This window comes from Papio anubis, chromosome 11, assembly GCF_008728515.1.
Source record: "Papio anubis isolate 15944 chromosome 11, Panubis1.0, whole genome shotgun sequence".
In the NCBI taxonomy this organism is placed as follows: domain Eukaryota; kingdom Metazoa; phylum Chordata; class Mammalia; order Primates; family Cercopithecidae; genus Papio; species Papio anubis.
The window spans coordinates 46,910,291-47,020,456 of NC_044986.1; the positions used below are offsets into that span (position 1 = coordinate 46,910,291).

Here is a 110,166-nt window from a genome sequence, read left to right on the forward strand (position 1 = left end):
GCAAGCTTGGCAAACTTTCACTGTCAAGGACCAGAGAGTAAATATTTTAGGCTTTGTGGGCCATATATGGTCTTGTTCTTCCTTTTTTTTTTTTTTTCATTAAACGAACCTTTCAAAAATGTGAAAAACATTCTCAGCTCAACCTTTTAAAAACATAACAGTCATTTTTAGCTCAAGGACCAACAAGCATCAGACAGCTGGATTTGGTCCTGGAGGAATAGTTTGCTGTGTTAGCTCTAGTTCTTAGGGATCAGCAGATGCCCCCAGGCAAATGTTAACTTCGGGGCCCACTTACCTTTCTGGAGTCATGTTTCCTCAATATTTTTAGTTGCTAAGTATTTCTCTTGTTTTTTTTATGGATTTAAAAATAATGCATTTAATTATTAAAAGTTGCATTTAATCTCAGAAGAGTGAACTTATATAGAAGATGTGAATCATGTAAAGAAGTTGTCAAAACCACATTGCAGTTATGGATTATTAATATTCAGGTATTTACTCACAAAAAGAAAAACTTTTATTTTCAGGAAAGAAAAAATTAGCCAACAACTCATATTGATAATTTTTAAAACTTTATAATGGCACTTGAAAATTCAATTAAAACAATTGCATCATCCAGGAGTTATACAATATTGCATTGTCTTTCATTTCATGCGATTTATGATTCTAAAATGCCCATTATGCTCATATCTTCCAAAGCAAAGATTATTTTCCCAACAAGTGAATGGTGTAATTTTACTTAATATATTTAGATAGATCACAAAGTTCTATAAAACATTGTACTAAAGTACAAAAATATGTGCTTTATGCACACTTTTTAATACTGTCTTTGTCTCTTTTTTGGTACCTCAGCTAACTAACTTCACATAAATAAAAATAATAACAAAAAAGAAAAGAAGAAAGAGATTGTTTAACATCTGGAAACTATAAATGCATTTTGCTGACAGTTTGCTTTTCATTAAGATATAGGGAATAACAATATTGGGCTGTATTGCAGTCAGAAACATAGAAGAAAAGGAGAATTCTGTGAAGGAATAAGAATAAAAATTCCAATGGTTACATTAAATATTTAAACCAGTGATAATGATGAATTGATTTAAATAGATTTATCTCTAGTCTGTGTGCCCAAAGATATCTTAGGAATTATAAAGAAAATGCCAAGTTTCAAAATAAAGTTTGCATTTGTAAAAAGGTATATATACTTCATTGCAAATCATTTATTGCAAAGAAAGGCATGACTAAGGCTTGTGATATAGATTTTAAAATTTTATAAACACAAGTATATTTAGAAAACAGAAATAGTTAATGGCCAAAATGTTTTCAAGTAAATAAAATGTATAGGTACCTGCTCATTAACATCATAAATCAGTATGTGAATTTTCAATTCCATGTTTTAATTCTCCTTCTAGACCTCTAACTAACCTTTTCCTCCTTCTTCGATTTTTTGCATAGTCCTTTATATTTCTCCTGGGGGAAGTCTTTGAAAACTCATTTTACTTAAATAACCATAATAGGTCAAGTGTTAAATTCACCTTTTAAAAGCCTTATTGTATCAGTCCAGAGCTTGGCAATAAAAGTGGAAACTTAAGGTTTAGAACAGAGTTGATTTATTTTCAGAATTCTAAATGGCAAACCTATCAGGTGATGCAATTATATTCAATTTTGAAAAATGCAGAATGGGTCCATGAGACTGTGTGTCCCATTAAAGAGAGAAGTAAGAAATATATGTATTTGTATTCACAGTTTCTGGTATAAGAGTAGATGCATAGTAAACACAGGCTGATCATATATTCTCTGAAGAATAGATTTGTCTGTTAATAACAATAGAGCCTGTAAAATTTGTTTAATTTCCAATGTTAGTAAAGAGAGTAGAGGGAGGGGAAAAGGGAAATTTTATGAAAAAGGAAAATAATCTGTCAATGTTATTTTCCATTAAAAATAATAAAACCTTTATGTGAAATGATGTGAGAATTTTTCATGAAGAATGGTTGATGAACAATCATAATGATGAAATCAAATGCAAGGGAATTAGCGTTGGAGCAAATTTGTGAAGCAGAAGGAAAAAACGCAATATGCTTTTTAAGGTGAAAGTTTACATAAGACCTGTTTTGGGATAAAAGTAACTTGACTCAAGGAAGAAAGAAACCAGTAAATGCTCTAATACCCTACTAGTGCCCTGTGGGTCTCTACAGATCAAGCAAGTGTTCCCAAGAGCTATCTTTTGTCTTGCCCCGCTGCCTAACCTGGCATAATAATGGCTAGCTTGCTTTGCCACATGAAGGCAGAACTCAGGACTCACAGCCCAGGAGTAATGAAAAGAAAACTAGGACCACAAATGGGCTGGATAGAGAGAGAGTTAGACAGAAAGTGGATTGGTGGAGATTTCAGAGGAGGAGGTGATCCATTCTTCTCTGTTTACTATGACCCTGCTCAGTCAGAAAGAAGTAGCTGGGCTCTTTAGTTTAAGCTGTTATCTGCTTTGGAGAGGGCAAAGCCAATTCTACAAAATTAAAAACAAGAAAACAACAACAACCCATAAAGATGGTGGTGGTGTGTGTGTGTGTGCGCGCGCGTGTGTGTGTGTGCTGGGGGGCGAACACTGTATAATTTGTTGTCTAAACTGAGACACATTTGGAAATAAGAGGGACCATTGTTAATACTTATAGAAGGACCGTAGACCTAAGCCAGGACCGTCCTGGAGAATCAGGATGTATTATCACCTCAGAGAGACATTGCTAAGCCCTGAATGGGGCTGATATTTTTCAGTCTCCAAGAAGGCCTGTGGGCAGCTTACTTTATTTAAGGTACTGTTTCTTGGTATCTCCTATTCCCTTAGACAAAGTATTATTTGTGGAGAGAGAAAAAGCTGTATTATTCTTCTTGAATTTCTCTCTCAAAATAGGAGAAAAGTCTGTAAGTGGGAGGTAGGTACAGAAGTATTCCATATTTTATTCCAGGCATGTTTAAATGATGAGGTCTTTTGCTTTTCGGGTTATTTTCCCTTTCTAAATTGGTTATGAATTTCATTATTAGTGAGAGTACAAGTTTTTCTTTTAGCTTTCCTACAAAACCAAGGAGAACTGGGGGGCACATAAAGTTTGCAATCTCCCACAAATGAGCCTACATATACATTGCTATCTATATTAAACCTATACATTCTATTTTCTGTATAAACTTTGTTAGACAACATGGTTTTAAAAATATTGGAAATTTGGAGGGCAATAGAGTATTCTGTACCAATTTTTCATTAAATAAAAAAAGTTTAAATATTTTACTGCTTAAATAAAGAGAAGGAATGGGAGTCAGAAAAATCTCATTTTCCTTAGTTTCACTCATTCTAGCTCAACTTACTTTGTTTTTCTAATGTTGGCAGACACAAACATAGAGCCTGGTAGATACTTTACATTTTCTATGAATATGTTCTAGCAAAATTCAGAGCATTTTCAAGATATTATTCGAGTAAACTAAAATTTCAAAATCAAATTTGACAATTTAACAAAACCGATTTGACAATGGTTGCATGTCAGGTAGGAATATTTACTGCCTAGTTTCTTTCTGTCTTCCAATAAGTATACACAAAATGTTAAGTTATCCTATTAATATTCTCTTTTTAAAAATATTTATCCAAAGTTTCCTTGTAGTCCTATGTTAGAAACTTAGTTTTATCTTTAACAGATGTATTTACAATATATGAAAGTGTATCTACAATATATAAAAGTGCCAAGTTTCTAGTCTAATTTTTAGATACATTTTCATCCCCCTGGGAACTTTTATATGAATGCAAGAAGAGAATAATCATGACTTTATGTGAACATTGAGCACATTGTTCTTTTTCTTTTTTTTTGTAAGTTACTTTCAGGAAATCTTAGTGTTGGAGTAGTTCAATGATAATATACTTTATCAAACTTCATAGGTTAAAATGCAATGAAAATTTACCCCAAATATTAACTTGATTGCCCTTTAATCTACAAATGGCACACCTAAGAACATCCCTGTCTATGTGCATTCGAATTGTGGCCCAGTTGTCCAAGACAGAATTATAAAACAGTCATTTAGAATATAACAAAAATTAATGAAAATGGAAAATTATATTGATGCGATATTTTACTAATCTATGCAATCAGAAGAATATTTTTTCTAAAAAAACTTTTAAGTAAAATAAAAAACAATTTCCTGCACAGCTGTTATCAGTATATACTTATAGTTCAATTTCTATTCCACCTTGAAAAAGTGAAGAAACTGTGATTTGGAAACAGGTCCCTTTTTGTTAGATATTTATTTTTGCTTGTTTTGAAGGCAGAGTCTTGCTCTGTCACCCAGGCTAGAGTGCAGCGATATGAACATTTCTCACTGCAGCCTCGTCCTCCGGGACTCCAGCAATCCTCCTGCCTCAGCTTCCCAAGTAGCTGGGACCATAGGCCCACACCACACCTGGCCAATTAAATTCTTTTTTGGAGAGGTAGGCATCTTTCCATGTTGCTCAGGCTGGTCTTGAACTCCTGGCCTCCAGCAATCCTCCTGCCTTGACCTCCCAAACTACTGGGGTTATAGGCATGGACCACTGTGCCAAGTATTTTTTGAAATCCATATTTTCTTGACATGAGGTAGCTTTTTAGCAGCATTTTGGGTGCTGTTCCCCAAACACAGTGTTGTTTGACATGATACCAGATTGGAGGATATCCTAGTCAACTAGGAGAATTATATGTTGTTGCAGTTGAAGGTGCTGTTACTAATGCAGTAGGCGAGAAATAAAGCAATTTGAAAAGAGGCAGAGTTTTATAGGAAAGAAAATAGATATCCAATCTCATTGCTGATCAATTTCCTCCTACTTAAGCAACATTAAGGTGATTTTATTTATCAATAAGCTATTAATTACCAAAATTTACAGAACCAATTCAAATTTACTGGATGTTCCTAAATTATTGTTTTGTTATTATCACCTGGTTGGCTGACTAATTTTAATTTTCTCCGTAAGGAATTAGGAAGCATTCAAATAAGAAATTATAGAAAAATTGATAGTGATGCAGAAGGTATGAAGGTATTAAATAGGTGCTACTATCTTAAGTCTAAAAATATAAACCTTATGCAGAATTAGCCTTTGGTTCTACCAGCAATTTAAAAAAACCCGTTGTCTTAACAGTTTTAAACTTACGGTAGCAGGACTTGCTTTATCTACTTAACTTGGGGAAAATAAAAATAAACATATGGCATGGTAGACACATTAACACTTTCTATGAATTTATTTTAATGGAATTCAAAGTATTTCCTAGATATTACTAAAACAAGGTAAAATTTTAGCAAAAAAACCAACACCACATCTACCTACTTGTAGAAAACTGGCTCCAAAGAGGTAAATGGTGTGATAACTTGGGATGGTGTTCCAGTGGTAATTTTCTCAATATTTTGGTATTATTGTATGTTTAGGTGTCTGCTCTTAATCTTGTAAAAAAGCAATTATGACTTTATCCAGAATAATGATTTTTTTTCCCATAAAGAGATTCCTGTATTAACTAATCTTTTCATTTTGATTAAATTTAAAACTTCTTTAAATCAAACCTAATTTGCATTGACAAGACAAAAAACCTTTGCTATTTATTTGCAAAGATTTTAAGGAAAATCAGAACTTTTGCTTCTAGAATTTGGAATGCTTTTTAGATGGAGTAGAAATTTTCCTGCTCCAATGGGCATTTGTTATGTCAATGTAATTACTGTCTTTGAGAATAAAAGCAGATCTCTAGGGGAGTGTAAATTTGGATCTAAGAATTGTTTTAGGACAAGGTTGTTTTACTTTCTCATTTTTAGAGTTAGTTTGAAGCCTACATAAGTTATATTTAAATTCATACTATTTAAGGGACAACTATGATTTGGCTATTTGTCTTAACTTAGATGATTGTTTAATTGCACTTTTTCTATTTAATAAAAGTGAAATAAAAAGGAAAAGAAATTAAGAGATAGAGTATAAATGCAAGAATATAGCAATTCCCAAACCTAGGTGCACATTGAAATCACCTAGAGATCATTAAAAAATACTGATGCCAGGCACCCATCCAAAGAAATTCTAGTGTAAATGTTATGAGATATGATATTGGCATTAGCATTTTTAAAAGCTCTCCAGGAGATTCTAATGTACAGCCTACTTTGGGGACTACTGTCCTAAGAAATATTAGAAGCTAAATGTAAAATAGAAAGCACAGGGTCTTTCAGAGTTTCAGCTGTAGACTTGGAGGCTTTGTTATCTCATTGGAGTTAGGACAACTGAAATGTTACAAGTACTTCTGATTGTGATTGAAATTTACCTGATTTTGATTAGAATCTTGCCTGCTTTTGGATCACAGAATTCTATTAAGGAGTTGACAAAATTTTCCATGTCTTTGTGTTTATGTTTTCCTTTGTGTTCTGTAAATTTTTATTTAAGGGCCAAGGGATTTGTTTGTTTGTTTGTTTGTTTGTTTTTTGAGACGGAGCCTCGCTCTGTCGCCCAGGCTGGAGTGCGGTGGCGCAATCTCCACTCACTGCAAGCTCTGCCTCCCGGGTTCACGCCATTCTCCTGCCTCAGCCTCCCATGTACCTGGGACTACAGGCGCCCGCCACCGCGCCCTGCTAATTTTTGTATTTTTGGTAGAGACGGGTTTCACCGTGTTAGCAAAGATGGTCTCGATCTCCTGACCTCGTGATCCGCCCACCTCGGCCTCCCAAAGTGCTGGGATTACAGGCGTGAGCCTTCGCGCCTGGCCGCCAAGGGATTTTAAAAAATGAAAATTCTAGTACTGTGTCTTAAATCAGTAATGAGACTGATGTAGGAGTAACAGGTATTTGGTGTTGGACTTAGATTATTTATGTTTGAACAAAGCAATCATTTACAAGTATGGCAAGAAAGTAGTGCCTTCTCTTTACCTCAGTTCCGGGTTTTGTAGCGCCGTTGCCCTCCCCTACTTCATCATCAGATGTTCCTGGAGAAGAGGTCCAGGACTCTAGGGGGAATTTCGTAAATAACACCCATGCTAATTGTCTGAAACAGTTTCTAATCAGCAATGATTGATGTAAGATTTTTCTGTGGCAGCTTCAAGACAAAAGGACTCAGGTATGGTGAAGCCGCCTGATACTTATTAAAACAAAAAGGAAGGAAAGTTAGAGGATCTCCTGGAAGATTGAAAATAAATGGGTTAGATAATTCAAAGCTAACCCCAAGTTAATATAACTGTCTCTGATTGCTAGTTGGCGGGGTGGATACTGCAACAATATCAAAGAAATGAGAACAAATCTGCACTTCTCTCTTTAAAATGGCTTTTCAGTCAATTTGCTGAAAGGAAGAAGTATCATAAATGATATTCTGTATATCTGATTTACTTTTTTAGGATATTAGGTAGGAGAAAAATAAGTCTGAGATGATGAAAATCAATCACTATGAACAAGTCAAAAAATTTTAAATTAGAAAAGGTCATTTCATGTTGGCATGATTATTGGAAAAGGTAGGAGTTCTAGGGAAAAATAGGTGTGGACTAATGAGCTGAATAAACAATGGGGCCTGTATTTGTTTCGACCATACCTACAACATATCATATCTATTTCTAGGAAGTCCCCAGGGGCTGCAGGGGACAGGAAGATCCTGATCTGGGACAAATGGACTGGATGGAATTTTCAGGCTGAAGAGAAGTTGAACCCACAAAATCTTGGATAGTCTTTCATGAGCTCAGCCCTGCAATCACGCCCCATACAGTGAGCCATGGTGCATGCATTTTGAAAAGCAGCCTCCTCCCTTCCCTTTTCCTCTTTGTGACTTTGTGTATCACAAAAGCAGCTGTGAGCCAGAGGTAAGACTCTGGAGTTTACCTGGCTTCCCTTGATTGTTACTGACTGCCCAGGTCTGCTCTGTCCCTCCCAACTCTTGCCAGCTAAAAGATCTCTCTCCACCCTGGCAGGATTTGTAAACATGCTCCCCAAACACTCAGGAACATTGGAAGAACAACTTTTGGGGCAGTGGCTCTCCAGCTTTCTGTTAAACAAAATGCTCTTTAACATTTGATTTCATTTCAGAATAACGTTCTTACGTTCTTCGGATTCTACGGTCGTGAACGCTCTTCACTATTCTACAATTGATATAAGCTATACTGTCTCTGGAAAGGCATTTCTTTAGGAAAGATATTATTTATGATCATTGGGGGACCGAGTTGGAGGTTTGTTTTTTTTTTTTTTTTAATAGAGTTTTGTGTGTCTTATTCTTAAATTTAAAAAAGTATCTTCAGAAGGCGCCATATCCATCCCCTCGAGCAGTCACTGCAAAAGTTGGGTAGACCTCATAGGTTGTATATGCTGCTAAGTCTTGTCCAAGGGTTACCGCTTGCTTGAGCTGGGCAGCAGACACAGGTGCAGTTGCATTAGGGACAGCATATCCTGGAGGAAGAGGCAGAGAAAACTTCATGAAAGGAATTCACATTTGCTCCCTTTTGGCTTATTTGTCTTCTTTTAGACATATGAACTTTTAACATATTACTTAAAGCTAAAAGTTAACATGTATGTTTTAAAAAGTGCCCTTAAGGACACAATATGTGGACTCAGTGATTTTCAATCACATTCAAAAAGTCCTAGGACAATGTTCCCAAAAGTGGGATCAACCACCTGTGTCAGAATCACTTCATACTTAAGAGAATTAAAGATGCTTGGGATAGGGCCCAAGAAAGAGAAACTTAACAGGATGCTGAGTTGATTAAAGCTTGTGATTTATAACTTTTTGAAGGTTTCCAAATTTATAAATGAGAAAAGGTGACTGAGGGCCTGGCCGGGCATGGTATGTGGGGAGGTGGGGCTCTGTGGGACCGGTTCTCCTGCAACCCCACACCTGCCTAAATGAAACATTTAAAACATTTGCCTTTACCCGAGAAGATGTGTAGAGACGGGGAGATCAGTAGGAGAAATACTGTAATGGTTAAGTGTAGTTCTCCATAATACCTTAAAAGCAAATGCCTAACCTGTCCATATTTAGATCTAACTATGAATGGCAGAAGACCTTCGTACCTCCCAAGCCCCTCATCAAGCCTGTGCTTGGTGTATTCAGAGGCCTTGATGCTGGTTCTCCCCCTCAGAGAACCTAAGTATCCAAGAATTAAAAAAAAAATCTATGCGCTTTCATGTTAGCATTGTGTCTAGTGGATGAACATTCACTTTTGAAGAAGAGAGCATATTAGCTACCATCTAAAGCATTATTTCTCTGTATTGTTCTGGTCTAAAAACCTGAGTATTTCTGAGATGATCCAGAAATTGTAAAAGGTAACAAGAGAAAGAGAGAAGTATACTTAAGTACAAATGGACACCTGTTTTTCATTGTTGTTTTAAACCTCATTTGGTTTATGTGCGGTAGAAACCTGCCCAACCCCAGACACATTGATTTTTTTCTGGTGGCTTCTCAGAAAGTGGTGGCAGGAAGCTGGTTGGATTATTTTGAACAAAAATTGAATCCATTCTTGGCTCATTCACTTTGGTCAGTAATGCTGATTAATGCACTAGAGAAGTTTGGTCCATTTTCCAAGGATAGGAGACACGTGTTAACAGTTACTTTCATAATTTTGGAAACAGTATTTCTAAACTAAGTGAGTAATATAATTGTGTGAGCATGTGCACACATGCATGCATGTGTTCGTGGCACATATTTTACCTTTAGGGATTTTGAATTTTGTTTTTCAACTTGGTCAATTTGTTAAGTGCCAGGGTGTTTGGGTTTCAAACCGATTCTTCCCTTGGAGCCTATTATTCTTTGCTTGACTCCACAGCAAAGTTATAAGAGAGGCTCTCAGATTCTTAGGCATTCCCCAGACAACACTCATACCCCAAATATTTTTAACTTTTCACAGAAGCCAATAGAAGTGAGAATAAGATAAAACATTCTTGGGTAAAAGCAAATCCTTTCCAATGTGAAAGCAAACTTTGAAATTCTTCTGACAGTGGCTCATTAGTTTAATAGTACATTTGTTAGGTGTCTTTGGGGTGCAGCTTTCTGCAAGACAGGGGCTCAACTTTCTCTAAGAACTGAGAAGCCCTAGCAGGCGTCCTGAGTACATGGACATGTAAACACCCTGTTATGTGGAAAGTAAGCACCGGTTGCTGGCCCCGCACTGCCCAGGAAGGACCTTGCCCTCTGCAGTGTCAGCTATTACCTTGGTAACCTCCGAGGGACTCACCACAGAGCGTCTCCATGTTCTTACAGAGAAACAAAGCTAGAATTGAGGTCACTTTCAGATGTGAAACATCATTAATATTAGCCTCACTGACCAGAATGGAGGATATATTCACAACTTTTGAGAAAACAAAACAAAACAAAATGCTGAGAATGAGCCCCAGGTGCAGTGGGTGTGAGGAAAATATAAAATTTCTCACACCTACACATGACCAGTATATGAATTAATTAATCGATAAGAATGTCATGTTTCTAGGTATACTTAGAGCTCTAATTTGGACTTATGTGGAACATGCTGACACAATGACAAATCAAAATGATAGATTTCTTCAATAGAAATAATCTTTTACTAAAAAAAAAAAAGGATAAAATTTTCATCTGAGAAAAAATTTTCTAAACAACTTTCTTCCTGGTCCCCTTCAGTCTCTAAAGGATTCATTTTTAATTATTACCATTTGTTGTGGGTACATAATAAATGGGGACAAATCTTTTAACATGTGACCTCTGAACGCATTGTTGATCCACAGATAGGCTTTGCTTTAAGCAATCAGCATATGCCCCAGACCAAAATTATAGAACAAATAAGTTGAGTCCTGATTATTCACATATTGAAAGGATCTCTGTCTGTCTCTCACTCTCACACACACAATTTTTGACTTTAAAAAATCTCTTTTGGAATCAAATTAATAAAAGTAGATTGAAGATTGGAGAGGGAGAAAAAAATTGCTGAAAAGCTAATTGCCATTGGCCAAATTACTTAATCTTTTCATACATGGGCTCTTCATTTGTGTACTGGACTTTCTGATGGAACCTAACTCTTGGTGGTATTATGAGCGTTACTAAGATATTATAATGCTTCCTGACCATTTAGGTGAGTGCCTAGCACACAGTAAGAGCTCCAATAAACATCATATATCTATAGGTAGTTTCAAACTCTCTTACCAAAAGTAAAAACCAAAACAAACCAGACTCAGAGAGACTGACTCATTCAAGATCACACAGCAGTTTAAAGCTGAGCCAAGACCAGAACCCACTCTGTTGCCCAGCTTGATTTTCTTGCCTTGTGTTTTAATGAGTCACTCATTTGGGAAACTCTTTTTGGTCCCAAGGTGGTGCAAGTCAGATTGCCGTAAGTGGGGTACACAAACATTTCTATGATTCAATGGTACCAAAAAAGGGTTTCCCAAATACTCTCTGCAGGGCGCCATTTCTGGCACAATTTTCCCATACCTGGGAAAGCAGTAGCAGCAGTAGCCATGGTGCCAGCATCGCCTCCATCAGTGGGGATGCCCAGGGTCTGCAGGGTGTATTCGGCTGCGTACGTCTTTGCTTCATCCACATAGGCACTCAGCTTCGGAGGTGTGAAAGGGTGGCTGGAAAGCAAGTCAGTCAGGGTAGGCATTTTTAAACTGGTACAACTGAGTCAGGTGAAAACCTAAGGCACTATCAGTTTTGTAAAATGACTGGATGGTGGTTTTTTGAGTGGGTGTTTTACATTCTGTTTGCTATTAAAGCTTCTAAATATAGGTTGCATGTAGGAATATTTACAAATTGATCTAGAACATCAGTGGTTTATGACATTCCTGGGACATACAAATAATTCACTACATGCCTTTTCTAAAGCACAAGTGAAACAAATTGTTTCTAAAAGATATAGAAATGCAGGCTCATGGTAAAATTCAGGAGGTGATATCCGCTAACAGAGAGGTCATATATTTGGTCCCAAATTAAATGATGGGCCATTGTCTTATTATGTATAAAAATGGTAATTTCATATGCTTCAACTTAAACATTGCACAGATGAAATAATGGGCTATAGCTTTGTTTGTTTGAAATGGAGTCTCACTCTATTGCCCAGGTTGGAGTGCAGTGGCATGATCTCAGCAACCTCCACCTCCCAGGTTCAAGTGATTATCCTGTCTCAGCCTCCCTAATAACTACAACTACAGGCGCCTGCCACCACACCCGGCTAATTTTTGTATTTTTAGTAGAGATGGGGTTTCACCATGTTGGCCAGGCTGGTCTCAAACTCCTGACCTCAAGTGATCTACCTGCCTCAGCCTCCCAAAGTGCTGGGATTATAGGCATGAGCCACTGCGCCCAGCCAAGAATGGGCTATAGTTTTTATTTCTATTACATTTTACACTACTGACTGTTTTCCAATGGTTGGTGATACTACACAACCTTCATTGTGTATATGAAATTTGGGGGCCTTTATATGCCAGCTTCATGGCTGGCACATCCCAACTATACATCTCAATGCTTACATTTAATGACAAATGAGTAGGTAGTAGACCTCAGTATCTTGTTTAGATGGTGATTAAGTGCATTTAATTTACAAGCGTATCCTGCTCTAAAATGGTAAGGAATTTGGAGAAGTTACGCACATTGCAGGATTCTGGCTGGCTAGGGCAGGAATGGTTATTTTGTATAAGAATAGTTGTCTTTGGTCTTGTCCAATGGCAGAGTGCAGCTGGTACACTGGCTGTCCCCAGTTATTTTTCTGGCAAATCTCTTCTAATATCTACAAGAATAAAAAAAGTTATTTTCCCCTCAAATGACACATTCACATTATATCCCAAGTTTTCAGATTTTTAAACTCTAATTTTCAGAGTTCAAGCTAATATCAGAAGATATAAAATGCTACATGGTTTAATGACTCATAAAATTTAAGATGAACTCAATTTGAACTCCATTTAAAATGTTAGGTCTATTAGTTCATAAAATCACTTTCACACCATTTACTGTAATATATTTTTAGTTTAGTCCATTAGCTGTAACTTTTTACCAAAAGCTTAATTTTATGATTTGTTTGGAATATTTGTTTTTGTAAAAACTGTTGCTCCAACACTGTGTGCATAGATTTGTATAGATTTACTCATTATTACCCTCAGTCTCTGTGTTTATAATCGTTTCGAGATGATAACCTAAGAATATATTTTTATTTCATGTCATTTGCCATAGTGTTTTAATCTCACAATTTCATAAAAATAGAATTAAAAAGTTTAATGGATTGGTATTTATTGAGCATTCCTAGACGGGTGTTGACAGTTGTAATGTTTTTATTTGTTTGGTAAGACACTATTTCTGGCTTTTTTTTCTTTTGCTTAATGACAATATGCTTTTTAGCATCTTCCTGCACGTTGTTTTCTTCTGTAATTACTCCAAACTGAATATTTTCTAAAGATTCATAGTTTCTTTATTCTGAAGCCATTTTTGGTTGTCCAGAGGTCCTGACGCTCTCGTTAGTCAGCAGATTCAGTAGACTGTGGAAAGCAGGGCATAAGGCTGAGAAAATAACTCTGGAAGACAGAACAGTGCCTCAGGATGTGTCTCTGGGGTTTCTTACCTCATTTATGCTAACTAACCCAGCTGCAATAGCATGATATTTTCCAGTTTATTAATTTGTAGATTGTTCCTATTTTCTCTATTGACATTTTCTTTTTAATACTCTTGTTGTGTAGGATCTCTTGTCATCCTCAGAGCATTCTCTGCAGTTCTTGGGCAATAATAATGGAGCTTTTGCTGGTAGACATGATGCCTGCCTGTTTATGCCAGGTGAGCAAACCCGGGTGGAAGGAACACCAGCTCTCACTGCTGACTTTGCAGGGCAGTATTTGTCTCTGCTTCTGGCTGGAAGTTCATAACTCTACTTTGGGGTTGTTTAGGCCCCATCGATATTGGTTGGTGGTGGCATGGTGTTCATTTCTAAGCCATAGTTGTAGAAGGTCAGAGAACAATATTATTAATTTGTCTTTTGTATAAGAATAGTTGTCTTTGGTCTTGTCCAATAGCAGAGTGCAGCGGGTACACTGGCTGTCCCCAGTTATTTTTCTGGGGACAGAGACACTTTTATTAATTGATAGAGATTATTACTGACATATTAATATAAGACATGATGAATTTCTAACTTGAGTTTGATGTAAAACGAAGAGATCTCTTTTCATACTATCACAGCTATCGGAACTACTATTATACAGAATTTGTGACTATTATTTTTTATTTTCTTAAAAGATTTCTAAGGATTCCAGTACTTTAATCAGGTTCTTGGTTTTGGGTTTTAACCCAAGAGAAACTGGGTGACTGGATTTTATATTTTCTGAACAAACTTCATCATATCACTTCCAGATTTCATTATGGTTATATGTTTATGTGTCAGTTTTTTTTCCCACTGGATTGCCATCTAATTTTTGGTGGTAAGGATTTTTTTATATTCACTTCTGCATCTCCAGCACCTAGTGCACTACATGGTGCATAAGAGAAGTTTACTAAATCTTTTGTGAACAAACAAATGATTGCTGTTTAGCACTCTGGTAGGCTTTCTTTTTTTTTAATTCCCTGGGTGGGGCTAGCAGAAACCTTAGATAAGCTAATTTGTGCATAAAAGAAAGTCAGAAATCCCATTGAAAAATTACCCCAGATGAGCTTTTAGAAAACCAAGTTTTCTTCTGGATTGAAATTATAAGGGCTCCTTCCATAAATGTGGGGCTATAAGCCCACCTTTGTCATGGGAATAGGGAAGTTTCGTTCAAGATACACAAACTGTAACTGATTATTCAGCCGAAATATATTTCAGAGAGATCAGTACCTATCACACTCCCACAGGGAACAGTCTCAGGGTTAGCATAGACCCTGTTTTGTTTTATTTTTAACCCTGGGACTCAATTTCCGTATTGAAACTTGTATAACTTTTAATTTTCCAATAACAAAAAACACAGGTTAATGTTGAAGTATGGAAACTTAGAACTCTTAAATGAACACAAAAAAACCCCTCTCTGTAATGCCACTGCTGCAATATAACTATGGAGGAAGAGTTAATTTGGTATGACTGACGACATCTCATAGTTAATAATTCACCTAGATATCATGGTGGAGTTTTCTCTTAGATACAGCATTTCCAAGAAAAGATGTCCTAAATGGTCTATTCAGGGCTCTGCCATAATGCCCTTCATTTGCCAACCAACCTGGCTCACATACAATAGGCATTTATTCTGAGATGGGGTCTTTGCCTCATTTTATTTTCATTTAGGGTATGGGTTGATAATTCTTAATAGCTCTCAGATTCTTTGCATTTCAGGGGAATATTGTTCAAGGTGTTAAGCTTTAAGATTTTTTTAAAAAGAGAAAGGACCTATAATAGAATAACAGCACCTGATGCCCAGCATTCCCTCAAAGGGTGTGACATTGATTGAATGCTTTATATATTAAAAGAAAAAAAAACCCATAGCTTGAGTAGGGATCAAGTCAAATCATTTGGTAAAAGTGAATGATGCTCATTGGCACAACTTAACGAAACTATTTATGGAATAACATTACCTACCTGGGGAGCGAGTTTAATTCCTTGGGGTTTTAACGTGACAGGATTCATTGGCGTGAGCTCCATCCCAGGTAAAATATCATAGAGTTTGTCTTCTCTTTTGTCTCCTTTGGCCTGGTATCCTCGACCCAGGCCTGTGTATGCCAAATAGCCACGGCCGCCCAGTCCTCTCACTCCCGCAGCCCCTACAGGTACATTCATGTAAATTTCTAGGAATGTAAGAAGGCATTAAACTGAATCAAACCACCAGAAAATCACCCTGAATCTTACTGTAATGGAAAAGTTAGCCCAATTCACGTTGATTATTGCCCTGAAGATGGGTGGGAAACTCTAGGATTCTAATGTAATGAAACTCAACATAAGGTAAGGTTTAACATAGGTGTCTTTCTCTTTTTTGAAAAACTACCTTCAGAAGATAGCGATGCCATTGATAAGTACAATACTGTTGATAAGTACATAAGCAACTTAAAAATGTTGGGAGAGAAATTTTGCAATTTTTGTCTTTAGGTTACCTTTTCTTGATATTTTCTAATATAGACTAATAAAGACTGGGAATGTATTTATGACAACATTCCAACATAATGCGACCACTTGTTTTGAAATCAGTCTTACATAGAGACTGTCACTGATCAGCATATTAGAAATAAATTCTGGCTTCTCTAATTATCCCACCTCCAGTGACTTACTGGAAAACAAGCATTTAGAAAGCATGCTTTTAGGTTCACCATCCTCTCTCTGATGTTCGGTCAATGTGAGGCTTAAGTTTCCATTGAGTTTCACGCATAGATTCCTTTTGATTTTTGTTTTGCCATGTTGCTACTTTGATTTTATGTTGATGGCATAGAGATACAAAATTAAATGGATTACCCTTCATCCATGAATATCATTCATTGATTTCTTTCTTGTTATAAGATAGGCATTTTTTTCCGTTATAGTGGAGTTTGTTTTTTTCGACATCATAACTGGTTGACAATTTGTATTTAATGTATGGATTGGTTAATGATGTGATTTTTCATTATAAATGCATAATATTACAATGATATAATTTATTGTCACATAGACAAGTTATCCTAAAGGAAATCCTGATTACTTAATTTACATTAAAATTTTGGGGCAAGTAATTATGAGTATGAAATTTTTAAGGCCGTTGAAGACTAGAGCTCCTAGGATGATCAATTCAATTATACTGAAAAATAGTAAAACATAGTAAGATAATTGTTTCCACAGTAATCTAGATGTGCCTCTTTGCTTCTATGTCAAACCCAAGAATAGACTTAAATACACAGTTTATTTATCGAATTGCCCAGATTCATGTCGTATTTAGAGGACAGAACTGGAATTCAGTTGGCGTTAGCCATATCCTAGAAAAACTAATCTGAAGGAGCCAAAAAGGCAGGGACAAGCTAGTTTCTTGGAAATAAAATAAAGGCTTTCTTTATCTTCTAGCTTCCTTGAAGAAATGGAGCTTGGAAAACTACTCAAACATTTAGAATTCTTACAGGATTCAAATGTGAAATGTTTATTGTTTTATTAGCAGTCTGACTGAGGGTTTTTTCTATTTGGTGTTTATTTAGTTCTTCATGTACTAAAGAAATATAGTAATTTCCTTAATAATTTGGCTTTTAAGAAAGTATAACACATATTTCTTGGAGGACATCAGATGAGAACCTCTCATGTGTCTGTTAGATTATATTTATAATAATTTGTGATTTGTATATTAAGACAATGCCACTGAGTCACCATCAAATACACACATGCCTTGAAAGGGTTTTGCTATTTGAGGTAATTGGTTTCCACTGGATTATACTGGTCTATTCCAGAAGTGTTGTAATGAGCCACAGATGACTGCACAATGGTGGACAAGTGATACAAAAGAAGCTAACAGTTATAGAACTAGGTTTTAGTTTGTGCAAATTTTATGGACCCATGTAAAGTTTGAATCTGTGCACTAGGCTCATTTGCACAATGTTCTGACCACGTTTTTTCAATAACCAGTTGTAATGTGAAAAAAGACTCCTATCAAAGGAAAACTATTGATATAATACTTGATTTTTTAATAAAAAAAATCTTCAGTGCTTTTCTCCCAGTGGACCCATCCAATGTATCTAAGGCTACTGCAATTTGAGTCATTTGAAATTTTAGGATTACTCTAAAGCAAGATCTGACTGGAGTTACCTCTAATAGAAGGGGCTCGGATAATGGCTCTGTTGCTGAGGTGTCCTTTGGTGGCTGGGAAATGAAGACTGGGAATTGCTGCATAAGCCTGAGGGGCATAGAAGACAGGAGCTCCAAGGTAGGTTGTGGTGGGATCATAAACTTGGCCCAAAGAGTAGGTGTACTCTCCTTGCAGCATGGTGCCCCTTCCACCTGTGCCTCGGGTGTACCTAACATAACTGTCCTTGTCCACTGGTTTTGCTAGGGTGACTTCAATGGGGGAACCATCCAGCACCTGTTGTAGAGAGCAAAGAAAAATCAACATGAGATGATACGAAGATAACCAAGTGTGGCTGAGCCCTAATAACATGATTCCTTCTAAGTGTTAGACTACTTGCTGTAGGTTTATTGATTGTATCTTGTCATTTTATAGGTTTGTGTTTGTATGCCAGTTGAGTTTTTTTCTGAGCCATTTTGTTGGTAAGATGCATAAGATGCCAACAGGTTTGACAGTGACATATTGGCCGGTGTCCATTGACATATTCATTATAAATTTATAATCTGGTTACAGTCACTGAGACAGAAACTTATGTAATATTTTTATTAGGTCATATATGTGTTTTAAATTACATATCTATATAATTATATAACTACAATAAAATTTAGTTTTGTTATGGATGGTATAAAATCTCCATTACCTAGCACAGTAAGATGAAGGTGAAAGGAAACCAATAATGAAATCTTATCAATTATTAGCATTTAGCATGGGCAGCCAAATCAGGCCCTTCCAGCTGATAGCCTACTAACTGCCTTGCTCCTTAGATCAGCCGCACAAGTAAATTTTCACAGGAGAAGAGAGGCATACTGTGGCTCTACCAAAGGAAGAGGAATCTGGGAGGCTGTTGCATTGCCTGCCACAGGTTCTTCCTTGTGAAGCCACCTTTTGATCTGCTGAACAGTTGGGAACTAATAAACAGAGATGACAGTGGTCAGGAGTAGTTGGGAGTGAGAGTAGTATTGAGGTTCTCAGATCATGCACCACTTAAAACTTGTCCTCAAAAATTATTGACACAAATTTTGAGAGTGTGAACAGCTCCAGATGTTGAAGATAATGAATGTATGTAGATCTACATGTGCTACTAACTTCTATGTATTGCTTACCTACACAAGAAACAAACATGGCTCTCAACAAATTCTTGATAGATTGATGTATTTATTATCAAAGGAACAAAGTATTGTCACAAAGCATTTGTGGCTTTTTTTTTTTTGAATAAGAATGTGATGATCCTCTGTTTTATATACAGAAGACTTTTATTTAAAGTGTTTCTACAGAAATTCACATTCACAGCAGCTGAGTGTGCACTCTTACCCTCTGATTTCAACAGTGCTTCAGTGGTTCCTGGATTATCGAAGTCTGCTGGACAAAGCTTGTGCTTCATGGTCATCCTGACCATTTTGTTCAGCCTATGGGTCAGTTTGTCTCCAGTATTATGTATTTACCTTACTTTTTAGTAGCAGGAGCCAGTGTCAAATAAGTTAGATGGAATACTCTGATAGAATCCAGATGATATTCAACAATCTTATATTGATGTTGATGTAATTAGAAAAAATAGAACTGGCATACTGAAAATAGGGGAGGACCTTGGGTATAAGATTATTTATATCTTCAGTCTGGTCTTGAGGAAGATGAGAGACTCAAATAGGTCTCTGCTTATAGGCACTTCCATATCAAGATACATTTTGCATGGAATGATTCTTTGCTGCAAATTCAGATTTCTTGTAATAAATTTTGTTCTGCCTTCCTCTGTCCCATCCAAAAGCATTTTAAACTCAATATTGTATTTTAGTTATTTAGTTTAGATATTTCAAGAGCTAGGACAACATCTTATTAATCAGTATAACCCAAGCTTAGTAAAATTTCTTTCACTTCACAGACTTGGAATAAATGAATAATCATTCTGAAGCTCAATTCATTATTTTTCTCTCTGAATAGGCTTCCCTTCCTGAATTTCATAACAACCTCCCATATTGGAAGCTTATAATGACTTCTCCTTCTTTTTCACCCCTATCTCCAATCAGTTCCTGGGTCCTTTGAATTTACCCCTACTGTTCTGTACATAGTTGTCTCCTGCATTCCATTCCTACCTAAGTTCAAGACCTTATTTTGTCCCATTTGGGTGACTATAATAGCTTTATACCTAGTTTCTATGACATGTTTCTCTCACCTGTATTAAAAAGGCAATTCTTACTAGGCTAATTTTCCTAAATTGTAAATGTGATAATTACTGCATAAAAAAATTCAAGATCTCACCTCATCTAATAAATTAAATATAAATTTCTATATATATGCTCAAAAACCATAGTTCCTAGGAAAACTTACTTTAGATTTTTCCATACCGTATTATAGTCAAGTATAATATTAAATATATATTTAACTAAATAATATGTGTAAATATTACTATAAAAATATCTAGCTGCAAAAATTGGGAATAATTTGAATATGTTTCCATTGTAATTATTCCAATGTAATTATTGGCATTTAATTTGTGATGGCTGTTCCTTCCCAGCAATCATCGTGTATACTCAGGAATGTTTCCATACAGAGAAAATCGAACTTACAGATTGTTTTCCAAGTAATAACACTTTTATGACATTAAATGTGATAATCAATGAAGATGAAATAATGCTTTTCTTTATAGACATGTATTTATGCATTAGTTTTTGCTTTGCAGTTGTCTTTTTTGTATTTCAGAGTGAATACATTCTCCACCCCACCCTCCAGCACTCAAATATTTTTGAGTTTGAGCAGGCCCCTGAGGAGCTAATATGCAAGAGGCTCCACAGTGTCTGAAGGGCCTAGGCTAAGAGATCCTCCCTTTGCCATCTGGATCCACTCCCTATGGAATTCACCACCTACTAGCTCCAGTCTGCTCTCTGCTCTGGGAGACTATTCTACATGGGATCCTCTTTAGCCTTCTGGATTGTGATTGGATTTAACCAAAGCGGAATGCTGGTAGGAGGTTGGAGAAAGAGACAACAGTGAATTTGGGGCATTTATTCTGCCCTCTTTGAAAGGTCACCTTGGGCTGACTGTGTCCTTTGACCAAAATCACTACTTCTTTCTGTTCTCTTTTCTTTTTTTCCTTAATGATGGGGTTTCACTCTGTTGTCCAGGTTGCAATGCAATGGCACAATCATAGATCACTGCAGTCTCAGCCTTCTGAGATCAAGAGATCCTCCCACCTCAGCCTCTGGAGTAGCTGGGACTACTGTAGTAGTCCATGCCACCATGCTTGGCTAACATTTTGTGGAGATGAGGTCTTGCCATCTTGTCCAGGCTGGTCTTGGAGTCCTGGGCTCAAGCAAGCCTTCCACCTCAGCCTCCCAAAGTGCTGAGATTACAGGTGTGAGCCACTGCACCCAGCTACTTATTGCAAAGAGATCTGCTCTACACAATTCTCTCCCCTTTCAGGATTTCTATTAATTCTCCAGCCCCTTGTACCTTTGACTCCAGAATGCTGTGAGCCCCAAATTCTGACACTCTTTTTTTGATTTCCCTAGTCCCAACTCACACTTTTGTAATTAATTCCTTTGCTATTTGTTTTCTTTTGGGACCCTGGCTGATGCCAGATCCGATAGGTAAAACAGTCCCATGTGCATTATGTTCCAACCAAGTTACTCCACATTTTCCTGTTCTCCAATCTTGTCTTTCTCTTCTCAAATTCTGTGCCTCTGTCTAAGACTGCCTGTCTTTCCATATTTTGATTTTTGAAATTATACCCAATTTTCATAGCTTCTTTGAAATATTATCTTCTCATATCCATGAAGATGTTTTATTCTTTATGGCCTACTTCTTCCTTTGAACTTGCTCACCACGTTGATCTCTTTTTATGATATTTACTTGACTGTACTTTGCACGTGTTTGTGTAGTTGTCTTATTCCTCCAACCAACTTTTAACTGTTTGTCAAATATCTTTGATTCTTTTTGTATCCTAGCATGATAAGTGGTCTACAGAAGGTTTTAAATGTTTATTGGCTTGATACATAAATATTATATTGGTTTCTGTATACAACTCAGTAGTGAGGATATAGAAGCTTCCCCAGCCCCGACTCTTGGCAAGGTGAGAGACTCTAAGCTTTCCAAGTGGAAGATCAAACTATGAAGGCAGAATAACAGCTATCTTGACATGTTTTTAATTCATCAGCTTCTAAAATACTGCAATAAAATGATGATAATCTCTTTGAAGTGATGAGAGAAAACTGGAATTGTGGAAAAACACCTTGAAATAATCTACTTCGATCTCCTCTTTCCATGGAAATTGAGTTTCAGTGCCTTGTCCAAATTAGAAAAAAAATAGAGCTAAAGTTGGATATATTAGGTACATCTCCAATTTCCATTGTATTTTCCATCATTTCTCTTTAGTACATCTTAAATGGACTGAGGCAGCCACGTCAGAGAAGGCTGGAGTGAGACAGACTCGCAGGACTGTGCTTTTGAATGTAATGTCTGCACCAAACTTGGATGGAATCTGCATATTTTTTTCTTTGTTCTACCTTACCTTGCCATTTAAAGCTTTCATAGCCTCAACTGCATCTTCTCGGTTACTGAAGTGCACAAAAGCATAGTCTCGAATTTTCTTCACCCTCTCCACAGCACCTGTAAAATAGAGTGAAAGTTGCCCCATTAACAAACTTAAGAGAGCCCTGAAAGTGATATATTTTAGCACCTAGCTGCAAAGAGCATTGGATTTTTTCATGGATATCTCATATTTAAGAAAGGATCTCATCAAGAACATTCAACTGAAGATTTTTTTTTTGGCAGTTTTAAAAATAAAATTTATATTCTGACTTATTATAATTTGTTATGGATTTGTGTTTTCCACTTCCTAGATTATAAGGTCTCTAAGGGTAGGAATTCCATCTTCCTTTGCATCTTATGTAATGTAAAAGATAGTACCTTTTGCATGGCAAAATATTTGTTGAGTTGAACTCAATTATTGATCATTTTACAAACGTATATTTAGGTGATTACTTTTTTAAGTTTTATGCTTTTCATCCCAGCAAAATGTCTTTATCTCTTTTGTCTTATGTAATTAACTTTAATTTACTTTTTAAAACTTAAATATTAGGTAACTACAGTTCTGATAAGGTAACTGAGATTTAGAGTCCACACAGAGAGGAACTACAATTGTATTCCCTATATCCTTATCCATTAATCTTTAAATAGAAAAGCAAAAAGAAGAAAAAGAAAGTTGTTTCCACAAGAACATCTGGGAACCAAGATAAGTTGCCTGCCTTGCTGTCATGATAGCTAAAGACTGGAAACAATGTAAATATCTACTATTCTACTTTGAGGAATGTCTCATACAGAAACACTCACACACATGTACAAGAATCATGCATAAGAATATCAATTACACTACTGTTGAAAGAGCAAAAATAAAAAAATTTAATGTCTATTTTCATGAGTGATTAAATCTGCTACATTTATACCAACACCAAGGAGTCTATACAGAAAATAGACCTGTATGTGATTACATGCAAAGATTAAAGACCTATATATATATTTTTTTCAGACAGAGTTTTGCTCTTGTTGCCCAGGCTAGAGTGCAATGGCGCGATCTCAGCTCACTGCAACCTCCGCCTCCCTGGTTCAAGCGATTCTTCTGCCTCAGTCTCCTGAGTAGCTGGGATTACAGGCATGTGCCACCATGTGCCTGGCTAATTTTGTATTTTTAGTAGAGAAGGAGTTTCACCATGTTGATCAGGCTGGTCTTGAACTCCAGACCTCAGGTAATCTGCCCACCTCGGCCTCCCAAAGTATTGGGATTACAGGCATGAGCCACTATGCCTGGCCCAAGATCTACTGTTAAGTTTTAAAAAGTTATAAAATAGTAAGTACAATATTATAGCATTTGTGTTTTTAATAATCCAAAACTGTATATATATGCACAAAATTTAAATACACTTATACAGAAAGCAAACTGAAAAGATAGAGACCAAACTCTTAACAGGGGTTACTTCAGGAATGGGGAGAAAAGTTGGGAAGAATGAAGGGGATTTTCATTTTGTAATTGATAAATTTGGCATTTTACAAATATTTGCAAAATTTATTTATGTTATTTGTGTAGAAAACCCAAACAAACCATCTATTTTTATGTAAAGGAACTGCTGAACATGATAGCAACTTATAAAAATGAAAAAGATAGTTGTACCGAGATAGTTGGATGTTGTATTTTTAAAATGTTGTTGCTTACTCAATTTTAAAAATAGACCTTTTGCTTAGAGTGAAGGTAAGGTGGAAATTTGTTTAACCACTGTTAGTTTAGCATGCCAATTATCTTCTTTTACCCTACACTCACTTGGGTGTACCTTGAGAGTCTAGGGAGACAACATAGGATGAGACATTATTCCAGGGAAAAGAAGAGGGGGAAGTCCTTTCTGTCCCTATCAAAGTTTCATTATCCTCTTAGATTCAAGGTAACAAAGGTAATTAGAGTTTTTACTCTCTCACATGGTTCAATGACTAAGAATTATCTTCCTTTGGAATAATAGTGAACCTGTAACATAAGGACAATTTAAAGACATTGTGATACTTCTCTTTACACTCCCTTCAACATTCGACCCTTGACTTCTTATGGCAATGGTTATACAGAGCAAAATCATCTGGCCAGGCTAAGGATAAATAAAGCTCTCTGAGACCATGAAGCATGGGACATATAATTAACTGAATATCCAATATAGTCTCTTCACTCCTTTCAGTGTCACACGGGGTGATGATCATGACTCAATCCCACGACTCGTTTTTGTAATTGAGAAGAAAGACATTGGCCAATGATGACCTTCACCTTTCCAGTCTTTGCTCAGTTCATATTTCAATGTCATTCTCCACCTAGACTCCCTGGTCTGTTATCTCCCTGAGACGAGGACCAGTTTCAGATACTTTGTGGTATCATCTTCACCTGGTTCCTGCCTACTGCCTTGGACACAGGAGTTACTCTATAAATACACATGGAATAAGGGAATATTATCAGTTAATTCACACCCCAACTTCTGTCATCTACACCAGTTAGGTGGCATTTCAGATGATAATGAATTTAGATTTTCTGAAATTCTGTTTGCAGATATTTCAAATTATCTTACACTGTTGGATAATTTCCAGATGCATCTGGTTTTGGAAAATTTGATATTTAAAAATTTAGTCTTATAAAACAGACAAGTTAAAAAGTTAGAGTTTGTGTCATAAAAGTTGTTTTTCTCTACAATAGCATTCACCACATGGCTTATTTTAATATGTTTCTTCTTTAGTGCATAGGAGTTTGTTTAATAATTGATCCTCATCTGGCAGACGGTGAGTCCACAGAATATGAATGATCATTATTACCCAATCATCCATTAGCAAAGAAGAAAAAGATCCTCTGAAATCATGATGCAAGGAATTGGAAAATTATTGCTGTGTTTATTATCAACTTGTCACAACACATAAACCTGAGGAGAAATACACCTGCACGCCAAAGGGAAGGTTATCAGAGGGTCATGGTTCCCCAAGTGTGGTCCCCAGACCAGCAGAATCAGCTTTGCCTGGAAACTTAATAGAAATGGAAATGCTTGAGGCCACCCACGATGGGCCATACAATCAGCGATTTAACATGCCCTTCAGGTGATTATAATACTGCTAAACTCTTGTAGGAAGATCAGATTTTGTAGAATGACTATAATGGGAAATTCAGCAGATACCCTTAGGCGACAGTGGGGAAGCACAAACCATCTTCAGATCCCAATTTTTGTTCTAATTATCATTTATGTCTCTGAGTGGCAATATAGTATTATTCAAGTTCACCATGGTTAAAATGATACATGGTCAAATATTTTGAGGTAATAGGTAGGTTCCTCTGAGGGACCTAAACTTTAAATAGAATTTTTAAAGAGTCATTTTCCTGTTTCTTTCCATAAATTTTTCTAGATAAGTATAGCCTTGGCACAGTACATACTTTCCAAGATAAAACAGACTAGTTAGCTCTGACTTTTCCCTCTCAATGCAGCAGATGTCTGCTAGTTGTTCACCTTCAGCAATTCATATTTTTTTTTGCAGAGGGCCAGGAAGAACAAGCCACATATCATTATATAGCCCTGAGAGTTGTGCCACCAGCTGCAGACTATGACCTGAAATCTCTGGACACACTTTAGTCCCAAGAAGAAAGAGAAAGAGAAAGTGAGAGAGCAAGCAACAGAGAGATATGTGACATTCATTATTTTCATGATAATTAGTAGGATTCGGGCACACATGTCTCTTCAATATATGCCAATACACAGACTGGGAAAGCTAATGACCAGGGACTAGGAAAGGAAGCAGCCTTTTAGTAGTTTCTCATTCTAACCCTTGGCAAAAAAAGGGTGCTGTTTTAATTAGATAAAAATAAGAAGTATTATTCACTCTGGGAAGGTAGAAAGTCAACATGCAATGAGGGGAGAATAGTGGGCAATATTTATACACACACATTATGGTTCCTATGCCTACAACTGCATCAACATTCAGATCTCAGCTTAGATGTCACTTCGAAACACAAATCTTCTCTTCACTCCAAGAGTAGTCTGTCTAAGATGTATTTTTTCTGGAATTTCTTAAACTTTTTCCACGCACACATCATACTTGTTGGTTCCTTCCCCAGTGCCTCGCACATAGGAGCTACTGAAGGAAAGACAGTTGAATGAATGAGTGAGTGAATGGAATAAAGATTGGGCATGAGAGTATTAAAGTTTTTAAGAACATGTCCTTTACCAGATTCGAGTTCAAATCCAGGATCTGCCACCTGCTAGCTGTGTGACCCTGGGCAAACCACTTAACTACTCTGGGTCCTGGTTTTCTTATCTATAAAGTAATGGAATGAATAAAGCAACCTGTATTATAGAGTTGTGATGAATAAATGACACATGCTGTGAAAGGACCCACTGCAATGCTTGACACACAGTAAGGTAGTCCATCGTTTGCAGTTTCTAGCTTAGTCATGGATTCACAGCTGTTGGTGTGGAGCCACACCATGACACTAATATTTCAGGGAAGGCAGAGTTCTTGAGGCTGGAGAAAGATCCTTGGTGAGTCTATCAAAATGGAGCAGTGACATCCTTACTGAATATCCTTCAGAGCAAATCATCAGCTTATCATTCTGTTCTATCTGAAATATCACCCAGAGTTGGAAACAGACAATTTGAGTATGTGCAAGGGAGTATTCTCAGGTAGCTTTAACATGACAGTACCATGGCCTAAGCTTATTAACAACCTATAGAATTTGCCAGGAGGCTGGGACATTCTCAGTTATGAAAGGATATTACTACTATGATAACCCTAAGCCACTGCTGCCCAGAGTGTGTTTAAAGACACAGTAATCCCACAAGATGATATGCCAACAAAGAGCAGTCGTGCTTCAGAAATTTGAAAAATGAAGCTTTCTGTATCTCGGAGAATTTCAAAGCATGTCAGAAGGCTAAAGACTGATAAGTTCCATAATGAAGAAATTAATTTAATTTTGCAGAATCTGGTGTTTACAAGTTTATTTGACCATGGAGCACTTTTATCAGTAACATCTACCAAAAGATTATAGAATTAATGTTCTGAACTGTTTTTGGGAAATGGTAATTTGCACATTGTTTCTTGAAATGCTCCACCTCTCTCAGTGTTGTAGCTCCTATATGGAGAAGAAAGAGATGGGAAGTCAATCTGGTGGCTTAGAATTGATACTGAAAAATATTGGCAAGATGAGTAGCAACTAACTATCCCCTTCCACCTTCCCTTTATTCCTTTCCCTTCCTCTTCATTTAAATGAGGTTCCTAGGATTGTCACCTTTTACTTATGTCACAAGTGTATTCCGTTAGGCCAGTGGTTCTAAACTGGGGCAATTTTGCCCACCCATAGAGTATATTTTGCAATGTCTGAAGGCATTTTTGATTATTACATCTTGGAGGTTGCTACCGGTATCTAACAGGGACGGGCCTGGGATGCTGCTAAACATCTTACAATCCACTGGACAGACCCCTACAGCCAAGAATGATCTGTTCCAAAATATCAATAGTGGTGAGGCTGAAAAACCCTGCATCAGACCTATAGTTATGGCATGCATTCTTTATTATAGTAAATATTTATTGAGCAATCATTGTACCCCAGAGCTTAAATGTCTGAGGAAGGAGGAAACAATAAGAGGGGGAAAAAACTCATGAAATTTATAGTTTAGTGAAGAAAATAGGTATTCATTAAATAATCACATAGATAAATATAAAATTATAATATTGATAAATATTATAGGACCATATGGCTTGATTTTCTAATCCAAAGTTAGGAACATAGTTTGAGAGGTTTGCATGCAATTATGAGATGAGCTAAATCAAAGCATTTCTACTTAAAGTTATGGGAAGTCATCTCAAGCATAGGTGCTTTTAAAGAATGTTTTGAAAAACTAATCTTGTATATATGTCCTACCTGGTTTGATATTGTTGAATTCCTTTTCAATCATCTCTTCAGAGGTAGACAGCATAAGATTTCTTACATATAGGATTTTCACTGAAGACATTGTATCTTCATCAACTTCTACTTCTGGCTCTGCCCAGTCTACCGCAATAGGATGTCCCCATAACTGAATTCTTCCTGTTGAAAATGATCACAATTATGATTAATTATGTACAAATCAGGACAACATCATCTCAGTTTATACCAATGGTCTTTTAAATTGGCCTGACCCTTGAGGTCTTTAATGAGCAAGAAGACTATTAAAATTGGTGAGTATTGATCTTAAGAGACATTCCAAATAAATGGAGTAACTGACTAGAAGGGAGTTCTGTGTGACCAGTGACTTGTTATAACTATTGATTATAAGGGGAACCAGGATGCGGTTTGAGGTTGAACAGAAATGAGGCAGCAGAGGGCACATTTGGCTCTTACAACAACACTCATTGGATGAAGGTAGTCACTTAAGGTAAGATAGCAAAAGGGAGAAAGGAAAAGTATGGATTTAGGGCCCAGATATAGAGTCTGACTCCACAGAACATTAAGAAGGTTAGTAGGAAGAGTATTTACTGCTGTTTGAATCTGTGTTGTTAATTAGGCTAGGTACCACAATTGAGATGTTCAAAAAATGGTGTTTCGGAAAAGGTGGGTGGGGCTCAGGCATCCTTAGCTTGTTTTCTGTCCCTCACACTTGGTCAAGGCTTAGACCAGCTGTGTTCCCTCTTAATCCTCTTTCACAACATGAATAAATCTGGAATCTGGAGACATTTTTAAAAAAATCCTAATTAAGAAGACAGATGACAAGCAATGGAAGAGTCTATGATGAAAAATTTAACTCTTCTGAAAAGGGTAGTTGTTCTCCATGGCTACATATATTTTTGTATTACTATAAACACATTTTATTGAGTGTCTTGTACTGTACCATCTGTTTTTCATGTGCTATCTCAGTTCCTTCTCGCAGTAACCCTGTGGGGAAGTGAATGACTCCCAATTTTACAGAATGGGAAATGAGCTTTAGAGAGGATAACTTTCCCATACCTGTTCTACTTAACTGCCTCCCCCTTTTTTGTTGTTGTTTTGGTTTGGTTTTTTGGTGACTCTGCTCCTGTACCCCTACACAGTGCAGATCTTGTTGAAGTGATGAGAGGGGAGTGAGAGTCAACCCAAGTTCTAAATTTGATTGGAAATCTAGTTTGTTTTTTATTAATTGTTTGGGAACAAACTTTATCCCATAAGCAATACAAAGCTTAAGAGAACAAAGTCAGGAATATTCAGTATTGGTAAGGGTTTATTTGTTTAATTACTACACATGGGAAGCAATTATTTTCAATAAGAATGTATATTCCTTGAAAAGCAGTCAGTAAAAGTGTCCGCGGCACTGGCCTTCTAAAACCCAAATGAAGAATAGGCATGTCTTAAGAGATAACTGACCTTAGAGAAGCTGGCTCTTGTTACCCTAGCTGTGACTGTCTTGTTCTGTATTGCATTCCAGGGGATAGTTTTCTTCATTACTCTCTTCCCTTCCCCTTTTATGCTTTACATTAGACTTTTTTTGTTTGTATTATCCCAAGATCCCCAAGATTCCCAAGGCTCCCATGTAACTCTGGTTTTGGTAGCTCTGGTTTTGGCCAAGCTCATCCTTGGCCCCATATTGGGTGAGGTTTAAAAAATAATGAAACCTGGATTCCACCCAATGATGTACTAGAGCCAGTTCTTCTCTACTTGCAAAAATAGATTATTTTTGCATTTCTCCTTCCATGCTTTTTAAAGTTACGATTAGTCAAAATTGCATCTATTTATGGTATACAACATGATGTTTTGATACATGTATACATTGTAAAATGATTAAATGAAGTTAATTAACATATCCATTACCTCACATACTTTTTTTGTGGTGATAACATTTAAGATCTACTCCCTTAGCAATTTTCGAGTATACAAATACATTAACTATAGTCATATTATACAATAGATTTCCAGAAATTATTCATTTTAATGGAAACTTTGTATCATTTGACCAATATCTCTCCATACCTCTGCCTCCAGCCCTGGTAACCACCATTCAACACTGTGCTTATATGAATTCAACTTTTTAGATTCCACATATAAGTGAGATTATGCAATATTTGTCTCTCTGTGCCTGGCTTATTTCACTTAATATAATGTGCTCCAGGTTCACCCATGTTGTTGCAAATGACAGAATTTCCTTCTTTGTAAAGACTGAATAATATTCCATTGTAACTAATAAGCTCAGTAGAGCTGTAAAATACAAAACTAACATACATAAGTAAGTAGCCTTTCTATACACTAACAACAAGAAATCAAGAAAACTGAAAAAGAAATCAATAAAACAATCTCATTTATAATACCATCCCCCCCACAAAAATACTTAGAAATAAATTTAACCAACAAGATGAAAGGTCTGTATACTTAAAACTATAAAATATTGATAAAAAATTAAAGAAGAAACAAATAAATGGAAAAATAGCCTATGTTCATGGATTGGAGGCATTATTATTGTTAAAAGGTCCACGCTACCCAGAGCAATCTACAGATTCCATGCAATCTCTATCGAAAATCCAGTGATGTTTTTCACAGAAATAGAAAATATGATTCTAAAATTTGTATGGGGCCACAAAAGACCTTAGCCAAAGAAATCTGAACCAAAAGAACAAAGCTGGGGTCATCACACTACTTGATTTCAAAATACACTACAAAGCTATAGTAATCGAAACAGTATGATACTGGCATAAAAACAGACATTTAAGCCAGTGAAACAAAATAGAGTCCAGAAATAAATCCACACACTTAAGGTCAACTGATCTTTGCAAAGATGCCAAGAACACACAATGGGGAAGGAACAGCCTCTTCAACAAATGATGTAAGGAAAATTGGATATCCATATGCAGAAGAATGAAATGGGACCCTTATCTTACAACATACACATAAGCCTAGTTAAAATGGAATAAAGATTTAAATGTAAGACCTGAAACAGTAAAACTACTAGAAAGAAACAATAAGGGAAAATTTCTTGACATTGGTCTGGAAAATTGTTTCTCGGCTATAACCCCCAAAGCACAGGCAACAAAAGCAAAAATAGATGAATGGGATTGCATCAAACTAAAGTTTCTGCACAGCAAAGGAAACAATCAATGGAGGAAAGAGATAACCTAAGGAATGGGAAAAAATATTTACAAAGCATACATTCGATAAGGAGTTAATATCCCAAATATGTAAATAACTCAAACAATCAATAGTAGGAAAACAAATAACCCAATTAAAAATGAGCAAAAGGCCAGGTGTGGTGGCTCATGCCTGTAATCCCACCACTTTGGGAGGCCAAGGCCAGTGGATCATCTGAGGTCAGGAGTTTGACACCAGCCTGGCCAACATGGAGAAACCCCATCTCTACTAAAAACACAAAATTAGCCAGTTGTGGTGGCGCATGCCTGTAATCCCAGCTACTCAGGAGGCTGAGGCAGGAAAATCACTTGAACCTGGGAGGCAGAGGTTGCAGTGAGCCAAGATCATGCCATTGCACTCTAGCCTGGGCAATAAGAGTGAAACTCCATCTCAAAAATAAAAAAAAAAAGGTCAATGGATTTGAATAGACATATCTCAAAAGAAGAAATATAAATGACCAACAGGTATATGAAAAAATGCTCAACATCCCTAATCAGGAAAATATAAATCAAAACTAAAATGAGTTATCACCTCACACCTGGTAGAATGGCCATTATGAAAAAGATCAAAGATAATGTTTTCAAGGATTTGGAGAAACGAGAATACTTGCATACTGTTGATGGGAATGTAAGTTGGTACAGCCATTATGGAAAATAATATGCAGGTTCCTCAAAAAAAAAAAAAAAATAGAGCTACCATATGATCCCGCAGTCACCATACTGGGTATATATTCTCCCCAAATGAAATCATTATGTTAAAGAGATACCTGCATTCCCACGTTTATGGAAGCATTATTCACAATTACCATGGTATGGAATCAACCTAAATGTTCATCAACAGATAAATAGACAAAGTATCAGAATTTTGTGAGCCTGTTAAAGCCACATTGGTAACTTGAAATCAGCCACAGTGGGAGTGTTAATACCATGGAAATTGGCAAATGCTACAAATCAGGGCTTTTGTTTTTTTCTCTAGGAGCTGGCTGTTAAAGATTTACCAGCTCATTACTGACCTCCGGACTGCCCTTCCCAATTCTGATATAAGTGGGCTGGATCTCAGGAGTTTTACAAGTAGCTTAGTTAATTCTAAAATGCAGCTACAGTTGAGTACTACTGCTCTAGCTTTAGTCTTCTCAGCCTAGGACCATGAACTGCTGCATAAGGCTAAGAGAACAGACGTGAGAGTAAATATAGGAAGCAGTGATTTCCACCAATATCCTTTTGAAGGCCTCTGGTGAAAGCGAGTGTTACAGAGTGATTTGAGAACATGAACTTGAAGTAAGACAAGTTCAGATGTCAGAACAATGATCCTGGCTAGAAAACATATCCTTTCTAACATCAGTTTCCTTATCTACAACCTACTATTGTTGTGAGGTCAAGAAAAGATGATGCAGATAAGACTTAATAACTTTTAAATGATGATTCAACAATACACTCTCCTTTTAATAATTTTTCCTGTTTTTGTATGTGTATAGTTTTCTCAGAATATGCACTCTTCGAGTGCAATGGTTAGGTACTCCTTTTTTTTTTTTTTTTTTTTTAAGAATCATGTCATTCAGAAGGGAGCAATATATGTTCTAGATGCTTAATAAATATTTACTGACTGAGCGATTCCCAGGTATTCCTATTTACATGCCATGAAGATGAATACCCAGTATCATTAGCTAATAGATTTAGCTGTGAATCACACAATTTGACTGAAGAATAGAATCATCTGGAAAACTTAAAACACCAGTTCCCTAACTTTATATTCCAGTGATGCAGATTCAATTGATTAGAGGCTGACATGGGTACTAATATTGTTTGAAAACATCAGGTAATTCCAATGTGCAGCCTAGGATGGAAAATCATTGATTCAAATCATGGGTTTTCAAATGTGCAGTCCTGGGAGCAGTAGCATCCTGGGAGCTTGTTGTAAATGCAAATTACCTGGCCTGACTCCAGACCTACTGAATCAAGAACTCTGGTGGTGGGATCTAGCAATCTGTGCTATAACAAGCCTCCCAGGTGATGCTGATGCAGCCTGACGTTGAGAATCACTGCCAGGACTTTTCTTCAGAGCATTCTTAGAATGCCTTTCTAGTTTCTGAGTGGGATGCAGCAACTTCGTCCTCTAAAGAGCTCAGTAAAGGTGAGATTTGTCAAGGGGGAACTGCCACTGTTTAGAGAGGAGGTAACTGGCTGAGGAGCAGTTACATCCCTTTAGACAACCATTGTCTCTGTCTCCAAGTCTGGGTCAATTAAGAAAAAGTTTCTTGTTGTCTTCACTTAGCATTTTTTCTCAACAGTCTCCTTGTTCTTTTAAACTAGCTTCTCAAAGAGTTGGCAATTACAGAATTCCTTTGTCGTGGGTGAGTCTGTAATGGGGTAACTGGTAGAATGATCCAAATGGGTGATAGGTTTTGTTCTGAGATCTCATTAGAGGCGAAGGAGTTTGCTCTGGCTGGCTTACTCACCACTGTGCCTCATCTTGTTAGTTTGCTGATGAGTTAGTTGCTGACTAAAATCCAGCTGAATGAAATCCACCTGAGACTGGCTCAAAGGGTCATAGGTAAGGAGGTTGCATTGGATCATGGTGAATACCCTATGGTGTATCCTGGACAGAGAATCCACAAGGAAAAGTCAGGACTGTGCTTGAGTATTTCTAAGCTTATCTGACAGGCCCTGGCGAGCCTAGTCAGCTTGACTTACATAAAGAAGTTCCTTAGTGGGCCAATGTGCCATTCTCTTTGAAGAGATGGGGAAGCTTTCAGGAGGTTGAGCTTCTCCGGGATTACTGGATTGTCTTGACCCTGGAAACTGTCTTTCACCTGTTTTGGACCCTCTTTCACTCTCCTACTCCCCCACACCCAAAATTATTTCACATATCTGTTTTTACAGATAATGAATGGCTTCCTACATTGAGGGAGGAAAGTGACTAATTCGGGCTGGAATACTGGAGGCAGGTTTCTCAAGAAGGTACTGGCTGAACTGGGGTGACTGTCACAAGTGAAGGAGGGGCAGGTATTCCTAGTAGAGGATATAGCATTAGAAATAAAGGAGACAGACATAAGCATGGAAGTGTCTAGGTCATTGCGTTGTCTGTCCTGATAGAAGGAAGAGTTTTTATTGGGAAATAGAAGGTAGCAAATATGGTCATAAAAGACCAGGAAATGAATAAAAGGTCTTAAATAATGAAATCACATACTTAGTTCTTATACACAACAAGGAGTTATGAATATTTTTGAACTGGCCAGTTAGTGACAGACATCATTTAGCCTATAGATAGAGATTGAATTCCTGAGATTGAATTCCTACTGTTTGCAAGAAGGTATTGAAAGGATAATAGGATATTTTGGAAACATTAATCTGGTGGTAATGTTCAGGATGGAGAAGTCGGAGGGTGGGGCAGATGGAAGAGAAAGCAGAGCTGGGAGAATAATTAGATCTTGAAAAAAATTACCTAAGGTTTAGAATATGTGTGTTTATACTTCAGTGGTGGCCTGAGAACAGGATGGATACAAAAGACTTTTCAATGGTAGAGTTGTCGATGTTGAAGAAGAAAGAAGAATTGAAGCAGATAGCAAAATACTATGTCCAGGTCACCAAAAAGTATGCCCCCATGAGGAGTCTTAGTCAGTCTATCTATGGACCTGTGATTTTGATGACTTGACTGCTGGCCAGTGAAGAGGGAAGAAGTTGTGAATGAAAGATTCAACATTAAAAATATCCACTTCTGTAAAAGATTCAGCAATCTTTGGAACTGTCTCCTTTTGTTTTTCACTTTAAGTTGCCTTCATGAAGATATTATTGAAAGATCTTCCCCAAGCTAGAAGCTGTCTCCTAGTTTTGAAGATATCTAGGGGGCTGATCTAGTATTGGTTTGTTTTGAAGAGTGTGTACAAAGGCAACATAAATGTAGACGTCTTTGTTGTGGTTGTTTTGTTTTGAATTCTGGTGGCTCTCTCATAATTTTCATGAGAAAAGTTCATTCCAATATGTCCAGTCTGTCATTCTTGAAATCTTCTTATTTTAGTATTCATTTAAAAACCTGTGTAAGTTGTAGTGAATGTTGTAGAATGAGTCAAGAACCCTAAACAACTTTCCTAAGTTGATCTGACCGAGGCAGTGTTGGGGTGGATAGAGAATTTGCTAGTTATTCACCAAATGGGATCTATCCTGTGGTTGTAATAACTAACAAATAAAGGTGACTTTCTAAGGAGAGTTTTTATCTCTCTTCTCTCAAATTAGACAGAAATTATTAGACAACAGGGAGTCATAATGAAAGTATGTCACCTAGTTGTCATTGGAATAATGTATCACTTGAGGTTTTTATTTCTACATTGTCATGGAGAATATACCCTAATTCTAATAAGCCTGATAACAAAATCTATACACAAAAGTAACTGTGATTGATATACGCAATTTTAAGAAGACTCTTTATTCATCGTAGGATTGCTGTCACTTAAAGTTCTGGGTTTCTTTAGTGCATGTAAATTACCCTCAATGCACAGAATGAATATTTTTCAAAACTGAGTCTGTGAAAACTTCAGGAAATGGAATCAACTGTGAGATAGTGAAGAAGGATAAAAAAATTTAAAATGCAACATAATGAAAGATAGAGAGCCAAAAAAATTAAAAATGCTTATTTTCTTTGTGGAGGCAGGCAGGATAGAGCACAGAAATCTCGTCTTTGAGGAGGGTATTGCTAACCTGGTAGCAGTTTCCTCCTTGCCATGGCAGCCGCTCGATGACTCTCATACTCCACAAAGGCAAAGCCTCGGTTTTTGGTTTTATCTGCAGCGCTTGGGTAGACGATGACATCGACAACACCTTCAGTAACCTTTTTCATCTCCGATAAGATTTCTTCTCTCTTTTTGGTTTTTGGGATGCCCCCAACAAATAATCGGCAGTTGTCCACACTGGCACAAACCCCTAGGAGGCGCCCATTTCTGCAAAAAGAGCAGGGATTTTGATTGATGAGAATCCTTGTAGGATTCAGGTTGAAAATGTATGGCCCTGGGCCAGATGTTGCCTGAAGATGTGGGATGTTTGGATTCATAGTGTTGAAACCATTTTTGTAGAGTTGTGGCTTCTTTTGCAAGATTATTAGATGTGTCAATATGTGCTCTACGTTTTCAAAGAAAAAAGCTATTTGAAGCTGAGTAGCATCTGCTTTCTTTGGGCTAGATGTGGATTCAAGAGTTGTGAATCCTCGCCACTCCCTGAAGCAACTCTAACACTGAGGGCCCTACACCTAACCCAGGTTGCTGAAGCCACCTGCTTGGCCCTGCAGTCACTTGAGTTTGCAACACCTGACATTCCTTTGTTTTTGCAGCCAAAGAGAAAAGCTGTTCTGATGTGACCTCTGTTAAAAACAGTCTCTTATACTTGAACACATTTTCACATATGATCTTATCTGGCCCACACAAAAAGACTGTGGGATGGGCAGAGTAGATGTTATTTCCATTTACAGATGAACTTGAAACTCCAAGAAATTAAAAGACTTGCTTAAAATGTTATAGATTTTAAGGAATGAAAAGTAGTTCTGGGATCTTAGTTCCTGTTTCTTCCACTGTTCAGAGTTGCTTCTTAGCAAGTTGAGGTATGTACACCTGCACTGGCAGAGTATACATTGATTAAACTATTATGGAGAACATTTGGCAAAATTTATCAAAAGTCTTAAAGTGTGCACAACCTTTGACCAAATAAAGTATCTTCTGGGAATATGTCCCTAGAAAATAAAAATCAGCACTAGAATTTATGTTTAAGGATATTTATTACTGCTCTTTAAAATCTCCCCCAAATTGGAAATGAGCAAAATACCTCACGGTAAAGAACTGGTTTAATGTCTCTCAACTGAGATGTTACTGGATTTGAACTGGAGATTTTCTCATTGCATACCATAGTATGTTTATCATCTCTAGTTCTTGCCTACTACATGCCAATAGTGACCAATCAGATCATTCAAAAATGCCTCCCCACCTTTCTAAATGCCCCCTTGGGTGGACAGTATTCTCCTGGTTGAGAATCACTGATAAACAAAAGACAGGCATTCATACCATTGCATGCTCTGCAGTCATGAAAAAGAGTAACGTAGAAGAATATTTATTGGTTTAAAAAAACCAGTTCACAATAGGCTGTTGGTTTTAAAAAGCTATAAAATAAGTATATGTGAAGACCATTTTGATTAAAAATGTATAGAAAAATCTGGAAAGACAATAAAATGTCAACATAGTGGTTATTTTGGGGCAATGGAGTTACAGAGAAATGGTTTTAACTTTTATTACTTTATGCTTTTTTTATGTTTTCCATGTGTGACATATTAGGCTGTATGACTTTTGTAATAACACTAAGTTATTAAAAATGGGTGAGGTATGCTTAGCAGAAATGACCCATTTGCAGTGAACACAAGCTCTCAGCCAGCTGCGTGGGCGGGCGATTTGTCTGCTATCCGTGGAGCGAATGGCTCTTGGTTGTGTGGCAGGTTTTCTGACCAGGGTTAGGCCACTATCCTAGCTGTCTCCTATGCTTTGCTGAAGAAGCAAGGACTGTGTGTCAGATCTGTGACAGCTCCATCTCAGTCTAGTAAGAATTGTGCCAGGAGCGTGGTTCTCAAGGGGAGAGAAAGGTTGATAAAATAATCTTCCAAGTTTTTTTTTTTTTTTTAACTTCATTTAAAAAAGAAAACACTAAAACCTTTTCCACAGTATTAATGTATTTAGAAATTATATTATTTTTGATAGTTAGGGAGCCGGTCATATATCAGTTACCAGCAGGGGGAGCCTAGAATTCCATATTTTATTTTTAAACTGTTGTGGTTTGTCGGGAGCCTTTGCCGGAATTATTTGGAGACAAAGAGCCATCTCCTCTCAAAAGCTGAGGCCACAACTTTAATGTCTCTAGAAGCCAGACATTTAGATGATGATCAGTGAATATTTGATGAAGTAGAAGCTCATATAATGATATGTGGGTGAGAAATGGTGGATAAAAGCAAATTAAAGTTTTCTTCTCTGCATCAAAAGTTCTCTCCCTGGCAGGACTGACCCAAGGCAGAGTGGAAGTAGGTGAAGTTGTCTATGGGGTGTTTATTCTGGTTTGTCTTATTCCATTTATTCTACCCCCTAATTTTTAAGACAACACTCTGCCTTTACCTTGCTTCTGGCATCCAACCTGTTCTTTGACTGGAATCCTGGCCAGTAACTTTCTCTTCCTAATTTCTGTCATATTTTTCCTTTCCTTTTCCCTTCTCCTCCTCCATCATCACCACCATAACCTTCTGCAAACATTCACAGAGCACCTAGTATGTGTCAGCACTGAGATGTATGTACATTATTTCATTTATTTTTCAAAACACCTCATGAGGTAGGTATATTTTTATCTCTATTTTACAGACAAAGGCACTAAAATTCACAGAGGATACTGTTAATTATCAGTGGCCATGGTGGATTGATTGTATTCATTATTCATATCCTATGAATATTTACAGGCCCTATTGGGTAACAATGTGTTAAGTAGATACAGCAAATCCACTTGATTCCCTACAGAGCCCATTCCATATCCATCTCAACTCAGATACCATTTTGGGTATTACTGTTACGATGTCCAGGTTCCATGAAAGACCAAGGAATGGGGGAACCTTCCAATTCTGGAAATCGTAAAACTATAATGTAGCATTTTGTAGCCCTTTCAAAGCACTTTAGTATATATTCTTTCATATAGTGAATGCTCAGAACATCTCTGTGTTCAGGTGCCAATAATAAAAATGATGCTCAAAGAGGTTAAAGCATTTGTCCAAAGGAACCTGGGCTGGATCCCAGGTCTCCTGATTCCTACCGCAAACAATCCTCCACATACTACACAAAGCTTTTTCGGGTCTATGGAGGCACCTGTGGGAGGGGAACCTTCTTTATGTTTTCTCCAAGACTCTCTTCTAGAATCCAACCTTGGAACTGAATGGTTAGACTACAAGTAGTTGCTGAATCTAGCTGATCTTCCTGTGGCTAAGGAGTTGTTTGCTTGTTTTTTGAGACAGAGTTTCGCTCTTGTTGCCCAGGCTGGAGTGCAGTGGTGTGATCTCGGCTCACTGCAACCTCCGCCCCTCCAGGTTCAAGTGATTCTCCTGCCTCAGCCTCCCGAGTAGCTGGGACTATAGGCATGCACCACCACGCCCTGCTAATTTTGTATTTTTAGTAGAGATGGGGTTTCTCCATGTTGGTCAGACTGGTCTCAAACTCCCAACCTCAGGAGATCCACCCGCTTCAGCCTCCCAAAGTGCTAGGATTACAGGTGTGAGCCACTGTGTCCAGCCCAGGAGTTTTTAATAAACTGAGCCAGTAGTTAATTGATTTACAGACTGTGAGGATAATGTATGACTTCTTTTCATCTTATAGAAAGTGAGAGAAAAATAATTGTGGTAAATCTGCTCTTTCTGCATTCATCAGATTTAAGATCTACCCATTTTAAGGTGCAGCTCTGTTTCAGAAAGGGATTAGATATTTAAAAAACTGCATCTAGAATTAATGAACTGTGCAAAAATATAATTTTTAAAAATCATTTGTCAACCTATTACTGTGTTCCAAACACTGGGTTAAGCACTGTAAAGTTGTTATAATATCACTGCAATAAACCTATGAAATAGATAGTATCCCCATTTTATAGATGAGGAAATTGAGGCTTAGAATGGTGAAGTTACTTGGTGGCACTCAAACGAAGCATGGCTGACTCCAAAACTATTGATCTGTAACTGCTGTACTAATCTTCCTCTCACATGGCTCAGGGCTTCATTTAAGAAATAATTTATGACAGTTCCCTCTCCATGTGACCACAGAGAACTTCTGTACTTCATCTATACTTCCCCACTGAGTACACAGCTCTCCAACTGTATTGCTTTCAGTTCTCCTCTCTACCCTCTCTGGCCACATGGGCTTGCTTTCCGCCCCTCAAACATATCACGCTCGTTTTCACTTTGGGAACTTTACATTTGATGTTCTCTCCTTTCCTGAAATAACCTTCCCAAGGTCTGACTGTCATGACTGGCTCTTTTCATTCAAATCTCAGATGAAGTTTCACTCTGCCAGAGAGTATTTTCTTAAATACACAAAATTAGAGTAGCCACCTTCTCACACAACTTTATCCCATCCCTGTTTGATTTTTTTCGTACTATTTTGAGTGATCTTATATATTCGCCGTGCGAGTAGGAAATTATACCTTGATATATTCCCAATATTTTGAACACTGCCCAAAATATATTTATGAAACAGGCAAATTGTTAAGTTTTGTTTCTTTGAACACTCATAGAACTTAGTTTAGTACTTCATATAGTATTGATATTAAACAAATATTTAATCAAATTTATTTTTGCCAAGGAAAATTATTAATCTGTTTCATTTCTGGCTTGGCTTTTTTTTGGGCATATACCATATTAGATAGACTTGATAGAAAAACAGATACAGGTGCATTGTCTGTTTCACTTTTAATCTAGAAGAGGCAGAGCTTACCTAATTTCATAATTATTAAGTTGCTTGATTGCATTCTTGGCTTCCAGTTTATTTGAGAATGTTACAAATGCATATCCTCTATTGTTGCCATTAAAATCCATCATCATTCTCATTTCATAAATTTTACCGATCTGCAAGTAATAGAAATAGAAAATTTATATGTTTGTACTTCTGAATGTATGTGTGCATGTGCTGATACACACACACACATACACACACACACACAATGTTTTCTGAAGTTTGCCTCCTGCCAGTACTACTTGGCATTTGCATCCCATGTGGAATGGTTTGCATATTTTCACATGGGTTCAGATCAGTTATCTGATTGGTGAGAGAACTTAAGTTAAATACAATGTGTCCAAGTGACATTTCAGCCTGAGTTAACAGAATGTGTTTTTAGTAGAGCAAATTACCTTTCATCACATAATTATCTGGAACATCTTAGAGACATGAAAACACATTTTATCATAAGTATAGTTTCTTACACCTGTAATTCCAGCATTTTGGGAGGCCAGGGCAGGTGGATTGCTTGACCCTGGGAATTTGAAACCAGTTTGGGCAAGATGGTGACACCCTGAGTCTACAAAAAATACAAAAATTAGCTGAGCATGGTGGCACGTGCTTGTAGTCCCAGCTACTTGGAAGGCAGAGGTGGGAGAACTGCTTGAGCCCAGGCGATCAAGGCTGTAATGACACATAATTGTGCCACTGTACTCCAGCCTGGAAAACAGAGCAAGACACTGTCTCAAAAAAAAAAAAATAGTAAATAAAGAGCACTTTTTTGATGTATATGTCCATTCCCTCTAAATTGTCCTCTGAAATCTCCATAGTTTTATTTCCAGTTGGTCCTATTCTATCATTGATCTTTAAAACAAAATACAAGAATGCTCATTCACCAAACTAACTTCTTAGCAGTCATTTTCCTCAGCCATGACATCAAAATGAACACAAGTATGTTTCAGCATATGATCTGGGAGGCTTGTCATTTTCTCAGTCTGCTGGCTGAGTATAAATGCTAGCCTAAATGCTACCAACTCAGGGCCAGGGCCTCCAGAGCAGGAGAGAACTCTATTCCCCTGGCTATAGTGACTCTACTTGCCCATATAATACTCCCTTCTACCCCCACAACTGTCCTGCAGCAGTCTAGACTGAGCAATTTACTATTGCTGGCTGCTGTAGGAAGGGTTACCTAAATAAATATGATGGGGCATGTCTGGAGAGAAGTGCTATTAAGCACATGCCATTACCTTTGTGGTTGGCCACTTCTCAGCTCAGCTTTACCCTACCCCACCCTCATGTATTCAGTAATGAACACCTATTTTTTCTGGGCTCATTAGGAAAGAGTTTGTGCATGTTTCATCTCTATGTTTCAGGTGTTTCTTGATGCTCATTTTCAGATTCAATGTATAAGATTCTTACAGAATTAAGTCCTCATCATTTGTCCTTGTGCCAACAGGGATTGTATGTGTAAAATTAGGTGCAGTTCTGAATCTGAGGCTGTTAACATACACACAAAATTTGATTTTGGCATTTAGGCAGAGAGCTAAATTATCATATTTACTAAATTTTTCAGGAATGTGCTTGTTGCTAAAAACTGCTCGGTAAATTATTAAAAATGAAATTGAATTTTGTATTCTTCCGTTAATTGAAAAGCCATATTCTTAATCTTCCTGATGCATTTAGGTAGATGAAAAATTCAGACTTGGAGAAGATTTCGTTCTGGATTATAGGTACATGTTGAGCCATGTCAAACGTATACATTCTTTTAAAATGAAAATGTACTTTATAAAATCATATTAAAATGTCAAGTTGGAGCAATATCTAATTGTAGACAGGTTGTTGTAGGATTATTGTAGATGGATAGTTTGTAGTTAGATGGCATGACAGTGGAAAGATTGGGGAACAAGATATAGATTTGAAAGTCATTAGAAATAGTAGCAATTCAAGCTGTCAGTAACAGGACAAGAGCTAGGTCAAGGCAGTGATTATAAAGGGACAATCACTAGAAACTTTGTCCATAATTGACGAATGGTAATTTGAATAGAAACAATCATTGACCAAAAAGGCTGAGAATGAAAGCAAAGTGAAGAGAATAGTATTTTTCCCTTGAAAGATAAGAAAAATTAAATGTTAAACTTGGACTCACTTTTTCACATAATGGTATAAGCTCATCCTCAAAAAGGTCTCGGGGAAGTTTTCCAATAAAAATTTCACAGCCTCTTTCAGGGGGTGCAGCATCCCAGCCAGGTGGAGGGCCACCATATTTTCTTTGTCCATTTTCCTGCAAATCCAGGGCAGGTGTGAAGGAGAGAAGAAAATGATCAAGTCTTTAATTCAGTTTCCTTGAGTATTTTTCAAAATCATTTCACAATAAGGAATGTATTTGTCATTGACAAATAATAATAGTGGACTGGTTAAAGGAGAAAAAATAAAGCTTTTTATGTGGATTATAATACCACACTCTGTGCTTCAGCAGCTTGCTTGAGATAAACATTGTGAAAACTTGTAAACTGCTAGGCCAATATGTTTTTTTTTTTCTTTTTTAATTTCATTAAGTAAGAATACTTAAGAGATCTATCTTCTTATCACATCAAAGAGTGAACAGATCAGGGTAATTAGTATATCCATCCTCTCAAACATTTATCATTTCTTTGTGTTGGGAACGCAAGGAATAGCCTTCTTCTAGCTATTTACAACTACATATTGAGAATATATTATTGTTAACTGTAGTCATCCTGCAGTGCTATAGAACACTAGAACTTACTAGTGGCTGAGGCGGAAGGATGCCTTGAGCCCAGGAGTTCATTACTAACTTCTACAACTAATATTTTAAGAAGTTTTATGCTATAAAATAATACATGTTGTGGAAAAAACATGGTGACATGTAAAGTAAAAAGAAAAATTATCCAATGTATGACTCTACTCATCCTTAGAAGTAGTTACTGTTTAAAATTTCATAGGCCTTTTCAAATATTTTTCTATGTAGATTTTTAAAAGACATACGTTAGTTGTTTAAAGACACTGTTTTGTATGACCGTTGTTTGTTGTTTAAAATTGAAGTAAAGCAGCTTGTGGTGTCCCTGTTAAATCTTCATGTACACCAACTTGAGTCTTTCTCAATTATTTTGTAAGTGTTAGCACAAAGGTTCTTTGGATCACATTATTTAATTGAGGTCTGTGGTGTCTGTGGTCATGATCACTTTTTTATTTATAATAATTCCTACAATGTTCTTAAAAATAGTGATTTAAAAAATGTCATATGAGTCTTCTACTTTACCTGGATTCCTTTTTTTTTTTGTTTTAAACAACTGAGTATGTTTTTAATCTAACTGAATATTTAAATTTTTGCCTAGAGAGTTCTTGTATTTTTTTCTTACCCTAATATTCTTGTCCAGTAGTAAAACTTTGATATCACAGAGAAACCTGAGAAATGGAAGTCTTTATGCTTATAGAAAAAACCCCAAACCTTGGTAATTTAGTGGTTTATATCTCAACCAATAATTACCTTAAATATGTGCAATCAATATTTTCAGACACATTTATTTACTTATTTTCAAACAAATACCTATATAACACTTACTATATGTCAGATATTGCTCTATCATTACTTAATGTCATGGATTAAGGACTGTTATTATCCCATTTACACAAGGTACCAAAGCCCAGATAAATTAAGTAATTTGTCAAAGTCACATGGTGGGGAAGTGGAGAAGCCAGAATTTGAACCCAGGCAGTCAGGCGTCAAAGTTCATCAGCTTAATTTCTCCGTTTTGCTCCTTTGATGTATGGAAGCCACTTACAACAGATACATACATTAAAATATTCCCTGTTGGTGTGGCATGGTGGCTCACGCCTATAATCCCAGGACTTTGGGAGGCCGAGCTGGGTGGACGGCTTGAGCCTAGGAGTTTGAGACCATCCTGGCCAACATGGTGAAACCCTGTCTCTACTAAAAATACAAAAATTAGTTGGAAATGGTGGCACGTGCCTGTAATCCCAGTTACTTGGGAGGCTGAGGCATGAGAATCACTTGAACCCGGGAAGCAGATGTTGCAGTGAGCTGAGATGGTGTCACTGCACTCCAGCCTGGGTGACAGAGCGAGGCTCTGTCTCAAAAAAAAAAAAAAAGAGAGAAAAAGAAGGAAGGAAGGAAGGAAGGAAGGAAGGAAGGAAGGAAGGAAGGAAGGAAGGAAGGAAGGAAGGGCTGGGCACAGTGGCTCATGCCTGTAATCCCAGCATGTTGGGAGGCCGAGGTGGGCGGATCACTAGGTCAGGAGATCGAGACCATCCTGGCTAACACGGTAAAACGCCATCTCTACTAAAAATACACAAAATTAGCCGGGCATAGTGGCGGGCACCTGTGGTCCCAGCTACTCAGGAGGCTGAGGCAGGAGAATGGTCTGAACCTGGGAGGCGGAGCTTGCAGTGAGCCAAGATCGCGCCACTGCACTCCAGCCTGGGCAACAGGGCGAGACTCTGTCTCAAAACAAACAAACAAACAAAACTCCTTATTTATGAAAAAATATATCATGCCATTAAATAGTAAATTCCCTACTACAATTTAAAATCATTTTAATTTCCAATCATTTTATTACATAAAATATTTGGAAAAATGTATCTCTTATTTCTAACCCCAAAATCCAAAATTCAAAATTTTTCAGTGTCAACATCATGCCACAAGTAGAAAATTCCACACTTGGCCTCATGTGAAGGGTAACAAAATTATTAAAAACATTGTATAAAATCACCTTCAAGCTATGTGTGTAAGGTGCATATGAAACATAAATGAATTTTGTGTTTATACTTTAGGTCCCATCCCCAAGATATCTTTATTATGCATATGCAAAAATTCTAAAATTAAAAAAAATCTGAAATCCAAAATACTTCTGGTCCTAGCATTTTGGATAAAAGATACTCAACCTGAATTGCCAAATTACCATCCTCCTCCCTGGACAAACTCCATTTGGGTGACAATGATTCCTCTGAGCCAATTTTTGTATATCTTTGATGTGTATAACATTCAACAGATTATAGAAATAAATTTACTATACATTCGGTGGTATTTTTACCCTTCAAGTTGAGGAAACCAAACTTTCATTCCATAATAGTAAAGTGGTAATTCCAGAAATTCTGCTTTGAAAAGCTTTGGTAGTTTGAAAATAAATAGACAACCCTCAGATTGACCTTTTAAAATGTATCTTCAACTTGCTTGATTGCTATAATTGCTGAAAATGCCAACTATTTATGCGTAAGATGTGTATAGCAGGATTTACCTGCTTATAATCTGAAATAATTGGTCAAGAAAGCATATTAATTGTCTTTTTTTTAATAAACACATGAAAAAAATCTAAAGAATATTTTTTGAGACTGTAAAGAGTCTGACCAGTTCAGGAATGCCCTGCAGTTCACTCAGTGGGGGAGATATGCTTTGTGAGCCACCCACTGGTCTTGGAATGTACCAGTAATGGAAGTTCAGATCAATTTAAGACAGGCACTGGGCATTAGTCATGGGGTTAGAATAGCTGTCCATTACTCAGAAAGGACAGTTGGGTTCTGGGTTGCTAATATGTCAGGCACTATTTTCTCAGTTGAGGAGTTTAAAATAGATAAAGCCCAGTTATAACTGGTCTTTTCCCTCCTAGCTGATGTCTTCCTCAAGGGAAGCATTCTCCCCAGCAGCACAAATGTATTAATAGTTCAGACTAAAAGAATATAGATTTTTGCTTTTCATGAGAGAATGTTTATTAAACTCTGGAAACTTTTATTTTTCCAATCAAAGACTTAGAAACCTTTGTCTCTCTAGAGTCATATACAAATAGGTGGAAAGTCTTCACCTATGTAAATTAACAATTGAGGACACAATTTCTAACTATAAATCTAGTGGCTTTAATTTAAATATTGGATGCTGAGCCTACCCAATTACTCAGTTCATATGTCAAGATTACTTGGAAATTTCCTCCTATCACAGATATTTCAAGTCCTTCATGATGGAGCCATTGAGTCTTCAAGAGATTATGTCTATCATCTTCTTGACCTTGGATAAAACCCACAAAACCTTCCTCAATAAATCATTCTAAGCCATACGTCTTAGCATGGAGGTTGAATGAACTGAGTTAATTTTGGCCACTGAGCATTTGAACTTGTTATATACCTGGGGAATCTGGGCAAAAATTGCCTTCTCCTATAGAACTTAAAAATGACAGACACTTGATTTTTCCAGCCTTCCTTGCAGCTGGGGCCATCATGGTTATTGGAAAACCATGGTTTCCTTTACTAAACCATGGACAATCATGGTTTCCTTTACTAAAATTGAGTTCTGATGCAAAATTCACAAATGGTGCAAACTTTAATTTTGAGCATTCTGTGATGGTAGATAACATTTTCTTATCATGACAAATATGTGATGTGGTTTTGGGTTTTGTTGTTAAAAGCTTACCCTTGAATCGGATTCTCCATATCTAAAGTTTCTGTGAACCAGTATCCTTTCAATAAACTCTTTCCTACTTAGCCAGTTGGAGTTAGCTTCTGTTAGTTGCACATGATAGTAATGGCAGCAAAAACAACTATCTCCAATTGAATTAGGTATTTTGCTGAGTGTTTTACATTCATTTAATCTTCTCAACAAATCTATGAGGATGCTACTACTATTATTTTCATTTTATAGGCAAAGAATCCAAGGCATAAAATATGTCCAAATTCATACAAGCAGTAAACAGCAGAGACAAAATATGAAGACACTTGTAGTTACATTATCTCTCTTTCATTTTTACATTAACACAATATACTAATTTTATAGAGGAGGAAACTAAGGCCAGAGATACATAACTTGTCTAATATCACACTGGTTTAATTTATTGTAGAAAACACTAGAATAAAGGTCCTATCATTGATTTTTCCAGGCTTCCTTGCAGTTCTCAATTTGGTGAACTTTATGGCCTATATAGTATTCAAAAATTGTGAGGATTATTCTTCTCAGGCTTACCAGCCTCTTAAATCCTCATGTTGTGTGTTACATTTATTTTCCTGCTCAACTTCACCAATCATGGACACCAGATGTTTACTGTTTCCCATAAACAAGCTCATTCATAACTGGAAGGACATTAATTAATGAACCCTCATTCAGCCTGTTTTATCCTGAGTAGTAATTTCAGTCTCTTTAATGGCTCTTTGGAAAGTTCGTATTTCAAGTTTGTAATCATCTTTGTGGTTCTCTTTGGTTCTTTGTTTCTTTCTTCCCCTCTCCGTAAGAGGGAAGAAACTGTGTATTTTTCATAACTAAACTTGTTTCAGATGTTTTCCTATGCATTTTCCAATTGACCAGGTTTGTATTTATTCTTGCTCCTGTTCCCTTGGGTCCTGGCCAATCTACGCTTGCTTAGTAGCACTTCAAGCCTTTACCAGCTTGCCAGTCACCAGGACCATGCCCAGAACAGTGGTTCTGTGACCAAACTCCTGTGTATGGTTCTTAAAGTTGACAACAAGGCATGGAGGTCATCTCTCTTGACTATGTCACTTGTGTTTCATGAGTCTATATTGCCTTTTCCTAGTTATTTATTTGTGAAATTGAATAAAAGTATTTATTAGACATTATTTCTATTGTATTCCACCTATATACTAGATCCTTCATTATGTGATAGATAGTTTAAGGAAAGTCTATGGGGCCTTAAAATGTACCAACAGGACCCTCTTCAATGTGATTTTGCCTTTAGTCTCTTCCAAAGTTTTTATTGCCTGAGGACAACAAACAGTGCTGTAGGGAATATTCATTTTTAAATTGTATATAAAATAATTATCTATTTTGTATAGTTTGTTCACCTTCACATCTTGTTAAAATCAGTGATTTCATGTTGGTAAAATCTGTTTTTAGACTGGAATTTAGAAAGCAGAATTTATTTGGCTTAATATACTGTAGAAGTTGGCATTATTTCTATTAGTTATTTTCTACAATTTTTACAAGGTGTATGCAACATGAATGCCAGATATAATGTTCCTAAAGTATGAAGAGTAATAAAAATTGTGATATAAAGACTAAATGAGTTGTGGAAATTTTGTAGAGATGTAGAATTAGAAACAATGACAGGAAAAGCTAGGATATGAACATAATATTCAAATATTAATTTAGCTTTATCATCATACAGCATAGAGTTTCCAAAATATATGAGGATGATATTAGGTAGTTTATAGGTCAATATTTCTTATTTTAATAATTATGCATTTATTTTAATGTACATTAGAAAAAGCATAATTAGCACACAAAACCTGTGGGTTTCTTACATAAGTGAGAAAAAGTTTACTTTTAAAGTAAATGACTAAAAATAGTGAGTTGATTGAATGAATTCTAAATAAATAATATTGGTGGCATGTACCTATGGCAAAAATCATGAAGAAAGATGCAAATGGCTCTTGGCTCTTGAAAATTCATTTATTGGTTTCACTTTTTACAAAGCCCTGACATTTTTATCTTTAAAAAATGTATGATATGGTTCTTCTGAGGAAACAACTATTAGTAAATTATGAGTCACCTTCCTGTTTCACTTGGGAAGGTTGACTATTAAAAGTCTATTTCCAAGGAAATTAATCCTAATTTCACTTGAAGTTGTTAACTATCTTATGGAAGCAGAAGCAATTTATGTTATCACATTGATGCATTTAATAACATATTTTAATAATTTCCCTTTATGTTTAAGGATTATTCAGTATCAACATTTGAAGCATTCAAAAGAAAATAGGCTTTTTAAAATGTTGTGTTTTGCAAAACTTCTTATAATGTAAGATTTTGGTCATTCATAAGAATATTGAATTTGAAAATAGACAAAATTAGAAAACAAAACATTTTTTCTTTCAAAATTACAAAACAGAAAATTTTTTTGAGTGTTTTTCAAAATTAGAAAACAAAAAGCATTTGTGTGTGTGTTTTTCTATAAAAGAGAATCTGTAAAATGCCAAGTCACTTCTACGACCCTCTGCTTACCTTTTCCAGCAAAGTTTGCATAACGATGGACTGCAAAGCATTATTTCCTTTTTTTTGAGGTCAGGAATTGCTGTGCTCATGCTCACTTCTGGCTCTGGGCACGTGCCCAGACACACTGCTTCCATCTATAGGAACCTCTAAATTCCTTCCAAGAAGTAATTAGATGACAACTTTAGTCATTCCTTAATCCGTTTGGGGCTTTTATCCTTACAGAATGTGTAATTTATTCAATAGGCCCAATAACATTTTGTTTACTTACAGATACAATTTGCCTTTCGGAATTAATTATTATTATTGCCTCTAGATCTGATTAAGTTATGAGAAACTTCCCATGTGCAGATAAAGACATAATAAAGAACATTTGGTTTGGTTAATTGCTCTTCTGTCTTTTCCTAGTTCAACATATGCCAAACATAATCCCATCTAATGCACCGGGTTTGAGGCATGTAAGGAATTTTATACAATCATTCTTCTCCTTACAACACCCTTGTGAATTTTAATTTCTGACAAGCTGAGGGACTCGGCAAGGCACTAAATCTTTTCTGACTTTATTTCATTTATGAAGGAGTAGGAGGGTTGACTAGGTGATTGCAGTAGTCCTGTGGGAGTGTGAGGGTGCTTGTGAAAGGAAGGCTGAATTTGATATCATGTTTAATGGAGGAAAATGTTCATAGGATGTTTTGTGAGTTAGTCAATTGGAGCCTTAAGAGGATGTTGTTGTAATTTTAAAAATCAGTGTATCTCCAATTCCATGTCCAATTGACACCTATTCTGTTAATTACCTAATGACTTTATGCATGGATTCACTTTGTTACTTAAATAAACTTATACCAAAAAGAAAATATATATTGTTCTTATAAGTGTAATATCAGTATCATTTCCCACAAATGGACGGTAATTATAAAAACAATTGCGAACAAGGGAAATCATGATCAACTTCTACCTAGACACTGTCATCTACTAAAAGCTCTGCGTTCTAGTCCTGCTCTCAGGACTTGAAAAGGTTAGCAGGGCCTGGAGAGGTGTTTAAATCATACCTCCAACAACTAACTTTCCTCACCTAAAAACCTGAAGGAGAACTGAAAGTGGAATAATTCTCTCTATATGGGATTGGATGTTATTTAATGATGTGGACAATGTACCATTTAATGTCATCTTGGTTCCCTGCTCAGCACCTCTTTAACAATGTTATAAAGGATCACAGCTGCTGAAATCCTATACAAATTCATGACTGCAAGGAACTGTGATCTCAATAATTTCTTCTTTGCCTAGCTTGTTTGAAAGCTGTCTTTGCATCTCATAATGGTAAGCTTTCAGGTTCTGATGTTGAAGAGTCACTTAATTTTATTTGCCAATCAGTACTAACAAATGAATAGCACTTTTAAAAAACTGTGAATTTGTCAGCACACACAGTCCAAAGTTCACAAGACCTGGTCATGCTTCTGCATGTTTGGGTCATGAGGTTCACACCAATTTTTAAGCTGATAAAATAGAAAAACTCTGTGCTTCTAGCTTAAGGGAAAACACTACCTTGTGTAGTTTATGAAGATTTTGAATCTTATATCAAAGACTTCACATATAGGCAACACCCTATGAGGCTATTTGAGGAGAAATTCATTGCTATTTGGAAATAATAGCTTCTGGAACATATCTGTGTTCCTTGGGGTAATGAAGTTCCCACAAATGTTGGGCACACACCCCCTCCATAAAGGGATTCGCAGAACTGCTCCTTCATTTGGAGTCTTTTGCACCGTGCTATGGCATCTCTGGCTAGTAGAAGAAAGATTGCTTCTGAGCTTTAAAATAAAGTTGGCCTCTGGGTGGCTGGGGTGATAAGCTTAGGGAAGCATGACCCTGTGATGATCTACTGGTCCCATCCTGTTCTGATGCTTATTGCTACCTATTTAAAGAGTTGGTATCCATGCACTTGGTGAATGACCTAAGTCCTTGGATAGCAGGGATGTGAGCAGGTGGCGAGAACAGGCAATAGAGGAAAAAGTAGGACCCAGGAGCTATATTTTGCCATGAAGTCAAATTCCTATTTCTGTCCCTAGGATTTTTTGTGCAGTGGTTGAAAAAGAATGTCAATGCCACAGTGTTTTTCCATCTGCTCCTCCTGGAGCCAGTCTAGATGAAGCCAATTAGTAAACCCGAGGCCCTCAGGTTATTTTTATTGTATCATTTATAGGAAAAAAATGCCATTTGAGAAACATTCAATTAAAATTACCTAAATACATTATCTCAAACCGGAAAGACGGATGGAGAGTTAACTTAATTTGGGGCACTCTTAGAAGAGGAACGGTATTCTAGTTAGACTTGATCTAGCGCCATCCTTTGTACCTGATGGCTTGTATTTGCTGAAGAATTGAACAAATTAGAATCAAAACAAGTGATTTCATTGAAATTCCATACAAGAGAGTATACATAGAAAGGAAAGTGTGAGGGCTGGGAATAGAATACTGTACTTTGTTCCTAGCTTGAGGAGATTGTTCCCAGGACACCAGGTCCATGGCTGATTAATAGAGGAAGGGAAAGATGAAAGCCACCTACTTATCTGCTGTAATCTCACTAGATCTTTGAGATTAAGACACATTAATGTCTTCACTACCCAAAAGTGTTCTATATTTTATAAATATTTTCTTTAAGGAGTACTGCTTGTGTGTTCCATCTTCCGGGGATACTTGGCTCCTTGCAAAGTACATTTGCTCTCATCTTATAAGTGTTAGCTTCCACTGTGATTTTTCCTAAAGAAGGTCACCTGGCTTTCTGTTTTATACAACCTGGTTTATCACATTCTTGGCACTTACCATGATCTGTAATTACTTTGCTTGTTTCTTTATCTGTTTATTTTCTATCTTTTCTATGAGACTAATCTTCATAAAGGTAGAAATGTGTCTCTCTTTGTGGTGGAATCAACAAATGAATTAATAAATGAATGAGTGAGGGCCCAGTGCTTGAGTTGGTGTGAATAGGCAGCACAAGAAGGGATGCACCTACTTCTTTTACAGAAGATTAAATACTAAATTAAATAATTTTCTTTAAAACCTAGACTCGCTTCTAATATAGAGCGCTAGGTTAAGGAATCAGGTTGGAGTCAGCAATTTTTTTTTTTTTTTTTGTAAAAGGCCAAATAGTTGATATTTTAGGCTTTTTAAAAAAAAAAAAAAAAAATCCTTAAAATGTAAAAAAACAAAATTCATAGCCTGCAATTACTACATAAACAAGCTGTAGCCACATTTGGTTCGTGGGGCCTAGTTTGTTGACCCCTAATTTATAATTGTGTACCTCTGGGGCTTATTTTCTAACTGCAAAACAGAAGGATTGGACTATATCAATATTAAACAAATTTCATGTATATGTAGAATTAGAAAGAATAGTCTAGTGAACCTAGGGACTTATCACCCAAATTTAATCATGAAGTTTTTTTCCATGATTTTTTTCTTTTTTTTTTTTTTACTCCTGACCGAATGACCCTTAGAAATCTTTTCTGCCTTATGAGATTTTTTTCCTTGTAATAAAAATGATCTGCATTTATTATAGAAAATTTAGAAAATGAAGAAGAGCATCAGGCAAGAAAAACTAAGAGATTATACTTTGTTATTTTATAATATTCTTTATTATATGTGAATAATTTCTTAAAATATTCTTCACAAATTTATATGTAGCCTTCAGATTTTTAACTAAGTGTTAAAATTTGAATACTTCTCCATGTCTTTGAAAATTATTTGAAATCATAATTTTATATTACTATATAATTTGAAAATATAAGAATGATCGTAGTTTATTTGACCATTAATATTATATTGGATATTTAGGATATGTTTAAGTTTAAATTTCTAAAAAATTATAAATTTCAGCATGATGAACATCGTTATGCCTAAATGTTTGTCCTCATTCCTCAGGTCAAAGAGCATTGTCACTTTTAAGGCTCTATACAGAAAATGCTGATCTTTTTGGTACTCACAGTTGTATTGCTCATTTGAGGCTGCCTTATGTTGTTGTTGTAAATTTTGGATGCATTCTTTTTCATTTCACCCACTTTATATGAACTTTAGGTCAGGCACTGCATTTTTATATTCTATAATCCCAAGACCTGGCACTAATACATTTTTCTCAATAATAGGGACTAAGGAAGCAAAAGAGAAGAACAAAACAAAACAAAAAATCTTGATGTTTATGTAGGATGATCACTGGTTTACGAAAGCAAGGGGACTATCATACCTCATAAAAATTGTGCTGTAACGATTTTTAGAAAATAGATTACCAATAGGATAACTGGGTAAACAAAGCTAATACACACCACATTTTAAATTTTATATATATTGGATATAATGAGTCTATTTTTAAAAATATTCAGACTACTTGAGGGTGATTTTTATTAAATATACATTTAGGTTTAGTTGCAGTAGAATTAAACTTGATGTCAACAGACACCACATTGGGTGGAAGTGTGTATGTTTCTGAATATGCTCACCTATGAGAATGTATTTTTCTAGTTCTAAGGAGAAAATTTCATGTGGGAGGAGCATCACATATCATAGTTTATGACCCACATCATTAACGCATTCTTGAGGAAAGGCTCATCATAATGTGATTTTTTTTTTGTCTTTAGCTATCAGAGAAGTATATACTAGCTTTTGAAATTTGTAAGTACAGTTAAGAATAAAAAAGTAGAGAAAAGAATTCCCATACATAATTCCATTACCCAGAGACAAAGACTATTCACATGTTAATACCGTAGCATACTTTCTTTAAAAATATTTTTACAAGGCATAATACAATTATGAAGCTTAAAGTTTAACTTAGTAACATTACACAGTTTTCATCAAGAGTATGTATTGAATACTTACTGTATGCGGGGTACTGCATTACGTCTCTTTTATTCTCTAAAGTACTTTGATAAAAACTTCAGCCATCAATATCCAAAGATATTTAATTATTTTAAAAAGAGATCACAAAGCATATTTCCAAACCCTTAGAAGCAGGCATTATTGCATCAGTTGCTACATAAAAGCCTGGGTCACGTTATTAAGTAACTCACAAAATTCTATTTTTGATAGCTGTATTTGTCCTGCTAGTGATAAGAGAGCACAAATTCATCACCCTCTGTTTTTTGAATTCTTGTTCTGCAAATATTCAACATTCAATATCAGAGACTGCAAATATACAGCAAAAGTAAATCCTTCAAACCCTAATTTATAAAATTCTAAACTATCACTTTATGGGTATGCTTCTTGGATTGTATTAGGATGTTTCTTTATCTTAATTTTTGTACAAAAACTTTTTAAAAAAAGTAAACTTGATGTTCTTAATGTTGCCTTTCTTTCTTTCTTTTTGGATAATCGTATTAATCTTTTGTATAATCCAGAGTAGGAAGGCTGAAGTATTAGTAAGACTAAAGGATTTTCCTTAAGTTACAAAGAGTTTGAAGTTGTGTTTCTACATATTTAGGCTACCCTTTCGACCGAATAGTCCAGTGTGCTAACGAGTGAGTAGATTCAGAAGATACTAGAATCACAAAAATCATGGACAAATAGTTGGGTATTGCCTAGCTGATCTTCCAGGAGATTATGGCCTGGAGATGTTAAGGGATTTATTCAAGATTGTACAACTCATATGTGGTAGGGACTAGATTAGATTATAGGCCTTCTGATTTAAAGTCTTGGATAATTTTCCACACTCTGTAGCCAAAATCAGGAGGCATTCTTCAATTCATTCAAAATGATTGAATTATATAGGTATTTACATTTTTGATTAGAGGACTTAGGTATAGATAACTAGCTTTTGGAACATTAGGCTTCTACATTATTGAAGCACTTCTGATTCAACAGTCACGCTGCTAATGAATATTACTTAAAGTGAATCATGTTACAAAGTTTAGGTTCCAAAAAAATGTTTTTCATATGCTGTAGCATGCTGATCTCTAAAATTGCAATCTTAAAAGTCACATTGCAACAACATTATAACAACTCTTAGTTTTCTGAGTCTAACCAAAAATTTTGGCCAATAACAACAGAATCTTCATCTCACAAGTTACCTAAATTGTTTGTGCCTTGTTTTCTTCATCAGGAAATTGGGGATAAACATAGTAGCTACCATACAGTGTATTGTAAAGACTACATGAGTTAGTATACACAAAGCAGTTAGAATATTTTTTGTTATTATTATTATTATTACAATTAACTTGTGGTCTAAGTCGTTATTATAAACATTTTCTGAATATTATTGAATAGATAAGATCAACGTAAAATAAAGATTGGCCATATATTTTAGGAGTATTTTATATGTAAATATTTTAAATTATACATATCATTATTTTCTGTATCAGATAAATGTTCTTAAATCATAACATTTGACCTTACAATGGAGTAAAATTTTTTAATGGAGTAAGATTATCTCCATTGTTATTTGGGTCTCTTTTCAAAAAAATTATTTGCAAGCTTTCTTCATAGCTTTAACAGTAATGTATTACAATTGCCCTTCAGAATTTTTTATATGATTACTGTTAGTAACTGAATACTATTTCATCTGTAACAAGATTTTAAGATGGAATTGGACTTTTAAAATGGATGCATAATGATTGTACACATTTAAGGAGTCCATGTGTGATATTTTAATATATGCATACAATATGTAATGATCAAATCAGGTAAGGATCAAATCAGGGTATAGGATATCCTTCACCTCAAACATTTATTTGTGTTAGGAACATTTCAAATCTTCTCTTCTAGCTATTTTGAAATATGTAATAAATTATCATTAACTCTGGCCTCTGGTTTAGGTATGAAACCAAGTGACTAGAGCGCCAAGCAGGATGAGAAGGTAGCAGGAAACTATTTTTCTATTGTTAACTGTCACCTTACACCCTAAGCTTAGAAAAGAGATTGGAGAGTTTGAGAGGAGTTTTAGAATTTACAGAAAGATATTTGGAGACAACTGCTGTTGTGTTGTGAGTCTTAGTTCCCCCTAAGTGGGAGGGACTGGGAGGCGCCTATCATTTTGCCTAAAGCAGGAGAAACCACTTAGACAGCTTGATGTGTATTCATTCCCTGCCTTTGTGTTTGGGGAACACACTAAGCTGGTGGGTCTAACTCAGTTCTGAAATCTCTCACTGTGAACAATGGGTTGGCCTGCAGCTTTGTTGTTGGCAAGGAGAGGTGGTTGCTTTGTGTCACCTCAACTTCCAGATTTTGCTGGGTGTTTCCAGGGGTGTTTCCAGATTTTGCTAGGTGTTTCCACATTCCAGGGAATGTGTGTTTCCAGGGGACCAGAGTTTGGCCACATGTAGGAATTAATGATTATCTTCCATCCTTTCCATGAGGGCTGCTTCAAATATCAAAGAGAACCCAGCAGAAGGCTAGGTGTCTGAGGATCCTACAAAGAATCTCACAAGCTTCGATAACCTGTTAGGCCCAAGAACCCAATGAAGGTAGCTCAGTAAAAGCTTCCCTTCATCATTTCCTTTGCTTTTATTTCTCCCTTCTGCTTCCATCAGGAGTCAGAAATTGTAGTTACCAAACTGGTGTTGAAAGAGGAAAACACAGTGCAGAAAAACAGAAAAGAAATTATCCTCCACTCTGACATACTTGGGAAAGGGAAATAACTCTAACTTTGAACGATTTTATGTCTTTACTATTATTCCAAACGATCTAGTTTGGAATAACATCAATATGAAAAAATATCAATTTTTTTAGTGAAGGATCTTTTATTACCTGGACGTTACCAGAAAAGTTATGAGACTTAACCTGAATTTCATCTGGGGGAAAAGGAAGAACCAGTACCCAGAATTGAATTTAATGTAATTGACAATTGATATTGTTTTAGGATTATTTTTCATAAATTCTGCTTGTTGAGTATAATAATTACACATTCATAGTTCACTTAATAATTTTCTTATATTTATACATTTAAGTTTGTGATATGCATTACAGCTAATCTCACCCTAGACAGATTTATACATATTTCTATCTTATATTATGGGTCATTAGAAATACAGTTCCAGAAAGGGAACACTCTTATATGTAAATATTAACAGATTGCTGTTTGAAAGGGTTGAAATGTTTTCTATTTCCACTGTCTTTGCACAAATGTTTCTAATATCAAGAAAGTCAAAATTTTAAAAAGATTCAAAAACATTCTTGTTTTTATAACATTTATGAAAGTGTTGATTGCAAAAAGAAAGAAAACGCTCTTTTCAAAAGTTTATTAATGAGCCTGAAATAATTTGACTTTTAAGTATTAAAAAAACTAATATGTCAGTATCTCCATTGACTTAAATGAAACTTCAAAAAGTCACCTATGAAATAATAGAAACTTTTTGAAATCTTAAAAAGACTAACACTCTTAATTAGGATGAAGAAAATAACTTTATTATTATATTATGTCTAACAAAGCATGCTATGATTTATAAAAATTAATTAAAAATAAATGTACATTTTGGCCGGGAGCGGTGGCTCACGCCTATAATCCCAGCACTTTGGGAGGCCAAGGTGGATGGATCACAAGGTTAGGAGATCGAGACCATCCTGGCTAACACAGTGAAACCCCGTCTCTACTAAAAAAATATATATATACACACACATATACACACACACACACATATATATACACATATATATACACATATATACATATATATACACACATATATATACACATATATACATATATGTATGTGTGTGTGTGTGTGTGAGTATAAGATTGTGGTGTTTTATTTTTTCCTTTTACAAAATGCTGAACGTGGAGAGAAGTTAGTATTACATATCCTAGACTGGATGAGCAAGTGTTCTGAGAAAATAAACTTCAGCAGCTAGACACAAAGCGTTCATTCCTTGGACCCCACATGTAGAAGTCTTATGTGTGCAGTGATCTCTCTGGAAGCTAAGCCTGGTTCCTGCTGTAGTTTATTTTCTGCTGATTCCTGAAACACCAATGTGGTGCTACTTCACAGCGTTGGGTGGCAAATTCTAGCTGCCTTTTTGTGGTAGTCTCTATAACTGTGGACACTGATTCTGCGACAAGTTAAGGTTGAACTGATAACTTAGAGTAGAAAGAAGGTTACATTCAGAAGGTTACATCCTATGAATTCAGGGTCATCTACAAAACAGAAATGTTGCAATTTCCTTCTCTTTTAGAAAGGGACATTTCTTTAAAGAGCTATGTAACTGACCATTCCCATTTTGCATCTTAGGACCACTAATATTCCCACCACTGTGCAAATTCAGTGGTGAGTCTCAGCAGATTTCACAAGAAGTTCCTACCTGGACCAAGCTATATCCTGTGCGCTGGACCAGTGCGCGGAGGGCTGCTTCCTTCTGGGTGCCGCTCAATCCATCCCCGGATTTGTGATTTGATTCCATTGAGAGTGATTATCAGCAAAAAATCAGGTTAATTAGGGTTGCTCACTGAAACCAAATTTAAGATAAATTAAGTAAATTACTGTTGTCAAGTCCAAACTTCTCCTTTTTATGAAGGACATCTTTAGGGAATATTCTCTGTAAATGAGTCATTAAAGTTAGAGCAACTAAGAGTAGCATACAAACAAGGCTGTGTAAATGTACTCTAAAAAAAACTTTTAAAAATGCACAATATTAGTTGAAATTTAGAAACAAAAAAAATGAACAATACCCATTCTCCAATATAATGCAGATTAGCAATTCTGAATCCACTTATCTCAGTATGTCACCAAATACTCCAAAACAGATCAACTCACATCTATTAAAATAATATGAAGGATGTTCCTTACAGATGCAGGAAGAGGGCACTGTCGCTAATTCTAACGACTAAGATAAGGCATCAGAATTCTCAGAGATTGATCTTTAGTCTATATGTCCACTAATATAGTTATCTACTTATTCTCCAAAGACAAACGTTTAGAACAAAATGTGCCAGTATCATATACACAGAAGTCATCATGCAAAGTACTCTATGTAATAAAAATGTGACATTAATTTTAACAAAGCAAGAACAATGGATGCTTTTGAGTTGATGTGGAAGGGTTTGCTAACATCCAGATCACATACCACAGACGTGTTTGGTAGAGTACAATGAAACTTCTGTAAATTCTAAAAGGTGTTGAAAGTTTACATATGTTCATGTTTGTGTATACAGATATAAATATATAATTTCAGCATTTCATTGTCTATATTTTCTATTTTGGGAACAAGATTTGAATCACATTCCAAATGTGATGGTTGCTCATATCCACAGGTTCCCAGAACAAGATAATGTCCATTTTGAAGGTTCTAAGCTGTGGGAGTGTGAGGCCCTGGAGTTTCCCACATACACAGAGGTGAAGGCTGCCACACTGGGTTGTAGTTATCAGTGGCTCAGGGAAGGTTCTATGCTGGGTTTTCACCCTGCTGAATGTGCTCTGCCAACCAGGACAGAGGAAATATGTTTTACAGTGATCTGAATCAAATGCAACCTGAATGTATTTGAATATAGGTACTTTTGAAAATTTTCTGTCATATGCATGTACTGCTTCATATTGTCCTTTAAAGGCTCAGAATGAAGACATCATTTATAATATAAGAAACTGGGTGAAAAATTGGGTGAAAGAAAAAAGTGAAGCTGAAGTGATCATTTCTGAAAAATGCAGCTTTAAGGTATTCTATTACTAAAATTGCTATTACTTGAATGACAGAATAGTAATAGAGTATTACTATTAGTAACAATAACAATATTATTAGAAGTACCTACTAATATTAGTATTAATAGTACAACCATTACTAATAACACTAATATTAGTGCTAATATTACTAGTAGCACTAGTATTGCTAATTGTAGCACTATTAGTAATGACAGTGCTAGTATTACTGATAGTAGTAATAATACCAATATAGTAATAGTAGTAGTGATAGTAATATTAGTAGCAATAGCAATACTAATAGTAGTATTACTAATACTATTAATATTACTATTGCTACTATCACTAGAGTATTATAATTACTAGTTATTACTATTACTACTATCATTATGATTAGTATTACTATAGTACTACTATTAGTAATAGAAATAGATATTCTACTACTGAAGTAGTATAATTAGATAAATGTCCCCAAGCTAACAGATAAGTATCATTTAGAAAGTAATATTTTTGCCAGGTGCGGTGGCTCATCCCTGTAATCCCAGCACTTTGGGAGGCCAAGGCAGGTAGATCACCTGAGGTCAGGAGTCTGAGATCAGCCTGGCCTACATGGTGAAACCCCATCTCTATCGAAAATGTAAAAATTAGCCAGGAGTGGTGGTGCATGCCTGTAATCCTAAGTACTTGGGAAGCTGAAGCATGAGAATTGCTTGAACCTGGGAGGTGAAGGTTGCAGTAAGCTGAGATCATGCCATTGCACTGCAGCCTGGGCAACAGAGTGAGACTCTGTCTCAAAAAAAAGGAAGTATATTTTCAGTATAATTTAGAATATCAAAGGAAAACATGAGATCATACAGAGTTAGCTCTTTTTAGGGCAGAACAATGTCATCCTCTTTATATAAACATGGACATTCTTGCCTTCACCTTTCTGATTGTTCTTGCTTGCTGCTGACCCAGGGCAATTCAGTTTGCATTCACTGATTGTTTCAAGAAGCATACAGTTAATGCTCTCTGTTTGCCAGTTCTACCCTCTGCCTGGCTTTAGGGCATCGTGTTTTAGGGGGAATCTGCTAACTTAGTAAGTTAACATGCCAGCTTCAGCGTCTGTACTTTGCAAAAGGCAAAACATTTTGAAGACTTACAAAGGAAACTAGTCTTTCAGATAAAATTTAACCCTTGCTCTTTTCCCAAATGTTACTAAAATTGTCTTTTCATGAGGACACTCTCAAACCCTCCCACTGTGCTTAATTAACCTGCAAGAGTAAGGATAGGGTCTGATGAGATTATTTATGTACGTGTTACAACTCTTTGAAGGCAAAGTCTACCGTCTTCTGGCCAAGTTGTAGATTTGTTCTTTGCTGAACTTCATCTTTTCCATCAAAAAGATAACAGTCATGGTGAAATGACAAGTTTGTATTTGCAAAATCTGCCTTTAGTTTTGGTTAATAATTAGTAAAGGTTATTAAAGGTATCTTGAAATCAGAAAGGTCTTTTGATCACATATAAATTCATTCTGAAGTTATTGAGAAAATCGGTATAATATCTCAACTATAGTGTCACGTCATTGGGAATCAGGGCATGGAAATAAAATTCAAAATTTGCCACAAGAAACACTTAATCTTTAATTTTTATTTTGCAAAAACAACCCCCTCTCAAAGTGTTGACCTATTCTAAGGAGTGAACTTGAATCCCAGATAAATATTTCTTTTAAGCAAGTCAAACTTTTATTAAACATATAGGCCAATTTGAAATAAAGGCTTTGCAATACATCTTCTAATTTAGCACCTTGTAAGTTCTTCAGATCAGAATTATGAAAGGATAGTTCTCAAACTATCTTATTGAAGCAATAGAATTTAAAACAAACAGGGCAGGCATTAAGACTTTGGAAAGACAGAGAAAAGTGTTCATGAGTATTTATCACCTATTAATTCTGAAATTATGTATTGAATATCTACTGTCTTCTAAGAATTTTCAAGACATAGGGATGGAAATGAGAAAAAAACCAAACCTCTCATCCCCCAAAATATCATGCAGTTTTATAGGGGGTGAGAGAGAGAATAAATAAGATCAATAACTAGAATACAAAAAGTGGATCTCATGGAGGTTAAAAGTATAAAGGTGGTTACCAGAGGCTGAGAAAGGTAATGGGGAGAAGGAGATGAATAGAAGTTGGTTAAGGGGTACAAGGTACAGCAAGACAGAAGTTCTAGTATTTGATAGTATAGTAGGGAAATTATAGTTAACAATAATTCATTATATATTTTAAAATAACTAGAAGAGAAGATTCATAATGTCACAAACATAAAGAGAAAATAAATGTTTGATGTGATATTCTAATTACCCTGATTTGATCATTATACATTGTATAGAGGTATCATAATATCACATGTACCCTCAAAATATGTACAACTAATATATATCAATACAGACTAAGTAAAATATAGTGTACTTATATAATTTCTGTGGAGAAAATCCACAGGTTTGTGGCACAGCACTGTTATCTAGTTGAGGATGGCTGAGAGCAGAAAGGGTCAAAAAAGATGGAGATTGGATGGAGGGGAAGGCTACAGTCAATATTACAGGAAAGAATCATATATTCACATACTGTCTCTAAGCATCAATTTCCTCATTTGTGAATTGGAGTGATGAGCAGGCTGTGCATCATATTGTTGTGAAGATGAAATGAGAAAACACCTGTGAAGAATTGCCCTAGGTTTGCTAATAGCTCATGTTGGAGGAGAGAAGCAGAGTAGAGGAATAGCAAAAGAACTCCAGAAAGGGCCTGATGAAATGTCAACTCCTGCTTGTATAATTTCCTCCCCTTTCCCTTCTTCTTTATATCCCTTCTAACAATGGGATAAGGAAAGGACACAAAGTATTGAAAGCCAGGGCTTCCTCTAGTTCTTACAGCTTCCATTAACTGGTGATCAGTGTCTCCTTGTCCTCTCAGACAGTATGTTTTTATTAGCAATGGAACACTGGGTTCAAATGTATCCTCACCACCAAACCTGCTATGTAAAAATGGTCACCTCTTTTCTTTCTTTCTTTCTTTTTTTTTTTTTTTTTTTTGGAGATGGAGTTTTGCTCTTGTTGCCCAGACTGAAGTGCAATGGCATGATTTTGGCTCACCGCAACCTCCGCCTCCCGGGTTCAAGCAATTCTCCTGCCCCAGCTTCCTGAGAAGCTGGGATTACAGGCATGCGCCACCACGCCTGGCTAATGTTGTATTTGTAGTAGAGATGGGGTTTCTCCATGTTGGTCAGGCTGGTCTCGAACTCCTGACCTCAGGTGATCTGCCCGCCTCAGCCTCCGAAAGTGCTGGGATTATAGGCGTGAGCCACCGCGCCTGGCCAATCCTCCCGGCGGGTCCCATCTTTTCTTCTTCCACTTTCGTCCTAGAGGAAGCTATCTGAGCCTGTTTCTTTACACATAAAATTAGGAGGGGGCCGGATGTGGTGGCTCATGCCTGTAATCCCAGCATTTTGGGAGGTCCAGGAGTTCCAGACCAGCCTGGGTAACCTGGCAAAAGCTCACCTCTACAAAAAAATACAAAAAATTAGCCAGGTGTAGTGGCATGCACCTGTAGTCATGCTACCCGGGCTGTGAATCACTTGAGCCTGGGAGGTTGAGCCTACAATGAGCTGCACTGCACTTCAGCCTGGGTGACAGAATAAGATCCTGTCTCAAAATACTACTACTAATACTAAATTAATACAATTAGGATAATAATACAACCATCATAATGTTCTTTGAGGAGGCAATATTAATATTGGGAGCTGAATAATGAATATACATTTAAAATACTTAAAATGGTTTCTGGCATTTAATAAATATCCAATAAAAAGTAGCTATTATATAATTTTAATTATTATAATTATCAATCTCTAAATCTAAGAGGCAGAATTTCAAAACCAACTGTGAGAAGGATTAAGTCCCAGGTTCTTAGCATGACACGTTGTCCCTTCAGGACTAGATCCTAGACTCCCCTTTCGGTGTCATTCACATGCCCTGCCACTTGGCCTTCCCATGCTTTCTTACACCTCCAGTTTCCCTGCTTGGAATGCCTTTTCCTTCCCATGCCTCCTAACTTCGCCACATTGGCCTTACTGATTCTTCTAGACTTGATTAACATCTTCTTCGCTCTGTGATGCTTTCTTTCTTTGACAACCTCTGTAGGTAACCTTTAAGTGTCAGCTCCTCAGTGCTCTCAAAGAAAACCTGTATGTCCTTTTATTGTTTCACACATGACTGTATTTATCGGCTTCCATGTCTAACTTTCTCACTAAACTGTGAGCTTTCTGAGCACAGGGACTATCTTGTACTTCATCTTTGTTTGCCCAGAAGGCTCAGCTTGACATTATGCTAAGTGCTTAATAGATAGTTATAGAAGAAAAGCAAAACTTTGGATCAGCAATTTTATAAATTACAGTGACTTGCAGTCAATCAGAAGTAAAATTAATCTGAATTGAAAGTCCTGATACTTATTATTTCTCTTTTTCCAGTTACTTCCTGAAAGTTCTATCCTGGAATGGATTTGTTTTATATAAGAAATTGATCTTTGTGGTTTCTCCGCATTTATGAATATGTCATCATACTTGTGAGAGAGACAAGAAAAGTAAAAAAATTCAGAGTGCAGAGTGATTAAAATATAAAATTGATATTTGTACACACTTTTCTATCTCTTTCTGGTTTTATATTTGCAACACCAGTGACTATTTGACCAAGAAAACAAAGATCCAGAAATTATTGGGGGTTCAAGACTTCTGCCTTCCTGAAAGGCAGAGAGGGGTTGGAATGAATAGCTCACCTTGTCACTTGGCTGCAACTACTCAATGGAAATTGGGCAAAGTTGGAGCTGCAGTTGCCTCAGGTGCCAGTGGGTCCAGTTTCAGGGAAGTTGGCAGGGAAACAGACGAGAAGGAAGTTGGAAGAGAGACACAGGCAGGGTAGTACATTCTGACTTTTCTAAATCTAAACCTGTTAGCTGGATAGTATGTCCTGCTCTTTGATTATAACCCTGAGCTAGAAAGAGGAAACACTTTTATCTTGTACCTAAAAAACTGATCCCACGTGAAGAACCAAGTCATGGAAAGAAAACTAAGCGAGGATTTTGGGTGAGATTTGTTATCTAGATTTGCCTGAAGTTATGAGAATGGTAGAAGGTCTTATTGCCCTAGTGTACCATTAAGTTGGCAGCTAGGGAAACAGAGAAAGAGGGAAAATGAGTATTTTATTATATATGTATAAATTTTTTTAAAAGAAAATACAGACGGGGCTATCTATGTTGCCCAGGTTGGTCTCGAACTCCTGGGCTCAAGCAGTCTTCCCATCTCGGCCTCCTAGAGTGCTGGGATTACAGGTGTGATCCAACATGCCTGGCCTGTTTTTTTTTTCTTAAAGTCTTTCAAATGGTAAATTGGGAAAGATACAAGACAAAGGTAAGAGGAGTACATACTAGAAAAACACATTTAAAGAGTCATGAAAGCATAGCTTGGCAAAAATAGAACTAGAAATGGTAGTTGGGCACTACTGGGTATCTATCCAAAGGAAAAGAAATCAATATATCAGAAACATACCTGCACTCATATGTTTATAGCAGCAATATTCATAATGGCAAAGATATGGAATCAACATAAGTATCCATCAACAATTGGATAAAGAAAATTATATATATATAGTATATATATTATGTATTAATGTATTATATATATAATATATAGTAGAATTTTATTCAGCCATAAAAAATCACGAAATTATTTCATTTTATTTTATCTTTTGCAGCAACCTAGGTGGAACTGGAGGCTATTTTCTTAAGTGAAACAAGTCAGGCACAGAAAAACAAATCTGTTCTCATTCATAAATGGGAGTTACATAATGTGTACACATGGAGGTAGAGAGTGAAATGATAGACAATGGAGATCTGGAAAGGTAATGAGGTGAGAAGGTGGTGGATGATGAGGGATTTCTTCATGGTTACAATGTAGATTATTTGGGTGATGGATACCCTAAAAGTCTTAACCACTCTGCAATCTAGGCATATAACAAAATTACACTTACACCCAAAAGTTTATATAAACAAAAGAAATGGTCAGTGTGAATGACAGGCAGAGAAGAACAGAAAGGAGACAAAAGATAAACACAGAATTAAAGTTAGAAGGTTTCTTGGTTAAAAATTAAAGTAATTATCCTCGACTTTAACAAAATGGTCAGCAAATATTAATATCTGCACCGTGGTAAACAATTTAGAGTTAGGAAATAGAGGCATTCTCTTAATAGTATGTTTACTATCTTGATTTGATTTTTCAGAAGAAATTGGATAAGAAAACTGAATGGGGACAAAGACTATTTCTGACTTGGTAAGCAGAGAAGTGTTCTTTTGTAATTGAGTGAGAAGCCACTGGGGCCTGTACAGTGATGTGCTCCATGTGCATTTCAAATCCATGATGGCTTCACTTGCCACTGGGACCTCTCCAAACGGAATCCAGTCTTTCCTCAACGTTTAATTGTGCCTTGACATAACTTTTCTGTAACATGCGAGTTGTACAAGTGGTTTTAGCATGAATTTCAGCCCTTGAGTATCTCCTGGGAATTTTACATGAAAGAAATTCTAGATAGTACTGAAATGGTTGGTGAAGGATTTATGACTGAAGTCTAATTTGCCTGATGATGCTAAGTAAATATTACTTTGCATTGCTTGATATAAAGCTCTAATATCTACATTGGAAAAATATTTACAATTGATCTTAAGTCTATTTTGGAAATTAATTCATGTGGTAGCATGCATTTTGGTCATGCATCATGAGCTGTAGCAAAATTAATAGAGAATACGTATACATAAGATTTCAAAATGTAGCCATGAAGACATCACACAAAGTCCCAATATGCAACATCTTAGTTTTTTAAAACAATACTAGAAAAAAATATTAACCAGAACCTCCTCTATGTTATTAAGGCATTAGTAATAAATCATATGTTAATTTGGAACTTGTCAATTTGGGCCAAGACAAGGCTTAAATTAAAGAAAGAAAAGAAATGTAAAAGTTGTTCATAGTGGACATGTTAATTTTACTTATAAGTATTAACAAAAATTTTCTTCTGTAGTAGGTTTCCACATTTTTAAAGAAGGACAAGCTTACACTGAAATTTCAGTTCTGTTCCTGCATTATGTGTAGCAAACTTACACAGTCACAGAACTGAAATGTAAATGTAAGCATCTTTAAACTTGTGGAACCTGCTGCAGAGGAGGGTAACAGAAAACCAAATACCATATGTTCTCACTTATAAGTGGGAGCTAAGTGATGGGAACACATGGACACATAGAGGGGGACAACACACACTGGTGCCTTTTGGAGGATGGAGGGTGGGAGAAAGGAGAGGAACAGGAAAAATAACTAATGGGTACTAGGCTTAACACCTGGGTGATGAAATAATCTGCACAACAAACCCCCATGACACAAGTTTACCTATGTAACAAATCTGCGCTTGTACCCCTGAACTTAAAAAAAAGTAAAAAAAATTAGTTCTGCCACCATGATTTTAACTTTTCTGAGGTCTGGTTTTCTAGTCTAAAAAAGGATAAGAATACTGATACCTAACTTGAAGATTTTTTAAAGCATGAAATAAATAAAGTAATGAATGTGAGAGTGCCTAACATAGTACCTGGCATGTAAAAGGTGCTATAGAAATATTCCATTCTTATTCTTCATTTGCTGCTTTGTTTAACTCATCTTAGCCATGATCTGTGATTTTCTCTTTGGTTATTCTCCTCCTGTTTCTCCAATGCAGAGAAAAATTCAATTTCAAATGCATTATCTTGAGCTCTTTTATGTTGCCTTAATAATGGATCCAGTTATTTCATTTATCTTTGTTTTTGCTGCATAGTAGAAAAGTCGTTAAGGTCCTAAGACTGTTCAAGCTTGTCACCTCTCATAGAATATATTAGTATTGTTATGAAAGGTAGGCACAACTGAAATATCTAATGATAAAGAAATATTTGGATAAGCAGTGATACAGTATAGCTAATCAAATCAATGTTCTAGAAGAATATATAATAATTTAGAGAGATATTTGTGAAATATAGTAAAGTGGAAAAGGCAGGTTACAAAACCGAATGTATGGTCTGATTTCATTTGTATTAATTTTTATATTCAAAAATACTTTGATTACACAAGGCTAATTGGTTATCTCTGGGTGAGTGAATTAACAAATTATTTTTGTTTTCTTCATTCTTGCTTATTTGACTATTTTTAGCTTTCTATGATATATAGCTCTTGCTCATAATACAAAATATAAAAGTTAAAATTATGTTAATAAATGAATGTTAATGAAAATGTCATGCTTTTCATTAAGATGTGGTCAAGTTTCTATTCTTGCTTTTCTTTTTAAATTAATACATAATAGGTGTACATATTTTGAGGGTACATGTGATAATTTAATCCTTTTATATTGTTTGTAAAGCTTAAAACAGTATAATTGGGATATCTATCACTTTAAACATTTGTCTCTTCTTTATGCTGAAAACATTCACATCATTCTCTCTAGCTATTTTGAAATGTACAGTAGATTTTTGTAAACTATAGTCTGTTTATTATTAATTACAAGACAATAAATGCTGAAAATAAGCATTCAACTAAAGAAGCTAGGATAAGAGTGAAATGGACAAAAAGAAATTAGAAGGAATCAAAGATAAAAGTAGAATTAATAAAACAAATCTGTATACTTGATAAATGTATGTAACAGCTGATTGTAGTAGTAAATTAGCATCCAGCTAGCAATCCTGACAAGGTAAAAAGGAGTAAATAAATATTCAAAACAAGAGAAAAATTGGATATAACCAAAGAGTCATAGACTTTTACAAAAGAGAATACTTTTACCAATAATTTGAAAAATATACATACAGTGGACAAAACCTTAGAAAAGTGTGAATTTTTAAAATTATCTCAAGGATAAGTTAAAAATTTGAATAAACTAGTAATCATAATCTACATTGAAAACATTCAATGTTCTCCTCCCAAATAACACCAGGTCCAGATTGTTTTATTAGGCAAGTTTTATAAATCACTTTAGAAGCAAATTATTCCTTTGCTATATAAAGCCTTTTGGAGAGTAGAAACTAATAGAAAACTTCTGAAATTATCTACAAACTCATCATATATGATAGAGAAAAATTTACTACAAAGTAGAACACTAGACAAATATAGGAGTATAGATATGAACTATATATGAAAAAGCATACAAAATAATAATATACAATGAGCAAGATGAGAGCAGTACAAAAATATAAAGTTTATTGAACATTAGGGATTCTGGAAGTTTAATTCATTTCATTGATAAAGAGAAAACACGCGATCATCACAGTAAATCTACAAGTGGCACTTAATGAAAGTTAATACCCACTATTGGTTTAAGAAAACATCTTCATAAGTTAGCAATGGAACAAAACATCCTTAAATTGATAAAAAGCGTCTCTCAGAAACATGAAACAAACATTAGACTTAGTAATGAAACACCACAATCATTTATTCTCATTAAAAACAAGTAAATCAACTATATAATACAATTGAAACTAATGAAAGACTACTACAAAGAAACTTATAAAATAAATGTTCTGTATTTAACAGAAATAGCAAGTGAAGTATAATAAGGTCTAAACAATAGAATAAAAACATAAAATATGAATAAACTTAATAAGAAATATTTAAACCCTATATAAAAATTATAAAATTTGACTGAAAGATCTAAAGGCCTTAATAAATGGAAGCCTTATTGATGTAAAAAGATCAGTTTTTCCCAAATTATTACTTTAATGCAATTCTAATTTAAAGTCCAATGAAATTATTCTGAAATTTGACAAATTGATTTCAAAGTTCACCTGGCAGGAACAATGTGCAATAAATGCCGCAACATATATTGACAGTTTATAATGATTTGGAACAACCCTAATTAACAGTTAAGATTAAAACAAGCATAGAAATAGAGAACCAGATGAATGGAGTAAAATAAAAACTCTGGACCCATAGTTTTGTTTGTACTGGAATTCACCAATAGGTGCTATTTCAAATTCATAGGGGGATCATAAACAATTTGAGAAAAAAAATAAAGCGGGCATATCACCTCATTACATGCCAGCATTCTAAATAGAATAAAGAAATAACTTTTAAAAATATTGTGTAACCTCCAGAATAAAATGTAGGCGTGTTTTTATAATCTCATGGTACAGAAGGTCTTCTGAACCAAGCATATTAAGAACCATAAATGAAAAGACTAGCAGATTTGATTACAAAAATATTACAAACTTCTGTAATGGCAAAATAAATGAAATTTAAAAAGCCCACAGACTGGAAGAGAATAATTGTTATTTATATAGTAGATAGAGAAATATTATCTGTAATATACAGATTACTTTTAAATAAATAATAGACACAAATCAGTGGACAAATGAAATGAACAGTCAATTTAAAGAACAGAAATCAGAATAGCTTATAAACTTATGATTTAAAAATGATAATCTTTAGTGATCAGGAAAAGACAAATTAAAACAAAAACCAATATAACATTTTTTTGCCTATTATGTGGCAATATTTAAAAATATTTTAAGTAAGAATAATAAACATAGCTAACATTTACTGAACACAAATGCTATGTTCTGAAAATTTTAAACATAATTCATTTAATCCTCATAAAAGCTCAGTGGTGTAGCTATTATTATTCCTATGATACGGGTAATAAATCAAGGAATAGAGAGCTTAACGTGCTTAAGTTTACACTGGTAATGAGTGGCAGACAGATGATCTGAATTTAAGTAGCCTGGAGGCTAAGATTGTGTTCCTAATTACTAATTTTACTTCTTTCCAGTTTCCTCATGTTAAAAAAAGTTAGACAGGAGGTGTGGAGATTATAGCTACCCTGCCTTCCTTAAAGTGTTGCTGTGAAGAACACAGGACACCGTAATGAGCTGATGAGGGTGATGCTGTGGTCCACATTCTCTTCCATAGGGACACATGGTCTGGAGCATCTGAAGCACTATGGTAACTTAGCCTCTTTGCCGGAATGAAAGTGAGCTATGGTAATAGCTCCTTTGAGGAGTGTTGTGGGTGGATTGTCTGATGCTTCACTCGGACACATCAAGGATTGACCCCCTGTGGATATGGTCCAAATGGACTCAGCTGTCTGCTATGCACTGAGTCACATCTCATTGAAATATTACTCCTTGGCAAGTGTGGCACCTTCGTGGTTTACCAAGTGGTGTATCATTTGGCAAGATCTGGCTCAGCTTTCGTGCTTACTTTTATTCTTATATTTAAATTCTTTTGCTTTTTTTAAAGACAGAATCTCGCTCTATCACCCAGGCTGGAGTGTGGTGGGGTGATCTCAGCTCACTGCAAACTCCTCCTCCTGGGTTCAAGAAATTCTCCTGCCTCAGCCTCCTGGGTAGCTGGGATTACAGATGCATGCCACTATGCTTGGCTAATTTTTGTATTTTTAGTAGAGACGGGGTTTTGCCGTGTTGACCAGGCTGGTCTTGAACTCCTGACCTCTAGTGATCCACCCGCCTCAACCTCCCAAAATGCTGGGATTACAGGTGTGAGCCACTGTGCCCAGCCATTTAAATTATTTAAGATGTTGATTCTTCTTTCCACTGATTTTTAGTTCTTCAGGATTGTAGATAGCAAGAGAGGAAGAAATTATCTATAGACCAAATATCTCATGAGGTTGTAGTGGAGGTAATCAAAGCCCCAAGTGCTTCTCAAGACACCCAACACAACTACTTTGTGTAGTTGTGTTACATACAGCTACACACAGGGAATGAGTAGGGTCTTCCCTCTCTCCATTCTCAAATGTCCATATAATTCATTTTTCCTTCTTCTATCTCTTTTTCTGTTTTATTCTTTAATTTTTTTGTTCTCTTTCCTGCTCTTTTGGTGATATCTATGGCTAAAGAAGTTTCTGAATCCATCTGACACGTATAATGAACTTTCAAGGCAAGATATTAAATGTTGTAAAGGAGTAATGCTGATACAATTTCTAAATAAATTGTTATTTTTGCAAAGATGTATAGGGCTAGCTGATGTTTGATTACTGTTTGTTGAGGTTTAAAATCTATATACCACCCTATTTGGAATCATTCTAAGTCCTAAGTAGAGTAACTTAAGATAGCAAAACCTAAGATACTGGAAAAATTGCACTGTAGTGAAAATATCTATAGAGAAAAGAAAAACTATGTCAGAGAAAAAAAATACCATAGGAACCACTGTCTTAGAGTTTATCAGAGGAAAAGAACAAGCAAATATATAATGAACAAATGATTATTTTATTATAATTTTAATATGTGTTTGTGTATATATGTGTATATCTGTGTATATGCACATACACACACACACTGGTATTAAATCAGGGCATTAAAACATGCGAGGGGTAGAGAAGGCATGTTTTCCCAATTTTTAAAAAACTACATCAAATCAGAAATCATATACAAGCTCATTAAAGGAATAATGTTACCTTAACTCTTAGGAAAGTTAAGCATATTAATCTGGCCAAGAGATCATCAGATCATCATTTTTGTAAAACACTCCTGACATCTAGAAATTTTTTTTTTGTTTTGTTTGAGGAAAAAGTAATTTCAAATAGTTGGAACAATTTACTTTCATTTAAAAACTCGTTTAAAATTATATAATTTATGATCCAATAGAAACACATCTTGCTTTTTAGCATATTCTCATTAAGTGGATTTTATAAAGGTACATTTTATCTGTTTCGAAAGACATTTTCCCACTGGTTTAAAATGCCCTTTAAATATCAATGAGAAGCACTTTAAATCCCTAGGATTTAGTTTGAACTATAAATTACACAAGGAAATACCAGAAGAGGAAGCATTCACCTATGCACCTGTGCACATCTTGTCAAAATAGCACGAGATTTAACTGCAAGCGTTCTTAAATTTTAGCAAATAATGTTCATTCCATTAAATCTCTCCTTCCTCTTTTTTATCCCATGCCCTCAAAACTTCACTGTAATCTGCTCCAACAGAGGTTGTGTCCAGTTTGAGTAAATCCCTTAACTGTTACTTGCAATAACTTGCTTTAAACCCTTATTCTTAAAATATTGTACCACTATTAAAACATACTCCCAATTGGCATTAAAAGATTACTTAAGAACAGCTAGAGCAGAGCCAGGTGCCGATAGCTATGACATACAGAAGCTGTGCACAAAAACCAGGCTCCCTGCCTGGACTCATGGTAGAATCACCTGTGCTTAGGCATCATCTTTCCCACCCTGGAAGGATTCTGATTCAGCTGGTTTGGAATGGGGCCCAGGAAATGATAGATTTTAAAGCTTCTCAGGTGATAACAATATGCAGTTGCATCTAGAACAGCTGACTTAAGCTCTAACTTATACATGTTACAGGTCAAACAAAACAATTGAGAGTAATTGAATTTATTCCACCTGCCAAATAAATGGGCCATATACTCACATAAAAAATCTAATTAAAAAGAAAAAGACTACATGAGAAAGGTAGAAATTAGATAGCAGGAGAAAAGAATAATTCAAAATTTTCTCTAATAATTGTTTTGTCTATGTTTTCATCATTTCGAATGAGTAAATGTTCTCCTAGTTGTTAGTATTTATAAATAAAAACCTTGAACTACCTTAAAAAATCTGACTCTTAGTAGATTCTGGCTCAAATGATTTGTTTCAACTTAGTTTTGATGAGGACTAGCCAATAAGGTATTTATATGACCACTGCATGCATACAACAAGTATTTGTTGTGTGGTTCTATGTATGGAAAGGAAGCAAAAGCTGTGGGGTAGAAAAAGGACAGAGAGCAAGGAAAGCTCTTATGAGAAAGGAGCAGATGTAGGAACATTGAGTCAGGTGAATAATGAAGAGCCTGAGCAGTTCTGTGAATTGCTATGAATTCTAACTCTGAAGTCCTAACAGTCTCTTTATCCAGAGCAATTTTCAATATAGGCATCTCATGAAGCCTGGATCTTAACTTGTTTTCTGCTTTCGGTACATACGTATCCTTACCTGTTGCCCCCTCTACACTCCTAGCTCTATTTCCCACCCCATCTTCCATTATTGGACTTAACCTGAGCTCGGCTAAAGTGTAGAGTGAAAGAAACGTCACTGCTTACTACCCTGTAGGCATGGCATATCTGTTCTGCACACCACTGGAAGATCAGTCTCCCTAAAATATTCCCTCTAGTATTCTCCTGCCCTAAATCCTTCACTGGACCCATCACTAACTAGAAAGAAACAGTTCAGCCCCTTAACCTGACATTCAGTGCCTGCCATGACCTGGTCCTAACTTGACTTTCCTGATTTTCTTTCAATGCAAGTCTGGAGCTATTCCACGCTCAAGTCCATCAGGTCTCCTAGGCACACCAGTTGCTTTTTATTTTATCTAGGTGCCTTTGTCCTTGTTTACCATTATTCTTTCTATAATTTCCCTGGCTAAGCCAAATTCATGTCTATTCCATTAGGTCTCAGGTATATGTGATTGTGTGTGTGTATAGATGTATATAGGTACTAGCACACGTGCAGACATGAATATGTATATATACACAGGGGTGAATAAACTCTGAAAGGTCAGTGTTTGCAGCACAACATCACACAAGAGACCTTTGTATATGCCCCTTTCCTTTTGTAACTGCTCTGCCTCCAATACTCTTATACATTTTCCAGCCTGTGCTCAACTTGGACAAGCTTATCAGAAACTCAGAAACAGGAATACTCATAAATGTCCTGTCCTTGTCAACACTGAAGATTGAAAGATGAATGATAGGTTTTTTTTCACCCCAAAAAGATCTTGAAAAATTTTAACAGCAGATGCAATGTGAGTGGGCCTCATCCAGTCAACCGAAGACCTGAATAAAACATAAAAGCTGAGTAAGAGGGAGCTCGGCCTGCATGACAGAGCAGTGACATTGGCCTTTCCTGATCTTCGGACTTGAAATATTGGCTCTTCTTGCATCTGTAACCTGATGGCTTCTGGACTGGAACTTATATCATTGACTTTTCTGGGTTTCAAACCTTTGGACTTGGGCTGGAACTATGCATGGGCTCCCCTGAATCTCCAGCTTGCTTACTGCAAATCTTGGGACTTCTGCTTCTATAATTGCATGAGCCAATCCCATAGAATAAATCTCTTTATTTGTATTTATATGTGTAGTATTACATATTTATACGCCTATTTACACAAATTTATATTTTTATATGTTTTATGCATTTATAAATTTATTGCCTATATATATACATATATTATGTTTTTTCTAGAGAATGCTGACTAATACATACACATAACTCGGTCTTTGTGCTGTTATTGTTCTAGTACCTGTAAGATCTGACTACTACAGGTGACTGTTATGGTGTCTTTATTCAGTTATGATACTCAGCTATTCCCAAAATGCCTGACTTCTAGAAGATTCCTAGGAAAGAGAGTTGGCAGAATTTGGAAATTATATAATGGCATGGACTAATGAGAAAAGTAGAATGTCTTTGTATATATGTTTAAGTTTTAAGTTGTCTTATGAATCGGTAAAGCAGTTATCATGGCATATAATGTAGATATTCTTCAGCTTAAAAGCGGTTGATTATTCGATAGTCCTGGTACCAATGATTTGCGTGGTATATTATAGAGACCTAATGAGCTGTGTGTGCTCTATTTCATTCATTCTTCTTCTAGTGTTAGGTTTCTCCCTCTCTTTTTAGCCTGAGACTCTGACCTTCTGACCTTAGTTGCTGCATCTGATTTTCTCAGACAATTTGGAGAAGTTTAAGTTGAAAACTCAATTTTCACCAAGTCTGTCAATCACTGACTAATGGAATATATTTGATCTCTGATTGAAGCTTTAAAAAATCCATCTAAAGCTCTGTGTTACAGTGGCACAGAAGCAATCTGACACTTGTAAGGAAAGATAGCCTTATGTTTCTATTTTAAAGCCATATTGTATTTGTTCTGATTTTATACTAATTTACGTGCATCATCATAAGTGGCTTTGAGTACTGATCTTTTCTTTCATAACGATGAAAATGATAAAGTCTTAGAGATTTGCTTTCTGATGTGAGGATCTGTATTTCTCTTTTGCTTCCTCTGATAATTACCCAGGTTCCTTCAAATCATTCTGTACTAATTTAGAAGACCCTGTCTGTGGTAGGGAGTGTCTCTGTCTTAGAAAAAAATCTGAAAGAGGGCCAGGTGCAGTGGCTCATGCCTGTAATCCCAGCACTTTGGGAGGCTCAGGCAGGAGGATCATGAGGTCAGGAGTTCGAGACCATTCTGGCTAACACAGTGAAACTCTGTCTCTACTAAAAATACAAACAATTAGCCAGGCGTGATGGCACACGCTTGTAGTCCCAACTACTCAGGAGGCTGAGGCAGGAGAATTGCTTGAACTGGGGAAGTGGAGGTTGCAGTGAGCCGAGATTGCACCACTGCACTCCAGCCTGGGAGATGGACTGAGATTCTTAAAAAAAAAAAAAGAAAGAAAAAAAAAACACTACAAGAAAATTATGGAGAGACTGTTTCAAATTTCCACTGCAAACCAGTGATGGGGATAGAGTTAATTTCTAAGCTCATTCTACTCTAAAAAGCACTCTACATTTTTACCTCATGGCCTCTTTCTCATCTATTTTCCTCTAGTAAAGCATTTTGTAATCAACACAGAAATATGATGAGAGTTATAGCTAAATGGCTAAAGTTTATGCACACTTGCTTGGTATTACTCTAAGCACTTTATAATTTCTGATCTAATTATTAAAACAACCCTGACTTTACAGAAGAGGAAATAGTCACAGAGTTCAGTAATTTGCCTAGAGTTAAACGGTAGCAAGTGGTGGAGCCAGAATTTGTATCCAAGCATTCCAGGTCCAGAGCCTTCTGCTTTAACATGTAATTTGTCTCTCACTCTGCTATGCCAACACCACAGGTCAGAGCTTTGGATCCTTGGGCTTTAGGAAATGCTTTGCAATTCTGATTTACTAAATTATTATAGAAAGGATTTAACTTTACAGCTGTTTTTAAATGTCAGAGAAAACTAAGAGTTTCCAGGCATTATAGGTTTTTCTCTTAAAATATCTTAAGAGTTCATATAATGGCATTTCCTGCATGATGTCAATTCAAGTCAATGCACCTGTTTAATATCTGTGAAATAATGAGAAAACTAGACATGGATGAATTAGTATCTTGCAAGTGTGATACTCAAATGACTTTACTGACAAAATTCTCTAGTAAGTTAATTATTCCTTAAAGATTGGACAAATACCTGCTACTCATGTCCCTTATATCACCCCCAAGTTACTGGTGACACTTCCTCCCTGGACCATCTGCTCTTGACATCTTCTCTTACCCGTCATCAAAACTTGCTTCCCACAAGGCTTTGCCAGGCTAGTTAGTCTGTTAAGCGATTTTAGTCTCTATCGCTCACACCCCACATCCCAACTAATTTGTATTTTAACAAAACTCGTGGAAACAAACTCTTATTCTAAATGAATAACTCTATTCAGGTTGGTGGAGCTGCTATTTGGGGGCATCTGAGTCTCAATTTAAAGTTCTAAATTAGGTCAGTTTAAATATGGGACTCCCTTAGCAGATACAGACCTGGCAGCCCAATTATTTTTTCCATGGGGAAAACGGTATGTCCTCCAGGTAGGAGGTGCTATGTCCTCTTCAGACACTAACAGAATTTGAGTGTAAGGCAACCAAGTCATTTACGACAATTACTTTGTATTTTCAGTAATGTCTCCATGGTTTTTCCTGTCACTATGGTCATGGTGCCTATATTAGCCCCTTCTCACATCACTATAAAGAATACCTGAGACTGGGTAATTTATAAAGAAAAGAGGTTTAATTGACTCACAATTCTGCATGGCTGGGGAGGCCTCAGGAAACTCACAGTTATGGCGGAAGGCAAAGGGGAAGCAAGCTTGGGCCTTCTTACATGACAGCAGGAGAAAGAAGTAGCGTGTGCAGGAGGGAAGTCAAACACTTACAAAACCACCAGATCTCATGAGAATTCACTAATTATCATGAAAACAGCTGGGGAAACCACCCCCATAATCCTATCACTTCCCACCAGGTTCTTTCCTACATGTCTAAGATTACAGTTCAAGATGAGATTTGGGTGGGGACGAAAAGCTAAACCATATCCATGCCTATGTCTGCATGTATTTCCTCTGTGATGTGGGCCTGTCAGTCTCTCCAAGTCACAGAATGGGTCTCCTTTAACTGAGTCTCTGGCTACGTCAGTCCATGAGTCTGGGCACAGAAAAGAAGGTGAGACTTGGAGTGAATGGAGTATTCCTCTGTAACCACAGGGGTTCTAGTAATTCATCTCTCAGAATTTTCATAGAGAATCGGCTTGAATTAGACATGCTATACAGTGGGAAGTGGTACAATGGAAAAGCCCCACTGAGGGTTTGGGTTCTGCCCTTGGGTTTTCATTCTAACAAAAACCTAACTTGGGGAAGCCAACTTGCTTTTCTCTGTCAAATAAAAGATCTCAAAAGTTTTCTTCTAGTTCTAAGCCTCGATGCTTCCCAGTGTTCCATTTGTCCTTTGTTCACAGGGTGGCCTGTGCCAGACTGCCTGGACCCCCTCCTGCACCACTTACTAGTGGTGTGACCTGGGGCAAGTTTCTCTGTGTCCCTAAGCCGTAGTTGCTTTATGGGAAAAATGGCATAGCAATAGTACCCATTCCATAGAGAGATGGAGGATTAAATGAGTTAACCTATGTGCCTGGCATGTGGCAGGATGTAACAGGATGTAAGGGCTTTTATTAACATCATCGTTACCATCATCATAGAGTGCCAATTATAATTAGTTGGTAATAAGTACATCAATGGCAAGGAGTTGTTAGGGATCTTCAGAAAAGAAAGTTAGAAAGAGGATTCCTGAGATGAACATCTATATGTGTCAACACACTTTTCCCCCTATGGAACCAGATTTTGATTTCTGACTTCCATTGCAAAAAGTCAAAGGCATTAGCGTTTAATTACACCTAATAATTTAAAGTACTATTTAGTTCATGCTGAAGGCCCCAGCTGGAAAGATAAGCGCTAAGCAGAATCCCAATAGAAGAGGTGGATAGAAGAATACTAAAATCAATAGAAATAAAAAATTTCATTTGTACACAATGCTTTGCCAGTCCCCTGCCAGGCAGGTAGGAGATTTTATAAACCTCTGTTCCTTTATATCTTTCACTGTGTTAGTTACAGCATCTGGACTGAGTTATAATTACATCTTTTTAGGGCTATTTTCTTCTAGGTCCTATATGGGAGTGGTTCTTCTCTCACCTTCCACATGAACCCATATGTCCGCTCTTCACTGTTTTCATTTACCTCTTTTTCTTTCTTTCTTTCTTTTCTTTTCTTTTTTTTGTTTGAGATTGAGTCTCACTCTGTTGCCCAGGCTGGAGTGCAATGGCATGATCTAGGTTCACTGCAACCTCCGCCTACCGGGTTCAAGCGATTCTCCTGCCTTAGCCTCCCGGGTAGCTGGGATTATAGGCACCCACCACCATGCCTGGCTAATTTTTGTATTTTTCTAGAGACAGGGTTTCACCATATTAGCCGGGCTGGTCTTGAACTCCTGACCTCAGGTGATCTGCCGACCTCGGCCTCCCAAAGTGCTGGAATTGCAGGCATGAGCCACTGCGCCTGTCCTCATCTAACCTCTTAATTGATAGGCACATTAATATCCAGTGAAGATGTTAAAGGCCCACTACCTAATCATCATTGTGCTACATAAACAGAGTTGGGCTTATAAACGTTAGGTGGGAGCATCTTTCAGTTAATCAGATTTGTACAATTGGAATGGTGAACATTGACACAGTTACCTTGAAGAAACTAGGCATACTGAATTGACATCAACTATGAAGAAATTTGCCATTAAAAATCTATATAAGTACTATATGAAAAGCTTTATAAACTAGAATATCCTATAGAAATAAGGTATTGTTGTAGTTAGTTCTATTACTTCAACCTAGTGATTTTTAAATCAATTGGCCATCCTAAAGCAATGATTATTTTTTAATTGCTGGAGGAAGGGAAGGCATCACTACATCATTGCAAGTGAGATTTTATAGAATTACAAACCGATCTGCTCACTTAGACATTCTGTCTGCCTAAATTGTCATGAGCTAATTCTCTTCACTCATATTATGTCTGGAGCAGAGCATTGCACCTAACTGTGCAAATCAGAGGGATTTATCTTACATCCTTATTAATATTTCCCTCTTAATATTACCAGGGACCAATTCTTATTGAATAAACAAACTTGGAAAATGTTCTTCATGTGATTAATACATATATGCATAAAACGCCACATATAAATCTATATAGGAAAAATAGCTTACATATGTTTAAAAGAAATCAAATTAGAGCTCTCAAGATACCAGCATGTTTTAGTCAAGACAATAATTTTTTTACAAAAGGACATGTTTTAATTTTTGGATTGCATCAATAAAAAATATTCAATACAAAATTTTAGTTTATTAAATTAAAAATTCTAAGTGGTTATTAAAACTGATAACCTAGGCTGCGCGTGGTGGCTCACACCTGTAATCCCAGCACTTTGGGAGGCCGAGGCAAGTAGATCACGAGGTCAGGAGTTCGAGACCAGTCTGGCCAACATAATGAAACCTTGTCTCTACTAAAAATACAAAAATTAGTTGGGCATGGTGGTGGGCACCTGTAATCCCAGCTACTCGGGAGGCTGAGGCAGGAGAATCACTTGAACCCAGGAGGCGGAGGTTCTGATGAGCTGAGATTGCACCACTGCACTCCAGCCTAGGCGACAGAATGATATTCCATCTCAAACAAACAACAACAACAAAAAACTGATAACCTAGTTGGAGTAGATTTGATGAAATAAAACAATGAAGTAGCTTTCCTGGTTGAATCAGCAGCAAACATTTGTTAATAACTCTCTGGATTTTACAGGATCAGGCCAAGGAGCAGATGGGATACAGATTTCTAATATGGAATGTCACCGCAAGGGTGCTGCTCCTTTTCCAGATGCTTTTCCTGGGGGCAGTTGGATTGTGAGAGCTGCACTTTGCAGGAGCCTGGTTACTGTTTCTGTGAATAAGATAAAATAGTGTTTATCCTCTGTCGATCAATACTGTCTTGTTTGAACTTATTGAGTCATTTTAGAGACACATAAGGCAATGAAAACCATTGTGCAATAGTACCCACAGTACTACTAAGCTTTCTAAGGGATGACAATATTTTAAAAGACAGTTACTGAAACAGATTTTTAACATTAACTGCCTCCATGATGAAATAAGCATGCCCCGTGTCAGGGTGTCCCATGGGTTTGGGTGAAAAGGTGTTGGGGTTTTATAACTAAGAGTTTTCTTCAGTGATAATCTCTAAAATAAAAATATACTCTGTGTGTGTGCTTTAATACTGAAAAAAATTACAGACTGACTTTCTCTGAATAAATGGAATAGTGCTACTATTTGTGATTCATCAAAATTTTTTTATGTACAGTTTATGATTTCAACTTTATTAGTATTGTTTTGACAAACAAGGCCTAATAGGTATACTTGGGCAATTTTAGAAAATTTTTCTGGAGGGTATTACAAATAGGAGGGTGAAAAGGAAAGTGGGATTTTTGCTGAATTCTTAAGCACCCCGGGCCACATTTCTCTCCTTTGCTTTATCATCTAATTTAACCTTCACAAAATACTGTGGGTCAGATGTTAACCCCATTTCACATTTGAGGAATCTGAGATTCAGAGGAGTCAAACAATATGCCCAAGGTCACAAACCTAGGGAGTTTTGCAATAGGCGTTTCCACTTAGCTGTGTTGAGGCAAAAAGCCTAGTGTTCTTTCTGTAATTAATTTTAAAAGTTTCTCAGATAGGCGTAGTCCTATTTGGTGGAAGAAGACTAGACTCTAAAGTCCTTTAGATGTTTCAATTGTGATGATTTCAATTGATTCTCATTGTTATGAATGCTGGACATGGGCTATAAAAGCAATTTGTTCTTTCTCTCCTGTATTCTGAGAAATACTAATTTTGAGAGATATTGATAGATATTCCTGAAAGAAGATGTTCTGTTGTAAATTAAGCCCAGGAAGCAAAACATTGCCTACTCTCTTAGATAATTGTGATAAATGACAATATTTGCATGTGTCATGAGTCCCCAGTGCTTGAGGGTGTGATATAATGGTTACATGCTTGGGCTCTGGATGAGACCGCCAGACAAAGGAGCCTGGCTCTGCCACTTGCTAACTGAGTAGCTGAACCTGTTAGGTAACTTGTCTGTGCCTCCAATTTCCCATTTATAAACTGTTATAATAGTATCTACACCATAGAGTTGTTCTAAGAATAACATGAGATAATGCATGGAGAGAACTTAGAAGTAGACCCACTTGGACACAGGAAGGGGAACATCACACACCAGGTCCTATTGTGGGGAGGTGGGAGCGGGGAGGGATAGCATTAGGAGATAAACCTAATGTAAATGACGAGTTAATGGGTGCAGCACACCAACATGGCACATGTATACATATGTAACAAACCTGCACGTTGTGCACATGTACCCTAGAACTTAAAGTAAATAATAAAACAACAACAAAAACAAAAAGAAAAAACAAAAACAAAAAACAAACAAAAACAAAACAAAACAAAAAAAAGTAGACCTGATAATATAGTACTTCATAGATACTTGCTATCACTATTACTTAAAACACTCATGTGGTAACAAGACCTGCTATAACTTTTCTAATATCATTTCCTCAACTTACTTGACAATGGAGTCACTTTTCTTTTGAGCCACATTCATTAACATCCACTGAATATAGTGTTGGAAATGTTGATATTTGAAATGACGTAAAACCAGCTTGGTATTAGTGCAGTAGAAAATAAGAACTAAGTATTTATAGTGTTTTAATATCCATTATGTCATTTTATAATGTTTGCCCACAACAATATTTCTTTTCCTTGCCAGCTGTCTTCTTTTTTCCCTTAAAATCGATAAATAGTAAAATGGAACAGTAAAATGTTAAGAGTTGTCTAAAATGGGCAGAGTCAATGTTATTCCAGAAAGTATGAACCTTATAAGTCATTTGTCTCTTTCTCTGTATTTAGCAGGGCAAAACCTTACTGCTTTGACAAATAGGTGATATCACTGTCATTTCCAGACCTATGCTCCCATTGCATGCTCCATAGCACACATTATAAAGAAAGTTTCAGAGCAGACCAACACATTTTTTGATGCTCCTAAATTATAACTAGAGCTGAATTTACCAAAATATGCTCTACAAAACACTAATCCTGCACAATGTGCAAATAATGCTATGTCCTTCATCGTCTTGGAGAATTACAATACATATCTGAAAATTCCTATAGTAAATAAACTCGTTTAGTTTGGAATCCATTCTTCTTGGAACTTACATAGGTAATCATGACAAAAAGTCAGAGAGTTTAGGGGGCTTCTGGTAGAAACGGGATATTTTTGGTAAATGTCCAGATTGATTTCTTTCTTTAAATACCATTATATTCTGGTTGTGAATAATGTTTTTGGAGTACAGAAAAAAATGTGAAAATACATCCACCTCAGCACAGTTGCCCAAATTGTGGAAACAATATAATAATTAGCCATTCCAAGATTGAGATAAAACACACTGAAAACCAGTCATTTTCCGTAATATTTTTTGGGCCGGAATCAGAAGTGAATAGTTTAAACATTCCTTTGGTTAGCAAGATAATGGCAGGGGAAATCACAAGAGTTTACCAAGACTTTCTTTTTTATGGTGGTAGTAGCTCAGGAGATAATCGAATACACGAAGTCTAAAGTATGATAGGAATTACGACCCACACACAGAACTGAAAATCTGCCGGTGATATTAAAACTGTTTCTTTTGTTAATTACATTTCTGTTTCTCAGGGTCCTAGGATCCGGACAGGCACTCAACCACAACTCTGCCTGCTGTCTGATTAGAGCTAAATAAACTTCTCGCAACATTGGCTCCACTCTTGAACCCTCCGTGGTAAGTCTACAGAAATTTATTAAATCCTGGCAGCTATCTCATTTTGAGATTATATAATAATTCCAATCTATTCTTTTGTTTTCTGCTTGTTTCATTTGTCTAAAAACAAGCTAGATAATTCCTTGAATTAGGCTCGATAATAGAAGAAGGTAAAAGCTGTTTTTACTGCATTCCCACTGATACCACAATGCACAGTTCCACAGAGTTGAAATAGAAAAAAGCGAAACACATGGATCATACCTGAGTAATTTCAGAGATCCCCACCCGGAAAAGGTTTCCTTGATTATGGCGAATTCAACGTGTTACTCGGGTTATGCTCTAATCGTCATATCAAACTCCAAAGGTTCAGTGGCTTTAGGTTTGGTTTACAATTCCTGGGAGTTAAACTTTAACTCACCCTGTCTCTTGCATCCATGCAGCCCTTTGACCAGATAATTGGGTCACTACAGCCCAGATATAATCTACTAAAACTATCTTTGCTATTTGTTTACAAAATTAAAATAAATGTTGTAAAAATATTGGGGTAAATATTATTTTGAAGATATTTTATTGACTTATACAGTATATTTAAAAAGTAAAACTCACTGCAATTTGGTACCTAAGCTTTTCTTTATATTAGTTCCTTTGTTTTTTACTATGCCAAAGTGATATTATGGCTAAGGTAATTTAGGAGAATATTTCTTTGTTTTACACTTTTTATATCACTGTATTACATGGAGTAAAGTATAGAGTTTTAGGTCAAGTACATTGATAAATGCTGGCTTATAAACAGAAAACACACGAAGCATATATATAACAAAGTAGATAGACTTAGGCCAGATCAGGTTGGGGAAAGCATACTTCTTTGTATACAAGCTGCTCATTTAGATTTTAAGAGGGGGCCACTCTGTGAGAAGCACAATAATCAGCTACAAACTGGGGTTATATGATAGCTGATGCTATTGTTCATTGCCTGAAATCTCAGTGCTAACTGAGTTTCTTGAAAAATAGAGAAATGGTATTTACAGAAATACAAATTCTATACTCTAAGTTCTCTGGTAAGAGCTGTAGTCTATACAAGAAATCCCTAAGGGTAATAAAGCCCACTATTAAAAAAGGAAGAAGAACCAAAACCTTCCTAATTTTGAGTAAGTTTTGGTTTCAGAGTTTGGAAACCACACATTCCAAAACTAGAATTAAAGGATACCCCTACTTGCCTTTAGTTCTAGTAAGAGGAGCCTAATTTTCTAGGAACCAACTATTAGGGGAGCATTTTTGTCTATAGAAAAGCACAGAACAAACAATCCTTCTATAATATAGACGCAAAGGAAGATCCATCAATTAAGCATATCTATGAATACGTAAGAGAAGAGATGAAAGATACTGTTGAAATGCTAGTTCTGCTTACAGTTTTTAGTTCTCAAACATGAAATGATTTACCATTTTCCCATAGCTATGGATGACAGGGTTTAACAAAAACATCCCAGGAACAATTGTTTAACCCCAGAATTGCTCCCCTGATGTTAGACCTAGAGAAAGCATTTATGCCCACCCAGCTAGATAGCTGAATGAGGGACACATCCCTCTACTTCCTTCTTGGGAAGGGATTCCCTCACAAAGTAGACCTGTTGGTTTCCTAGTGAAAGCTCAGTCTGGGGTTGCATGGTTCCCAGTTGAGTGGGGAATTCTTACTTCGAGTTTGCCTAGTGCAACAAAGAACTGTTGATATTGTAAGATGGACAGTTTTGGGAGGGTTTCCTTTACTGTTTTTTGTGATAGGTGCTTAGATGGTGATAAGTGGAGATAAAGAAAGGAAAGCTAGGATTTCTAGGTATCTAAGGAGAACATCAAAACCCAAAAGGTAAAAAGAATGATATTAACCAGTGTCTCAGTTCATTCAGGTTACTATAGTAAAATATCATACAAGGCTGGGTGTGGTGGCTCACGCCTGTAATCCCAGCACTTTGGGAGGCCGAGGCGGGTGGATCATGAGGTAAGGAGATCGAGACCATCCTGGCCAAAATGGCAAAACCCTGTCTCTACTAAAATACAAACAAATTAGCTGGGCGTGGTGGTGCACACCTGTAGTCCCAGCTACTCGGGAGGCGGAGGCAGGGGAATCACTTGAACCCGGGAGGTGAAGATCGCAGTGAGCAGAGATCGCACCACTGCACTCCAGCCTGGGCGACAGAGCGAGACTCCATCTAAAAACAAAACAAAGAAAACAGAAACAAAACCATACAATGGGTAGCTTCAACAACAAACACTTGTTTCTCATAGTTCTGGAGGCTGGAAATCCAAAATCAGGCCACCAGCAGGACCCTCTTTTTGGTTATGTCCTTACCTGGCCTTTGTTGGTGCATGCATGCAGAAATAGAGATCTCATGTCTTCTCCTTTTTAAAAATAAGGGCATTAATCTTACCATGAGGGACCTAGCCTCATGACCTACTCCAATCATAATTACTTCCAAAAGGACCTATTTCCAAATACCATCACACTGGGAGTTAGGGTTTCAATATATTAACTTTAGGAGGAACACAAACATTCAGTATTGTAACCAGTTATTTAAAATATGTCAGTTTCTTATTTGATGGATCCTGGCATTCAACAGGGCAGGACTATAATCGCATTAACCCAAAATCTGATGATTTTGGTAGGACAATTCATATATTACTCCTAAGAGCCAATCGTAGTAATGAATTCGGTAGTAATGGATTATTAGGTCATTGCTTTCTGTTTTTATTGCTTTTGTTTTTTAAACCATTTTGTTACAAGGATAGGAATACATTGATCAGGAATAAAAACAAAAACAATGGATCAGCCTTTCTTCTTCTGAGGGCTACTTAGAGAGAAAGTCTGTGGCCCTGGGACAGAGAAACCAATCGATCAGAATGAGATCAAATTTATGACCTTGATCTCATCAGTCTAATCAAGAGAGCTAACTGTACCCAGGATTGCAAGGCTTGCCTTTACATTGTAAAAATAAACCCAGTTTAGATAGTGGCTGGTAAATGTGAATTTTCTATTACTTTATTCTATAAACAATTACTGAGACACTTCTCTCTGCTAAGTGTTGCATTAGAAAGGTGATTACTTAAAATGAGATTTGAGTCTATTAGTAGGCTATAAAATCAATAAAGTGGGTTGTATCTAACATATTAAAATAGAACAGAAAATAGCAAGTGAATTGCATCTGGAAAGGGTAATATTATTTAGAAAACTTTTTTTCTAATTATGTATCTATCTGTGTGTATTTGTTATGAAGTAAACTTTATTTTTTATTGTGGATCTCAATTTTAAGTATTTGGAAAATACTGTGCTAGTCTTAAGGGATTCAGTGGTTAACAGACCAGATATAAGGTACACACACTAAGCAAATACCCCAATGATTAACTAATTATAGTTGTAATAAGTGTTATGAAGGAGAAGTACAGAATACTAAACAGAACACAAAACATAGGGACCTAACCTCATGTAGGGCTGGGTGGGTTGGGAGGTACTTGAGGCAAGCCTTCCAGAACACAGGACATTTAAGCTGAGATCTGAAGGATGTGTGGATGGGAAGTGGGCATTCTAGTGAGTGGAAATAGCTCACATGGATGCCCTGAGTTCGCATGAGTTTGGCATATTCAAACAACTGATAGAAGGTCGGTTGTGAAGGGCAAGAGGGAAAATGATGGGGACAGTGACTGGAGTAGGTAGCTAAGTCAGACGATTCATAAAAGGCCATCATGAGATTCCCAGCATTATCCTGGGCCAATGGGAAGTCACTGAGGCATCTGAAGAAGGGGAGCCACATGGATGAACTATTTGTATAGATTCTGGCTGTAGAGTGGAGAATAAATTGCCATGGGATAACATTGCCTGCCTCTCTCCCTTTTTTTTTTCTTGGTTATTTTAGAATAATTTTACTCATGTACATATTCAAGTAAATTGGTGATTTGAACTTGAAGGAGGCAAAGCATCTAAAAGAGACCAGTAAGAGGGGAGGTGGTAGGTGATGGTAGTTAAGATTAGGGTGGTGGCTCTGGGAAGAGAGGAAAGTAGACATGGTCCATGAAATGTGTAGGAGGTAAATCATCAGGAGGATGTGGGAACTGAGGGGGGCATGACATCTAAAGGACAAGTCTCAAATTACTGGATGTGGCCATTGGCTGGATGGTGATACTATTTGCTGAAATGAAAATGCTCAAAAAGGAAGATACTTACAAAAATAGGCTATACCAGGTCCTTAGTAAGTACTCATTCGGTGGTTGCAATGATCAATCATTCATACATGAAATATTTGGCTTATGGATTTCAACAAATCTTGCTTTCAGTATCAGACTACATTTAGGTAAAACTAATTAATTTTTGCTGGCGAAGGTAAAATGTAAAGCTTTTTAAAAAACTATAATATAACTAAAAGTCAAAGATTACCAAGAATAAGAAGCTTCCTTCCCTGCCACCATCCTCCCTGCCCTGGCTCAATAAAAATATCTCTTCTGGGTGGATCATGAGGTCAGGAGTTCGAAACCAGCCTGGCCAAGATAGTGAATGCTGTCTCTACTAAAAATACAAAAATTAGCCAGGCATGGTGGCTGGTGCCTGTAATCCCAGCTACTTGAGAGGCTGAGGCAGGAGAATCGCTTGAATCTAGGAGGTGGAGATTGCAGTGAGCCAAGATCACGCCACTATACCCTAGCCTGGACAACAGAACAAGACTCCATCTCAAACAAACAAACAAACAAAAAAACCCACAAAACTTCATTGATTTCAATCTCCTCGGAATTCAACATTCCATTTTTGAGTGTTTAGTGGGTGGCTGGGGGTATTGAATTCACTGGAAGGGAGCATTTCAAAGAATTGAGGGGGCCACATTAGACACACTGAGTAGTGCAAAAGCCTCATTCTCTTTCCTTGCCTATTGACTAGAAAGTACTCTGATCTAGGAGTCAGGACCTTAGCATTTCAATCCCAAGACACTATGACTTATGAACTACTTAATCTTGAGCAAGTTTCTGCCCCTTTTCTGAGTCTGAGTCCTTGCCTTTCATGGAGAAAATAACTACATCCCTTATCTACCTCACTGATTGTTGAGAGGGCCAAGGGAATTGATACATGTAAAAATGACTTGAAAATAATAGAGTACCATGTATTTACAGAGTGTGATGATTACAGAGTAGATTAGATCTGTAGCATTTGAGGTGATATCAATGCAACTTCTTGTTTTGATCTGTGAAATAAGAACTTCTAGGATTTATGCCTGTTCCTTTGGAGATTCATAACATTTCAAACCTAAATGCTCAATGCTATTGTTAATGCTTGGAAGACTTTAGAAGACAGCAGAATTTGATTCAGTGGGTTAGAATTCATCTGTTCTTTTAATGTCTTATCCCAGAGTTTTAGATTTTTGAAAATGTATTGGTTTTGTAACTAGAGCCATCTAGTGTTGAGTTGATTAAACATACACACAGGTACACACACACAGGTATACACACACACACAGACACACATTCTCTCTGTCTCTCTCTCCCTCTCTCTCTCTCTCTCTCTCTCTCCTTTGTTTTGTGCTTTAGGAAATTGCATCTTGTTCTCATGGCATGTTGGAATGGTGTTTTAGTATAACATAATTGTAGCATCAGATGAGAACTTAAAAATTAATGTAAAGTCCTGGCTACATCTAAAAACCATAACAGTGGGATGCTAGCCTGGCCCTGACCTTTCACCCTGCGTTAAGTACCTCCCACCTTTCCTTGTTCCTTTTCATCCTTACTCCTTTGTTTAATGAATGTTTTTGAAATTAGAATTTTTCAATGTGGTCTTTTTTTTTTTTTTTTAAAAAAGAAATATTATTTAGCTCAACCAACATAAATGCAAATACTGATTTAGTATAAAAGAGCAACTTTAGAAAAAGAAATACAAGGCCGGGCGCGGTGGCTCAAGCCTGTAATCCCAGCACTTTGGGAGGCCGAGAGGCAGACGGATCACGAGATCAGGAGATCCGGGAACCATCCTGGCTAACACGGTGAAACCCCATCTCTACTAAAAAATACAAAAAACTAGCCGGGCGAGGTGGCGGGCGCCTGTAGTTCCAGCTACTCGGGAGGCTGAGGCAGGAGAATGGCGTAAACCCGGGAGGCGGAGCTTGCAGTGAGCTGAGATCCGGCCACTGCACTCCAGCCTGGGCGACAGAGTGAGACTCCGTCTCCAAAAAAAAAAAAAAAAAAAAAAGAAAAAGAAATACAGTTACCAAATATGGTGTATTCCTTTTAGTCATGTTAGAAAATACAGATCATTGGGTCTTTAATCTGTACTAGAATCTGCCCCATTCTCTTTACTGTGAAAAAACAAATTCTCACAGAAAAATCTGCACTAGCTTTTATATAATGACCTGAGAAAAAGTTATCAAATAACCTCTCTTTTAATAATCATGTCATTACCTATTTCTATGAGTTAATTTTACTAAGTTTTGATAGAAAGAGATATATTCTTTTCAAAAGGTGGGGAACACTGGAGGAAGCAAAGTTAAAATAAGTATACACATGTGTTTGTGTGTGCACCACACAAACATTTGACAGATGACTAACAAATGACTCTGAGAAGCTAACTATGGCAATTTAGGCAGTATTCTTTCATTTTTTCCCCAATAAAAACTAGATGTAGATACTATAATTGTCAGAATTTAAATCAGGACTAATTCATCAAATCTATACTTTCTATATCCAAGTAGAAAACATTTATCAATAAAATAAAAAGGACATTTTTTTCTGATTTTCTTAATAAATACTAGAATAACTTGGGAGTTAAGAGTAACAAAAGTGGAATAATGAAATGCTAATTGTATGCATTCACACGTTTTCAAATGGAAAAAAAGAAAAAGAAATCTGAAACTAATGGCAAGATTTTTGTGAAAAGAATATTAACCTTTCAAACAAAACTGAGGCTATGTTTGAGGAGCCAAATTCTCAATTTGTGTTATTTGTAGCTTACACAAAATGGAAAATAATCTTTCAAATGTGCTTTGCAGTTTCCATTATACTTTCAGTGGGTCTTAACAACAATCATGTCAGTATTAGAAGCTGGTAGAGTATAATGTTAAAAAGCCTGGGTTTTACAGCCCAGTTACTTGGGTTAATATCCCAAATCAACTACTCACCGGTTACCTACTTTCAGGTAAGTCACCTCACTCTCAAAGCATCTATTTTCACATCTAGAAATGGGGATAATAATAGCGCCCACTTAGAAGAGTTCCCATGAGACTCAGAGGAGAGATGTGATGGCAAGTGCTTAGTCCAATGACAGATTCATGTTAAATATTTACCTGTATTTGGAAGAGTGGGGAGATAGGAGGGGGATGAGGGATGAGATATTACTTAATATTACTTAACGGGTACAATGTACACTTTTTGGGTCATGGTTACACTGAAAGGCCAGACTTAACTCTACGCAATATACTCATGTAATGGAACTGCGTTTCTACCCCTTACATTTAACAAGAAATAAAAAGTATTCACCTATATTAATTTTATACTAATCAGTTTTAAAAGGAGTCTTGAACATTAACCGTATTTCTTCCATTATCCTAGCAAACAAAAATGAAACTGTGATTCCGTGTGGTCTCAAAATACACTGGTCTGAAAACCATAGGGTTTTTCTGCCACAAGGTCTAAGCCCATCTGCATGGCTTGGTTAAAAACATCATGTATTTACACTGTGGAGTGCTTTGAGCTTTGTGCTTTGAGCTTCATAGATCACTTTGGAAATTAAGACATTGTTATATGTATTTGTATTTTATCCTTATATCAACTGTGGAAAGTAATTAGAGCAGGGGGTGCAATTTCTTCTGTTTTGAAGAAGAGGAGGAAAATGAGATACTGAGGTTAAATGTTTTGTGCTAAGTATTCTCACACCAGGAACCAGCTTGGGGTACAGAAAAGCATACAGGCTTTGGCCCTCGACTCACTAAGAGGCCGTGGAAGGTGTCTTCACGTCTTTGAATATCAGTGTTCTTATTTGTAAAGTAGGGCTATTAATCTCCAAGTTACATTTTTTAAAATAATTAAATGATCTATGTGTTTGTACCATAAGTGAGCTGTGTGTGTAAAATATATATACACACACATACATATATACATTTTACATCTGCACACACACACACACACACACAGAGACACATATAAACACAGCTTGCTGGTTCTGTTTCTCTGGAGAACTCTTACTGATACAGCTTTCTAGATCATAGAACATTACAATTGAAAGGAAGTCTAGAAAGCCCGTCTTCTGATCCTGTTTTATGAATGTGGAGAATCACTTAGAGAGGTGAAATGATAGAGCTGGGCACACTGCTCTCTAAAGCCTCACTAAGAGCACTTTGCTAGTGATTTTTGGCACTAGAAAAGTGGCAAACGGCCCAGGTAGGTTATGACTGTAGCATGAGGAACCCCAGCACCCAGAGGATAAACTATGTAAACTTCAGCAGTCCTCACACAGCCTCTCTCTCTCTCTCTCTCTTTCTCTCTCTCTCTCCCCCTACCCACTCTCTCTCTCCACACAAACACACACACACACACACTTGCTGGAAGCAGACTACTATGAAATCTACATTTAAAATTTGACAGTAATCAAACAGGGATGATAAATTAAGAAACGAACAGACAAAATTAATAAGTATTTTTAAAACAGCAACGCTGAAAGAGAAGCAACAAATTCCAAAGTTAGATTGTCAAAGAATTATTCTCAGAGACATTTGATAGAAAGTTGTCTTCATTTAAAAAAGGTTACTATAAAAGAAAAATCTTGGACAACTAAAAATATTATTTTCAGTATTATTGGAATTTTGACACTAAGATATCTTAGTAGTATCTAGAATATTATTCTAAAAAGTTAAATCTACTGCTATTGGCGATGAGGTTGCTAAGTAAAGTGGTAGGTAAAGAGATGTTTAAACCAATTGAATTTGATGTGTTGGAACAGAGTTGGGTCAAAAAAGAGAGAGGACTGGGGTTGCTCACTACCATTTGTTTTATATTCTTAGTCTGCTGAAGAGTGACTGTTTACTTTTTACTCTTTTAAAAAAGAATGCTTTTTACAGTGCATCGAGCATAATGGGCATATTTTAAGTAGCAGGCAAATGTTTTTTCTTTCCCACTCTCTACCGGTAAGGTGGTGGCAGTTGATATTCTCTTGCCTTCTTTTCTTTTTCATTTTTTTGTGATCTTTATCTAGTGTTCACCAATCTCCTTCTCACATTTTGTTCTACTAAAATAATCAGAGAAAGAAACAGAACTTGGGTATAAATGCCTTGATGTGCAGCTAAGTTCAGTCTGGCTTTAGGAAGAAATGGCATTGGGGGCTACTGGCCTCTGCTTTTGTGTTGCCCCTCATCACCTGGGTACTCATCGGCACCCTGTAACTATTAACTTCCCTTCCAGTGGTAAGATCTTGTGATTCTTTCATTCTGTGACTATGATTCTACCAACTTGTTGTACCACGACTCATAGAGGGCAGGTGCACTTGATGAGGTTAAAGTTCTGGTAAGTAGGAAGCTCAGAGTGAACTTGTGTGTGGACCATCAAATCAGAAGTTCCAATCAAATGGAAAAGAGAGAGAATATGAGATTTGAAAAAGTTTTTAGTCTGACCGTCTCTTTCAGTAATTTAGGTAATTGAGTCTCATAAGGAAATGACCTATACAGGGCTGGCAAAAGGATCAGTTTGGAGGAGAACATAGGGAACTGAGATAAGAAACTCCAACACTTCAATTCTGACATTAGAACTTGGTGAGTTCTAGGTTTGACCTGGGAGGTCAGTACTGGAGTGCACTGGGAAGACACGCTGAGAAGTAACACTACTAAGTACTTGGTAGGAAGGTGCAGGGGCTAAGCATTTGGGCCCTAAAGCTAGATTTCCTTCTTACTTCAAGTTTAGAACCCCTATTCATTAGCTGTGAAATATTGATGAAATTATTTTAATTTCCTTCTCTCTAAAATGGAGTATTTTTGTTTTGTTTTGTTTTTTGAGAGGATCATGAACTTCTCTATTTTTCTCTGAATTTGAAAAAAGTTAACAAAGATTATTTTTAAATAGCATTAAAAATGGAAAACCTTACCATAAATAAAAACCTGGATTCATATAGAATTACATGTCAAGATCCTCACGGTTTACTGTTACATGAAAAGAGAAAATTGCACAGCAATTGTATTGTATGATACCTTTTAATAAATAATTCAAAACAAAGCCAAAACATATGCATAGCAAACTGCATAATATATTTGCATAAATATATAGTTATATATGTATTCCCATACATCAAATTTTACTAGTAGTGGTTTGAGAAAGAGGATGTGAGATTGAGGGGCTAGATAAAGGAGGACTTCCAAAGCATATATTCTGTTAAAATGTTCTCACTCTCTTATTTTCCGGATTCACTAGAGTGTATCTAGGGCTTCCTCTAAGAGAACTTAGACTTTATTCAATTCTAGAAATGATCAGCTGCTATCTCTTCACCTCTGCACCATTCCCTCTATTCTCTTCTGGATCTCACTTATAGGTGATGATAGGGATAGATAGATAGATGATAGATACAGCTCTATTTCAAAACAGTTTTGTTGAGATGTAATTCACATGATGTATACTTTATCCACTATTAAATGCATTTTGAAATGTCTCAAACTACTCTCCATGTTTCTTAACTGCTTTTTAAAATAAAATGGAGTATTTTGAGGATTAATTAAGATAATTCTATAAAACACTTAACCTTTTGTCAGTGTACAGTAAGTATTCAATGAATGTTAACTGTAGATTATTTAAGTAAAACATGAGTTCCAATGATATGATTAGTTCATTATTCAGAAGGATTTAGTAATAAGAGAAGAGGAGAGTCCTTTATTTGTTACTGACAAAAATATAAAAGAGAGAGTGAAAGGGCTCACAGTATATTGAGTCTGTGTGAAAACATAAATTTAAATGTATGTTGGGAGCTCATGGTAGTGTTATTATATCTAAATCTTGGAGTAAGAGGATTGGAGAGGAAGGCAGCTCATGGTTTAAAATGCATCCCAGATTGTGTTTGCTTTGGCCAACCAAAATGTTTCTGCGTTTTGTTGCTGGAAATATTTTGGCCTGTCCACATGGATTACTTCTAATGTATTAACTTCACACAATGAAGCACCACTGAAAATGGAACAACGACACTTTACAACCTCACCCAGTTCTGTTCACTCAGTTGGAAAATGAGCTTCGTGTTAATGATAGTTATTGTGGATTCATTTGCTGCAAAAAGGACATTCAAGCAAAGCACCAATTAAAGGCACACTTAAATCAGCAAGACCTCCTTTGCTAAGCTCCTCTGAGTTCAAACATCTGACTGCTGACTTTATGCCAGAGGAATTGTTTTTTCACTACACTTAAAAAAATTAGCAGAGTAGTCGATTGACATTTTTATCCTCCTGTAAACTTTATATATTCTTATATATATTCTTATATAACTGTGACCAAGACAAGCCTTTAAAAATGATTTTATCTCATTAGGGCTATGCTATCCATGGCATACAATACAAACAAATTATTCTAGCTGGTATAGAAAAAGCAGGAGTCAAAGATTTAATTCTGAGCTCTGGGAGGTCTAGCCACATAATTGCTGAACCTTAGTTTCCTCATCTATAAAATGGGTTTTTCATACCTATCTTTGGGAGTGCTAGAAAAAGTGAGATGGATACTCTATGTAGAGCTTGCTGCCTTGCTGAGCACGTAAGCATTTAATATACTTTGATTTCCTTTGTAGACTAATGGCTAATGGTACTGTCTTGGAGAGAACGCACACTTATATACCTTATTCTCTCCCAGGCAATCAGGCAATGGTCCTTGGCTAGGCTAACTCAGTGAGTGACTCTACTAGTGTAGATTTATAGATAAAGAGGCAAAGATCCTTTTTCTAAAAATTAAACAAACAAAACTTGCCAGAATAAAAACAGAAAAAAAGTAGCTACTCTTTAATGAGTCTTAACTCAGCTTCACTAGGACTGCCTCAGGAAGCCATTTATATACCTACACATACAAAAGTCAAATATAGCTATTGCCTGCTCTACTACTTCCCTCCTCCTCTCTTTAGGGGAACGTTTTTTAACTTTTGAAAGAATGTTTAGTAAGGTGTAGGACAAGTGCATTCTAGATGTTTTTGCAACTGTTTCTTTAAGATAAACATTATTTTTACAGGAGCTTTAAATTTACAAAAAATTTGTAAAGGTAGTGCAGTTTCTATATACCCAACACCCTGTTTCCCCTATTATTAACATAGTATTAACATAGTACACATGTTATCATAGATGAACCAATATGGGTATTAATGTTTAACCAAAATCCATACTTCAATCAGATTTCACTAGATTTTACTTCATATTCTCTATCATAGCATCTCATCGAGGATACCATAGACATTTATTCATCGTGTCTACTTAAGCTCTCTTTTTGCTGTGACAGTTTCTTAGACTTTGTTTTTGAAGACCTGGACAGTTTTGAAGGGTACTGATTAAGTATGTTACAGAACGTCCCAAAATTGGAATTTATCTGATGTTTTTCTCATTATTAGACTGGGATTACAGGTTTTTGGTAGGAAGATCACAGAGGTAAAATGCTGCCTTTATGACATTCTATCAAGGATATATTCTAGCAACATGATATATGGCTGTTGATGTTGACTTTGATCATCTAGATGAAATAGTGTTTGTCATGTTTCTCCATTGAAAAATTATTCTTTCCTTTCCCTTTCCATACTGTACTCTTTGAAAGGAAATCACTATGCATAGCCCACATTTAAGAAGTGGAAAGTTATGTTCATTCTCCTTTTGGGTATAGTATCTGCATATATTATTTGGAATTCTTCTGCATGGGAGATTTGTCTATTTGCCCCTATTTATTTATTTACTCATTTATTTAAATCAGTATTGACTCATGAATATTTATTTTACACTTCAGGGTATAACCCAATAATACTTTCATTATTCAAATTGTTCCAGTGTGGCTATTGGGAGCTCTTTCAGTTAGTTGCTGCATCCAGGCACACTTTTCTCAGTTGTAATTTTACATATATTTGTATAACTTTCAAATTTAATGTAGTTTCCCTTCATAAAATCATATACTTTATGGGGGGAGGGTAGGTATCTTATTTTGTTTGAGTGTTGATTGCTGTATCCTCAATACTTATAAGTGTGCCTGGAACATAGTAGATGCTCAGTGAATATTAAGTGGAGAAATGTATGAATGAACGGGTATAAGTATGTATTAACATTGTGTAAGGCACATTACGTATACCATTCCAAAACTTCAAAACAGTCGTCAAAGGAAAGCATTAGTATGCTTTCCCTATTTTATAGATGAAGGGATTAAACTCAGATAAGTTAAGTAACTTCCCTAAGGTCACTCACCCAGTGAGCAAGAACTTGAACCCAGGATTGCCCAACCTTATGCCCATACGCGACCCTGAATATTGCTATTGAGAAATACTTTATAGATGTTCAAAACCCTAAAGTTATATCCACGTGCCTATAACCACCTCTTTCATTAATTCTCTCTTTTTCTCTTTCTCCATATTTATATGTAACTAGATATTGTCTATTAAAAATGGACCCCAAAAGTCAGCATAAATTTCAAGAAAATATTTAAATGTTGCCAATCCTGTACTCAGTGCCTAAGTTACGCATCTAACAAACATTTCTCCCATATCCCAGTTTGCTGGAGGAACTAAAAAATTTGAGCAGGTTATATATTTAAATCAGTATTAGCTAATTGAACACACCGGAGAGAGTTGAGTAAAGTAGCTTTTTGATCTGCCTGAGAAGACCTAGAAGAGGTCCTTAGGTTTATTATGTCACCTTGGAAATTGATGTTGAAAAGTAATGAAGTATAAAGGAAAGCAAATACATGTAGGGTATTAAAAGACCAGGTTTGATTCACAGCTTTGCATTTCCCAACAGAACTGCAGGCAAGTTTTCTAGTACTTTCAAACTTCAGTTTTTTCTTCTATATTTAATAAAATGGTGATATTAAAATTGCCCACTTCATAGGTAAAGACTAAATGGGGCACTGTGTATTAAGTGCATAACACAGTGCCTGTCACATATAAAGAACTTAATACATGATAGCCTTTTAAAATATCTTTTGTTACTGCTGTCATTGTCTTCTGTCTTCTCTAGAGATCAAAATGTATTTGAGAATTTAAATAATGTTTTGTTTTTTTGGAGGACTGTTATGGAATATCAGCAGATTCAGGCTGAAAACGCATTTGCTGTACACAACCGATTTTGAAGAATATTTAGTTTCAAGATAAGATTATTTCTTTTGTAAAAATAATATTATTAATTGAAATATGTTTACTCTTAACTTGTTGTCTAATTTATGAAGATAGCTTCCAGGCTCTAGTTAACTGCCATACCTCATAGTCTATGAAAAACCTACCTCCCACCCCCTTGTTAATGACCCAGAACATAGATCATCACTCACTGTACTTACATAGAATACTACTTTTGAAAATTTTCTTTTAAACTAATAATACCAAATTTGAATTTGTATTAAGACGAGTAATGTCAAATATTACTCAGTTTGGGTGAGTTGGACCACAAATTGTAATATGGCTGTAACTGTGATATCTACTGCCAACCAGTTTCTATGCCCTTTAAGAATTGTTTTATAATAATGTGGAAAGTTGCAATAATAATTCACCATTCAAACAGCAAATCACTACTGCCTTACAAAATCCTTCAACTCAAACATTCTCCTTGGCTCCAGCTCTCTAGTTGTTCAACGTGGTTCTAAAGACATAATTCAGCAATGATGACAGGAGGCAGGGTGGCCTCTCAGGGGGCATGTTTTCATGTTGACAGGGTCCACTGAAGTAATAAAAAATAAGGACCTTTATTGTCATACATACCGTATTTCAGCAATTCTAAAATATGCATTTTCCATATTTTAATATCTCAAACTGCATCTTATAATCACTGTTGACCAGATAGTGAGTATAATGATGTTATTACTTGGACATGCAAATCAATATTTGAAGGATTAGTTATCACTGGTTTGGAACAAAGTCCTGAAGATAGCAGTGTGTGATTCTTTTAAAAAATGTGTATTCAGTGGTCTTACTGGCACAGGGAGGAAAAGTATGTGGAGAAACCTAGACCTAACGAGAGCCAGACTGAGTGTAAGAAGTTTTGTGATGACCTTAAATTTGTTTTCCATCTGCTCCTTATTATTATGTATAAAAGCCTATGTAATGAAAATCTATATCCAAATAAATCTAAAGAAACTATTTCAGCAAGAAAGTTTTTTAAAAAATCTAAAGGATAAGAAAGCATTATGTCACGGGGCAGGGTTTTTCTTGTCTTCCTGGTACATGAAGTAGGATATCTTACACTGGCAGTGTATTAGATTTGATAAAATATGGTAGCTGGAGATCCTCAAGTAGCACAGGCTTTGGTTTTGCTATAGAGCTTCTGGCTTCATTTTCCAGCCAATGCTCTTGGTTTCATGTGTCAGCCTCATGCTTAGGTTGGTTCAGGCCTTACATCCTTACACACAGGTCCGGAGGAAGACAATCTTCATGGGTCCATTCTCCTATAAACTCTGTCTGTAGGGAAAAGCTGTACGCTGCTTGGCTTACATCTCATTTCTTTGACTATTGGCAAGAGGGGATGACAATATAATGATTAAGATTAATCAGTGTACAATTTGAAATCTACATGGGCTGGCACACAAAGGGAAGAGGCTGGAAAGAATGTTGAAAGGCAACCGCATAGTGTCCACTACGATGGTTTTCTTTCCTTTTGTTTAAACTAATAGTGTCAAGGCACATTTTTAAAGTTTATCACCTTTGTTGAAACCTAAATCTCTTCTGATTACTGGATTCAATAAGCATCAAAATTTCTGGTAATTACCTGCACAAAATATAACATATTTTGTGTCTTTCTGCAGATTATATAATATTGTATGTAGAAAAGCCTGAGGAATACACCAAAAAAAACTGTTAGAATTAATTAACAAATTCAGTAAAGTTGCAGAATACAAAATTAACATGTAAAAATCATTTGCATTTCTATATACAAACAATGAAATACATGAAAAAGATCAATAAACAATTCAATTTATAATAAATAGAGCAACAGGAATAGATTTAACCACTAAAAACTCTAAAGAATTGATGAAATAAATTGAAGAAAACACAAATAAATGGAAAGACATCCTGTATTAATGAGTTTGAAGACTTAATGTTAAAATCTCCACACTACTTAAAGTAATCTGTAGATGCAATGATATCCCAGAAAAATCCTAATGGCATTTTTTTTATAGAAATGGAAAAAGCAATCCTAAACTTCCCAAGGGAGCCATAAAAGACTGTGAATAGCCAAATCTCTCTTGAAGAACAAAGCTGGAGGCATCACACTTCCTGACTTCAAACTATGTTACAAAGTCTATGGTAATTAAAACAGTATACTACTAGCATAAAGACATACAGCCAAATGAAACAGAATAGAGAGCCCAGAAATAAATTCATGTGTATGTGGTCCATTGATCTTTGACAAGGGTGCCATGAATATGTGATGGGGAAAGGATAGTTTCTTCAATAAATGGTGCAGGAAAAACTGAGTATCTATATGCAAAAGAATGAAATAGGTCTTATATCTTCTACTATATACAAAATCAACTCAAACTGGATTGAAGACTTAACACTTGAAACTATAAAACTCTTAGGAGAAAAACTAATGGAAAATTTTCTTGACATTGGTCTTGGCAGTGATTTCTTGGATATGATAGCAAACCACGGGCAACTAAAGCAGAAATAGACAAGTGAAACTGCATCAAATCCAAAAGCTTCTGTACAACAAAGGAGCAATTAGAGTGAAAAGGCAACCTAAAGAATAGGAGAAAATCTCTGCAAACAATTTGTCTGATAATGGTTTAATATGCAAAATATAAGAACCTTTTATAATTCAATAGAAATACTTGCAAAACAAAACGTGATTTCAAAGTGAACAAAGAACTTGAATAGACATTTTTCTAAAGAAGACATCCAAATAGCCTACAGGTATATAAAAAGTTGTTCAGTATCATTAATCATCAGGGATATGCAAGTCAAAAATACAGTGAAATAACATTTCACACCTGTTAAGATGACCATTATCAAAAATAGAAAAGAAAACAAGTATTTATGAGGATGTGGAGAAATAGGAATCCTTGTACACTGGTGGTGGGATGTCCAATGGTACAACCACAGTATGGAGGTTCCTCAAAAAATTAAAAGTATGACTATCATGTAATCCAGCAATCCCACTTCTGTGTATGTATCAAAAGAAATTAAAGTTGAAATTCTGCACTTCCATTGCAGAATTATTCACAATAGCCAAGATATGGAAATGGATTTGTCCACTTGTATTGCTATAAAGGAATACCAGAGGCTGGGTAATTTGTAAAGAAAATAGGTTTATTTGCAAAACAGCATGGTATTGGTACAAAAACAGACACATAGACCAATGGAATAGGATAGAGAACTCAGAAATAAAGCTGCACATCTACAACTCTCTGATCTGCAACAAAGTTGACAATAACAAGCAATAGGGAAATGACTCCCTATTCAATAAATGATGCTGAGAAAACTGGCTAGCCATATGCAGAAGAATAAAACTAGATCTCTACCTTTCACCACACACAAAAATTAAGAATACTTAAAGACTTAAATATAAGACCTAAAACCATAAAGATCCTAGAAGAAAACCTAGGAAGTACCCTTCTCATCTCAGCTGTAGCAAAGAATTTATTACTAAGTCCCTGAAAGTAATTGCAACAAAACATAAAATAGATAAGTGAGATCTAATTAAACTAAAAAGTTTCTGCATAGCAAAAGAAACTATCAACAGAGTAAACAAACAACACAAAGATAAAGGGAGAAAATACTCATATATTATGCCTCCACCAAAAGTCTAATATCCAGAATTTATAAGGAACTCAATTGAACAAGCAAAAGACAAAGAATTCCATTAGAAAACCGGCAAAAGACTTGAACAGATACTTCTCAAAAGAAGACATAAATGCAGCCAATAAATATATGAAAAATGCTCAATATCACTAATCATTAGAGAAATCCAAATCCAAAACACAATGACATATCATCTGACACTAGTAAGAGTGGCTATTATTAAAGAGTCAAAATGTAACAGATGTTGGTGAGGTTGCAGAGAAAAGGGAATGCTATGCTTTTGGTGGGAATATAAATGTTTCAGCCACTGTGGAAAGCAGAAGACAGACCATAACAAATGTTGGCGGGGATGTGGAGAAAAGGGAATCCTCATACACTGTTGATAGGAATGTAAATTAGTTCTATAAAACACTATAAAATAACAGTTTGGAGGTTCTTCAAAAAACTAAAAATAGAGCTACTATGTGATCCAGCAATTCCACTGCTAGGTATATATTCCAAATAAAGGAATTCAGTATATTAAAGCGATATCTGCACTTCCATATTTATTGCTGCAGTACGCACAATAGGCAAGATTTGGAAGCAACCTAAGTGTCCATCAATGGGGGAATGAATAAATAAAATGTAGTACATAACAATATTCTGAATACTATGCAACTATAAAAAAGAATGAGATCCAGTCATTTGCACCAACATGGATGGAACTGGAGGTCATTACATTAAGTAAAATAAGCCACACATAAAAAGACAAACTTCACATGTTCTCACTTATTTGTGGGAGCCAAAAGTAAACAAACTCATAGAGATGTAGCATAGAATGATGGTTACAAGAGGTTGGAATGGGGGTGAGAGGTAGTGGGGATGGTTAATGGGTACAAAAATTAGTTAAAAAGAATGAATATAATCTAGTAGTTGATAGCACAACAGGATGGCTATAATAAAAAATAATTTAGCTACATATTTAAAGTAACTAAAGGAATATAATTAGATTGTTTGTAACACAAAGAATAAATGCTTGATGTGATGGATATCCCATTTACCCTGATGTGATTATTACACATTGTATACTTGTATCAAAATATCTCATGTGCATAATAAATATATACACCTACTATGTAGTCACAAAAAATAAAAGATAAAATAGTAAAATGGGGAGGAGTGCCAAGATGGCTGAATAGGAACAGCTCCAGCCTCCAGCTCCCAGCGTGAGCGACAGAGAAGATGGGTGCTTTCTGCATTTCCAACAGAGCTTTGAAGAGAGTAGTGATTCTCCCAGCACAAGGGTTGAGATCTGAGAACGGACAGACTGCCTGCTCAAGTGGGTCCCTGACCCCCCAAGTAGCCTAACTGGGAGACATCCCCCACTAGGGGCAGGCTGACACCTCACACCGCATATGGCCAGGTACACCTCTGAGACGACGCTTCCAGAGGCACAATCAGACAGCAACACTTGCTGTTCAGCAATATTCTATCTTCTGCAGCCTCTGCTGCTGATACCCAGGCAAACAGTGTCTAGAGCGGACCTCAAGCAAACTCCAACAGACCTGCGGCTGAGGGTCCTGACTGTTAGAAGGAAAACTAACTAACAGAAAGGATATCCACACCAAAACCCCATCTGTGCATCACCATCATCAAAGACCAAAGGTAGATAAAACCACAAAGATATGGAAAAAGCAGTGCAGAAAAGCTGAAAATTCAAAAAATCAGAATGCCTCTCCCCCTCTAAAGGAACGCAGCTCATCACCAGCAATGGAACAAAGCTGGACGGAGAATGACTTTGACGAGCTGAGAGAAGAAGGCTTCAGTCGATCAAAATTCTCTGAGCTAAAGGAGGAACTACGAACCCAGTGCAAAGAAACTAAAAACCTTGAAAAAAGATTTGACGAATGGCTAATTAGAATAACCAATGCAGAGAAGTCCATAAACGACCTGATAGAGACGAAAACCATGACATGAGAACTATGTGGCAAATGCACAAGCTTCAGTAACTGACTCAATCAACTGGAAGAAAGAGTATCAGTGATTGAAGATCAAATGAATGAAATGAAGCGAGAAGAGAAGTTTAGAGAAGAAAAGAGTAAAAAGAAATGAACAAAGCCTCCAAGAAATAAGGGACTATGTGAAAAGACCAAATCTACGTCTGATTGGTGTACCTGAAAGTGACGGGGAGAATGGAACCAAGTTTGAAAACTTGGTTTTCAAACCTGCAGGATATTATCCAGGAGAACTTCCCCAACCTAGCAAGGCAGGCCAACATTCAAATTCAGGAAATGCAGAGAATGCCACAAAGATACTCCTCGAGAAGAGCAACTCTAAGACACATAATTGTCAGATTCACCAAAGTTGAAATGAAGGAAAAAATGTTAAGGGCAGCCAGAGAGAAAGGCTGGGTTACCCACAAAGGGAAGCCCATCAGACTAACAGCGGATCTCTTGGCAGAAACTCTGCAAGCCAGAAGAGGGTGGGTGCCAATATTCAACATCCTTAAAGAAAAGAATTTTCAACCCAGAATTTCATATCCAGTCAAACTAAGTTTCATAAGTGAAGGAGAAATAAAATCCTTTACAGACAAGCAAATGCTGAGAGATTTTGTCACCACCAGGCCTGCCCTGCAAGAGCTCCTGAAGGAAGCACTAAACATGGAAAGGAACAACCGGTACCAGCCATTGTAAAAACATGCCAAAATGTAAAGACCATCGATGCTAGGAAGAAACTGCATCAACTAACAAGCAAAATAAACAGCTAACATCATAATGACAGGATCAAGTTCACACATAACAATATTAACATTAAATGTAAATGGACTAAAAGGTCCAATTAAAAGACACAGACTGGCAAATTGGATAAAGAGTCAAAACACATCAGTATGCTGTATTCAGGAGACCCATCTCACGTGCAGAGACACACATAGGCTCAAAATAAAGGGATGGAGGAAGATCTCCCAAGCAAATGGAAAACGAAAAAAGGCAGGGTTTGCAATCCTAGTCTCTGATAAAACAGACTTTAAACCAACAAAGATCAAAAGAGACAAAGAAGGTGATTACATATTGGTAAAGGGATCAATTCAACAAGAAGAGCTAACTATCCTAAATATATATGCACCCAATACAGGAACACTCAGATTCATAAAACAAGTCCTTAGAGACTTACAAAGAGACTTAGACTCCCACACAATAATAATGGGAGACTTTAACACCCCACTGTCAACATTAGACAGATCAACAAGACAGAAAGTTAACAAGGATATCCAGGAATTGAACTCAGCTCTGCACCAAGCGGACCTAACAGACATCTACAGAACTCTCCACCCCAAATCAACAGAATATACATTCTTCTCAGCATCACATCGTACTTATTCCAAAATTGACCACATAATTGGAAGTAAAGCACTCCTCAGCAAATGTAAAAGAACAGAAATTATAACAAACTGTCTCTCAGACCACAGTGCAATCAAACTAGAACTCAGGACTAAAAACTCAATCAAAAACGTTCAACTACATGGAAACTGAACAAACTGCTCCTGAATGACTACTGGGTACATAACGAAATGAAGACAGAAATAAAGTTGTTCTTTGAAACCAATGAGAACAAAGATACAACATACCAGAATCTCTGGGACACATTTAAAGCAGTGTGTAGAGGGAAATTTATAGCACTAAATGCCCACAAGAGAAAGCAAGAAAGACCTAAAATTGACACCTTAACATCGCAATGAATAGAACTAGAGAAGCAAGAACAAACACATTCAAAAACTAGCAGAAGGCAAGAAATAGTTAAGATCAGGGCAGAACTGAAGGAGATAGAGACACAAAAAACCCTTCAAAAAATCAATGAATCCAGGAGCTGGTTTTTTGAAAAGATCAACAAAATTGATAGATCACTAGCAAGACTAATAAAGAAGAAAAGAGAGAAGAACCAAATAGATGCAATAAAAAATGATAAAGGGGATATCACCACCGACCCCACAGAAATACAAACTACCATCAGAGAATACTATAAACACATCTACACAAATAAACTAGAAAACCTAGTAAGAAATGGATAAATTCCCGGACACATTCACTCTCCCAAGACTAAACCAGGAAGAATTTGAATCCCTGAATAGACCAATAGCAGGCTCTGAAATTGAGGCAATGATTAATAGCCTACCAACCAAAAAAAGTCCAGCACCAGACCGATTCATAGCCGAATTCTACCAGAGGTCCAAAAAGGAGCTGGTACCATTCCTTCTGAAACTATTCCAATCAATAGAAAAAGAGGGAATCCTCCCCAAGTCATTTTATGAGGCCAACATCATCCTGATACCAAAGCCTGGCAGAGACACGACAAAAAAAGAGAATTTTAGACCAATATCCCTGATGAACATCAGTGCAAAAATCCTCAATAAAATACTGGCAAACTGAATCCAGCAGCACATCAAAAAGCTTATCCACCATGATCAAGTGGGCTTCATCCCTGGGAAGCAAGGCTGGTTAAACATACGCAAATCAATAAACTTAATCCAGCATATAAACAGAACCAAAGACAAAAACCACATGATTATCTCAACAGATGCAGAAAAGGCCTTTGACAAAATTCAACAGCCCTTCATGCTACAAACTCTCAATAAATTTGGTATTGATGGAATGTATCTCAAAATAATAAGAGCTATTTATGACAAACCCACAGCCAATATCATACTGAATGGGCAAAAACTGGAAACATTCCCCTCAAAAACTGGCACAAGACAGGGATGCCCTCTCTCATCACTCCTATTCAACATAGTGTTGGAAGTTCTGGCCAGGGCAATCAGGCAAGAGAAAGAAATAATGGGTATTCAATTAGGAAAAGAAGAAGTCAAATTGTCCCTGTTACCAGATGACATGATTGTATATTTAGAAAACCCTGTCATCTCAGCCCAAAATCTCATTAAGCTGATAAGCAACTTCAGCAAAGTCTCAGGATACAAAATCAGTGTGCAAAAATCACAAGCATTCTTATACACCAATAACAGACAAACAGAGAGCCAAATCATGAGTGAACTCCCATTCATGATTGCTTCAAATAGAATAAAATACCTAGGAACCCAACTTACAAGGGATGTGAAGGACCTCTTCAAGGAGAACTACAAACCACTGCTCAATGAAATAAAAGAGGACACAAACAAATGGAAGAATATTCCATGCTCATGGATAGGAAGAATCAATATCATGAAAATGGCCATACTGCCCAAGGTAATTTATAGATTCAATGCCATCCACATTAAGCTACCAATGACTTTCTTCACAGAATTGGAAAAAACTACTTTAAAGTTCATATGGAACCAAAAAAAGCCCACATTGCCAAGACAATCCTAAGTCAAAAGAACAAAGCTGGAGGCATCACGCTATCTGACTTCAAACTATACTACAAGGCTGCAGTAAGCAAAACAGCATGGTACTGGTACCAAAACAGAGATATAGACCAATGGAACAGAACAGAGCCCTCAGAAATAATACCACACATGTACAACTATCTGATCTTTGACAAACCTGACAAAAACAAGAAATGGGGAAAGGATTCCCTATTTAATAAATGTTGCTGGAAAACCTGGCTAGCCATAAGTAGAAAGCTGAAATTGGATCCCTTCCTTACTCCTTATACAAAAATTAATTCAAGATGGATTAGAGACTTAAATGTTAGACCTAAAACCATAAAATCCCTAGAAGACAACCTAGGCAATACCATTCAGGACATAGGCATGGGCAAAGACTTCATGTCTAAAACACCAAAAGCAATGGCAACAAAAGCCAAAATTGACAAATGGGATCTAATTAAACTAAAGAGCTTCTGCACAGCAAAAGAAACTACCATCAGAGTGAACAGGCAACCTACAGAATGGGAGAAAATTTTTGCAATCTACTCATCTGACAAAGGGCTAATTTCCAGAACCTAGAAAGAACTGAAACAAGTTTACAAGAAAAAAACAACCCCATCAAAAAGTGGGCAGAGGATATGAACAGACACTTCTCAAAAGAAGACATTTATACAGCCAACAGACACATGAAAAAATGCTCATCATCACTAGCCATCAGAGAAATGCAAATCAAAACCACAATGAGATATCATCTCACACCAGTTAGAATGGAAATCATTAAAAAGTCAGGGAAAAACAGGTGCTGGAGAGGATGTGGAGAAATCGGAACACTTTTACACTGTTGGTGGGACTGTAAACTAGTTCAACCATTGTGGAAGACAGTGTGGTGATTCCTCAAGGATCTAGAACTAGAAATACCATATGACCCAGCGATCCCATTACTGGGTATATACCTGAAGGATTATAAATCATGCTACTATAAAGACACATGCACACGTATGTTTATTGCAGCACTATTCACAATAGCAAAGACTTGGAACCAACCCAAATGTCCATCAATGACAGACTGGATTAAGAAAATGTGGCCCATATACACCATGGAATACTATGCAGCCATACAAAAGGATGAGTTTGTGTCCTTTGTAGGGACATGGATGCAGCTGGAAGCCATCATTCTTAGCAAACTATCGCAAGAACAGAAAACCAAACACCGCATGTTCTCACTCATAGGTGGGAATTGAACAATGAAATCACTTGGACACAGGAAGAGGAACATCACACACCCGGGCCTGTTGTCGGGTGGGGGGAGGGGGGAGGGGGGAGGGATAGCATTAGGAGATATACCTAATGTAAATGACGAGTTAATGGGTATAGCACACCAATTTGGCACATGTATACATATGTAACAAACCTGCATGTTGTGCACATGTACCCTAGAACCTAAAGTATAATTAAAAAAATAAAGAAATAAAATAGTAAAATGAAATGCAATTATAATATTTACATATGGGCAAACTATAAAATATTTTCTTGAAGCAAATATGTACAAAGCATTTCAGACTTATTTGTTAGAATACTCTAGTACTTGAATATTTCTATTGTAACATAAATGATACCAACATTTCAGGAAATCAAAGTTGGGTGAGGATATTTTAGCATAGTACCTAAGAAAATTAAACACTGCTCTCTGGGAATATATTTGTCTAATGTTAACTGGTATCAACAGAGTGTCTTTGTAACCTAGGCCCTTGAATAAGAATAGTTGCCATTTTCTGAATCTGGGAGAAAAGATGAGATCTGTTCTATACCCTGGGCTTATGTTTTACTATCTGCTCTACTTCTTGGAAAAGATACGAGAAGACAGTGACTACTGGTAATTTGCAGATATAGAGAATTATGTTCTTCTTTTTTAAGAGATAAGATGATGAAATTATTAAATTATGGACAAAATGGCCAGAAGTGTCTAATTTCATTAACCAAGAGAGGGGTAGTTGGAGCTTCTAGAGTGGCAAAGAAAGTTTGCACTGTCATTTTCCCTATCACTGTGATGAGCCGCAGGATGGGCTAATGTATTAGTGGTGCCAGGATCAGAGCTTCAGAAATGTGTTCAAACTTATTAGAGCAAAAATGTCTGAAACTGGGAACAAAGGCTTCAAAAATCCTGGGAATATAAGAGAAAAGGTCTCACAGGTGACCAGAGGAGGGCTGTGGATAAATCCCAACTGGATTTCCAATGAAGACATTTTAGCAGAGTGATTAAGACCATAGGGCCTGGCATTACAGAGACTTGGATCACTGCCACTTACTAGCTATGTGACCCTCAACTAATTGTGTGACCTCCAACTTCAGTTTCCCTATTTGTAAAATAAGAAAAATAGTTCCTACCTCATTCTACTGTGTTTATTTATGTATTTACGTATTTATTTATTTATTTATTTGGACACAGAGTCTCGCACTGTTTCCCAAGCTGGTGTGCAGTGGCGCGATCTCAGCTCGCTGCAACCTCCGCCTCCCAGGTTCAAGCAATTCTCCTGCCTCAGCCTCCCGAGTTGCTAGG

At 36.3% G+C, this 110,166-nt stretch overlaps 1 protein-coding gene across 4 annotated transcripts; it reads right to left on the reverse strand.

Moving 5' to 3' along the window:
* Window positions 1-6,809: 6,809 nt before the first annotated feature.
* A1CF (APOBEC1 complementation factor) lies at window positions 6,810-84,694 on the reverse strand. Of its 4 annotated transcripts, none has more exons than XM_009214926.4 (12): window positions 84,592-84,694; window positions 59,025-59,168; window positions 42,940-43,074; window positions 40,794-40,924; window positions 36,007-36,245; window positions 28,109-28,273; window positions 22,196-22,293; window positions 17,658-17,931; window positions 15,486-15,667; window positions 12,553-12,689; window positions 11,396-11,538; window positions 6,810-8,388 (listed from the first exon to the last, which is right to left on the reverse strand). In XM_009214926.4, the coding sequence occupies exons 2-12, from the start codon at window positions 59,121-59,123 to the stop codon at window positions 8,237-8,239; spliced, it is 1,755 nt and encodes a 584-aa protein (XP_009213190.1). In that variant the 5' UTR covers window positions 59,124-59,168; window positions 84,592-84,694; the 3' UTR covers window positions 6,810-8,236. The 4 variants fall into 4 exon arrangements, with proteins under 4 accessions (XP_009213190.1, XP_003903993.1, XP_031508069.1 ...); XM_003903944.5 differs by having other exon boundaries at window positions 15,486-15,691; XM_031652209.1 differs by lacking the exon at window positions 84,592-84,694 and adding an exon at window positions 65,160-65,591 and having other exon boundaries at window positions 15,486-15,691.
* Window positions 84,695-110,166: the final 25,472 nt, after the last annotated feature.

Excerpts from the sequence above, each read along its gene's own strand:
- A1CF (XM_031652210.1), bottom strand. The coding sequence starts at position 49,889 with ATGGAAGCAGTGTGTCTGGGCACGTGCCCAGAGCCAGAAGTGAGCATG. Across the intron at positions 22,294-28,108 it reads ATTCAACAATATCAAACCAG|GTGCTGTGGAGAGGGTGAAG; the intron begins GTAGGACATATA and ends TCTATTTTACAG. Across the intron at positions 15,668-17,657 it reads CCGAGCCCCTTCTATTAGAG|GGGCTGCGGGAGTGAGAGGA; the intron begins GTAACTCCAGTC and ends ATGTACCTGTAG.